Source organism: Trichomycterus rosablanca, chromosome 1 (assembly GCF_030014385.1).
Source record: "Trichomycterus rosablanca isolate fTriRos1 chromosome 1, fTriRos1.hap1, whole genome shotgun sequence".
Taxonomy (NCBI): Eukaryota; Metazoa; Chordata; class Actinopteri; order Siluriformes; family Trichomycteridae; genus Trichomycterus; species Trichomycterus rosablanca.
Window position 1 is genome coordinate 57,215,682 of NC_085988.1, and position 144,179 is coordinate 57,359,860.

Consider the following 144,179-nt stretch of genomic DNA (forward strand, 5'->3'; position numbering starts at 1 on the left):
GATTGTTTGCCACTTGTTGTCCCCTTTTTATTAAATACTACAGTATAACTGTCTGTTATACGAACGACAGCCCTTTCAAGGATCCTGCTTAAAATCCTGTCCAGTATTTCATACAAAATGATTTTGGATTTTAACGTATGTAAAAAAAAACACACACACACACACACACACAAAACTAAAGCACAAATGTGATGATTTTCTTACCTTTATGGAAGCAGTTTATTGTTTGCAAAAACTACACTGCATAAGCACATTCCCAGCTCAATAAATACTATAATTTGACCAATAATGCCTAATTCTTATGCCATTGTAAATTAGAAGTTTACTATAAATTGGATAAGTTGGCAATAATTGTAAAAAAAAAGATGTGAACACAATCATTCAATTAAATAATTTGGTCTATCTTTTCTTCAGTTAATATTACATGTCTTTTACTAGGTAGATATTACATTTGTATTATGATAAATTAACACTAATTGTTAGTTATAATAAAAACATACTATATATGTTCCACAAATATGTGTACTTTTTTTTTTTTTACCATGAATTAAAATTCCAGAACATGTAATTTGGAAACACTCTGTGTACTCTTTCTATTTCAGCAGCTAGCTAGCACTAATAAACTGTGGTAGTTTGCATTTGTAACAGTACACATGAGTTGAAAAATGGTAGATAGTATAATTGTAGTATCTGAGTCTTGATTTGTATTGTAATATTCTCTGCATTTGGTTTAAAATATGTCAAACCTGTCAAATTTACTTTTACACTGTTTAATAGACACTCTAATTCAAAGCAACAGCATTGATGAGATATATACCATCCAGTTTGCATGGCATTATAAGTACACAGGTATAATACAAAAACAACAGATATTTATATATATATATATATATATATATATATATATATATATATATATATATATATATATATATATATATATATATATATATATATATATACATCTGTGGACATATATACATGTCCATTTTATCAGCTTCACTTACCATATAGTAGCACTTTGTAGTTCTACAATTACTGACTGTTGTCCATCTGTTTCTCTACATACTTTTTAGCCGGTATCACCATGTTCTTCAATGGTCAGGACCCCCACAGGATCACTACAGAGCAGGTATTATTTGGGTGGTGGATCATTCTCAGCACTGCAGTGACACTGACATGGTGGTGGTGTGTTAGTGTGTGTTGTGCTGGTATTAGTGAATAAGACACAGCAATGCTGATGGAGTTTTTAAACACCTCACTGTCACTGCTGGGCTGAGAATAGTCCACCAACCAAAAATATCCAGATATATTATACAATTAATCATAACTTGAAAACATGCTAGTTGTGTATATATACACAGTATATATAGCATGTTTTCAAGTTATGATTAATTGTATAATGTATAATATAAAAGATAGAAATATGGTTCTGTTTCGCCCAGAGAAAATTATTTATTTTGCCACAGAAATTGACTGGAGACACTATACCATGCTTTAGGTGCCCAGGTGGCACAGCGGGATATTCCGCTAGCACACCAGCGCCGAAATTCTTAACTCCTGGGTTCGAAACTTGGTGTTGCCACTGGTCGGCTGGGCGCCATCTAGCAGGCATAATTGGCAGTGCCTGCAGCAGACACGGTTCTGCCAGGGCGGGATGACCGGACTGTGTGGACGGGGTCTTCAAACGCTGTGTAAGGACCCTGATTGGCAGATAGAGAGGCGCCTGTGCAGAATGCATGGGTGAAAAAGCATTCTGCTAAGGGAGGAGGAGGCATGAGCAGCAATATACCCTCCTCAATCAGGGATCCCCCAGCAGCGGAAGACAAAATGACTACACTAAATTGGGAGAAAATGCATAAATAAACTAGAAAAAAAAAATCACTGTGCTTTACCAGACTTAATTAGTATGTTTTCATTTTTCCAAAAATAAAGTAATAAATGGGGCAATATTCTATAAGAATTCATTTGTTTATGAAAGCCCTCATCTATAGAGAATTCCTATTTTGCAGATATATTAAAATGTTGAGTGCAAAAGTAAGTTACAATGTTTTTTCTTAATCTTCTGTTATGTTTAATATCCAGTGTGGGATTTTAGTAAAATCACCAGATTATAAATAACTACAACCCTAAATCAGAAAAAGTTGCAAATAAAATAAAAATGCAGTGTTCCTCACATTTACTTTGACTTTTATTTGATTGCAGGCAGTTTGATCCCAAGATATTTCATGTTTTATCTGCTCAACTTGATTTCATTTGATAATAAACATCCATTCCTGCATTTCAGGCCTGCAACACATTCCAAAAAAAATGAGATGGAGGCAATTTAGGGCTAGTAATGCAATATGTAATACAATACAGAGTTACATGCACAAATGCCACTTAAAACTTTACTGTGCAAAAAGAAGCCTAATGTCAACCATGTCCAGAAGCAGCGTCGACTTCTCTGGGTTCTGAGGCATCTAGGATGGACCATTACACAGTGGAAATTTTTTGGAATGTGTTGCAGGCCTGAAATGCAGGAATGGATGTTTATTAATAAATGAAATGAAGTTGACCAGACAAAACATGAAATATCTCAGGTTCATCCTGTTTGTAATCAAATAAAAGTCAAAGTAAATGTAAGAAACTTTTTTCATTATTTGCATTTCCATGCTGTCCCAACTTTTTCTGATTTGGGGTTGTAGTATTACCTACCGTTAACATATAGGGATGGTGTAAACCTATTTAGTAAAAATTCTTATTTTCATGATTTTTCTCGGGTTTGTGCTGAAATATCTTCAAACACTATAATAAGTGTCCTAATTATAGTAATTATATAAAAACAAAAGGGAAGTTGTGAAATTGGTGCATATGACTGTAGTAAATAAACAGATGGAGGACATTCTGTATCACTAAATCAAAATCTGCTGAATGGGTATACCAGAAGATCTGCTGTACATGGGTGACTGAAAGGCTGACAATGAAAGAATTAAGGGATGAGTAATTGAATCAGATGGGTATTAGAGAATAACAGGAAGAGGGATGGCACATGCGTTTCTGTTTTGGATTTTACGACAATGAATTTTCTAGAATGCTGACATGTGCTATAGCTATACACAAGTGGACAAAGGTTTGTTGATACATAGTGAATTGCTCTGTATGTATGTGAAAGTGGAATATGTAACTAGTCATACAGAAAAGTAAATTAGGAAAAGTGTTCCTTAATATCTAATATAACCATTTAGTCCTATTTAATGTGTCTATATCAAATTAGTCACAAAAAAAAACTCATTATGGCACTCAGGTTGTGCAGTGGTAAAACACACTAGCACACCAGAGCTGAGATCTTAAACTTAGTTCAAATCTTAGCCTTGCTACCAGCATGCTGGGCGCCTGTCTGGACAATGATTGGATCTTCAGTTGGGTAGAAATTGCCGGAAGGGATTCCTCATAACTACTGCAGTTATGACCTCTGCTGGTTGCTCAAAGACGGGGGATAATGGAGATCAGTGTGTGAAGGGCCAGTGATAGCTCAGTGGTTAAGGTACTGGACTAGTAAGCAGAAGGTTGCCGGTTCAAGCCCCGCCACCACCACAAGTTGCCACTGTTGGGTCCCTGAGCAAGGCCCTTAACCCTCAATTGCTCATCGTGTTCCGCTCATTGTGTAAGTCGCTTTGGATAAAAGCGTCTGCTAAATGCTGAAAATGAAAATGAAAATGAAAATGAAGAAGCATGTAATGTACACATGTCGGAGGAAGTGTGTGTTAGTTAGGCTCTAGTGGAGGACTGCAGCAGAGAAGGTTCCTTTACTAACCTCCTGTACTGTTCTCTTTTCTGAGAACTTGGTATGTCACAGACGGCTAGGATAGAGCCTGTCATATCGCAAAGCAACATCCAGTTCTCATTTTTGCACTATTACTTTACTATCCACTATCTCTGTAGCGGATTGCTGATATTGTATATTGGAATCCTTTATTAATTAGCTGCTTTATTATTTGTAATTATGTCTATTTAGTTCAGGGCTTTTTAATTGCTCTTTTGCTCTGTTCCTTAAATTGAGAATCTACACCTTGGATTGAAAATCTGAACAGGGTTCTGTTTCCTTCTCTTCAGGTGTGTGGCACCTCTTGTGACCTCTTGAGAAGAAAATAGAACCCCTGGACTGAAGCTCACCCCTAATCCAGTTGTTTTCCAACCATCACTTTATAAAAAAAATAAAATAAGAAAATGAAGGCAAACCTGTATGACAAAAATTAAAGGAAGGTAAGACCATCTGTGGACAGGCACAACTTTAGTCTTTTAGGATCAAGTTTGAGTAGCTTTTTACTGTAGAGAGCCAGTTTACCTAATTATATATTGTGGGGTATTTTATATACCTATGACAGTGGTTCTCAGGATAAAGGCTCTAACCTGCTTCCTACTGGCATAATACAGAGATATTATGTGTTTATTCATCAACACCCGATCTAGACCAGCCAACAGTGAATTGTGCAACGCAACTGAAGGAATAGCACATTATGGTAGTTTGCATACAAACCCCATTTCCAGAAAAGTTGGGACGATTTGTAAAATGCAATATAAAAAAAAGAATCTGTGATTTGTTAATTCTCTTGAATCTTTATTTTTATTTATTTATTTTTTTCCCAATCTAGTCGTATCCAATTACCTGGTTTTGATTTGATTTTATTGAACCATTTCATATTTTATAAATAGATACAATACCTCCTATAAAAAACTGAAACAGTCAGGGATAACACAAAAAGTCCATAGACTTATTTCCATTGTGGTTGCATTACACTTCCTCTCTACTGATGTTGACCTCCACTCTGACTAACACACGCCTCCTCCGACACGTGTGCAGTACCTGACTGCATCTTTTTACCTGCACAAGGCAAATTCATATGTGGTTCAGCTTTGTGTACGGAGAGACACACCCTGATCTCCATTATCCCCTGTCTCATTGTACAGGTGCCATCAATCAGCCAGCAGAGGTCATCAGCATATATTATATACATTTATTGTTATTTTCATTTCATAGGTGGGGGCAGAGCTCTTGTGTGGTCTAGTGGTGGTTTGCGTAGTGTATTATTTGGGAGATGGGCTGATGGTTGTCCTTAAGCTCTGATGTCTACTGTGAAATGAAAAGACTTGTCTGGTGAAGAGGTATTATAAAGCTGAGTCTAAAGAGTTGATGGATTTCTGATTATATGTAGATTTCTGTTCATGGATATGTATTTTAAACTTTTGGCAAAAACAGCTACTCCTTTCTCTGTCAGGTACATCTGATTATAGAGATGGTTAAGGGTGAATGTCTGGCTGATATACCAAGTGCACATTAGGTAGACTGCTACAACGTTGATACAACTCTGAGTTAATGTTATTAATGTTTTGTTGGGTTTTGTTCTGAGCAGTAGCGTGGACAGTGTAACTCTAGCTGCTGGCAGCTCATTGAAAGCTCTTAAAGCAATAAGGTGTAGGCCTCTGTCAATATCTGTCCTTTCTGTGTAAATTAGAATGTGTGGTGTGTTGTTAAGCCTCTTATCATTCAGCTTTCTCTCGTTCTCTGTTTATCTGATTAGATTTAATCAGTAATTCATGAATATAAATTTGAAATTTAACATGATGCCAAATTTGATAAATGTGTGCAGTTTAAATGCGTGTAAAGAGAATTATTACATTTATCTCTTTTATACAAGTCAAAAGTAAATTGTAATATATTTATTTTGACTAATGTATTAATTAGATTAACATACATCATTCACAAAAATATTAGAAATTGTAATATTGTAATAAATATTACATTACATACTTTACATACAGTGTTGTGGTCTAAATTAAAAAAATATATATATATTTTTTAAAGCTATATATATATATATATATATATATATATATATATATATATATACAGTATATATATACAGTATATATATATATATATATATAAATATATATATAAAAAGTTAGGACACACCATGAGAACCTTTGTCTTTTTGAACAAAATTAAACATATGAACATTTGAGCTTCATTTGAACAGTACTGAGAGATGGAGCTTATATAACTAAACAAATAAATGTTAAAAATTACTTTTAAACACAAGTTGTAAAATGTAATGAACAAAAATGGAAATTTATTGTGAGGAAAAAGTTAGGACACCCCCACATTTATTACTACTTAAAATGTCTTAAATTAGAATCCGGTGCACCACATCAGCTGCAATGATTAGACCATCGTTAGAGGACATTTGAGTTTTATTTAAACCTCAGACATTAGTTTGGTTTGCTCTTGATTGTTAAAGTGAGTGGTATCACCATCTAAAGAGCTCTCTGAGGCCTTCAGAAAGAAGGTTGTAGATGCATATGAGTCTGGGAAGGGATTTAAAAAGATCTCAAAACAATTAGAAATCAGCCATTCCACTGTCCGAAAAATCATTTACAAGTGGAGAACATTTAAAACAACTCCCAACCTGGCCAGGTCAGGCCGTCCTAGCAAGTTCAGCCCAAGAGCAGACTGCAAGATGCGTAAAGAATCCTCCAATAATCCTATAATGTCATCACGGGACCTACAGGTAGATGGACAATGCAGCATGACAACAACCCTAAACATTCCAGTAAACTCACCAAGGAATGGCTCAAAAGAAAGAAATGGAGACTTCTGGAATGGCCAAGTCAAAGCCTGGATCTTAATCCTATTGAGATGCTGTGGGGTGAATTGAAACGGGCTGTGCATGCAAGAAACCCCTCAAACCTCACACAGCTGAAGAAATTCTGCGTGGAGGAGTGGGAAAAACTGTCAGAGAATTTATAATGGGTGTCTAATTGATAATTAATCTCAAATGTCCATATGTTTAAATATGTTCAAAAAGACAAGGGTATATATATATATATATATATATATTACCTGGTTTTCATTCTCAGACACCCGAAGGGGCGGAACAGTGGCTAAACAGGTTTTTCTTATAACTGCTGCAGTTATGGCCTCTGCTGGCTGATTGATGACACTTGCACAGTAAGACAGGGGATAATGGCATCATGCAGGTGAAAAAATTTTGTCAGTACTGCACACGTGTCAGAGGGGGCATGTCAAGTTTGCGACCCTTCATGGTCAGAGCTGGAGGTCTGCAGTAGAGGTGAGTTATGATCAGGTAATTGGATCCAAATAGATTGCGAGAAAATTTGTGAAAAATGGCATGAACAGAAAAAAAAAGCTATAGTTATTTATATGATTTAAAATATTTCCCTAACGTGTTATGCACATAGCACAGTGATATATAAACCAATTAAATATTAATGAAAGACTTTAACTACATTTTATAAATACCCTTTTTCTTTTAGACTCTTGCACGCACTAACACATGCATTCATACAGGCACACATACACCCACACTGTTCACACTTCCACACAAGGATTCAGTTGATTCTAGAGGGGGAAGGCAAATCTAAATCAAAGCCACCTTTCATCTTCTCTTCCTATTCACAGTGTATCACTACCAGTGTGAGTCATTTACACTTGAAGCAGGCTGGACAATTTTATGGAGTGCATTGGAGCCCTATACTCTGTAGTTTGGAAGACTACTGTGACAATGTAATAGCTGAAAAAAGGTTCTGCATATCAAAATGTTTCAGCACTGTTTACATCCATTAGACACTTGAAGATTTCTAAATCGACTTAAATACTGTTTGAGGTTTCAGATACTAGGAGGGCGGCACGGTGGCTAAGTGGGTAGCACTGTCGCCTCACAGCGAGGAGGTCCTGGGTTCAATCCCTGGGTGGGGCGGTCTGGGTCCTTCTTTTTTCCCCCAATTTTTATCCCCGAGTCTAGTCGTGCCCAATTACCCTGAATGCGTCCTCTATACTGATTCGACCCTTCACCGCTGACTGAGGACGCCTCTCAACTGACATGCGCCCCCTCCGGTACGCACAGTCAGTACAGATAGTGCATTTTTCACCTGCACGAGTCGAGTTCATACACTTGACGAGCACTGTGTACGGAGGGCCACACCCCCATCAGCATTATTCCTCAGCCCTGTGCAGGCATCAGTCAGCCAGCAGGGGCCGCAGTCGCACCAGTTATGAGGACCTATGATCCGACTTTCTTACCCTCTAACCCTGAACAACAGCCAGTCGTTGTTCATGCTGCCGCCCAGCCCAGTCGGAAAGGCAGAGCTGAGATTCGATACGATGTATTCAAAACCCCAACTCTGGTGAGCTAGCGTACTTTACCGCTGCGCCACCTGAGTGGCTGTCCGGGTCCTTTCTGTGCGGAGTTTGCATGTTCTCCTCGTGTCTGCGTGGGTTTCCTCCGGGTGCTCCGGTTTCCTCCCACAGTCCAAAGACATACCGATAGGCTAATTGGAGACACTGAATTGTCCCATAGTTACCTAGCCGCTGGGATGCACAGACCAGTGCATTGTAGTGCCGGTCCCAAGCCCAGATAAATAGGGAGGGTTTTGTCAGGAAGGGCATCCGGTATAAAAACTGTGCCAAATCCCGCCGGCGACCCCTAACAGGACAAAGGCTGAGGAACAAGAAGAAGTTTCAGATACTAGGAGATGATAATCTTTGATTGCCCACAATTCCACATAAATAAATTAAATACCTAATAGCCCTTTTCTGGTTTAAATGATTAGAACATCATGTAGTTACTACTGTGATAGTCAATATTGTAGGCATTAATCTGACGTTTAGTCTGAAACATGATAAGATGTTTACAAAATTTTAACTTAATTCTTTATGTTCATAATAAGTATGAAAAACATGAGCATTAGGCTTTTGTAATCTGTAAAAAGAAGGCATGGTTATCAGTCTGTGTATTGCAGCTCAAATGCAATAAGGTTATGCAGTAAAAGAATGATCAGAAGCATAAGAGCATGTCAATCTATAAACGGCTTAAATTAAACACAATTATGGTTTTGTTAGAGTCTTAACTTGCATTTGTAGATACAGCAACAAAACGTCTTTACTGACAAGGGCTTTCTAAAGCATTTCCAAACACAGTATTCCAGTAGGTCAGGATGTTGAATTGTAATGCAGTGCTGTCTGAAGGATTAAAGGTCACAGGCATTCAGTATTGATTTTTGCTCTTGCTCTTCACACAGAGATTTATCTGGATTTTGAAAATATTTTTTTTACATTTTCCTCATCCAATTTCCTGTTGCAATTCCTTCGTTGCTGGCACCATCCCATGATAGGGAGAATCATGCTATGCCCAACATAAATTGTCCAGTACTCATGCTGGTGCCTTGACAAGACAGCAAAAGTCAAATTTTTGCAGCAGCAGCAATGAGGAAAAAAAAAACCTTGAGCAATGTTGTTCTCAAACTACAACCCCTATTTCCAGATATGTTGTGACATTTTGTAAAATGCAACAAAAACAATATAGCCTGCCTCAGGCAGGCCAGTCAAGCACAATCACTCTATGACAATAAAGCCATGCTGTTGTAATGTGCGCAAAATGACCTGCATTGTCTTGCTGAAATAACCATTATTTTTCTGGGAAAACACACTGCCTAGAAAAACAAACATGCAGTGCCCCAGAAAATTCATGGCGCAGTCTGAATGAATGTATGAATGTGCCTGCATGGACTGTCCGGGGTGTTTGCTGCCTTTCGCACAATGAAACAGACCCAATTTGACCCTGATCAGGATAAAGCAGTGGGAAAACAGACAATAAATGAATCAGTGATTCAGGTTTAAATCAAAACGTGTCAAATGTGCTTTATTTAACAAAATGGACTTAGATATGGGTGGGATTAAGCCGGTAGGGTCTCGCTCTCATAACTAATGCAATTACGACCTCTGCTGGCTGATTGATGGCGCCTACACAGAGATGAGAAAAGAGTGCTCTCAGGGTGTGTCTCTCCGTACACAGTGATCAGGATAAAGCAGTGATCCCTGATCAGGATAAAACAGACAATAAATGAATCAGTGATTCAGGTTTAAATCAAAACGTGTCAAATGTGCTTTATTTAACAAAATGGAATATTAATTTTACAGTTGTTTGATAAGAGTAAAAAATAACAGTTTATAACAAAAGTTGCAACTATGCGACCTAATGGGAAAAAAAAAAATGCTATGCTAATACATACCTTAAATTCATTTTACAAAAGTGTCAGTTCACACACCTAACTAAATTACGTCTGTTTCAATTACAATTGTATTTGATTTAAATGTGTGGCTTGATAGTGCGCTGTGGGGTTCTATAATGACCCATAAATCTTGTTTAAATGTAAAATCAGCTTGTTTATTCTCCAGTAGTTAAAAATAACCAACATGCTGTGAAGACCATAACCCAAAAAGACCATATCCAATCCTGATGGTTTAGAAAAACAAATATATTTACGGCCAAGCTTTGTCACTGGGCACTAAATAAATGGGACAATTCATAATAATCAATTTAAAACCAATTCATTTCACACACATGCGCGCAAACACCCGCAAAAACCGAGGCTCGACGTCACCGTTTGTGCGGCAGTGCAGTATAACGGGGCGCGTGGGCAATGACGCGTCAAACACACACATACACACACACACACACACACACACGCACACATTTGTATTCTCTCTGCTCCTTGGGCCTCCGAATCTAATCCTGATTTTTCTGTGTAACAAATGCATCTATGCGACGTGCGTCCCCGGCTCTAACACAGTAAGCGCAGGTTAAAGCGGAGTGGGTGCGAGGCCGGTCATGCTGTGACGAGCTTTTCTGTTATTTGGAGATACGACTGGACGCGTGTGGATATCTTAGCTGGTTTCCACCTGTAGGATGAAAGAGAAGGAGCCGTAACAAGATGGGGAGAAGCCGTGCGCTTTATAGCTATTGGATTTGCGGCGATGCGCCGAGAACAGTGCTGCTGCTGGTGCTGATGCTGATGCTGAGCGGGCTATTTATCAGCTGCTCCTGCGCGATGCCGCATGTCCTCAGATTCGGTGAGACAAGTCCTACTGGTTTATGACCTGTGCTTAATTAAATAAGATCCCCAGTAAGGTGACCATGTGTACATAGATTTATGATTAATTGCTTATTATTAAGGCAAGTGCACCATCTGATTTGGGCACAGATGCAGTATATGGCAGCATCATTGGAAAACGTATTGTTTGCACAGTATTAGGTAGAAGCATTCCCTTTCAGATTGTTACTGATTTCGCAGACGTTAGTGAGTGTAGCAGTCGGAATACCATTTCTACACTTAGTAATGCCTAATGGTTTAGTTTGACCAGTAGAATACTAATAAAAAGCACAAGCCAGTATTCATTGACTGACTATCTGTATGGATCATATAATGTTAACATAAATACATACAGCATTGATAATCATTGCAATGCCCTACTGCTGTTTTGTACTTGTTATAGACTCTCCCTTTGAATGGAATCACATTTAACAAGTATAATGTTCTAAATTTAAATTTAAGTGGTAAACCTTAAAAATGTTTACACTCTGCAGTCGTATTTATGTTTTACTGACCCTCATGAAGATCAAATGTATAGAACAGTGATGTGCTTGGGGTACTGATGCACTGTACTAAGTACGAATCCTTCTGTTCTGTTTTTTTCTTTTTTGGAATGATGTGTGTGTGTGTGTGTGTGTGTGTGTGTACCTGTGTGTACCTCAAGCCTTTACCCACAGACGTGTCATATCTGATAAGTTTGTTATCAACCTTGTTCGTACAGTCATATTGTCTTCAAATAAGTAACATGCAAATTATGATGGAACTTGTACAGATCTAACGTGCACAGCCATTCTCTCTCTCTCTCTCGCTCTCTCTCTCTCTCTCTCTCTCTCTCTCTCTATTGCATCTCTCTTTCGCAAGCGTTCCTCACTGGTACAGATGTTCCAGCTCGTTTGCATTGTTGACATTTGATACAGAATACTTTCTTATTTTAATATGCATTAGAAATTCCAATCATTAAGATGTATACCGTAAGTGAAGAACGGTAGCGTTCATGTGCATAAATGACACGTACTATACCCCTGCCATCAGCGCTCACTGACAATGTCACTCAAGCGCTCGCAGGAATATCCATTTTGCGCATGCGCGTTGCATCCATGGTAACCAAACGATGCCTTGGTCACTGTTGTGTTTTGGTTTGTGTAAAATCAATGAACTAAAGCAATCTTCAGATTAATACACAAACAATTGAACTAAACAGTAAAAAAAAATGAACAGCCCAATGGGTAAATGTATGGGTATGTCAAAAGTTTATGGTGTGTCCTCCTGGTAAGTAAGTTATTATATACACTGACGTGATTAGTTTAATCAGTACTGAGTCAATATGTAACAAAACACTTTTTTTTTTTTTACTTAACATCATTTATTACTATATTGTTTATATGGTTAGCAGCTGGCACGTGCACAGACATTTTTGGGGGCAGGTGCTCAAGCCAAAAAAAAGGGCACCCATCGCCAAAATTATTAATAAAAAAAAAAATAAAAAATAAAAAACACAGTAGGATATTTAACTTATATATTTATTTTTGTTAACACAATCAATACACATCTAATCAAATAACTCGAATGATCAAATTGCATAAATAAATGAAAAACAGGCAAAACAAGGCCATTTTGTGCACGCTTTTTAATAACCAAACAATATATTAATTAATAATTGTAAATGAGATAAATCAATGTTGTGCATAATAATCAAGAGTGACTTACTGAATCTCCATTAAGGGGAGAACACAGTATACATCATTTTACTCTTTTCTGGCAGAGTTGAAGCATTACACTAATAATATACCATTACTAGTATTAATTTACCTCACCAGACTGCTCAACTTAAAACCTACCTTTGATTTCAAATCAGAAACCCACTTTGGGTAGTTAATGTTAACAATGGGCCTATTATTATGCCAATAAAATCAAATAGACAGCTAAGTAACATTTTCCTATTTATTCATCATTTTTGTATGCTGTTCTATATCATAGAGCATTATATTTAGCCATCTACATATATTAGTTTGTAATGTTAATTACCTAGCAAAATTATTCCTCATTTGTAAACCTCATTTTAAATATTGATGAATGTAGGAAAAAATTGTGCTCCAGCAAAAAAGGGCACTTTTCTCATCCAGGGCAAAAGGGCAGGTGCTTGAGCACCACTAGGGGTCTATCTGTGCACGTGCCTGGTTGGCAGCATTACTGATCAATGATAACATACGAAGGATCTTCAAAAAGTTTCAGCACTTTTATACTTGGGTTGGAAACGGTGAGGGCGGGAGGGAGGAGTAGTAATTGGTCGTTTCTGAGAGACACAGATGTTCACAAGTCACAAAATACGAGTCTGAGTCGAGTCACGAGTCTTTAGGCTAGAGTCCGAGTCAAGTCACGAGTCTTTAGGCTAGAGTCCGAGTCAAATCACGAGTAAATATAATATACACAAAACATATATTGGAAATGTAGCGTAGAAATAAACAAATAATATGTAAGTTCAGATAAAAACAACAACAGATTAGCGACTGTATTTTGCCGTTTTACTTCGTGCCTTTACTTTCTTAGGTACCAGTTAAGAGCTTAAACTGACGTTTTGTTTTCATTGCACAACAAAAGCGTGATAAATCAGGCACAGCGGCCAAAATCCCAAACAATCCATAATACTGCTTACCTTATGTTGTTCCAGATTATATTAAATTTATAAGCGTGTGTTGTCCCATTAGGAATATAATCCGTTATTTTGTAAATGTGCTTATAATTAAAAACCTCCAAACTTTTCCCGGTTGTGAAGTGAAACACGAACTCGTTAGAAAGCCAATCAAGCATTTCATTGACAATCATTTGTGTGACGCTACAAACTAAATACATGCAAATAACAGCATTTCTTACTTAAAATTACAATCAGAAGGTCTGATTGGTTTAGAAAGCGGTTCTTACAATTATTAGTGCCAATTCTGTAGCAGCATCCCATTCACATTGTCTGTTACTGTGAAGTGCACTACGTATGGTATTCCACCATTTTAAGTAGGGAGCCGGAAGCTGGCTGGAACACTTACCCATTGTGTGCGTTGCGGGTTAAAACGGCCAGAGCGTTATTAGAGAGCAGAAAATGACACGATTAAAATGATGTTGGATCATGGCGACTCGAGTCCCCATCTCTGCTGAGAGAGAGCATATAGTCCGGATTTAGCGCTGATTTCCACCTTTTTGGCCCACTAAAAGAAGCATTAAGGAGAAGAAGATTTTTTTATGTGATGATGATGTGGAAGCAGCGATGCATCAGTGGTTACGTGCTCAACCAAAAAGATTTTTGCTGATGGCATTAAAATGTTATGACGCTGGGATAAATGCATTGCAAAGGAAGGTGACTGTAGAAAAGTGATGTAATTTGTATTTGAAATACTTAATAAATAAAGTTAAATAAGTGCAGAACATTTTTTGAAGAACCCTTACACACTTTATTCATCTGTAATAAAAAATGTGTAATTTAATTAAGGGTGCCACACTTGTGCAGCTGGCAGTGTGAATATCAAACAGCAACATGAGTTTTTAGGACATTGTTCCAGTATCTGAATGGAATGAGTTTTACATGTTTTTTTTTACGACTTTATGGGATTTTTTTGCCTTCTTCCACTTTCCCCAAAACACATGTTTGACTACTCTATATAATCCTTAGACATAAGTGAATATAAGTAACTACTGTAATTCAGTTAGTGTGAGTACCAAACCACAACATTGGAGTTTCATGTTTTGTTTTTTCCTTTGTCTGTGCGTTTGACAGACTTTTAATAGCCTGGTTGGTTGTGGGGAGGCAGCACCATGCTTATTATGCATTTGCCAGGGTGGTAGGTCTGTGGTAGATAACGCCGTTGATTTCCTTACTGCAAAGAGACACAGGACTGCTTATGGGCATTTACCAGCAAGGGCTGTATATATACAATTAGGACAAATTTGCCACCTGTGATCCCCCTTTGTGCTTAAAGTGTTTTTATTATCATCCACTTTGACAACCACCTCTGTGAGGAGTGGTGGGATCATAAGGCTGACCCAACTGTCTCTTCTAGAGCTTGGTCCAACCTCTAACTGCCCAACATAACCACCTACCTCATACATCATAACCCTCCAGACTCCCTTAAAAAGTCCATGCCAACGTCTCAGAAAAAGGAAAATATCTTTCACTGCATCAGGATCATTTTTGATGGCAATGATTTGACTATCATAAGTAAGTGCTAAGTGTCTTCAAAGAATCTGGGGCCACTAGGAATTTTAATGACACATCCATGTCCAAGGTCCTAGGGTTACCCTTGGTGTCTCTCAAAAACCAGGGTGGCAGTGAACTTAGCAGTCTTGTCCTGTCACTTTGTGCATTGGCCAGCACACTGAACAGACCTCATCTGACACATACGTATATCCTTTGCTTCAGTGCAACAATCCCCAAATCAGCTTGCTAACTTATTGTGTCAGTGTGGAGGACTTATTTTAGGGGCCTTTACCGGTGCTCGTGACTATTGCCTCAGGATCACCTGATGCTCCACACCTCTTTTGGGTCTGAATGACCCAAATTATTATGATTATTATGACCTGAATGAGGTCTTTAACAAATACAAGGCCCAAGTTTCTGCAGGCTTGATGACTGCACAATCAGTCACAAACCACTTTATCCTGGCAGACTGTTTTCTTTTAAACCCTGAACACACTGCCATGGAGGAATACATTCCAGAGACTTGGGCCTTGAGGCAGGATTTGGCCTTCTGCCCTGCATAGACTACCGGAGCCCTAACAACATCACTACCAAGGACCAGTATCCCCACCCTCAAATGAATGCAGCATTTGAGTCACTGCTACAGGCATCTGTATTTTCAAAACATGACCTACACAATACCTACAATCTCGTTCAGGTCATGAATAGCTAAATTAAATATGAGCTGCATGTTTCAAATGCAGTAAGAGACAGTCAAAAATCACTTGATAAATAACTCTATAATTGAATAACTTTATAAGTTGTAAAAAGTTATGATAAGGATACAAAAAGATTTCAGTGGCTTTAACTATCCTTTTCAGTTTCATTTAGAGCATTATCAAGAAGTGTAAAGTATATGGCATTAACAACACCTTGCCATCAAGAGATCGTCCATCTCTTCAAACCGAGCCAGGAGGACATTGAACAGGGAAGAGGCCAATGGCAACTCTGAAGAACTTACAAGTCTGTATGGTTAAGATTGGTCTGTCTGTACAGGTGATAACAATCTCACAAGCTTCACGCAAAGCTGGTCTGTATGGCAAGGTGGCAAGAAAGAAGCCTCCCCTGTAATTAACCAGCCCCTTACAAATGTGCATTGTGAATACTATCTTGCTAAGGTATTGCTTGGTGGTTTTGCTATGCAGTTGCCAAGGTGTACTAAGGTTTCTAAGCTGGTGACAAGTGGTTGCTAAGTTGTTGCTAGTCAATTACCTTGGCTTGATGGATGGTCGCTTAGCTGTTATTAGGAGGTTGCTAAGGTGTTGCTAGGCAGTTGCCAAGCTATATCATGTAGTTGCTCAGGTGTTGTTAGGTGGTTCATAAGGTGTTAGGTTGTAGTAGGTAGTAGGACATAAGGGGCGATTACTAAAGATTACAACATCTGACAATTACAACAACCCTGTATTGTTGCACACCATAAGACATAAATCACTTACTTTTCCTTACTATCCCAACACACTTACTTTTATATAAACATTTATTTTTCCATACTGTCCCAACTTTTTCTGATTAGGGGTTATATAAACACCACACAGAGATGTATTCAAGGTGTTGTGCAACTGTAGTAAAAACTAAGGAGCTGTCCCAAAAGCTGAGAGAGGAGTTAGTTTTATTGCACCAAAGGGCAATGGGAATAAGAAGATTTCCAAGACCTTGAACATTCCTAGAGACACCACTGAGAGTATTGTCTGATGTTTCAAATTTCTGCCACCGCAGCAAGCCTGTCTAGCTGTGGCAGAAAGCCCAGAATTTCCTTTAAAGGCTTTAGCAATCTCATCAGTACAACAGAAAAAGTACCAAGTGTTACTGCGAAAGACTTATATGAGCTTATGAAGGCTGGGACAAATGTGTCAGGGTCAACCATAAGAATATCACTTCACAACCATGACCAGACTCCATAAAGCACACCTCTCTTGACTAAAAAGCATTAGAAGAAATTTAGATAGGCCTGCAGAGTTCTGGGACAGAGTGCTATAGAGTGACAAATCAAAACGGGAACTGTTTATCAATATGAATCAGAGAGATACTATCACCTCGGTCAAGCATGAAGGCAATAATGTGGGGATATGTTTCTGCTCAGAAACTGGCAATCTTGACCGTGTGACTGGCATCATAAATTCACATTAGTTTCTTTAGCATTTTGAGGACGATTGTTATGCCATCTGTGGTGATTTTGAACCTTGGTGGTATTTGGACTTTCCAGCAAGACAGTGATCCCAAGCACACTTTCAAATGAACCAAAGCTTGGTTAAAGAGGTTAAGGAACCAGCCCAGGGTTATTGTGGAGTGGACTTCTCAGTTTCCAGATTTAAATCCCCTAGAAAGCCTTTGGTCGGATTTAAAGAAAGTAGTTGCCACACAAGAGCCATCAAACTATGCCATTAAACACTAGTGAGCTAAAAGCTTTTACATGAAAAAAGAAAATTCCACAAATGAGGTAGCAGAAGCTTGTTATCACCTCTCATAATTGCATATTAGAGGTTATGGCGGCAAATGGACATTTTACTGTCCGTTTAGTACTGCATACAGGAGCATTTATGACATCCCATTCTAATGCCATTGGCATTAATATGTAGTTGGTTCCCCTTTTGCAGCTATAACAGCTTTCATTGGGAAGTCAAATTACAATCAAAAACATTTTCTATTTTAGTTTTGTTGTAGTAGCAACCTCTTGCCTTGATTACAGGTTTGCAATGTTATTTTAAAACAGTCTGAAAAGTGCTCACATTTGCTGAGACTTTCTCTGGGAAGTTTTGCTCCTTCATCTAGAACAGTGGTTCTCAAACTTTTTAGACCAAGTACCACCCATTATCAAACCAAAAGTTCCAAGTACCACCTATGTTTCTCATCACAGAACCACATATGGCACACATTAATTAGGTGTGTGTGTGTGTGTGTGTATATACAGTATATTAGTAATGGGAATTATGGCTTCTTGAAGGGAGTCGGATCTTTTCGGCTCGGTTCCTTTTAAAGAGCCGTTAAAAAAATGGCTCTTCGTTCTTCGGGAGGCGCTACTGGGGGTAAACTATAAGACACCCCCGATATTAATATAAAATGTTGCTACCTTGCCTTAAATGTATTCCTAATTCAAACAACACTTAAATGAGAAAAAAAGATTTATTTCAAAAGGAAAAAAAACCACAGGGAAGAGGCAGACTGTGGTTGCATTTCATTAAGTTTCAGAAAAATCCTCTTTTGTACAGAGATGCGACTGTTTGTTTCTGCTTTAAAACATAAGCACAATGAAATAACCAGATTTAACACAATTAAACAAGTTTATAGTTTATTTCTCAATTATTTGTCATTATACTACTAGCTCTAGCTTTCTGCGTGTGTGTGTGTGTGAGTATGCATGCGTGCGAGTGTGTGTTTATGTGTGTGGTGTTAGTGTATGTGAATGTAAGTGTGTGTGTGTGTGTGTGTGTCTCGCTCGCTTTCCGTGATACTGAAAGTGCAGCTCTTATTACCAGTTATAATTAATTCCCTCAACTGATGCGAAGCTGAATGGGTGGATTACAGTCGATAAGAACCGGAATCGGACCGTTCACAAACGACTCATCACTAGTATATCTGCAGTTACCACTGACCATTTCAGTGAGTGCGCCTGTTTAGCGGAGCAGCCTGGTGATGTCAGGAACGAGATCAGTGAGATTCAAACGCAGATCTGCTCTGACAAAAGCGTTTCGGAAATTTCGAGATGGAAACCGCGAACTTGAAGTATAGACGTAATGAAGTACGGTGGCTGCTGCGTAGCCCCGAATATTTAAAAAAACACATTCGTTTTAATTAAACTGATTTTATTAAAACAGAATTATAAGAACTTTGAAACAGATTTTATTAGTAATTTACACATTTTGTTTCATATTTTTTTATTTATAATTATTAAATTATTTATTTTTTCGGTGCATGTAATTACTTTTCCGAGATTATCTGGCGTACCACCTCGTGCTGCTTCACGTACCACCAGTGGTACGCGTACCACAGTTTGAGAACCACTGATCTAGAAGATCATCTGTGAAGTCAGACACTGATGTCAACCAAGAGCGAAAAGAAATTCCTTCAGGATCCTTGAATCATACACCGATCAGCCATAACATTAAAACCACCTCCTTGTTTCTACACTCACTGTCCATTTTATCAGCTCCACTTACCATATAGAAGCACTTTGTAGTTCTACTATTACTGACTGTAGTCCATCTGTTTTTCTGCATGCTTTGTAAGCACCCTTTCATGCTGCTCTTCAATGGTCAGGACCCCCACAGGACCACCACAGAGTAGGTATTATTTGGGTGTTGGATCATTATCAGCACTGCAGTGACAATGACATGGTGGTGGTGTGTTAGTGTGTGTATTAAACATTCCTACCTAGTTGGTCCACCTTGTAGATGTAAAGTCAGAGGCAATCGCTCATCTATTGCTGCTGTTTGAGTTGGTCATCTTCTAGACCTTCATCAGTGGTCACAGGACGCTGCCCACTGGGCGCTGTTGGCTGGATATATTTGGTTGGTGGACTATTCTCAGTCCAGCAGTGACAGTGAGGTGATTAAAAACTCCATCAGTGCTGCTGTGTCTGATCCACTCATACCAGCACAACACACACTAACACACCACCACCATGTCAGTGTCACTGCAGTGCTGAGAATGATCCACCACCCAAATAATACCTGCTCTGTAGTGGTCCTGGGAGAATCCTGACCATTGAAGAACAGGGTGAAAGCAGTATATAGTGCTTCTATATGGTAAGTGGAGCTGATAAAATGAACAGTGAGTGTAGAAACAATGAGGCGGTTTTAATGTTATGGTTGATCAGTGTATAATGATATTATTCACTGTAATATTATTATGTGTAATATCACCCATTTCTGGGTAAGCATGTGGAGTGTAATATTCCCTTTTCCACTAATGTGATTGTTAACCTGTTCGTTTACCTCTCTTCTTAGGGCTGTGGATTTAGTTTGGTTTCATTTGTTTCTTTGGTTTCTTTAGTTTCTTTAATTAACTGACAAGGTAATTTCTGCCAACACACGTTACCTGTGCAGGCTCCCCCTGACCCATCACTTTTTTGCATTATGCTTCTGCCATGTGACTAACTACATTGACTTGTTGTCCACTTAGCAGCTGAACTGTTTGTAGAGTGTATAAATGTGTTACCTGTCTCCATTCTTTCAGTAAAAGTTCGAAATGAGTGTTTAAACAGAAAAACCTTTTTGCTTTTTTACTTCTGTGCTCCTATGCGCCACACCCCTCTCTCTGAGAGCTCCCAGTCTCCAGCCAACGCCCCTTTTTTGATTGGTCCCTTCTGCTAATTAGCATCCATCTGCTCATCATCTGAGAGTATTTATAAGGGGAACTGGGGAACAGTCTTGAAAGACTTTTGTAGTGACTCTGTTCTGACAGATTGGTTCTTGTATTTACTTAGATTTAATCCTGTCTGGTTAGTTCTTGTTCCAGTCTTGTTAACCTTTTTAGCCTGTTTAGTTTTGTTTAGCTCTGTTTAGTCTTTGTCTATTAGCCTTAGCCCTGTTTGTCCTGTCTAGTTCTTGTTTAGCTTAGCTTAGGGTCTAGGTTCATGTTTCATGTTTAGCATTTAGCTTTAGCTTAGTTCATGTATGTTTAGGTTAGCATTAGCTTAGCATAGGTTACATGTGTTTGTATCTGTCTTGTCTTGTATATTCCCCTGTCTTGTCTCTTATTATTAAATCTTTGTTTAAAACATCTCTGCGTGTGTGTGTGCCCCCTTGTCTGTCATAGCCCAATTAGCGTTAAAAAAGAGAGAAATGTTTGCTTTTTTAATTCTTTTTTTATACTTTATCCTGGTCAGGGTTGCAGCAGGTCTATTTACACTGGGAAACACTGGGCACAAGGCAGAAATAACCTGGGCAGGGTGACGGTCAATCAGAAGACTTCGAACAGACCTGGCCAATCATGTCTGTGTAGAAGGTCGGCCATAGCTGAGTTACACCCGAGTGCCTTTATTAACAGTTAAATCAATATGATATTAGATGAAGATGAAATAAAGTGGGGAAAACATTGAAACTGGAAATTGACGTCAGAAATTTTCTAATGTCCCTAAATGACCTTGTTTCTTAATCACAAATTTCATGGATTTTTAAACAAAAGTGCCACATTTCACAGCAGTCAATAAATAACTAATTGCTAAACACAAACCTTAAATTTTGAATTCCACAGCAAATTGCATATTATACGAAAAACGACTCATTTCACAGTCTGATTTTCACCGCCGTGAATTAGGTAGGGCCTTACTCATAGTGCATGCATGAGAGAAAGAGAGAGAGAGAAAGATGTGCTGATCATGGGTGTTTCTAGATTAACAATGCATTCACTCAATAATTTAGACACGCACTGTTGGAGGTGCCCATACTCAACAGCAAAGAAATGCACACAGTAAGCACACATACATTCACAGACACTGTGCACACAAACACACCTGCCCACATACACACATCAACTCTACTAGCTGAAGCAGCCAATAGAAAACCTTAGACTTTGCCAAACAGTTTTTTTTTTACTGACTTGTGGTGTATTACAATAGAAAGTAAATCAAAGCATACAACCCCCTTCAATATCCACATATGCTTAATATACCAATTTATTAATTATAAATGAACATTTTCCTAGCATTTTCCTAGCTTTACATATTATAAGATCTGTCAGTGTTCCCATTGGTTGATTATATGGCAAGAATGTTTAGCTACGGTCTTTGATTAACAAAACATTAACATAACATTTCTTTCACAGGAGGGATTTTTGAGTCTGTTGAGAGTGGGCCTTCTGGAGCTGAAGAATTGGCCTTTAAATTTGCACTGAACACGATCAACAGGAACAGAACACTGCTGCCCAACACAACGCTCACTTATGACATCCAGAGAATCAATGTATTTGACAGCTTTGAGGCTTCTAGAAAAGGTGAGTACAAATAAAGTGTTACAACAAATCTATATTTCTCATATAACCATAAAACTATTTTGTTTCTGCACTACAATGAAATCTACTACTTTGTTACTTTGTTCATCTACTATTGGGCCTGAGGTTGTAAGAGTTGGTTGTTTTGAGATCGTTTGTAACTAGTTCTTTAAAAGTCCTTTCTTTGTTCGTCTGAGTCACCTTACCTTTCTTCTGGTAATTATAGACATGACATAACGAAGGAATATTAAAGCATAACTGGTGGAACCCAAAGTCCCCTTTGTCATTCACAGAACATCAGGCATGAATAACAATTCAAAGAATATCTTGCAGTCATTGCTTCCAAATTCTCACATTGACTGCTTTTTTTTAGTATATGTGTATAATATAATTGTGTACTTTTTATGCCATAAACTTTCTCAACATATATAAATATTGTATGAATAAATGTTTATTTCTTTACAGTTTTATAAGAAATATACACTGACCATAACATTAAAACCACCTCCTTGTTTCTACACTCACTGTCCATTTTATTAGCTCCACTTACCATATAGAAGCACTTTGTAGTTCTACAATTACTGACTGTAGTCCATCTGTTTCATTGCATGCTTTGTTAGCCCTTTCATGCTGTTCTTCAATGGGCAGGACCCCCACAGGACCCCCAAAGAGCAGGTATTATTTAGGTGGTGCATCATTCTCAGCACTGCAGTGACACTGACATGGTGGTGGTGTGTTAGTGTGTGTTGTGCTGGTATGAGTGGATCAGACACAGCAGCGCTGCTGGAGTTTTTAAACACCTCACTGTCACTGCTGGACTGAGAATAGTCCACCAACCAAAAATAACCAGCCAACAATGCCCTATGGGCAGCGTCCTGTGACCACTGATGAAGGTCTAGAACATGACCAACTCAAACAGCAGCAATAGATGAGCAATCGTCTCTGACTTTACATCTACAAGGTGGACCAACTAGGTGGAAGTGTCTAATAGAGTGGACAGTGAGTGAACACGGTATTTAAAAACTCCAGCAGCGCTGCTGTGTCTGATCCACTCATACCAGCACAACACACACTAACACACCACCACCATGTCATTGTCAAAAATGGACAGTGAGTGTAGAAACAAGGAGGTGGTTTTAATGTTATGGCTGATCGGTGTATATCTATAAATCTTATGTAATAACTAACAACTTTTTTGTTTTTACAATTAGCAGCTTGCGAGCAGCTCTCATTAGGTGTTGCAGCTATATTCGGCCCATCGCACAGCGCCTCAGCCAATGCGGTGCAGTCCATCTCCAATGCTCTGGGGGTGCCACATATCCAGACCAGATGGAAGCACCAGATCTCAGATAACCGTGACTCTTACTATGTCAGTCTCTACCCTGACTTCTCCTCCCTCAGTCGAGCTATCCTGGATCTTGTTCACTCCTTCAGGTGGGAGACAGTGACTGTGGTGTATGATGACAGTACAGGTGAGTAGCAGGCTTAGATGAACATAATTGTGAGGTGCTACATGTATATTAAGTGGGACAGAAAGATAGAAAGTGGGAGGAGTGACAAATTCAGACAACATTTAGAATGCATTTTGAAAGTACAGCATACATTTATTTCTGATTATTATTGGTAGGGCCAGTTCTGCAACTGGTGACATGATAGGTGTGTGGTTGTATTTTACTAGAGTGCAATCACATTTTCTTAACAAATGAAGCAGATCAGCTCATTTTATTTTATTAACTTGACCTTTAAACATAGGCACGGTGGTACCTTGTAACTCAACGCCCCCTAAACTTGAAATCTTTAAAACTCAACGCCCTTTTTGGAGAAATTTGTACCCTTAAACTCAGTGTGTATTTGTGTGAAATAACTGTCAAATTCACTTTGAAAGTGTCCACATGTATCTGTGTTTAGCTGGACTTTTCTTCTGTTTCACTTTTAAACTTGTGTTATAGCTCGGGGTGCTGAGAAATTGTAAGAATCAGCTTTTTTAAAATGAGTCTAATGACAGAGAAACACTAAACCTTAATTAATACTGCTCACAAGTTCTCTCCACTAATGAAATTTCTTGCTTGTTTTAGTACAATAAGTCACGTTAAGCTTTGTGCACCAGTTATTGATTTTTAACTGTTTTCAATTGTATTTCAATGTTTTTATATTATATTTGTGTTATTTTCAGTGTATACATGTCAAAAACAACCCCATTATTTTACATAAGCCTAAACTATATGCAGTTCCACGGGACCATGGAACGCATTAACAGGTTTCCCATTGATCCTTATTGGAAATAATATCTCGAAACTCCTGAACTATGGTGCCGAACACTTGTGATTATTAAGTGCATTGATCAGTATGCAGCCCTTCTATAATATGCTTAGAAACTAGCCTAAATACACAAGTTAAATAAACAAACTATATTTATTTAATTAGTTATGATCTTTTGTCATGTTTGTAAACTGGTCTTATACACTCACAGATACAAATTACAAATGACAGAATTGTAATGTTAAAAGTAGAAAGACAAAAAAAACCTACAACAAGCAGCAATTCATCCAATTAAAAAAATCAGTAGAATTCCTGAAAGCTAAAAATGGGCAGTAAGCATGATCAAATAATAAAGCTTTAACTTGAGATATAAAAATATTTAAAATTAAGATTGTTGGCTCCACCCAAGTTCTGCAAAAAATGTTGCTTCTTTATCTAGAGAGTTTAGTCTTGTGTGGCCAGCAATCATTTTCTTAATATAATTTGTATCTGAGGAATGTGAATGAATAATGTGGGTTTGAACAGTGTTGAAATAAATCAAAGCCATGCCTACAGTTTTTTTTTAATCTTGTCTAAACATTATAATTATTATTAAGTGCTGTGCAGTTGATACTAATGCATGATGTCTGAAGTACAGAGGTGCTACTGACCTGGCTGGGATAAAAGCTGCCTGTGTCGGAGAGGGCGTGTGGTAGTCTGTGGCTCTTCTCGGCCAGTACAAGGGTGGCACATGTAGCAAAAGAAATTTCAATAGGGAATTGGAAACAACAAGATTGGAAGAAAAAGGGAAAAATAGCATGCAAAAATAAAAGTTTCAGTAATAGATGTAACATTTTATTTAGTTCTCTGGGTGTGTCATTGAACTGGTGTACTTTTTGTAATCCATTTTTTGTAACAAGACACTCTTTAGCTCCAATGCACCTTTATTTTTTATACTTTTGCCTCATGTACTGAGATTTCGTCCGCATTGTTCTCTTCACTCCTGACTTTTCTATAGTTTATTACTTATGTTATTGGTTTTTGTTTATTTTTTACAAGCGATTTCAACACTGCATCCCAAACTAAATATGTTCTTTTTGGCGTGAATCAAACCCACTGATGGTGTAATAATTAGACATACTATTGTGTGCAATAATGTGCAATGTGGGACACAACTGTTTAATTTTATGTGGTTGAACTTTGAGCTTTATGTTTAGGGGGAATAAATTGACTTTAAAAATCTAACTTGGTTTGTTCCTCTTTAAATAAGTCTTTGTACTTATCTACCTTAAAAGTATATTATATAACAAACTGCATTTTTCATATTTATTACATTCATTCTGTTTTCGCATTTCCCGTGTATTGAGTACAGAGAGTCACTAAAATCCACGATGTAGCTTTCTTTTATGCAGGTGCTGTAACCAGCCAGCAGAGGCTGCAATTGCAGCAGCAGAGAGTAATCCAGTCTATCGTCTCTAAGAAACAGTTAGTTCTGTCAGTGTGGGCAACTGGCTGGTTGATAGCACTGCTGAGATTTAAACCTAAAAGCACTAAACCACTGAATCACCCTAGCACTGTTTATCTATAAACAAAATTTAATATTAGAGAACATAAGTACAGCACTGATCAATTTAAATATCAAATATCTGACATGACTGGCAGAAAGTTAATACTGTAGATGTAGATGGATCTTTAAATATAATGATCTCAAACTTGTTTCAATGCCAACACAGGACTGGTTGGTGGACCATAAAATCCATTAAGTTTTAATATACAATTAATTAAGATCATGTGGTTTAAATTTAATAATGCTGTCTGTAAAAGGGTGGGTGTTAATGGGGTGTTAGTAAAAACGATTTTGATTGGCTGTAACAATAATTTACATGGTAAATGAAGACACATTCATGAACATCCATGCATTCATTTATTTTAATGTTTTATCATTGCTTTTTCCTCTTCAGGGTCATGATAGGTCTGGTTTTCCTGGATGCAATGCAGTAACACACCCTGGACAGGACATCAATCTATCACAAAAGACCTAAAGACTTTTTTTAAAAACGTTGTACAGTGATTTATATTTGCATAGATGTGAAATATGTACAATGGCCTACACTCAATAAGAAATTGTCTAAAGAAATAAAATACCTTGACTCTCTCTATTTCTCTCTCTCTCTCTCTCTGTAGGTTTGATTCGTCTTCAAGAGCTGATCAAAGCTCCCTCTAGATACAACATTCGTCTGAAAATCCGCCAGCTGCCTTCTGAGACCAAGGATTCAAAGCCACTCCTTAAAGACATGAAGAAAGCAAAAGAGTTCCATGTTATCTTTGATTGTAGCCATGAGATGGCTGCGTGGATACTTAAGCAGGTTCTTCTTGTTTTATTTACACTCTTGCTCTTCTTCCCTCTTTTTTTTTTTTACTGATTTTACTATTTAATTAGCATTTAATTAAAGATATGTTTATAATTTTATCAACAGCTTTAATATGGTTAGGGTCACGGTGGGTCTGTTTTTACTGGAAAACACTAAGTGCAGGAATACCCTGGAGAGGGTACAAATAAATCACAGGGCTTTGGTCAAAGAACCATTAATGTCTGTGTAGATGCCTGACCGGCCAATAGCACAGCTAAGGTTCTGCTTAATTCTGAAGCTGATTGCATATCACTTACTAAAATGCAAAAACACTAATGGATATTTGACCGTGCAACATAATAATTTCACAGACATCCAGCAGTTATTGAGCAACAGTTTGATCTAAGACATGCATTAATGTTGAAAATCTGTCAGAATTAAGTGCTGTAATACAGTACCTATTGATCAGTGGGGAACTGTCAGGGCCCTAAAGTCACTGAGGGCCTAAGCTATTCTAAAAATTATAATATAATAAAAAAATGTATACAACCCCAAATAAAAAAACAAAAATTGGGACAGTATGGAAAATGCAAATAAAATTAAACACTTTGACTTTAATTTAACTGAAGACCGTGTGAACCCAAGTTATTTCATGTTTTGTCTGGTCAACTTTATTTAATTTCTAGATTTACATCCATTCCTGTGTTTCAGGCCTGAAACACCTTCCAAAAATAGATGGGACAGGGGCAATTTACAGCTAAGACCGAGATAAAAAAAAAAAAGAAAATTATAATGATGTGATTTCAAACAGGTGATGGTAATCATAATTGATGGTAAATCATATATATATATATATATATATATATATATATATATATATATATATATATACATATATATATATATATACAGTGTATCACAAAAGTGAGTACACCCCTCACATTTCTGCAGATATTTAAGTATATCTTTTCATGGGACAACACTGACAAAATGACACTTTGACACAATGAAAAGTAGTCTGTGTGCAGCTTATATAACAGTGTCAATTTATTCTTCCCTCAAAATAACTCAATATACAGCCATTAATGACTAAACCACCGGCAACAAAAGTGAGTACACCCCTTAGTGAAAGTTCCTGAAGTGTCAATATTTTGTGTGGCCACCATTATTTCCCAGAACTGCCTTAACTCTCCTGGGCATGGAGTTTACCAGAGCTTCACAGGTTGCCACTGGAATGCTTTTCCACTCCTCCATGACGACATCACGGAGCTGGCGGATATTTGAGACTTTGCACTCCTCCACCTTCCGCTTGAGGATGCCCCAAAGATGTTCTATTGGGTTTAGGTCTGGAGACATGCTTGGCCAGTCCATCACCTTTACCCTCAGCCTCTTCAATAAAGCAGTGGTCGTCTTAGAGGTGTGTTTGGGGTCATTATCATGCTGGAACACTGCCCTGCGACCCAGTTTCCGGAGAGAGGGGATCATGCTCTGCTTCAGTATTTCACAGTACATATTGGAGTTCATGTGTCCCTCAATGAAATGTAACTCCCCAACACCTGCTGCACCCATGCAGCCCCAGACCATGGCATTCCCACCACCATGCTTGACTGTAGGCATGACACACTTATCTTTGTACTCCTCACCTGATTGCCGCCACACATGCTTGAGACCATCTGAACCAAACAAATTAATCTTGGTCTCATCAGACCATAGGACATGGTTCCAGTAATCCATGTCCTTTGTTGACATGTCTTCAGCAAACTGTTTGTGGGCTTTCTTGTGTAGAGACTTCAGAAGAGGCTTCCTTCTGGGGTGACAGCCATGCAGACCAATTTGATGTAGTGTGCGGCGTATGGTCTGAGCACTGACAGGCTGACCCCCAACCTTTTCAATCTCTGCAGCAATGCTGACAGCACTCCTGCGCCTATCTTTCAAAGACAGCAGTTGGATGTGACGCTGAGCACGTGCACTCAGCTTCTTTGGACGACCAACGCGAGGTCTGTTCTGAGTGGACCCTGCTCTTTTAAAACGCTGGATGATCTTGGCCACTGTGCTGCAGCTCAGTTTCAGGGTGTTGGCAATCTTCTTGTAGCCTTGGCCATCTTCATGTAGCGCAACAATTCGTCTTTTAAGATCCTCAGAGAGTTCTTTGCCATGAGGTGCCAAGTTGGAACTTTCAGTGACCAGTATGAGAGAGTGTGAGAGCTGTACTACTAAATTGAACACACCTGCTCCCTATGCACACCTGAGACCTAGTAACACTAACAAATCACATGACATTTTGGAGGGAAAATGACAAGCAGTGCTCAATTTGGACATTTAGGGGTGTAGTCTCTTAGGGGTGTACTCACTTTTGTTGCCGGTGGTTTAGACATTAATGGCTGTATATTGAGTTATTTTGAGGGAAGAATAAATTTACACTGTTATATAAGCTGCACACAGACTACTTTTCATTGTGTCAAAGTGTCATTTTGTCAGTGTTGTCCCATGAAAAGATATACTTAAATATCTGCAGAAATGTGAGGGGTGTACTCACTTTTGTGATACACTGTATATATATATATATATATATATATACAGTGTATCACAAAAGTGAGTACACCCCTCACATTTCTGCAAATATTTCATTATATCTTTTCATGGGACAACACTATAGACATGAAACTTGGATATAACTTAGAGTAGTCAGTGTACAGCTTGTATAGCAGTGTAGATTTACTGTCTTCTGAAAATAACTCAACACACAGCCATTAATGTCTAAATAGCTGGCAACATAAGTGAGTACACCCCACAGTGAACATGTCCAAATTGTGCCCAAATGTGTCGTTGTCCCTCCCTGGTGTCATGTGTCAAGGTCCCAGGTGTAAATGGGGAGCAGGGCTGTTAAATTTGGTGTTTTGGGTACAATTCTCTCATACTGGCCACTGGATATTCAACATGGCACCTCATGGCAAAGAACTCTCTGAGGATGTGAGAAATAGAATTGTTGCTCTCCACAAAGATGGCCTGGGCTATAAGAAGATTGCTAACACCCTGAAACTGAGCTACAGCATGGTGGCCAAGGTCATACAGCGGTTTTCCAGGACAGGTTACACTCGGAACAGGCTTCGCCAGGGTCGACCAAAGAAGTTGAGTCCACGTGTTCGGCGTCATATCCAGAGGTTGGCTTTAAAAAATAGACACATGAGTGCTGCCAGCATTGCTGCAGAGGTTGAAGACGTGGGAGATCAGCCTGTCAGTGCTCAGACCATACGCCGCACACTGCATCAACTCGGTCTGCATGGTCGTCATCCCAGAAGGAAGCTGACGCACAAGAAAGCCCGCAAACAGTTTGCTGAAGACAAGCAGTCCAAGAACATGGATTACTGGAATGCCCTGTGGTCTGACGAGACCAAGATAAACTTGTTTGGCTCAGATGGTGTCCAGCATGTGTGGCGGCGCCCTGGTGAGAAGTACCAAGACAACTGTATCTTGCCTACAGTCAAGCATGGTGGTGGTAGCATCATGGTCTTGGGCTGCATGAGTGTTGCTGGCACTGGGGAGCTGCAGTTCATTGAGGGAAACATGAATTCCAACATGTACTGTGACATTCTGAAACAGAGCATGATCCCCTCCCTTCGAAAACTGGGCCTCATGGCAGTTTTCCAACAGGATAACGACCCCAAACACAACCTCCAAGATGACAACTGCCTTGCTGAGGAAGCTGAAGGTAAAGGTGATGGACTAAACCCAATTGAGCACCTGTGGCGCATCCTCAAGTGGAAGGTGGAGGAGTTCAAGGTGTCTAACATCCACCAGCTCCGTGATGTCATCATGGAGGAGTGGAAGAGGATTCCAGTAGCAACCTGTGCAGCTCTGGTGAATTCCATGCCCAGGAGGGTTAAGGCAGTGCTGGATAATAATGGTGGTCACACAAAATATTGACACTTTGGGCACAATTTGGACATGTTCACTGTGGGGTGTACTCACTTATGTTGCCAGCCATTTAGACATTAATGGCTGTGTGTTGAGTTATTTTCAGAAGACAGTAAATCTACACTGCTATACAAGCTGTACACTGACTACTCTAAGTTATATCCAAGTTTCATGTCTATAGTGTTGTCCCATGAAAAGATATAATGAAATATTTGCAGAAATGTGAGGGGTGTACTCACTTTTGTGATACACTGTATATATATATATATATACAGGGGTTGGACAAAATAACTGAAACACCTGGTTTTAGACCACAATAATTTATTAGTATGGTGTAGGGCCTCCTTTTGCGGCCAATACAGCGTCAATTCGTCTTGGAAATGACATATACAAGTCCTGCACAGTGGTCAGAGGGATTTTAGGCCATTCTTCTTGCAGGATAGTGGCCAGGTCACTACGTGATGCTGGTGGAGGAAAACGTTTCCTGACTCGCTTCTCCAAAACACCCCAAAGTGGCTCAATAATATTTACATCTGGTGACTGTGCAGGCCATGGGAGATGTTCAACTTCACTTTCATGTTCATCAAACCAATCTTTCACCAGTCTTGCTGTGTGTATTGGTGCATTGTCATCCTGATACACGGCACCGCCATTGGATGCACATGGTCCTCCAGAATGGTTCGGTAGTCCTTGGCAGTGACGCGCCCATCTAGCACAAGTATTGGGCCAAGGGAATGCCATGATATGGCAGCCCAAACCATCACTGATCCACCCCCATGCTTCACTCTGGGCATGCAACAGTCTGGGTGGTACGCTTCTTTGGGGCTTCTCCACACCGTAACTCTCCCGGATGTGGGGAAAACAGTAAAGGTGGACTCATCAGAGAACAATACATGTTTCACATTGTCCACAGCCCAAGATTTGCGCTCCTTGCACCATTGAAACCGACGTTTGGCATTGGCACGAGTGACCAAAGGTTTGGCTATAGCAGCCCGGCCGTGTATATTGACCCTGTGGAGCTCCCGACGGACAGTTCTGGTGGAAACAGGAGAGTTGAGGTGCACATTTAATTCTGCCGTGATTTGGGCAGCCGTGGTTTTATGTTTTTTTGGATACAATCCGGGTTAGCACCCGAACATCCCTTTCAGACAGCTTCCTCTTGCGTCCACAGTTAATCCTGTTGGATGTGGTTTGTCCTTCTTGGTGGTATGCTGACATTACCCTGGATACCGTGGCTCTTGATACATCACAAAGACTTGCTGTCTTGGTCACAGATGCGCCAGCAAGACGTGCACCAACAATTTGTCCTCTTTTGAACTCTGGTATGTCACCCATAATGTTGTGTGCATTGCAATATTTTGAGCAAAACTGTGCTCTTACCCTGCTAATTGAACCTTCACACTCTGCTCTTACTGGTGCAATGTGCAATTAATGAAGATTGGCCACCAGACTGGTCCAATTTAGCCATGAAACCTCCCACACTAAAATGACAGGTGTTTCAGTTATTTTGTCCAACCCCTGTATATATATATATATATATATATATATATATATATATATATATATATATATATATATACTGTATATATACTGTATATATATACAGGGGTTGGACAAAATAACTGAAACACCTGTCATTTTAGTGTGGGAGGTTTCATGGCTAAATTGGACCAGTCTGGTGGCCAATCTTCATTAATTGCACATTGCACCAGTAAGAGCAGAGTGTGAAGGTTCAATTAGCAGGGTAAGAGCAAGTCTTTGTGATGTATCAAGAGCCACGGTATCCAGGGTAATGTCAGCATACCACCAAGAAGGACAAACCACATCCAACAGGATTAACTGTGGACGCAAGAGGAAGCTGTCTGAAAGGGATGTTCGGGTGCTAACCCGGATTGTATCCAAAAAACATAAAACCACGGCTGCCCAAATCACGGCAGAATTAAATGTGCACCTCAACTCTCCTGTTTCCACCAGAACTGTCCGTCGGGAGCTCCACAGGGTCAATATACACGGCCGGGCTGCTATAGCCAAACCTTTGGTCACTCGTGCCAAACGTCGGTTTCAATGGTGCAAGGAGCGCAAATCTTGGGCTGTGGACAATGTGAAACATGTATTGTTCTCTGATGAGTCCACCTTTACTGTTTTCCCCACATCCGGGAGAGTTACGGTGTGGAGAAGCCCCAAAGAAGCGTACCACCCAGACTGTTGCATGCCCAGAGTGAAGCATGGGGGTGGATCAGTGATGGTTTGGGCTGCCATATCATGGCATTCCCTTGGCCCAATACTTGTGCTAGATGGGCGCGTCACTGCCAAGGACTACCGAACCATTCTGGAGGACCATGTGCATCCAATGGCGGTGCCGTGTATCAGGATGACAATGCACCAATACACACAGCAAGACTGGTGAAAGATTGGTTTGATGAACATGAAAGTGAAGTTGAACATCTCCCATGGCCTGCACAGTCACCAGATCTAAATATTATTGAGCCACTTTGCGGTGTTTTGGAGAAGCGAGTCAGGAAACGTTTTCCTCCACCAGCATCACGTAGTGACCTGGCCACTATCCTGCAAGAAGAATGGCTTAAAATCCCTCTGACCACTGTGCAGGACTTGTATATGTCATTTCCAAGACGCATTGACGCTGTATTGGCCGCAAAAGGAGGCCCTACACCATACTAATAAATTATTGTGGTCTAAAACCAGGTGTTTCAGTTATTTTGTCCAACCCCTGTATATATATATATATATACAGTATATATATATATATATATATATATATATATATATATATATATATATATATATATATATATACAGTATATATATATATATACAGTGTATCACAAAAGTGAGTACACCCCTCACATTTCTGCAGATATTTAAGTATATCTTTTCATGGGACAACACTGACAAAATGACACTTTGACACAATGAAAAGTAGTCTGTGTGCAGCTTATATAACAGTGTAAATTTATTCTTCCCTTAAAATAACTCAATATACAGCCATTAATGACTAAACCACCGGCAACAAAAGTGAGTACACCCCTTAGTGAAAGTTCCTGAAGTGTCAATATTTTGTGTGGCCACCATTATTTCCCAGAACTGCCTTAACTCTCCTGGGCATGGAGTTTACCAGAGCTTCACAGGTTGCCACTGGAATGCTTTTCCACTCCTCCATGACGACATCACGGAGCTGGCGGATATTCGAGACTTTGCACTCCTCCACCTTCCGCTTGAGGATGCCCCAAAGATGTTCTATTGGGTTTAGGTCTGGAGACATGCTTGGCCAGTCCATCACCTTTACCCTCAGCCTCTTCAATAAAACAGTGGTCGTCTTAGAGGTGTGTTTGGGGTCATTATCATGCTGGAACACTGCCCTGCGACCCAGTTTCCGGAGGGAGGGGATCATGCTCTGCTTCAGTATTTCACAGTACATATTGGAGTTCATGTGTCCCTCAATGAAATGTAACTCCCCAACACCTGGTGCACTCATGCAGCCCCAGACCATGGCATTCCCACCACCATGCTTGACTGTAGGCATGACACACTTATCTTTGTACTCCTCACCTGATTGCCGCCACACATGCTTGAGACCATCTGAACCAAACAAATTAATCTTGGTCTCATCAGACCATAGGACATGGTTCCAGTAATCCATGTCCTTTGTTGACATGTCTTCAGCAAACTGTTTGCGGGCTTTCTTGTGTAGAGACTTCAGAAGAGGCTTCCTTCTGGGGTGACAGCCATGCAGACCAATTTGATGTAGTGTGCGGCGTATGGTCTGAGCACTGACAGGCTGACCCCCCACCTTTTCAATCTCTGCAGCAATGCTGACAGCACTCCTGCGCCTATCTTTCAAAGACAGCAGTTGGATGTGACACTGAGCACGTGCACTCAGCTTCTTTGGACGACCAACGCGAGGTCTGTTCTGAGTGGACCCTGCTCTTTTAAAACGCTGGATGATCTTGGCCACTGTGCTGCAGCTCAGTTTCAGGGTGTTGGCAATCTTCTTGTAGCCTTGGCCATCTTCATGTAGCGCAACAATTCGTCTTTTAATATCCTCAGAGAGTTCTTTGCCATGAGGTGCCATGTTGGAACTTTCAGTGACCAGTATGAGAGAGTGTGAGAGCTGTACTACTAAATTGAACACACCTGCTCCCTATGCACACCTGAGACCTAGTAACACTAACAAATCACATTACATTTTGGAGGGAAAATGACAAGCAGTGCTCAATTTGGACATTTAGGGGTGTAGTCTCTTAGGGGTGTACTCACTTTTGTTGCCGGTGGTTTAGACATTAATGGCTGTATATTGAGTTATTTTGAGGGAAGAATAAATTTACACTGTTATATAAGCTGCACACAGACTACTTTTCATTGTGTCAAAGTGTCATTTTGTCAGTGTTGTCCCATGAAAAGATATACTTAAATATCTGCAGAAATGTGAGGGGTGTACTCACTTTTGTGATACACTGTATATATATATATATATATGTATATCTATATATATATATATATATATATATATATATATATATATATATATATACAGGGGTTGGACAAAATAACTGAAACACCTGGTTTTAGACCACAATAATTTATTAGTATGGTGTAGGGCCTCCTTTTGCGGCCAATACAGCGTCAATTCGTCTTGGAAATGACATATACAAGTCCTGCACAGTGGTCAGAGGGATTTTAAGCCATTCTTCTTGCAGGATAGTGGCCAGGTCACTACGTGATGCTGGTGGAGGAAAACGTTTCCTGACTCGCTTCTCCAAAACACCGCAAAGTGGCTCAATAATATTTAGATCTGGTGACTGTGCAGGCCATGGGAGATGTTCAACTTCACTTTCATGTTCATCAAACCAATCTTTCACCAGTCTTGCTGTGTGTATTGGTGCATTGTCATCCTGATACACGGCACCGCCATTGGATGCACATGGTCCTCCAGAATGGTTCGGTAGTCCTTGGCAGTGACGCGCCCATCTAGCACAAGTATTGGGCCAAGGGAATGCCATGATATGGCAGCCCAAACCATCACTGATCCACCCCCATGCTTCACTCTGCGCATGCAACAGTCTGGGTGGTACGCTTCTTTGGGGCTTCTCCACACCGTAACTCTCCCGGATGTGGGGAAAACAGTAAAGGTGGACTCATCAGAGAACAATACATGTTTCACATTGTCCACAGCCCAAGATTTGCGCTCCTTGCACCATTGAAACCGACGTTTGGCATTGGCACGAGTGACCAAAGGTTTGGCTATAGCAGCCCGGCCGTGTATATTGACCCTGTGGAGCTCCCGACGGACAGTTCTGGTGGAAACAGGAGAGTTGAGGTGCACATTTAATTCTGCCGTGATTTGGGCAGCCGTGGTTTTATGTTTTTTGGATACGATCCGGGTTAGCACCCGAACATCCCTTTCAGACAGCTTCCTCTTGCGTCCACAGTTAATCCTGTTGGATGTGGTTTGTCCTTCTTGGTGGTATGCTGACATTACCCTGGATACCGTGGCTCTTGATACATCACAAAGACTTGCTGTCTTGGTCACAGATGCGCCAGCAAGACATGCACCAACAATTTGTCCTCTTTTGAACTCTGGTATGTCACCCATAATGTTGTGTGCATTGCAATATTTTGAGCAAAACTGTGCTCTTACCCTGTTAATTGAACCTTCACACTCTGCTCTTACTGGTGCAATGTGCAATTAATGAAGATTAGCCACCAGACTGGTCCAATTTAGCCATGAAACCTCCCACACTAAAATGACAGGTGTTTCAGTTATTTTGTCCAACCCCTGTATATATACAGTGTATCACAAAAGTGAGTACACCCCTCACATTTCTGCAAATATTTTATTATATCTTTTCATGGGACAACACTATAGAAATAAAACTTGGATATAACTTAGAGTAGTCAGTGTACAACTTGTATAGCAGTGTAGATTTACTGTCTTCTGAAAATAACTCAACACACAGCCATTAATGTCTAAATGGCTGGCAACATAAGTGAGTACACCCCACAGTGAACATGTCCAAATTGTGCCCAAAGTGTCAATATTTTGTGTGACCACCATTATTATCCAGCACTGCCTTAACCCTCCTGGGCATGGAATTCACCAGAGCTGCACAGGTTGCTACTGGAATCCTCTTCCACTCCTCCATGATGACATCACAGAGCTGGTGGATGTTAGACACCTTGAACTCCTCCACCTTCCACTTGAGGATGCGCCACAGGTGCTCAATTGGGTTTAGTCCATCACCTTTACCTTCAGCTTCCTCAGCAAGGCCTTCAGCTTCCTCAGTTTTCGAAGGGAGGGGATCATGCTCTGTTTCAGAATGTCACAGTACATGTTGGAATTCATGTTTCCCTCAATGAACTGCAGCTCCCCAGTGCCAGCAACACTCATGCAGCCCAAGACCATGATGCTACCACCACCATGCTTGACTGTAGGCAAGATACAGTTGTCTTGGTACTTCTCACCAGGGCGCCGCCACACATGCTGGACACCATCTGAGCCAAACAAGTTTATCTTGGTCTCGTCAGAGCACAGGGCATTCCAGTAATCCATGTTCTTGGACTGCTTGTCTTCAGCAAACTGTTTGCTGGCTTTCTTGTGCGTCAGCTTCCTTCTGGGATGACGACCATGCAGACCGAGTTGATGCAGTGTGCGGCGTATGGTCTGAGCACTGACAGGCTGACCTCCCACGTCTTCAACCTCTGCAGCAATGCTGGCAGCACTCATGTGTCTATTTTTTAAAGCCAACCTCTGGATATGACGCCGAACACGTGGACTCAACTTCTTTGGTCGACCCTGGCGAAGCCTGTTCCGAGTGGAACCTGTCCTGGAAAACCGCTGTATGACCTTGGCCACCATGCTGTAGCTCAGTTTCAGGTTGTTAGCAATCTTCTTATAGCCCAGGCCATCTTTGTGGAGAGCAACAATTCTATTTCTCACATCCTCAGAGAGTTCTTTGCCATGAGGTGCCATGTTGAATATCCAGTGGCCACTATGAGAGAATTGTACCCAAAACACCAAATTTAACAGCCCTGCTCCCCATTTACACCTGGGACCTTGACACATGACACCAGGGAGGGACAACGACACATTTGGGCACAATTTGGACATGTTCACTGTGGGGTGTACTCACTTATGTTGCCAGCTATTTAGACATTAATGGCTGTGTGTTGAGTTATTTTCAGAAGACAGTAAATCTACACTGCTATACAAGCTGTACACTGACTACTCTAAGTTATATCCAAGTTTCATGTCTATAGTGTTGTCCCATGAAAAGATATAATGAAATATTTGCAGAAATGTGAGGGTTGTACTCACTTTTGTGATACACTGTACATATACAGCTACAGCATGGTGGCCAAGGTCATACAGCGGTTTTCCAGGACAGGTTCCACTCGGAACAGGCTTCGTCAGGGTTGACCAAAGAAGTTGAGTCCACGTGTTCGGCGTCATATCCAGAGGTTGGCTTTAAAAAATAGACACATGAGTGCTGCCAGCATTGCTGCAGAGGTTGAAGACGTGGGAGGTCAGCCTGTCAGTGCTCAGACCATATGCCGCACACTGCATCAACTCGGTCTGCATGGTCGTCATCCCAGAAGGAAGCTGACGCACAAGAAAGCCCGCAAACAGTTTGCTGAAGACAAGCAGTCCAAGAACATGGATTACTGGAATGCCCTGTGGTCTGACGAGACCAAGATAAACTTGTTTGGCTCAGATGGTGTCCAGCATGTGTGGCGGCGCCCTGGTGAGAAGTACCAAGACAACTGTATCTTGCCTACAGTCAAGCATGGTGGTGGTAGCATCATGGTCTTGGGCTGCATGAGTGTTGCTGGCACTGGGGAGCTGCAGTTCATTGAGGGAAACATGAATTCCAACATGTACTGTGACATTCTGAAACAGAGCATGATCCCCTCCCTTCGAAAACTGGGCCTCATGGCAGTTTTCCAACAGGATAACGACCCCAAACAGAACCTCCAAGATGACAACTGCCTTTCTGAGGAAGCTGAAGGTAAAGGTGATGGACTAAACCCAATTGAGCACCTGTGGCGCATCCTCAAGTGGAAGGTGGAGGAGTTCAAGGTGTCTAACATCCACCAGCTCCGTGATGTCATCATGGAGGAGTGGAAGAGGATTCCAGTAGCAACCTGTGCAGCTCTGGTGAATTCCATGCCCAGGAGGGTTAAGGCAGTGCTGGATAATAATGGTGGTCACACAAAATATTGACACTTTGGACACAATTTGGACATGTTCACTGTGGGGTGTACTCACTTATGTTGCCAGCCATTTAGACATAAATGGCTGTGTGTTGAGTTATTTTCAGAAGACAGTAAATCTACACTGCTATACAAGTTGTACACTGACTACTCTAAGTTATATCCAAGTTTTATTTCTATAGTGTTGTCCCATGAAAAGATATAATAAAATATTTGCAGAAATGTGAGGGGTGTACTCACTTTTGTGATACACTGTATATATATACAGTGGGGCCAAAAAGTATTTAGTCAGCCACTGATTGTGCAAGTTCTCCTACTTAGAAAAATGAGAGAGGTCTGTAATTTTCATCATAGATACACTTGAACTATGAGAGACAAAATGAGAAAAAAAAATCCATCCAGGAAATCACATTGTAGAATTTTTAAAGAATTTATTTGTAAATTATGGTGGAAAATAAGTATTTGGTCAATAACAAACAAGCAAGATTTCTGGCTCTCACAGACCTGTAACTTCTTCTTTAAGAAGCTCTTCTGTCCTCCACTCATTACCTGTATTAATGGCACCAGTTTGACATCGTTATCTGTATAAAAGACACCTGTCCACAGCCTCAGTCAGTCAACCATGGCCAAGACCACAGAGCTGTGGAAGGACACCAAAAAGAAAATTGTAGACCTGCACCAGGCTGGGAAGAGTGAATCTACAATAGGCAAGCAGGTTGGTGTGAATAAATCAACTGTGGGAGCAATTGTAAGAAAATGGAAGACATACATGACCATTGATAATCTCCCTCGATCCTGTGGGGTCAAAATGATCATGAGAACGGTGAGCAAAATATCCCAGAACTACACGGAGGGATCTGATGAATGACCTGCAGAGAGCTGGGGCCAAAGTAACAAGGCTACCATCAGTAACACACTACGCCGAGAGGGACTCAAATCCTGCAGTGCCAGGCGTGTCCCCCTGCTTAAGCCAGTACATGTCCAGGCCCGTCTGAAGTTTGCCAGAGAGCATATGGATGATCCAGAAGAGGATTGGGAGAATATCATGTGGTCAGATGAAACCAAAATGGAACTTTTTGGTAAAAACTCAACTCGTCGTGTTTGGAGGAAGAAGAATGCTGAGTAAACACCATACCTACTGTGAAGCGTGGGGGTGGAAACATCATGCTTTGGGGCTGTTTTTCTGCAAAGAGGACAGGACGACTGATCCGTGTTAAGGGAAGAATGAATGGGGCCATGTATCATGAGATTTTAAGCCAAAACCTCCTTCCATCAGTGAGAGCATTGAAGATGGAACGTGGCTGGGTCTTCCAGCATGACAATGATCCCAAACACACCGCTCGGGCAACGAAGGAGTGGCTCCGTAAAAAGCATTTCAAGGTCCTGGAGAAAAAGGTCTCCAGACCTCAACCCCAGAGAAAATTTGTGAAGTCCGTGTTGCCCAGCGACAGCCCCAAAACATCACTGCTCTAGAGGAGATCTGCATGGAGGAATGGGCCAAAATACCAGCTACAGTGTGTGCAAACCTGGTGAAGACTTACAGGAAACGTTTGACCTCTGTCATTGCCAACAAAGGTTATGTTACAAAGTATTGAGTTGAACTTTTGTTATTGACCAAATACTTATTTTCCACCATAATTTACAAATAAATTCTTTAAAAATCCTACAATGTGATTTCCTGGATTTTTTTTTCTCATTTTGTCTCTCATAGTTGAAGTGTACCTATGATGAAAATACATCAGACCTCTCTCATCTTTCTAAGTAGGAGAACTTGCACAATCAGTGGCTGACTAAATACTTTTTGGCCCCACTGTATATATTCACAGAGGGATTAAATAATGAAAAACAGAACAGCGTCACAGTATCACAGTAGAAAAAATAGTTGCACTAATTGTAGCAATTTTATTTACAGGTTGTAAAGTAATTAGTGCGTTAGCAACATCTTAGGGAATAAGACAGGTGTGTGGGCGGGTGTGAGTGTGTCTATGCAGGGGGAGATGTAATGGAGGCTACAGCTCTGGGGAAGAAAGACTGAAAGGGATTTACATATTTCTCTCACTGCAGTGTATAATATAATTAAATGAATCAAGAAATCTGGAGAAATTTCAGTGTGTAAAAGGCAAAGACACGAACACCTGTGATCTCTGATCCCTCAGACAGCACTGCATCAAGAACATCAATAGAGCATCAATAGCTGAAATGACCACATTGGCAAGGAATTACTTTGTCACACTATACTCCGGTAGTTATGGCTGTTTAACTGGAATATAGTTAAGAAGAACAGTTATGACTGTTCGTATATTCAGTAAAAAAAAATATATAAGGTAGACAAACCTATTGCTTTAACTGTCCGTTCTGTTTATTTAAGGGTATAAGAGTATAAGACCAACATGAAATAACAGGAACAGTGCACTATGCACAGAGCTGTTAATTTTTTATGTTTGACTTCAACAATAAAAACATCATTTATGGCCAAAAAGTGTACAGGAAGATAGCAATTACCTACCTTGTGTTAAAATGAGGGACATTGAGAATAAAGTTATACTTTCATATCGGTTTCACAAGTCAAGAAACACTCAATTTCCTCCTGTCACATTAGCATCAGTTTGTTAGTATAAGAATGCTGAAATAGCTTTGCAAGAATGTGTTTCTCGTAATATCTTCTTGAAATATCAAACTTAATTCTTGAAATCTAAATACAGTATATTGATTTTATTTTTTTTCGTATATATTACGACTTCGAGTCAAATATTGGTTTTTCAACACTGGTCCTAAATGAATTTTAGTGGTTTGAATTTTAGCGGTGCAACTGGCAGTATTCTTGAAATAGTGGAATATGACTACTGAATCTACATGCTCTAAGCAGTAATTGATTATGTATGAATACTTCTACTGTAAATGAAAATTTTTCTCTCACAAAAGAAACAAAAAAAAAAATAGCCATAATGTTTTTTTTTTTTTGTGGTTAGGTAGCATTTAGACTAAGTGTAAGTAAAGTGCTATTGTTGTGTTTTGTTTATAGGCTCTTTCTATGGGGATGATGACAGAGTATTATCACTACATCTTCACAACGCTGGTAGGACATATACACAAACTATCTAACTAATAACTTAACTGTTAGTTAAAAGAAAGTACACCCTTCTTCAATTTCATGTTCTATTGATGTATTTATTGGGGCCTGAAAAACAATTGCAATCTAACATCCCGAAACCAGACAAGAAAAATAAGTACACTTTATATTTCATTTTCATTATATTTAATTTATTGATGTATGAGCAAACTTTTTATGCGCATCTGTATTAAGATCCTGCAGCAGCGTCTCAAAGGGGTTGAAGTCTGGATTTGGCTATTCCAACATCTTGATTTTTTGTTCATTAGTCATTCAGATGTTGATTACTTGGGATCATGGTCCTTTTGCAAGACCCATTTTGGCCCAGCTTAAGCTGCTGGACAGGAATTTTATTCACTTTACATTCTAGTTTATCAGTTTTATGGCCCCTTTTCCACTGGACCGTACCCTATCATATGGTGGTATTTAAATCTGGGATTGGTCATTGTGAACCTCACTACAGACCTTGCCATAAGAATGGATTGCCCCAGAGGCAGCATGACATCCCTTATGCAGAGTGGACCTTTGCTGTAAATCCATGTTATGTTTACTGACACCAGTTAGTGTGGTTTCTCAAAGATTGCCTGTGCTGACTGGTTCTGAGGGTTCTATACACTTTCTTTGTTGTCAGCTGCAGATGTTTTTGTGTCTCATTTGTTTCTATGTTTCAGTTAATTTGGTCACCTTAGATTTTTGTGATTACCCCCTTTTTATTATAGGCTTTTAGCCACAGTTCAGGGTTTCACCTTGTGCTTTAGTAGCAAGGCAGGACCTGCTTAGTTACACCTTTTATTTTTCTGTCTATAGAGCTTGCAGGACTTAAAAGACATCAGTTATTCAGTCAGCTATGCTAGGCTGCCAGACTGTATACTTACAATTTGTACCCCAGTATGGAAACGTACACAGCTGTTTTATAATATCTCAATAGAATTTATGTCTGTTACATTGTAATTAGTATGAATAGTGTGTTTATAGTGAATGTACTGTTAATATTGGCAGAAAAAAATTATTTTCCAACAATCTCTATTTATTTTAGGACTTGTTTGCATTAGATATGGAGCCATATCGATACAGTGGTGTGAACATGACTGGCTTTCGGATTCTGAACACAGAGAGTGCACAGGTGTCTTCAATCATAGAGAAGTGGTCCATGGAGAGATTACAAGCTCCTCCTAAGCCAGACTCAGGCCTGCTGGATGGATTCATGACGGTAAGGGACAAAACAACATGAAGATCATACAGCAATCAAAGATATACAAACTATTAATTAATGTACAAATACAGTTAGGGCTTTCAAAAAGTATTTGTCCATTTTTTTGTATTTTTGCTAATTTGTCAGATTTAAATGTTCCAGATGTCACTCCATTGTTTATTTTAAGCAATTCACAGGTGGACTTGCTTGTGTGCTGCAGATCATTGTCCTGTTGCATAACTCAACTGCTCTTGAGCTTTAGGTCACAAGCTGATGGGTGAACTTTCGCTGGAATTCGTTGTTCCATCATTGACGAGTTCAGGTCCTGCAAAAGCTAAGACCACCAACATTCTTGACTGTTGCTATTATGTTCTTCTGGTGGAGTTAGCATTACATCAGATGTAACTGGACCCATGTCTTCCAAAAAGTTCCACCTTTGGCTCATCAGTCCACAGAATAGTATCCCAAACGTTTTGTGATGACTTTTGGCAAATGCCAAATGAGCCTTTGTGTTCTTTTTGGTCAGCAGTGGTTTGCACCTTGCAAATTTTCCATGGATACCAGGTTTTGCCTGGTGTGCGTCTTATTGTGAAATTGTGTACATTGACCTGAACTGAGGCAAGTGAAAGCTGCAGTAGATGTTTGTATGAGTTCTTTTGTGATCTCTCTGACAGATTGTTGATGCATTCTTAGTGAAATTTTGGAAGGTTGGCAATTGTTTGATTACTGCCAAGGGGAAACACAACAAGTTATTAGGTTTAAGGGTGCAATTCCTATTCACAAGGTAATACTGATGTTGAATAAATCTTCAATAAATGGAATGATTCTAAAGATCTAAAACATTTAAATCTGACAAATTAGCAAAAATAGAAGAAATTTGGAAAAAGGGCAATACTTTATACAGCACTGTTTTTGTATATTTTTACATCTTAATTAATATTACATGTATGTATCTTGTATCTTGTATGTGCATTTTCTGTTAATTTATAATACAAAAGCAAGACTAAAAAGGTTCAGACAATACAGATACTAGTTCTTACAGTAACAGAGATGACACAGATAAGATATACAAAAAACTTGGTGTTTTAAGATGGTTTATGTCTTTATTAAAGATGATCAGTGTCATATTTTCAAAATTACATATAATTAAAAAATAAATATGTGGCTGTCTGTCTGGCAACCTGCCTTTTTTGTGAAACCATGACTCTGGCCTATACATTTTTCATTTAATTTTCATTAATCGCTTTTTCCTGGTTAGTGGAGGGATTGGTTCAACCTGGAAGCACTGGGCGCAAGACAGAAATACCCTGGACAGGGCGTCAAGCCATTGCAAGGCTTTGGCCATTCGCCCTAGACATTGCCACTTATGTCTGTGTAGATGTTTGGCTGACTAATAACACTGCTGAGATTCGAACTTCAGTATCTCAGTGGTGGTGGATTAGTGTAAGAGACTGCTGTGGCACCTGAGCACCTATTTGTTTAAATGTAACTGAAAAATGATTTGTGAGAGAGTGTTTGTCTGAAAATGTTACTGCACTTGAGTACGTTTGGTAAATAAACAGCATACTTTATTATCTAAATCTGATTGAGGCCAAATACAGATTTTGGATAAATGAAAAGCCTAGATTTCAGCTCAGTAATTGGGCTATTCAGAATACAGATTTTTTAATTACTATTAGTGAGACTCCCACTGGACCAAATCATGCTGTTCCACTATTGTCATTAATACAGTTTAACAAAATATGACAGGACGTGATATATCATCTTATTATTAAAATGAAATTAATGAACAGCGACCAGCTACTAAACGATGTCTGCCAAAAATAAAAGCACGCTGGGATGGTGCACATCTGGCGCTGGCTGCATACAGTGCGTGGGAATCTTACAACGTGCAGCTTTAGCTAGTGGCACGGCACTGCGGCCAGATGGCTGAGGCAATGGTAGTGCAGCTCGGCCTGGCACTGGAGAATGAAGCACTTTGCGCGCTGCTGGATGTGTCAGCGGTACAACATGATGATCTTGGAGCCCTGAAAATGGAAAATAGCCACTAGTGGTGATACAGCAGCGGCTCCTGCAAGAGCAGCACAGTGAGAATTGCAAGTGGCTGGTACAAGGCAATTAATTTCCGACGAGACTGTCCCCATGTTTGGGAGGTGGCCTAAAGTGCAGACAGGAGGAAGCTCCAGGTGAGTGTATTCTGGGACTTGACTTTTTAACAGCCACGCATGCCGCCATGGACCTTGTTCGCAACATCATCAGCCTCGAGGTTGAGGTGCTCCTGGTGGTGATGGCAGAGCACAGCAGCAGCTTGATGGCACCAAACTGGTCGGCTGGGAGGAACTAAACGTGCAGCGCCAGGCTCGGGTGGGGGAACCTCCACAGATTGGTCAACACTGCGGCTTTTACTTGGTAATACCCTATTTGCTGGAGGAGCTAAACCTATAGCACCAGTGGGTATTTTGGGAAAATGGCATTTACCATCAGGGAGGGACTGTGGAAGTTTATGGTTATGCCATTCGGACTCTGCAACACCCCTGCCAGTTACCCAGTTAACAGAGCAAGTACTTGTGGGGTCCCTCAAAGCTATTGCATTGTGTACCTAGATAACTTGTTGGTGCACACACCTGTTTTTAATGAAACCCTGTAAACATTACAGCAAGCATTTGCTGCATTTTGCTCAGCACACCTCAAATTGCACCCTGAAAAGTGCAAGTTGTTGCACCATGAGATTTCATTCACAAGGACACATTGTGAGTGGAGGAGTAGCCACTCTTCCAGCAAAGGTGGACATCATGCAGCACTGGCCCATGCCGACTGCAGAGCTCACAGTGAAGGGCATATCCTTTGAGTTAATGCACAGCACTTGTCACTGTGCCCATACTGGCTCTTTTGCAGTGCAATGAACATTTTGTCATAGATACTATTGCCAGCAACCAGGGCATCAGCGCTGTACTATCAGGGCAGTTGTAGCCTAGTGGTTAAGGTATTGGACTAGTAATCCAAGCCCCACCACTGCCAGGTTGCTGCTGTTGGGCCCTTGAGCAAGGTCCTTAACCCTCAATTACTCAGACTGTATACTGTCACAGTAATGTAATATAAGGTGAGGTGTCGAGAAGGGTTGTTTCAGCTGAGGGCCGCTTTATAACCCACAAGGGGCTCAATCCCCAACTTCAAAACACTTTGTAACGCCCCTGCTAAGTGTTAGCACAGCTCTCGTAGGTAGTATACTGTGTCCAGGTGCGGCATAGAATAGAAGTTGTACAATGTATCCATCTTGTGCCACACCGACGCAAACTAAAGAAGACTGGTAACCATAACTCTGACTCCTGAGTCATGAGAGCAGTCGGCTGACCCTGGCAAATGTTTGCCTCAACATCTTTGTGACTATAAAATTGGCAATGAGTGATTCTTATTGTTATGGAGTGGGCCATCAGGACGATTGGCCCCTAGAGGGGGGGTTGTGTGGTAAGGGACTAGCTGGCTGAGCTAACAAGAGTAGTTGCAGAGTACAAAAAGTCGTAATAGTAGAAAGACTACTAACAGTAGAAAGAGTAATAACAGTAGAAATAAAAACATCTTATCCTGAGTTATCACATTACTGTCTTTAGATTGATTTCCCTAAATTGATTTCCCTAAATCAGATAACTAAAATGCATGTTTACCCAGTAATTGGATTATTGTAACACACTAAATATCTCAAACAAATACAGTATCTCTAGAGGCTATATGCTGCTGAACTATTTCTAGGTTCAATACTGGACACCATTTTTCAAGATTCAAGATTCAAGATTCAAGATTTACTTTATTGTCATTTTACTGTACACCGAAGTGTACAGAAAAAACGAGATTACGTGCATTGGTTCACGTTAAAAACACCACAGGTTTAAAAAATAAGAAATATATATAGAATAGTAATAGAATAGTAAAGTTAAATAATACTACTAATAATAATACTGACATTACGAAAATTGCACATTGTAGTTAAAGTATTGCACATGCAGAAAAATTCACAGTGGTTATACATAATGATAATTATTGCACATTTTGTTATTGCACATTTTGTTACTGCTTGTTAAGATTTAAGGATATTGCACATGTTATACCCATGGATGAAAATATTTATCAGATTTGGGTTAATTTGTTCTGTTCAGAAGTCTGATGGCAGTTGGGTAGAAACTTCTTCTGAACCGGTCCGTGTTGCAGCGTAGACTACTGTACCTTTTACCCGAGGGCAGAAGGGTGAACAGTCTGTGACAGGGGTGAGTGGAGTCACTAATGATGCTCCTGGCTTTTGACAAGAGGTGCTTTTGAGCCAGATCCTCAATAGGTGGAAGTCTGACCCCTATGGTCTTTTCTGCTGTCCTAACCACTCTCCTGAGGGCCTTTTTTTCTGAGATGTTACAACTCTCATACCAGAGAGAGATGCTGCTGGTTAAAACACTCTCTATTGTGCCTCTGTAGAAAGTGGTGAGGATGGGTGGACTGAGATGGGCCCTCCTCAATCGGCGTAAGAAATGCAATCGCTGGTGAGCCTTTTTGACCAGAGAGGAGGTGTGCAAGGACCAGGTCAGGTTGTCCGTAACGTGAACCCCTAAGAACTTCGTGTTCTGGACAATTTCAACCGGCGTGCCATTGATGTAGGTCGGGGTGTGAATGGGCTGTTTTTTCCTGAAGTCAATCACCATCTCTTTGGTTTTATCAACATTCAGGACCAGGTTGTTATTGCTGCACCATTCCACAAAGAGTCTCACCTCCTTTCTGTATGCAGTCTCGTTGTTGTCCAGAATGAGTCCCACAACTGTTGTGTCATCTGCATACTTTATTATGTGATTTGTGTTGGACTTAGCACAACAGTCATGGGTCATCAGAGTAAACAGTAGAGGGCTCAGCACACATCCTTGTGGAGATCCTGTAGACAGTGAGACCGTGGTTGATGTGTTGTTGCCTACATGCACAAACTGATGTCTGTCTGTGAGAAAATCCAGAATCCAATTGCACAGTGTGGTGTTTAGTCCCAGTGTGACCAGTTTGCTGGACAGATGCTGGGGGATTATTGTGTTAAAAGCCGAACTGAAGTCGACAAACAGCATCCGTACATGTGAGTTCCTTTTCTCCAGGTGCTCCAGGCTTAGATGAAGAGCAGTTGAAATTGCGTCATCAGTAGACCGGCAAGGGCGGTAGGCAAACTGAAAAGGATCAAGTGATGGAGGTAGGACAGATGTTATATGGTTCTTGACTAGTCTTTCAAAACACTTCATTATTATGGGGGTGAGTGCTACTGGTCGAAAGTCATTTAGACTAGTTACTGTGGATTTTTTTGGAACTGGGATAATAGCTGAGGTTTTGAAACATGATGGAACAACAGCTTGACTCAGGGAGATGTTAAATATGTCTGTTAGGACAAGAGTCAGTTGATCCGCACATCTCTTGAGCATACCACCCTTCTTGAGAGACCATGCCCTTCTGTGCACTCATTTATCTACCTCGGTAAATATATATGAACAATTTTTAACTCCACATGCCACTTTTTCACTATTGCACTTTATAATATTTTTCTTCTGTTGTATATTCATATACCTTTAATTTTAAATCCATGCTGCTATTTCTTTTATATATATATATATATATATATATATACAGTGTATCACAAAAGTGAGTACACCCCTCACATTTCTGCAGATATTTAAGTATATCTTTTCATGGGACAACACTGACAAAATGACACTTTGACACAATGAAAAGTAGTCTGTGTGCAGCTTATATAACAGTGTAAATTTATTCTTCCCTCAAAATAACTCAATATACAGCCATTAATGTCTAAACCACCGGCAACAAAAGTGAGTACACCCCTTAGTGAAAGTTCCTGAAGTGTCAATATTTTGTGTGGCCACCATTATTTCCCAGAACTGCCTTAACTCTCCTGGGCATGGAGTTTACCAGAGCTTCACAGGTTGCCACTGGAATGCTTTTCCACTCCTCCATGACGACATCACGGAGCTGGCGGATATTCGAGACTTTGCGCTCCTCCACCTTCCGCTTGAGGATGCCCCAAAGATGTTCTATTGGGTTTAGGTCTGGAGACATGCTTGGCCAGTCCATCACCTTTACCCTCAGCCTCTTCAATAAAGCAGTGGTCGTCTTAGAGGTGTGTTTGGGGTCATTATCATGCTGGAACACTGCCCTGCGACCCAGTTTCCGGAGGGAGGGGATCATGCTCTGCTTCAGTATTTCACAGTACATATTGGAGTTCATGTGTCCCTCAATGAAATGTAACTCCCCAACACCTGCTGCACTCATGCAGCCCCAGACCATGGCATTCCCACCACCATGCTTGACTGTAGGCATGACACACTTATCTTTGTACTCCTCACCTGATTGCCGCCACACATGCTCGAGACCATCTGAACCAAACAAATTAATCTTGGTCTCATCAGACCATAGGACATGGTTCCAGTAATCCATGTCCTTTGTTGACATGTCTTCAGCAAACTGTTTGCAGGCTTTCTTGTGTAGAGACTTCAGAAGAGGCTTCCTTCTGGGGTGACAGCCATGCAGACCAATTTGATGTAGTGTGCGGCGTATGGTCTGAGCACTGACAGGCTGACCCCCCACCTTTTCAATCTCTGCAGCAATGCTGACAGCACTCCTGCGCCTATCTTTCAAAGACAGCAGTTGGATGTGACGCTGAGCACGGGCACTCAGCTTCTTTGGACGACCGACGCGAGGTCTGTTCTGAGTGGACCCTGCTCTTTTAAAACGCTGGATGATCTTGGCCACTGTGCTGCAGCTCAGTTTCAGGGTGTTGGCATCTTCTTGTAGCCTTGGCCATCTTCATGTAGCGCAACAATTCGTCTTTTAAGATCCTCAGAGAGTTCTTTGCCATGAGGTGCCATGTTGGAACTTTCAGTGACCAGTATGAGAGAGTGTGAGAGCTGTACTACTAAATTGAACACACCTGCTCCCTATGCACACCTGAGACCTAGTAACACTAACAAATCACATGACATTTTGGAGGGAAAATGACAAGCAGTGCTCAATTTGGACATTTAGGGGTGTAGTCTCTTAGGGGTGTACTCACTTTTGTTGCCGGTGGTTTAGACATTAATGGCTGTATATTGAGTTATTTTGAGGGAAGAATAAATTTACACTGTTATATAAGCTGCACACAGACTACTTTTCATTGTGTCAAAGTGTCATTTTGTCAGTGTTGTCCCATGAAAAGATATACTTAAATATCTGCAGAAATGTGAGGGGTGTACTCACTTTTGTGATACACTGTATATACACATCACATACCTTTATATTTAAAATTTGTTTAATGCTAAGAGGAATTAAGGAAGCAGCTGTGGGTCATTCATTGGAGACTATTTTGGTTCCTAGCTCATGTTATTTTGGTTTGGTATGCTCTTTATTATTTATGTCTAGTTTATGCTCTTGTCTTGTTCATGCTCTTGTTAGTTCATGCTTTTGTTAGTTATCTCATGCTCTTGTTTGTTAATGCTCAGAAGTCAAGTGAAGTGTTTTAGTGTTGTTCATGTTTCGTGTTAGCTTAGCTTAGGGTCCAGGATAGTTTAGTCAGGTTTCTTGTGTTTAGATTAGCATTAGCTTAGCAATTAGCATTAGCATTTAGATTAGCAATTAGCTTAGGTCATGTGTTAGTGTGTCTTGTCTTGTGTACCCTTGTCTTGTCTTTAGTTATTAATAAATGTTTTGTTAAAAATCTCTGCATGTGTGTCTGCCCCCTATTGTCACGCCCAATCGCTACAATTGCCCTTTAATGGAACTAATAGCCCAGACAATCATAAAGAGCCCTATACCATTAACCCTTACCCAAAAATGTACAGCTTGTATAAAAAATAGGTAATGTGGAAGGCATTCCACTGCTCCAGTTCATGTATGATTTTACACTATTGCAGTTAATTTTAAAATGGTGCATGGAAATTGTATGATTGTGTGCAATTGCTTTGCCTTGAAATTAATAAATGTGGTTTTAAACCTTGTATTAACTGTTGCAAACCAGAAGAGATCATTTTTACTAAATAAATAAAAGCAGCAACTAAGTGTTTTAAGCTTCATTCAAATTTTACACTATAATGAATAGTGCAAATATTTTTGACTATGCGTAGTAGTACTGTTGTCATACTGTACTGTATCATAATGTAATAATTAATTTTCTTTGACTCTTCTATGTATTAAAAAGCAGACCTTTACCATGACTACTCATCTTGGATGGTTACAGTTAAGCTTATTTTCTCTTGTCATGTCTCAGTCCTGTACAATCATATCTACAGTGATTGCTACCAGAGATGAAAGGTTGCTGTGGAAACCAGAGCTGGTGCATTGACCTAGTGAAGCTCTGTTACTGCAAGTTTTAACCTATCCATCAGTGTCCAGTGATTGAACTGTCTCTGTAATGTCTATCATGTGCAGCATGTAAGAAGAGGAAAAAACATTTGACAACAGAGAGAGACGTACAGAGAGCAGCAACAAAAAGAAAAGATAGTCCTGCCGAACAGAGGCACAAACAGACCTTAGTCCTCTGTTTGTGGACATTAATTGAAATAATTAAGCTCCTACCACCATTGACCAACTGAACAGCACTGCTTAAATCTTTTGATGATGTATTTAACGTAACAAGTCTACCTCTAGCTGTGAAGATCGGCAGCATAGCTTGGTTGCAGAATCATGTCCTTCTGCCTTTCACATTTGTTTGTGTTTTTCAAGCCACAGTCTTGTGGTTAAGCATCTTGCAGGTTTGGGGCTACACTTGGCACTTCAGTGACAAGATGCGATCTGCCCATTACAATTTCATATACAGGGATTATAAAAAGTCTACACACCCCTGTTAAAATGCCAAGTTTTTGTGATATACAGTGTATCACAAAAGTGAGTACACCCCTCACATTTCTGCAAATATTTAATTATATCTTTTCATGGGACAACACTATAGACATGAAACTTGGATATAACTTAGAGTAGTCAGTGTACAGCTTGTATAGCAGTGTAGATTTACTGTCTTCTGAAAATAACTCAACACACAGCCATTAATTAATGTCTAAATAGCTGGCAACATAAGTGAGTACACCCCACAGTGAACATGTCCAAATTGTGCCCAAATGTGTCGTTGTCCCTCCCAAGGTCATACAGCGGTTTTCCAGGACAGGTTCCACTCGGAACAGGCTTCGCCAGGGTCGACCAAAGAAGTTGAGTCCACGTGTTCGGCGTCATATCCAGAGGTTGGCTTTAAAAAATAGACACATGAGTGCTGCCAGCATTGCTGCAGAGGTTGAAGATGTGGGAGGTCAGCCTGTCAGTGCTCAGACCATACGCCGCACACTGCATCAACTCGGTCTGCATGGTCGTCATCCCAGAAGGAAGCTGACGCACAAGAAAGCCCGCAAACAGTTTGCTGAAAACAAGCAGTCCAAGAACATGGATTACTGGAATGCCCTGTGGTCTGACGAGACCAAGATAAACTTGTTTGGCTCAGATGGTGTCCAGCATGTGTGGCGGCGCCCTGGTGAGAAGTACCAAGACAACTGTATCTTGCCTACAGTCAAGCATGGTGGTGGTAGCATCATGGTCTTAAGCTGCATGAGTGTTGCCGGCACTGGGGAGCTGCAGTTCATTGAGGGAAACATGAATTCCAACATGTACTGTGACATTCTGAAACAGAGCATGATCCCCTCCCTTCGAAAACTGGGCCTCATGGCAGTTTTCCAACAGGATAACGACCCCAAACACAACCTCCAAGATGACAACTGCCTTGCTGAGGAAGCTGAAGGTAAAGGTGATGGACTAAACCCAATTGAGCACCTGTGGCGCATCCTCAAGTGGAAGGTGGAGGAGTTCAAGGAGTCTAACATCCACCAGCTCCGTGATTTCATCATGGAGGAGTGGAAGAGGATTCCAGTAGCAACCTGTGCAGCTCTGGTGAATTCCATGCCCAGGAGGGTTAAGGCAGTGCTGGATAATAATGGTGGTCACACAAAATATTGACACTTTGGGCACAATTTGGACATGTTCACTGTGGGGTGTACTCACTTATGTTGCCAGCTATTTAGACATAAATGGCTGTGTGTTGAGTTATTTTCAGAAGACAGTTAATCTACACTGCTATACAAGCTGTACACTGACTACTCTAAGTTATATCCAAGTTTTATTTCTATAGTGTTGTCCCATGAAAAGATATAATAAAATATTTGCAGAAATGTGAGGGGTGTACTCACTTTTGTGATACACTGTATATAAAAAATGAAACCTAGATAAATACTTTCAAATGTATTTCCACCTTTAGTGTGACCTACAATCTGTGCAATTTAATTGAAAAACAAACTGCAGAGCAGACAGGTTCCAGTTGTCAGTGCAAACAGAAAGTGTGCAATTTAATTGCTTTTACGAGTTTAATCTCACATCCGCATGGAAACTTAATGTTGGTGAATTTATTGCGTACTATTTATAATTTTTAATGTTTTGGTTGTTTACCTTATAAACTTGTGTTAGCTAGTGGCAGCTAATCTTCACTAGCTTACCCTGTAACTATAATTTACATGTCTTTTCACATACTTAAAAAATGTGCATTTCACATTTAATAAACCTTCATTGGTAAGAAAACATCTGGTTGCTTGCCCAGTCAATAAAGTGTTTTAGATGTTATTTTGTCCCTTTCCTTAAACACCTCTTGAGGTGTGCAACAGTGTTGAAAAATGCAGTTGAATTGTTCTTTGATGGCATATGAATATTTTGTGTTAAAATTGGTTATAACACTAAAGTTTCTTTTTTATTAAAAACAGAGTTACAGTTGTAGGGGTTTGGCATGAGGGTCATTGCTGGGCGAAGATTGTAACGAAATGAAAATATATGATTGAAAAAAATAGTTCTGACTGGGGTGGTGCCTGTCAGGATAAAGTTAGCCTAAAGCTCCCTCACTTTGTCCTTGTTCTGTAAAAAACACTTAAGCTACTATGTGTGTGTGTGTGTGTGTGTGTATGTGTGTACAGACAGATGCAGCGCTGATGTATGATGCTGTGCACGTTGTAGCAGTAGCCGTGCAGCAAGCCCAGCAAATCACTGTCAGCTCTCTACAGTGCAACCGACACAAACCCTGGCGCCTCGGAGGAAGGTTTATAAGTGTCATTAAAGAGGTATGCAGGCAGACAGACAGATACACACACACAATTTTTTTTCTCAAATGTTTTATTTCTCATTCTGTGATACTGATGCGTTAACCCATTGCCATTCATATATCCAATATATTTTTCGGGACTAAGCTCTTCAAAAAAAAGTAAGGTAATGCAACACTGGCTGTCTATCTTACCAGCTGGCTTGAGTGCCAAACAAAGACTCAGCTAGGGCACATTAGCACTAATGAGTGGTGTATCCCATAAGATGTGTAGTCCATTTGGTACTACAATGGGTTGTTCAGTGAGTTGAAGGAGATTGAGTTGTTACAGTGGCACCCCTCTAGGATCGGCTTCTGATGTTGTGATCTTGCCCTGCTAGTCAACTAGATATTAGATTGTACCTATTCATGGCACATTGAGTGAGCCAGAAACCAGTCAAGGTGCTAGAGGTTTGAACACAGAGAGGGTTAAAGAGGCTACAAAGTACTGCCTTGAGGCTCACTACATAAACAGAGGCTTAATCCACATAGACTGGGGGAGTTGCACTTTGTAGGTGACCTTTTTGATTAAACTTAATAAGGATCTCAAAAGGTCCCATATTTGGAAACCAAGTTTATTAGACTCCAATAAAATAGGAATGTCTTTGGATAATCAGACTAGTGGCCCTGGACTAAAAGAGGGTCACTGGTGCTTTTTCCAGTTTTCGGTGGCAGTTGTAGTAATTGCTAAAAGCCTTTCACCAAGGCGCTTCAGATGCTTAGAATCCTGAATGTATGCGAAGTTCTTGTGGTCAGCCCAGACAAGAAATTGATGCTTGGCTCTCCCTTACCAGTGCCTGTGTGTCTCAAGAGCAAGCTTTAATGCAAACAATTCCTTGTTCTTGATATCATTATTGTTTTTGGATGGTGTTAGGTGGCAAGAAAAATATGAGCAGAGGGGTTGTATGTTATCAGCAGGGCTTTTGGCCATATTGCCTAAATGGTGTATAAACCAACTGAAGAGATTAGTGAAGCATAGGCATTAGAAATGATGGGGCCGAGGTGGGATGAGTTCACTTAGTAATGACTTTGATATAAGCTGGTGTGAAATTAATAATGAAATAATAAATGTGGCTCGTAATTTGTTGATTAATGTACACAAGAATGATGTCTCAACATGGTGTTTTTTAAAGGCTTCGTGGGATGGTCTGACAGGGCGAGTTCTCTTCAACAAAACAAATGGCTTGAGAACGGAATTTGATCTTGATGTAGTCAGTCTTAGGGAGGATGGACTGGAAAAGGTTTGTAAATGTTTTACATTTTATGTGATCTGATATTTTATATCATGTCTATATGTTAACTGAATTCACTTATTATACTTTATTTTTTATTTTATTATTTTTTACCTATAGATTGGCACATGGGAACCCGTGAATGGTCTAAACATTACAGAGAATCACAAGACTAAAGTGACCAATGTTACAAACTCCTTATCCAACAAGTCACTAAGAGTTGCCACTATTCTGGTAAAACACACACACACACACACACACACACACACACACACACACACACCAAATAAAATGTCAATACTGATGGAACTATGTTTAGTATTGTTTCTACTAAAATAATGTAAATATATCTAAAGTAAAAAGTCACACTAGTAAAAACATTGTGATAAAGAGGAAGTTAGGGACTAAAAAACATCCTCTGTAAACACATTTCTTTTAATAGCCATACCCACAAAAGCTTTTTACTGCTCATAAATGCAAACCCTAATGCTAGATGTATATGTAAATGTATTTTTACAATAAAGAAATAGTAATAATGTATATGTATGTATACTATACAGATGTTATCATCAGAACGTATATGTTCAGTTTGAACAGTATGAACAGTTACAATATGAACAGTTTCATAGTAATACAAATAAAATTAGTGTTAGGTGCGGCACCGTGGATCAGTGGGTAGCACTGTTGCCTCACAGCAAGAAGGTCCTGGGTTCAATCCCAGGTGGGGGTGGTCCGGGTCCTTTCTGTGTGGAGTTTGCATGTTCTCCCTTTGTCTGCGTGGGTTTTCTTTGGGAGCTTCGGTTTCCTCCCACAGTCCAAAGACATGCCAGTGAGGAATTGTTTGACACTAAACTTGTGAACTGATAAACCTTGTTTAACCAGTATCTACATGTCCTGTCATGAATGTAACCAAAGTGTGTAAAACATGACATTAAAATCCTAATAAATAAGCATGGTTAGAAATGAAATAGTAAATAAGTAAAATAAACTACAGGCATTTACAATCAATGGCCCGGAGAGTCATGGATCCTGAGGACCTGTGATCAATCCATGTTTCCAGGCACAGACTGTAAGAAGTTTCACATCCTCTCTTTTGCTTTATTCCTCACAAAAAGTAGCACAAAGAAAACATATTTAACCCTTTGATGCACAAGCTAAGCAAACCCCTTCTAATGCACAACATGGGTCAAAAATGACCCATATTCATCCATTCAAGAATATTTTCATATGCACATTTGTCAGTTATTCATGTATTTGCTGTCTTAGCTAATAAAAGCTATCTATACTAGAATATGTAAACAGCTAGCAAGCAAATAGTATTGGACATATTCAAGATTCAAGAGCCTAATCTTTGGTTGTCTTTCAAAAGATCAGTAAATATGTTTTTGACTACAAACACTTACAAATGTCAGTAGTTTCTGTTAAATTCCATAGTAAGTACATAAGGGTCATTTTTGACCCATGTTGTGCATTAGAAGGGTAGTGATACAAAAATGATTTTTATTAAAAAAGCAAAAAATATAAAACTGAAATAAGGATTTGTGATAATCAAAAACAAGTTAATTGAAAAATTCATGGAAGCTTGAATGACGAAATTAATTTATTGCAAAGATATAGAAAATAAAAACTCAGTTGGGTCACTTGACCCAGGTTGTGCATCAAAGGGTTAATGTTTTACCTTTTGTAAATATGCACTGATTCCTAATTTGATTCATGCGACACATTCCAAAAATGTTGGGACAAAAACAAATTACAATTATGAAAACTTACATTTTTAAAAACCCTTCCAATTAATAATACTGTTTAATTATTAAGTATTAAAGAAAGCATTGGTACAAGGCTCACCTGTTTAGGTTTAACAGTAACAGTCTGTGTTAGAGAATAGACCAACAGATTAAGAATGTTTTTCTATAAACAATTGCAAGCATTTTAGGTATTTCTCCATCTACAGTTCATATTTGATTAAAAGATTAGAAGAATCTGGAGAAATATCTGTGCATAAAGGGCTGAGAAACCAATATTAAATGCCTGTGACCTTTGATCTCTCTGACAGCACTTCAAGTTAAAGATGCAACAGCATCTAGAGAAAACACATCACAGTGTAGACACACCCACACACTTACATGTCCTATTCAATCTCCAGATGTTTCCTCATACTCCATAGAATTACAGGGTGGTGATAATTTTGAAATTTTTGTTCCCATCAGGATTTCTTTTCTTTTTTTGTATATGTGCAGGAAGAACCCTACATCATGTTCAAGAAGTCAGATAAACCTCTCGGTGGCAATGACCGCTTTGAGGGCTACTGTGTGGATTTGTTGCGTGAGCTTGCAGCTATTCTCGGCTTTCGTTACGAAATTCATTTGGTGGAGGATGAAAAGTATGGGGCACTAGAAGAGAGCACGGGCCAGTGGAATGGCATAGTCCGAGAACTCATAGACCATGTAAGTCTTTGTCCGGAGGTTACAAATGTACATTACTGACCAATATTACTTCAAAGTTGTGGCATTTTAGTGCATTTAGTACATTCTCGTCATAAAATGTGGCATGTAGATTAATGGAAGACATGGCTGCATTTCTAAATAAAGTTTAGAACAGCATTATCCACTTTATTTTTTGATCCGTATCTGGTGGAAAAAGCTACTATAAAAAAATATACTGGGTACTTCATGGCACACTATGCAAACAAGATTAAGACATGTTTTTGTAATTTATACCAGTTACACATTAAATAAATGTGAATGGCATACTGAATGCACAGATACTTTATATGGTTAAATGAATGTAGACGCCCTAACATTACATTTTGTGTGCTTCATTAGGGCATTAATATAGAGTTGGTGCGACTTTTGCTGGCATAAAAGCTTCCACTTGTTTGGGAAGACTTTCCAGAAAACATGATTTCAGGAATCGCTTCCAGTAAACCACTTGGTCAAAGAATTGACAGTGGGAGATTCAACCTATTCTGTGTAGTTTACTCTAGCAAATTACAAATACAGTGGTAACTCAACATCTCCTAAACTTAAAATCTTTGAAACTTGATGCCCTTCGTCGAGAAATTTGTACCCTTAAACTCAACGTTTTCTTTAAACTTGACATGCGTGCGAGAACTTGTTTGACTCACATAGAGGTGAGCAATATAAACAAAGTGAGAAGTGTTTTGAGCTTTGAGCACTGGGATAAGCACAAAAATCACAAGCTTAATGCGGCGAAAGTGTGCGCTGAGCGCCACACTCCATATAAAAACAAACAACAAAAGCAGTTTTGCTGCTTCCCATGTGAATGCGTCCTTAATGAACTCACTAAGAAATACGGTATTGAAAGATCTCTACGATTAAGAAGCATAAGGAAACAATAAAGAAGTAAAGGTACAGTGCAGGTATTATTGTAGTTTTTATTGGTTTTAACTGTTTTTCAATTGTATTTCAGTGTTTTTTTTATATTATAATATAAAATACTAAATTTATGGGAAAAAATACCTTGAAACTTAATGTTCCAGAACCAACAGACGTTGAGTTTTAAGGTACCACTGTACTTTTCAGTTGTGACCGTAACCCCATGTGGTGGCCAATTCATTTGTGAATCCTCATGCCACTTGAACCACTCTTTCACAGTCTGTGTCTGATGAATTTTGGCATTGTTGTTCTGGAATCTGCCACTGCCATCCATTTATGGTTTGACATCATTCAGTATATTCAGCTAGTCAGCTGACTTTTATTGAAATTTTACTGACATTGTATTGCCAACAAGTTTTGTTGAGCCTAGACCTGACTGATTGAAGCAACCCCTGGTCAACATCACTGCTTCTACAGTGGGCACTATGCATAATAAGTAAATTGCTTTATGCACTTCTCTTCTTACCCTGAAGTGACACTTTGGAGTATGGTACATCTTACCACCTGACCTTTTCCATTGCTCCAGAGACCAATCTTTACACTCCCAAGCAAATTAAATCCTTTTTTATTATCTTCACTAAAAGTGGTTTTCCTTCACGCACACACCTGTTTAGTCTTAATCCCTTGAGTTCCTCTTGAATTGTGAATGTGGAAATGCTCTTTGCTATTAAACACAGCTGTGAGTTCTGCTGTAGATTATTTTTTTCCAGTTCAGCTTCACTAAGTGTTAAATGATCTCTGATCATGGTTGTTCAAGATTACGTCTGCAAAGTTAACAATTTACCACCTTCAGGTTTTCATAATATTCTGGTAGTTCTTAACCCAAGTAATTTCAGCATCTACGTTTTTGTAGCATAGATTCTACAAGGTGTTGGAAACATTCCTTTAAGGTTTTGGTATATGTTGGAAAGATTGAATCATGCAATTGCTGCATATTAAGTGGTGAATACCTATCATCACAGATCATTAAAAATAAATTATTAATATATTTTCTAAAGAATAAAGATGTTTTACTTAGTGCTTTTCTCTCTTTGTTGCTGTTTTTTTACAGAAAGCAGACCTGGCAGTGGCACCTTTAGCCATAACATATGTGAGGGAGAAGGTCATCGATTTCTCAAAGCCCTTTATGACTCTCGGCATCAGCATCCTTTACCGCAAGCCCAATGGCACCAATCCTGGTGTCTTTTCTTTTCTCAATCCCCTCTCCCCTGATATCTGGATGTATATTCTGCTGGCTTACTTGGGTGTCAGTTGTGTGCTGTTTGTCATAGCCAGGTAACATATAGAGTTTGATGTAGAAGAATACTTTGTAATGTAAAATTCATGTATAGCTTTCTACAACCAAAAATACCAGTTATTACACAAGTAAATGCTAATTAATAAAAAGATGGTTGGTAATACAGAAAATGTACAAACACATGAAAAAATAGGTTAAACTTGATATGAACATGGTAGAACTTTTTCTGAGAGTTATTATGTTTAGATAAAAAGATATGGCTGGTGACTATGTGCTTGCTTGTTGGAGGGGGCATGTGATCAGATAGTGGTGGGGAAGTACTAGTGCCACGATTCCAGTGGGAGAGAATTGGAGAGGAAAAATGAATTTATATTTTTAATTTTTTAATTATTTAAAATTTATTGAATTGTTACTTTTTAATTAATATTAGTACCAATGTTTCATTAAATTAGTATTACTAAGTGTCGATTTATTAATTTCACATTAAATATATATTTGTAAATTAAATTCCAAGTGATTTGGCGCCCAGGTGGTACAGTGGGATATTCTGCTAGCACACCAGCGCCAAGATTCTGAACTCCTCGGTTTGCCACCGGTCGGCTGGGCACCATCTAGCAGGCATAATTGCCAGTGCCAGCAACAGACATGGTTCTGCTGGGGCGGGATGACCGGACTATATGGGTGGGGTCTTCAAACGCTGTGTTCCTTATATATATATCTGATTGGCAGATAGAGAGGCGCCTGTGCAGAGTGCATAGGTGAAAAAGGGTTCCACTAAGGACTGCGTGTGGGTCAGATGCAATGCAATAGGAAAAGGACATTTTTTAACATTGTTGGACTTAACAGTACAAAATGACAAAATATTTTATAATTGTATAATTACAATTACAGTTATAAAATTTCATATAATTATGATTACAGTAATAAAATTTCATATAATTACAATTACAGTTATACAATTTCATATGATTACAAATATAGTATTATATATACAACAATGTTTCTAAAATCAGACTTATTAAAATATTAAGAATGAGAAAATGCGTTTATTAACTGCAGAACTTATGGGTGGTGTTTTAATGGTACCCAAAAGTAATGTGGTTAAAGTTGTGTGACTTTTAGTGTTACTGGCTTTATGATATTTAAATTGTCACAACTGTCACCTAAGTTGGTTCAGAATATGCAAAGAACCTAAATTGAGATTTTTAAGGTTTGATGGGTAAGTGATTTCTACTTTTGGAATAAAACTCTCAAATACCATAAAATAAAAATACCATATAGAAAAAAGTTGGCAAACACCAAAAATCACTGGAGCTCTTTAAGATGCACATGCAGATTTATGTACGGTGGAAAGTACACACAAACAGGCAATAATCAAAAACACTGTGGCATTCAAAACATGTAAACTGCTTAGTACAGGCTCAGATGATGCACTGATACTTCACACTGTTCTGCAAAATAGAAAAAAGTTTAATTAGGGAAAACAAAAGGATCAGAAACTCCAAACAGATGCATATACTCAACTATGATAAAACATGAATAGGAAAAGCAATGCTAAAACTCTAGGGACTGAGAACAGGTGAGAAGTGTACTTCATTGAGACCGGTGTAATGCACTAACACTAAACAGTTGAATTATATTAAATATATTATATGAATTAAATTATATTAGAAAACTGACTGTTTTTCTGAAATAAATACATATTTTATTATATTTCACTCACCCACTGTTTTATGAAAAGCTTTAAATATGCAAAATTTAGATTCTGACTTTTGTTTTCAGGCTTTACCTCATTTATACTGTTCATTCAAAAATATATTCACAAAATTCCAAAAAAATTTAAATTGCATTATAATCAATTATCAATTGTATTGAAATAATAATAATATAGTGCATTATAATCAATTTTATGAGATTTTTAAATAGGGTCAGCTGTGTAAATTATAAATATAAATACAGTACATTTGCAACATATTTGTTAAGCTCCATAAATGTTTTACTGTTAACTGAAAAAAGCATTTTTATTGGCCTTGTAACACATAAGGATTCCCTGTATGAGCAGTGGCGGGCACTAACGCCTCACAGCAAGAAGGTCATGGGTTTGATCCCCAGGCGGGGCGGTCCGGGTCCTTTCTGTGAGGAGTTTGCATGTTCTCCCCGTGTCTGCGTGGAGCTCCACTTCCCTCCCACAGTCCAAAAACATGCAGTCAGGTTAATTGGAGACACTGAATTGCCCTGTAGGTGAATGGGTGTGCGTATGTGTGTCTGCCCTGCGATGGACTGGCGCCCCGTCCAGGGTGTTACTGTGTGCCTTGCGTTTAAGAAAATGAGTGAGTGAGTGAGAGTAAGTGTATGAGCAGCGGTTCCTACCCAATTCTGCACAGTTTGGAACCCTCATGTCAAGAACATGAGCTAAGAGTTAACTTGACTGTGTTATGGGGTAAGTTTGGGGTGTAAATACAAATGCTTCCAGGGTTCTACAGGACTAGGACTGAGAACCAATAAATTACAAGAGCATGTTTTATTTAAAGTTGTGTGTTCAACTCAAATGTACAGTGTACACTTTTATGTACAGTACATTATATTTATATTATCTGTCTAATCTTTTTCTATCTCTTCTTCCCTGTATCAGGTTCAGCCCATATGAGTGGTATAACCCCCACCCCTGTAACCCTGAGTCTGACATGGTGGAGAATAACTTTACACTGCTAAATAGTTTCTGGTTCGGAGTTGGGGCTCTCATGCAACAAGGTAGACGTTTCAGCCGGTCTGTGCTGCTTTTCTTGCTTGCCTTAGCCCATTGGGCATCTCTGGGGTCCCCTCTGTTTTTATGCAAAGGACTCTTTCTGGGTGTTAAAATAATATAAGGCTTAGTATTTCTTTAGGAATAGAGAAATAAAATTAATGGTACAATTAATGATATACAACATGTCAACAATATGCATGTTTCAGTCTTAAGACTAGACTTTTGTTTTATCTCTGCAGTACTATTACTCTGCACTTAGTGTTTTCCATGTTTTAACATTTTACAGATAGATAAGTCACTCACTCACTTTCTTAACAGGGTGCCAGTCCATCGCAGGGCAGACACACACACACACACACACACACACACACCCACACACACCCACACCCACACCCACACACCCACCCACACCCACCCACACACCCATTCACCTATATGGCAGTTCAGTGTCTCCAGTTAACCTGACTGCATGTCTTTGGACTTTGGGAGAAACCGGAGCTCCCGGAGGAAACCCACGCATACACGGGGAGAACATGCAAACTCTGCACAGAAAGGACCCGGACCACCCCGCCTGAGGTGACAGTGCCCATAGATAAGTCAGTTATTGTTAAAAGATGAAATATATTTTATTCTTTATTCTTTTTTGTAGTCTTTATTAGGTCAACAACAACAACAACAATAATAATAAAATTAATAATAATACCAGTTTTCAAAAACTAGCAGTACTAGACTAGGTATCTGGTACCAGAAGATTACCAGCATATTTACCTTTAACACCTCCTTTTTTTGCTCCAGTTCCATTCTGAAGTCTGTATGCCCATTGCAGTCACTCATGTATTTTTGCCTGCCTATATCTGATGCATTCTAATGCATCAGCCCAACAGTTAACATATTACTGAAATGCATAACTGTTACATAGTAGGCATTACTATGTGTGTTTTCAATTTTTGGCTCATCAGTGTATCTTTCTATTGTATATTTGCTAGTTTTGGCTAGATGTTTTACACTTATTTTACTCTTTTTCAATACGGTTTTCTTGCCAATGCAAGTGGGATTAATAAAGGAGCAATAGTCTTTAGATATGTTATGGTTTATGGGCATTAAGAAACTATTAAACTCTGTACCCTGCAGTAAGTAAACAATACAGAATGAGTCCCTTGCAGTTGTGGTTGCCCCAAAGAGGTCAGTGGGAGGCGGTGACGAGGTTTGACGTTACCTTGGGTACATGAAAGTAATTCCCAATCAGGTGGTTTTGGGTGAGAGAAAAAATGTTCTATTCTATGTAACTTCTATTTCATTATGACTCCTACTCTGTCATATTCTGTCTTGTTCTGTTTTGTTTTACTTTTTTAATGAATGTAACCACATGGAGTCTGAAGAACTTTAACCAACCAAATAATTTAACCAAAGTTCATGCTATATCTAGACGTTCAAGAAAATGTTTGAAAACAAGCATGTTTAGCACTGTCTAAACCTGCAGGCAGGCCAGTCAAGCACATTCATTCTGTGTCTATAAAGCCATACTGTTGTAGCATATACAGAATGAGGCCTGGCATTGTCATGTTGAAATAACCACTGACTTCCCGGAAAAAAGACAGCACCTTGATAGCAGCATGCTTATCTAAAATTAATATATACACCTTTGCATCAATGGTACCTTTACACATATGAAAGTCAACCATGCTTCCAAAACTGATGCACCCTCATACCATGACAGTTGTTGGCTTTTGCAGCTTTCTCTGATAACAGTCTGGATGGTCCTTTTCTTCATGTTTCCACTTGTTTTCACAGTCTTTCAGTCCATCTAAGATGAACCTGGCCTGGAGAACTCGAGGGTGTTTCTGCATAAAATTGATGTTTGGCTTTCTATTTGTTTAATATAGGGTGTGTTCGAAAACCCAGGGAGCTGCCTTGCTGTCTTACTGCCTACATAGGCAGCTGCCTAAGTAGAGAGGATTCTAATAAGTCAATGACTTACAGTGTATCACAAAAGTGAGTACACCCCTCACATTTCTGCAAATATTTCATTATATCTTTTCATGGGACAACACTATAGACATGAAACTTGGATATAATTTAGAGTAGTCAGTGTACAGCTTGTATAGCAGTGTAGATTTACTGTCTTCTGAAAATAACTCAACACGCAGCCATTAATGTCTAAATAGCTGGCAACATAAGTGAGTACACCCCACAGTGAACATGTCCAAATTGTGCCCAAATGTGTCGTTGTCCCTCCCTGGTGTCATGTGTCAAGGTCCCAGGTGTAAATGGGGAGCAGGGCTGTTAAATTTGGTGTTTTGGGTACAATTCTCTCATACTGGCCACTGGATATTCAACATGGCACCTCATGGCAAAGAACTCTCCACAAAGATGGCCTGGGCTATAAGAAGATTGCTAACACCCTGAAACTGAGCTACAGCATGGTGGCCAAGGTCATATAGCGGTTTTCCAGGACAGGTTCCACTCGGAACAGGCTTCGCCAGGGTCGACCAAAGAAGTTGAGTCCACGTGTTCGGCGTCATATCCAGAGGTTGGCTTTAAAAAATAGACACATGAGTGCTGCCAGCATTGCTGCAGAGGTTGAAGACGTGGGAGGTCAGCCTGTCAGTGCTCAGACCATACACCGCACTCTGCATCAACTCGGTCTGCATGGTCGTCATCCCAGAAGGAAGCTGACGCACAAGAAAGCCCGCAAACAGTTTGCTGAAGACAAGCAGTCCAAGAACATAGATTACTGGAATACCCTGTGGTCTGACGAGACCAAGATAAACTTGTTTGGCTCAGATGGTGTCCAGCATGTGTGGCGGCGCCCTGGTGAGAAGTACCAAGACAACTGTATCTTGCCTACAGTCAAGCATGGTGGTGGTAGCATCATGGTCTTGGGCTGCATGAGTGTTGCTGGCACTGGGGAGCTGCAGTTCATTGAGGGAAACATGTATTCCAACATGTACTGTGACATTCTGAAACAGAGCATGATCCCCTCCCTTCGAAAACTGGGCCTCATGGCAGTTTTCCAACAGGATAACGACCCCAAACACAACCTTCAAGATGACAACTGCCTTGCTAAGGAAGCTGAAGGTAAAGGTGATGGACTAAACCCAATTGAGCACCTGTGGCGCATCCTCAAGTGGAAGGTGGAGGAGTTCAAGGTGTCTAACATCCACCAGCTCCGTGATGTCATCATGGAGGAGTGGAAGAGGATTCCAGTAGCAACCTGTGCAGCTCTGGTGAATTCCATGCCCAGGAGGGTTAAGGCAGTGCTGGATGATAATGGTGGTCACACAAAATATTGACACTTTGGGCACAATTTGGACATGTTCACTGTGGGGTGTACTCACTTATGTTGCCAGTCATTTAGACATTAATGGCTGTGTGTTGAGTTATTTTCAGAAGACAGTAAATCTACACTGCTATACAAGTTGTACACTGACTACTCTAAGTTATATCCAAGTTTTATTTCTATAGTGTTGTCCCATGAAAAGATATAATAAAATATTTGCAGAAATGTGAGGGGTGTACTCACTTTTGTGATACACTGTATAAGTCAGGTTATTCGAACGCACTACTTAGACGGCGATTCCATCGGGTTTTGCATTTAGCATTTAGCATCTTGCCATTCAAACCAATGGGATGGGGTGGCACAGCGCGCTAGCATGTCAACTCCCTTTGTGTACCGAAAATGTACATTCGCTGACAAGCCCGAACTTGCAAATAAAAACACTTGTGCAAGTTTATACAAGTTAAGAATCAATAATAATTTATTTACGTTTGAATGTAACTTCATTCGTTTCTCCGCCCCGTCAGCCATGTTTTTTATTTTTCTGTGAGAGAAGAGCTGCCGCACTGAATGCTGGGATTGCCTTGATCACTAAGGACGCTTCCGATGCTCACTTGTTCTTGAGTCAAAATAACATTGAAATTTTAAGATGCCTAACTAGACAGCTTATTAAGGCATCTAGGATTTCGAACAGCCTCATTCTCGGGAGTGTGCGTAGGATGACGTAAAATGCTGTCTATGTAGGGAGCTCCCTAGCTTTTCGAACACACCCACAGTTTCAAGCAGCATTTTCTGATGCAGTGGTTGACTGCTGTAAGTGACAAGAGTTTTCTTAAGTACTCCCAAGCCTATGTGGCTATATTTATTACAGTAGCATGATGGTTTCTTACACATTGTCATCTTGAAGGTCATGCACATTCAGTAGTGGTTTCTGTTCCCGTCCCCTGTTCCTTCTGTTTTCATAATATTAAGATTTTGACTTAAATTATTTGCAATCTTGCACTGAGAAATGTTCTTTTTGAACTGATTGACAATCCTCTCTTTAAGCTTGAAACACAGTGGTGAGCCACGACTTATCATTGCTAGTAGAGACTGAGCCTTTGCTGGATCCTCATTCTACAGTATAATCCATCATGATTCCTTCACCTGCTACCAAATTCACCTGCTGTTTGTGGAATGTTTTAAAACACTGAACCTTCAATATTCTATCAACTTGTCACACTTATTTTACCCTGTCCCAACTTTTTTGGAGTTTTGGAGTTGCAAGCATCAAATTCTAAATGTGTTTATATTTACAAACTACTGTACAGTGTCCACTAAAAGTCCCAACTTTTCTGGAAATGGGGTATGTTCTGTTTGGGGAAAGGGACCTCCCCAATTGTTACTAGAGCTAAATTGTCATGCTATGTGAGTGTGTTAGTGCCCAAGGCATAGTAGCAAATCTATAAATGCACCAATAATGCTGAGGTCCAGTTATACATTTATACATTTTCAAACGAAATATGCTGCCATCAAGTCTTCTTCAGGGACTAGACTGCCCTGTCTTTTGTCCAGACCAGCCTCATATTGAAAACGTGTTGCATTATGAAGTGCAATTATGAACCACAGAGACCCTGGTCTGTTAAGCAGCTTGTACCAAGTGTTGTACCAAGCAGGAATGGAAAAAAGTCACTTTTACAACAACAACAATTGGTTTCCACAGTTTCCAAACAGTTACCGAACATTGAGGGAAAGGTTGCAGAACACAGTGGTAAAGTTGTTCTTGTACCAAATTTTTAAACCATAAATTTGTTAAGTTAAAAAATTAAGTATTTTGTCTCTGTATTGTTTTAATTCAAATACAGGTTAAAAAGAATTAGGCTGCGTCCGAAATTGCATACTTTCATACTGAACAGTACACAAAAGCAGTATGTGAGAGCGGTTAGTATGTCCAAATACGTATTATTTAGTTAACAGTGCGTGGAAAGTACCCGGATGACCCACTGCATGAGCATCCATTTTTGAGAATGCAAACACAGCACACTTGTGGTTCGATAATCTATCCCATAATTCAACTGGAGCTGCAAAGGCATTTGTAGCGAAGAAGAAAGATGGCGGAAAGCGGAGTAAGACAAACAACTTAAGTACAACCCTGAATAACGTTATGAGTTATATTGAAATTGTTATAACTGTGGCGATATGACGTTGTGCATCATATGATGTTGGCAGTGGCGGCTCCTGCCAAATCTCTCAGGGGGGGCAATTGTTGCAATGATGGCCAAGGTGACCCGTTCAATGGGTAAATTAAAGCTTAAATAATTAACATCTTAAGTCATCTGTCAGTTTGCCCTCACAAATAACTTTGAACATGGAGAGAGACCAGCTTTACCATTGATCATAAAATGAAGTAAAGCCTTCACACTAACAATTTAATTCAGTCTTCATCAGATAGCATTTATTTTAGGTGCAGCAGATCCAGAATAAAGATTGGCATCGGGGCTGATGTGCAATGGATAAAGAAGTACAATTAAACAATTGGGGAGATACAATAGGTGCAATCACAATTCACAATTGAAAAATGACATTACTTGTAATTTACTTGTAACTTATATGATTTCCCCCCTTTGTAGATACATGCTTGATGTTTAAATTTGGTCTGGGTGGCCCTAATTCTTTAGTTGCTAATTTATCCTGATTACTACGACTGAATGGCATTTCCCTTTATGACACAATGGAGTTGCTCCGAACTGAGGTAATGGTAGTCATGTTGACGAGATCGCTAGCTGCTCCAATTATCGCTACACCAGGTTACGTGTGACGCAAGCACGTAAGTGCTAGCCCTCCCGGAACCCATACAGATTGTATTGCAGTGCCTACAGTTCGAAGAAAAAGAAACCTTAATATGAGAGTCTATGAGAGCAATCCGGGCGATTTTCAATCAGACTGAAATCGCCCAAAAAGGGCGGTACTGTACAGAACTCGATGCTGATTGGACTATGACAAGACAGACTGTCCAGAACAGTCACAGCTAGTTTAACACTGGTTGAATGTGATAAAAAAATTTCTTCCCTTTCGCCCTTTGGTGGTGCGTCGCCCGATCGCCCTAAGGAACGAGCCGCCCATGGATGTTGGTAAGATGGTGGATGTAGTATGTTTGAGGTTGCGTGCATACTACACACTTGCGTACTAAAATAGCTTACTGCTTTACCGGCCGAGCAGTGCGTACTGCCTTCAATCTAGTACATACTGTTTAAGTATGCGATTTCGGACGCAGCCTTAGTCTCAACCTTCTTGGGAATCGGTAGAATCGGCAATCAGAAAGGCACTAAATATGTATGTACTTTAGTACACTAAATGGGCTTTTCCTTTCAACTATTTTTACTTTATTCCCTTTTATCTTGTCAATCTGCTGCTCTTATTTTCTCTCCTATTCACTATACTGTTCTCTACAGGATCTGAGCTGATGCCCAAAGCTCTGTCCACCAGGATAGTTGGAGGAATCTGGTGGTTTTTTACCCTGATTATCATATCCTCATACACAGCAAACCTGGCTGCATTTCTCACTGTGGAGAGGATGGAGTCTCCCATAGACTCAGCTGATGATTTGGCCAAGCAGACCAAAATCCCTTATGGGGTGGTCGAAGATGGATCAACTATGACATTTTTTAAGGTGCTACAGTTAGAATCAGGGTCCAATCATTTTGTTTTAATTTTTACATTTGATCAGAAATTGAATGTCGCTTGGTCTGTTTATAGTAATTGACAACAGATTAAAAATATTCTTTCTTAATCACAATGATAGTTTTGCATGCAAGTAGAATGGCTAAAACATGAAATGTTTATAATTAAACTTATGCTAATAGAACTTTTAATGAGTAAACAACAAATGTTTTTCCCTACATGTACTGGTCTCTGTAGAAGACCAAGATTTCCACTTATGATAAGATGTGGGAGTTCATGAACAGCAGAAGGCAGTCTGTGATGGTAAAGAGTGTGGAGGAGGGCATCCAGCGAGTACTTACTTCAGACTACGCTTTCCTTATGGAGTCCACCACCATCGAGTTTGTGACGCAGCGCAACTGCAACCTTACGCAGATTGGAGGCCTGATCGACTCCAAGGCATATGGAGTGGGAACCCCAATGGGTAAATAATTTTCTCATGGCTTAAAGTAACAATACACAACTACAAAATTAACTAAATATTAATTTTATTTTTATTGATTTGACTACTGATTTCCTTTATATGCTTTTGTGCTTGTGATAACTTATTAATAATAAAATATTAAAATAGGTCATTTGAGTTAACAAAAACATGTGTGTTAAACTTAGCAATGATTTTAATTTATTTTGATTGTGGTACTCACCCAACAAAAATCATGAAACATAATGTAAGGGTTGGCTCTGGGGGCTAGACAGACTCCGGCCACTAGGGGTCAACTGTGAGCCGGTAATCAGGCCTAAAGCACAACACCTGTGCACTGGTCTATAAAAAGGGGAGAGAAGCAGTCAAAACTTGCTGGGTCTTTGGCTGCGTCCGGAATCGCATACTTTCATACTCAATAGTACGCGAAATGAGTACGCGAGAGCGGTTAGTATGTCCGAATACATAGTATACACAAAGAGGTACGCGAGAAGTACCCGAGAAGGACCTACTTATTGGGCAGCCATGTTTGAGTATGCAAGCGATGCAAGCGATGCACACTTGCGGTCCGTTAATGTATCCCATAATGCAACTGGAGCTGCGTAGGCGTTCGAAGCGTAATAAGAAACAAGAAAGATAGCGGTCCTCTGTTTACAAGTGTAAGTAAGATAAATAAAATAAAACATTTTAAAGACGAATTAATAACAAAAACACGATAAATATCCAAAAGTTTGGCGAGTGGGGTTTGTAATGAGTCTGTAACCATGGTGATATTACGTCATCACGTCCCACGTCATCACTTGACGTTGGAAAGATGGCGGATGTAGTGCGTAGCAGTGTTGTGTGCATACTGCATACTTCTGTACTGGAAGTATGTACTTTTTTACCGGCAGAGTAGTGCATACTTCCTCCAATCTAGTACGTACTCTCTAAGTATGCGATTCCAGACGCAGCTTGCGTCTCGTGTTGAGCAAACGCACACAGCCGGTATTCTGGGTAGAGGGCTGAGTGCTTTCACTCTCACCCTCACCCTCACCCTCATTTCTCTCTTGTCTCGAGTTCCTCTCTCTTGCAAAAAAAGAGAAAAGATAAAAGAATAGTTTCTTAATTGTTTCAGTTTATTTATGGTAATTCTGCTCTTCTGTTGGGAAAGCCTTTTGTTATATTTTCCCCTTTTCCTCGGGAATCTTGAGGTGGCCAGTGTTTCCCCTGGCAGTCCTTTGTTCTCGGTTTTTCCCGCTCAAACATTTCCCCCAAAACGGGTGTTTTTTGTATTTTCCTTTTGTAACTCTTGGAGCCCATTGGGTTTTAACCCACCTGAGTTAATACACTTTCTATAGAGCCTGATTAGCTGAGTGCTCTGATAGTAAAACAGCGACCTGGGTTTGAGTTCCACTCAGTGTGTCTTTTATTTTTGAGTTTAATTATCTGTTCCACGATCAGAGTACTAAGCATTTGGGTCTGATACTAGTCTGGTAGCTCACCCAGTTAAGACACCAGTGTGGTATGCAGGGGTTCAGTGTTCAAATCCCCCCACTGGGTGAGCACCATTACACATAATCCCCTAGATCTATCCCTAAAGGCATATTAAAAAGAACCTTACTGGATATATGCATCACCATTGTTATATCCTATGGAAAAATATAGGCATTTGAGCAAGTATGTGCTTGCTCGGCCGGGAAGTGAGGAAACAGAAACATCTGGAAATGTTTTTTTTTTTTAATAATGGCCCTTCTTTATTCATTACATATACCAAAAAGAAAAGAACACCCTGGAGGCTTTAAGGATTAGTAAGATCACAAGTAATGTTTAGGCCCGTACCTGTATTTTTTGTTTTGTATTCTTGCCATTTTAAAAACAAAGTGCATATATTAATCCCCTTTTATACACACTTTTCAAAGCTGGCTTGCTTAACTTTACAAACATGGCGTTCCCATCTTATTGCATTAGTGTGCAAGTGCAAAATGACCATGCTATAAATGTTAAGCTTACATGATTATATTGAATATGGGGATGTGTTGTTTGTTGTATGTATACAGTCAGTAAGTCAAGGTTTATGTCTTACTAAGGTCTAAGGTCATGCTTAGACATGCATAAGGTCTTACTAAGGTCATGCTAAGGTACTAAGCAGAGCAGGGTCTGTCATAAGTCTGAAAAGTATTACAGTTTAATGCTTGTTCTATTACATACTTTTTTATTGATAATAACAAGTAAAGTAGCAATACACAATTAGGGTATTTTCCTTTATAAGCTAAAAAGAATGCTGTAATCATGTACATGTACAATGTAATCATGCACTGTTGTTTATCAGTGGAAAGGAAATGTCATAAGACTTTCATTTTATACTATTTTGGTTGTTTAACTACTATTTTTACCTGCACGATTTTGATCATCCTCTTTTTATTTGTATTTCTAGTTATATACTAACCACACATGGTTTGTATGCAAGGATTTTCCTCCAGGTACTCCAGGTTTTTGGTGCCCTGTAATGAACTTGTGCCCTGTGGAAATTGACCGTTCGCAGGACCACAGTGGCTTTAATAATTGTAAAAGGGATAATGAGGATCAGATCAACACAAAGCTGATCCACATATGAGCTCGGCTTGTGCAGGTGAAAAGATGCAGTTGGCTACTGCACACTTGTCGGAGGGGGTGTGTGTTTAGTCACGGCTCTCCTCAGTCAGAGTGGGGGTCAACATCAGTAGAGAGGTAGCATAATGCAATCGGCTAATTGGATACGACTAGATAGCGAGGAAAATTGGGGGGGAAATGCAAAAAAGTAAAATTAATACATAAAAAATTATTTTAAAATTAACAGGTAGGCAGGTGAAGTAGAGAACACCACACTTATAAGCAAGAAGCAAAAGCAAGACCACATAGAAAAGTAGGAAAAAAAAACAGAAGTTTAAGAACAGTTACCACTAATGCCAGCTATTCGATCCACCAGCAAGTAGCAACTTATGATCCTGAAAATGAATAAAGGCAGGTAACTCGACATAAAGGGAAAAGGTGTCTGCCACTCCAACACCTGATGTTATCTGCATCCGAAATGAACCTTGTGTGACAGCCAGCTGCTTGTGGTGGCCAACTTCAAAAGAAAAATAACCACTGGCTGATTTCCCAAAAATCAAAAGAATACCAGCATAAAAGACAAGCCTATCATCTCAGCCTCGTGAACAATGCAGCAAGTGAGGCCGACATCAACAGAGGTTGATAGAAGTCTTCCCTGTCTGCAGCAAGTTAATGCTTAATGAGGCGCAGAGACTGCAGATTAAAGGATCTGGCACTACCTATGTCTAGCTACATATGCCTCCATGTTCTCTGCTGGCTCATATGGCATTGCAGGTGGGCATGATAGTATAGTCTGCGCCCTGTGCAGGTCTGTGCCAGTATTTGGTCAAGCAAGGCCTTGCTTGGGAAGATAAGAAAGAACCCCCAAGAAAAAAGACTTCCAAAAGACCTGTAGGATAGACAGTTCTGCTGAACTCCATAAATCAGGCGTTTATATAAAGTATCGAGACACAAGATGTGTATATGATTTTGTCATTCATTTTTCCCTTCACAGGCTCTCCATATCGAGACAAGATTACTATAGCAATCCTGCAGTTACAGGAAGAAGGAAAGCTACACATGATGAAAGAGAAATGGTGGAGAGGAAATGGATGTCCAGAGGAAGAGAGCAAGGAAGCAAGTGCACTTGGTGTGCAAAACATTGGGGGCATTTTCATTGTGCTGGCTGCAGGCCTGGTACTCTCTGTTTTTGTGGCTGTAGGAGAAGTGCTGTACAAGTCTAAACAGAATGCACATATAGAGAAGGTAAGATCATTTACTTAAATATTAATAAATGTTAATATCCAAGACTGATTCATGTAGATTGATGCCTGGCACTCATTACCCAACTTGTGACTTTACTATGAACCAGAACTGATTTATTTTAGACCTTACACTTTGTTTATACACTGTTGAGTAACATTATTATGATCACCAGCTAATATCCAGAGTAATCGCCGTGTGCAGCACAGACAGCAGCTAGACGGGCTGGGAGTGACTCAGTAAGGTCCTGGTAGGTTGTCACAGGTATCTGGAGCCATGCTGACTGCAGTGCATCCCACAGCTGCTGGAGAGTGTGTGGTGAAGGTTTCATAGAGTGAACACGATAATTGAGGTGGTGCCACAGATGCTCAATGGGATCAAGTCTGGGGAAAAGGGGGGCCAGGGTAGTACTTGGAAGTCTTGGTCATGCTCTTCCAACCAATGTCGGACATTTCTAGCCATGTGACATATCACATTGCCTTGCAGGAAAGTCCCATGTGCCCCAGGGAAGACAATCAGCATGTATGAGTGTACATGATCTGCAAGACTGAATTCATAGCCAAATTGGTTGAGAGTGCCTTCCACATGGATGCATGGGCCCAGAGAACGCCACAAAAATATTCCCCAGACCATAACGCTGCCACCACCAGCTTGTGTTCTTCCAGCAATGGTTGTTGGGTGTTTGTTCTCTGATGTTTCTCGCCTGACATGCTGTTGTTGAAACAGACAACGTGACTCAACGGAGAAGGCAACCCTTTGCCAATCATCAAAGGTCCAATTCCAATGCTGTCATGAAAACCAAAGCCTTTTCATGAAGCCTTTTCTGTCAATGCAGCTTTGTTAGCAGAGGTGCTGCTTTGGAGCCCCATACACAGTAGGGTTTGCTGAACTGTTGTTTTAGACACACATCTGGTAGCCCCCTGGTTCATTTTGGTGGTGAGCTGCTCCACTGTAGTGTGTTGTTTCGTGCTCAAGCACCTTCATAGCTGACGTTTACCTCTACTATCAATGGCACATGGCGCTCCGCAGTTTTCACGTCGCTTATTCACAATGGTGCCATTTGTCCACTCACAATACACTTTCACCACAGCAGTACACGAACAGTTCACAAACTGCGCAGTTTTAGAAATACTGCCACCCGTGGCCCGAAAGCCAAACATTATCCTTTTTGCAACTCTGATAAATCACCATTTTTACCCATGATAGGATGAGGGATATGTGTGCAGACATATCAGAGATGTTCACAAGTCACAAAATATGAGTCCGAGGCAAGTCACGAGTCTTTAGGTTAGAATCCAAGTCAAGTCACAAGTCTTTAGGCTAGAGTCCAAGTTAAGTCACAAATCTTTAGACTAGAGTCCAAGTCAATTTACGAGTCAATATAATATACACAAAACATATATTGGAAATGTAGAGAAGAAATAAACAAATAATATGTAAGTTCAAATAAAAAACAACAACAGATTAGCGACTGTATTTTGCCGATTTACTTAGTGCCTTTACTTTCCGAGTCATTGTGCAAATGAATGGAAATTCCATAACAAGAAGGTACCAGTTAAAAGCTTAAACTGATACGTTTTGTTTTCATTGCAAAACAAAAGCACGGCCAAAATCCAAAACACAGCAAAAAGATCATAACCACTGCTTACCTTAGCTTATGTTCTTCCAGATGCTATTAAATTTATAACTGTGTGTTGTACCATTAGGAATATAATCTGTTATTTTGTAAATGTGCTTATAGTTAAAAACCTTCAAACTTTTCCCGGTTTGGAAGTAAAACACGAACTTGTTAGAAAGCCAATTAAGTGTTTCATTGACACATAATCTGTGTGACGCAAACTGAATAAATGCAAATAACAGCATTACTTACTAAAAATTTAAATCAGAAGGTCTGTTTGGTTCAGAAAGTGGTCTTTCAACCATTAGTGCCAATTCTGTAGGAGCATTACATTCACCCCAGTTGTTCCTGTGAAGTGCACTACGTAGGGTATTCCACCATCCAAAGGTAATGAAAGTGTTCAAATGAAGTGAACTTTAAACTGTGTAGGGAGTAGACACGTAACTAATGTTAACACATGCTGACGCTAGCAACTCCTGTTGTTTACGAGTAATTTTTTTGCGAGTCATGAGTCGAGTCCGAGTCATTTGAAATGAGTTCGAGTCGAGTCTGAAGTCGGTGTGTGTGTGACTTACCTGCGACTCGGACTCGAGTTCCCATCTCTACCTTATATACCCATCAAGCCAGCTCATGCAGGGTTGAATGGCACAAACTTTTACAGATGAGCTATGGCTATAACTGAGGTCAAAGTAATGCAACTCAGACCCACTGGGAATCCATAGAAATTTGAAATTGTACTTTGCTGCAAAACGTTTTCTTAACAAATTAAAAACCCATGAATAGGCTTGGTAAATTTTTTTATACCTTTGCAGCAAGAAAGTATCTACATTTATTCTTCCTCTTTAACTCTGTCTAACCCACTTTTTTCTCTATCTCTAGCGGTCATTCTGTAGCGCTATGGTGGATGAGCTAACCATATCTCTAAAGTGTCAACAGCGGCTCAAACAAAAACCTCAACCTCCTGCCATTGTGAAAACAGAGGAGATGATAAACATGCACACCTTTAACGACAGGAGACTGCCTGGAAAAGAGACCATGGCCTAAGGGTCAGCTATTACTTCCCTGCCTCTCTCCCTTTCATGGGGACAAAGTAGGGACAAATAGAGACCTGACAGAAACTAATCCCACAATGCCTTTGGGTCCACTTGGACTTCTTCAGCTTTTGTCCCCAGGGATGTTTCCTGTGGAAATCCAGATACCTGGGTATAACAGATCAGCATACCTTTACAAAACTGCATAGCGATTGTGTTGGTTTAAACCAGGGTTGTCAAACATATGGATTATGGGCCAGAACTGGTCTGCAATGACACGAGTTCTGTAACAGAATTTGACAAGCAGCAAAGAACTAATAAGTAGTATCAGATATTGTAAGAAAGCTAAATGAATGACAATTACTTTAGGAAGGTATTTTATCTGCTTCATGTACACAGCAGGTGGCTGGTACACAAGAACGATATGTTTTACAACACATTTACATTGACGACATTTAGCAGTTGCTTTTATCCACAGTGACTTACAGTATACAGTCCAAGCAATTGAGGGTTAAGAGCCTTGCTCAAGGGCTCAACAGTGGCAACCTGGCAGTTGTGGGGTTTGAACCAGCAATCTTCTGCTTACTAGTCCAGTACCTTAACCTATGGGCTACAACTGCCCACTTTTAGACCACACTTTTAGTTAAAAAAGAGATGGAAAAAATGAAAACAAGGTTACCACCAAACTTGCTACTTGGTCCACTGGCATGTGATGACACGTTTTCAAAAAAAGCACAAAGAGAGAGAAACTCAGCAAAAGTCGGGGATGATAAACCTTATACTGTGATGGGCGAGAGGCACTGCAGTACCGACTGAGTTTCTCAGAAAAAAATCAAAGAATGCCAGCATATAATCCAGAGAAAACAAAAGTGTTGGCCTTGCAGAACATGCATGTGCCAGGAAGCACAAACACCATACAACAAAGTCAAATCTGATATTTAAATGGCTCTCACCCAGCTGCAGTAAATGAACATTAATGAGGCTTAAAGACCACCTGATTAACAGAAACTCTGGTGTCAATTATTCGTGGCTGCGTCCAAAATCACATACTTCCATACTGAACAGTATGCGAAAGCAGTACGCGAGAGTGGGTAGTGTGTCCTAATACGTATTATTCATTAAACTGTACGCGAAAAGTACCCGGATAACCTACTGCATAGGCAGCCGTTTTTGAGGAATGCAAACACAGCACACTATGGTCCGATACTCTATCCCATAATTCAACTGGAGCTGCAAAGGCGTTCTAATCAGAAGAAGAAAGCTGACAGAAAGCAGAGTCAGAGTACGACAAAAATTAAAAATGTTATAATTAAGTACAACCCTGAATAACGTTATGAGTAGCTTTGTGAAGGACGACAGAATTCATTTTGTCTGATGTGACGTCATGCATCACATGACGTTGGTAAGATGACGGACGAAGGACGTCTGAGGTTGCGTGCATACTGCACACTTGCGTACTGAAAGAGCGTACTGCTTTACCGGCTGAGCAGTGCATACTGCCTCGAATCTAGTACATACTATTAAAGTATGTGATTTCGGACTCCATACTCTGTGCTGGCCATAATGGCAGGTGGGCATAATTCTGTAACCCCCACCCCCTGCCGATCTCTATGGCAACTGGGCCCTTTACAGTTACTATGAGTAAATAATTGATAATGATGGCAGGGCTGAATGGTCAAATGTTAAAAGCAAATGTATTAGTATGAAGTTATATTAACGGTGTCAAATTATTCAGTGAGACAGGTGTGTTGTTTTGCTAGTATTTTATGCCTTGGTCCACGGCAAATGTTGTCTGTCAAGAGAAAGGATTTTGACACCCCTGGTTTAAACGTTTCAGCATCTTTAGCTATGTTTGCTGTTTTTTTTTCCAATTGTAGGATTATATAAATGAATATATGAATTTTTTTACCATATACCCTTAGCAAGCATTTTATTCAGTCCACCTTTCTGGTTTGTACATTCATTGATTATTTTATATGTTACACCAACCATACAGATAAACTTTGTGGATATACATGTACTAAATAAAGCATGTCAGTTGTTGTACCCCACTTATCAAAGGTGTACCCATCTTACCTCCAACTGACCAGAAGATGACTGGGTGATGGACCAACATCAGCCCTGTATAGACACTAACATGCTAATGGTAATGTTGTTGGTTTAAATACTGTTTAAACGCATTGGTCTCTTTATTGGGAACACATGCACTCACTGTAGGTGTACAGTCATGTGTGTTAATCTTGCTCTAGTCTTTTATCAGTGGACACTTTTTGATCAAATATTTAAATATTAAAGCATTCCATTAACACTTTTGCACCTACTGCACTTACACCATTACAATAAACACTACCATCTCATTACCATGGTAATGTCACTGCAGTGCTAAGTGGGTCAATGGGCGTCCCTTTCAATTTACAGGGGAAAAGATGGGCTGCAGTCAGTAATTATTTACCCACAAAGGTAATCTGTAAGGTTGTTCACTCACTTACTTTCTTAACCGCTTATCCAATTATGGTGTGGGGGGGGTGTCGTTAGTGCTGGAGCCTATCCCAGCTTTTCAATGGGCGCAAGGCACACAGTAACACCCTGGACGGGGCGCCAGTCCATCGCAGGGTAGAAACAAACACACACACACACATATTCACCTATCAGGCAATTCAGTGTCTCCAATTAACCTGACTGCATGTTTTTGGACTGTGGGAGGAAACCGGACACCTGGAGGAAACCCACGCAGACACGAGGAGAACATGCAAACTCCACACAGAAAGGACCCGGACCGCCCCACTTGGGGATTGAACCCAGGCCCTTCTTGCTGTGAGGCGACAGTACAACCCACCGAATCACTGTGTCGCCCTGTATGGTAGTTGTTGCAAATAAAATAATCAGTGAATGTATATACCAGATAGGTGTACCTAATAAAGTGCTTGGTATATGTGAGTATGTGTTGCAGCAAATCTGTAATGTTTAGCTTGAAGAAGAGCCTCACAGGACGCAGAACTGTGCAATGTCTTTATTATTTTTATGGTTTGTCTTTGTTTTAAATGTTAAAAATGATTGTGTGAGGTATACTAGATTGTTCAGTTAGTTTAGCATTAACTCCTGGTTAGATTTAAGTTCAAAAGAACATGATAAATGGTCTAAAGAGATTTAGTTTAGGGTTGTTTTTGAATTCCTTTCTAGATCTTGGTAAGCAAGCAAACATAATAGCAAATAGGCACCTCTGAATTGAAAGACACTTATTTTTATTGGACTCAAACGATTAACACAGTAGCTATTGTATGTTAAGTTAACTAAACTGAAAACTGGAACAACTTAAATACATGTTTTTTACTGATGTAAAATCATATAACACATACCCACTGTTGAGCTGTAAAATCATACATGGAGCCCTTACATTTATACCTTTACACAACATGGTGTTAACCATTTAGTCATCACACATTCTAATTTTCAAGTGTAATTTTAAAGTCGCAAATGTTTTCAAGGCCAAAAGTATGTAATTGAAGATGTTACATTACAATGCCAAATTAAAAAAATGGGACAATATGGAAAATGTAAGAGTTTCTTACATTTACTTTTATTTGATTGCAGACAGTTTGATCCCAAGATATTTCATGTTTTGTTTGGTCAACTTTTTCTTTGTTAATATACCAACATTCCTGCATTCCAAGCATGTAACACATTCCAAAAAAGTTGGGACAAGGCAATTTAGGGCTAGTAATGAGGTTATAAATAACTACATAGCTATGTGATTGAAACAGGTGATGTCAACAGGTAATTGTAATCATGTTTTGGCACAAAAGCAGCATCCACAAAAGAGTCTTTCTCAACTAAAAAATAATAATAACGCATAAGATAAAATGATTTAAATGTTTAAAAATAATGTCCCGGCATATTTCTCCCTTCACAGTGCATAATATCACTAAATGATTCAAGGAATCTTAGTGTGTAAAAAGTGTGTAAAAAGAAACAGGTCCAAGTCTATGCTGAACACACATAATCTCAGATTCTTTAGACGGCACTGCATCAAGAACTGTCACTCATCGATAGCTGACACAACCACATAAGCAAGGGATTACTTTAGCAAACTGTTGTCAAGCACTAAAATAAGTAGTTACATTCACAAATAACAATTAAAACTTTACTGTGCAAAAAAGAAGTCTTATGTTAACCATGTCCAGAAATGGCTTCCAGTTCTCTGGGCTCGGAGGCATCTAGGATGGACCATCACACAGTGGAAATGTGCATTGTGCTTTTTTTTTTTTTTTTTTTTTGGAAGAAATAGATGCTGATGCCGACCAAAGATGAAAATAACCATCCAGACTGTTATCAGCAACAAGTCCAAAGGCCAGGGTCTGTCATGGTATGGGGTCGTGTCAGTGCTCTTGGCAAAGATAATTTACACTTCTGTAATGGCAGCATTAATGCAGAAAAGTACATTGAGATCTTAGAGCAACACATGCTGCCTTCAAGATGTCATCTTTTCCAGGGACGTCCATGCATTTTTCAACAAGACAATGCAAAACCACATGCTGCACACATTACAAAGGCATGGCTGTGGAAGAAGAGGGTACAGGTACTGGACTGGCCTACCTGCAGTCCTGTGTGACAACAAAAATGTTACAACAATCCTGTACTGTTGCATACCCTAAGACGTGTTTGCAGGAAGAATAACACAAATAAAACCTAAAACACTTCATAGCTTGGTATCTTCTGTGCGAAAACATCTTTTATGTGTTGTGAAAAGGAATGGTAACATTACAGACTGGTAACTATTTTTGGAATGTGTTCATTTTGGGTTAAAACTGTCGGCAATGAAATAAAAGTCAAAGTAAATGTCATAAACACTGCAGGTTTTGTTTCTTTTAATTTTTATTTTTATACTACTACAACTTTTTTATTTGGGTTGTAGTTCATCCTATTGTTGTAATACACACAAGTGTACAGTACAACAATGCTTTTTTGTGTCTAGCAACTTAAAGGAAGGTAGAGGGTCTGTAATTAAAAGGGTGAAAAGTAAAAAAAAAAACCCTGGAATGTCAGTCAAGGTCTTAAATTAAAATGTATGTGCCAAATCATGATATAGCTGAACTGTAAACCAGGTGAACCTGTTAACCTTTACCGTTTTTCATTAGTTTGTTTTACATTGTGTTGCAATTTGCCTTAATGTGAGAATGTTTTAAAAACATTACAAATAGCACAAAGGTTTTTTACCTCCTTACTTGTTTTCATTGCAGCTACAGCAACATTTATATCATGTTAATTGGTTACACGTATGCTTATTTTCAATGTAGTTTAAAATAATATTCATAGCCATTCTGTTTGCTGTTTTACACAAATAAGCATGCATTATAACAGTCAAAACAGAAGTTGCTGGCTTTTTTGCATTAATTCCAGTTAAAGATTAGACATAATCAGGTATATATATTTTAATATGTTTGTATTTTTGCATCTACATTTAACTAAACATATAATTTAAAGGTTATGTTAAAACTGTTTGTGAGTACATATTTTAGGGTAATGAAACTGAATGTAAACTGCTAAGTTTAAAAGAATACACACTTCATGTGTTGTACTGCTATAATCTTTTATTCTCCCTTACTAATTTACTTTGCCAGATGGCAAATAACTGTTACATTTTCAATTCAATCTTTTAAATAAATTTAGTTAAAAAAGTGCAATCCCTATTTGCAGTAAAGTTGGGGCATTTTGTAAAATGCAACAATAACTACAAGAATCAGTGATTTATTTATTCTCTGTAACCTGTATTCAGCTGACAAAAGTACAAAGAAATTGCTTTTATTGTTTTGGCTTACCAACTTGATTATAGAAGAATGCCTTTATTTGTCATATATACAAATACAGATGTACAGTACAACGGAATTCGTTCTTTGCATATCCCAGCTTGTTTTGGAAGTTGGGGTCAGAGCGCAGGGTCAGCCATTGTACGGTGCCCCTTGAGCAGAGAGGGTTAAGGGCCTTGCTCAAGGGCCCAACAGTGGCTGCATGGCAGAGCTGGTATTCGAACTCTCAACCTTTCAGTTGATAGCCAAAAGCTTTACCCACTAGGCTTCCACTGACCTATTTTGTATCTCGTATAAAACATTAACTTCATTCCTGCAATACACCTTTTTGCAATTCCTGCAATAAAAAATTGGGACAGGCAAAATACAGCATTAAATGTGTATAGAATATTTAGATATAATGCTTTGAAACATTTACACAATAAGCAGGAGAACTGGTAACAGGTGAGGGTATCGTCATAAAGACAAGAGAACTGTCAGGCAGTTTAAAAGGAAAAATTCTCAAACAAGATTACAAATAATTTCATTTACTGACCGTCTATGTAGAGCAAAGGCCAATTGAGCTTTCAGATGACACAGAATGTGAAATCATCATTCTACTGAGATAAATACAATCACATGAGAAGATACCACTGAAGAGGATGAATTTATTGAGATTTTAGAGAGACATATTGGGGGTGTTCGAAAACCTAGTGAGCTCTCTACATAGACAGCATTTTACGTTATCCTATGCGTGCTCCCGATAAGAAATCCTAGATGCCTTAAAATGCCCCTAGTAAGGTACCTTAAATTTGAGTGGTATTTTGAGTGAATAATGAGGGAGCATCCAATGCTTGCTTAGCGATGAAGGCAATCCCAGCATTTAGTGTGGCACAACTTTTCTCACAAAAAAAAACAAATGTGGCGGACGATGCGAAGCAATAAACGGGGTTATTTTCAAATGTAAATAAATTATTATTGATTTAATTTGTATAAACGTGTACAAGTGTCATTTATATGCAAGTTCGGGCTTGTCAGTGACAATTTAACCGTTTTCTGTACACAAGAGATTTTAGTTGACTAGTTAGTTTAGTTGAGATAGTTAGTTTAATCCCATTTGTTTGAATGGCATGATGCAAACTGTGTTAGCTTAGTAAGCGAAAACTGATGTAATCGCTGTCTAAGTAGTGCGTTCAAATAACCTGACTTATAAGTCGATGACTTATTAGATTCCTCTCTACTTAGATAGCTGCCTATGTAGACAGTAAGAGAGCAAGGTAGCTCACTAGGTTTTTGAACACACCCAATATTTCATTATGACAACAGGAAGTCTATGGTTATTTCATAAAGAAGATTCTGCACGCTCAACAACAGTTTAAACAAAGAGTGTGTGTGCTTGACAGGCTTGTCTGCAGTCTATTTCTGTCTACTGTTAAAATAATATGGTGCATCATACAAAAGAGAATTATAAAACACCAACCATAGACTGCTGAGGTCTTGTATTAAGCAAGAAGAGGATACCATTTTATTTGTAGCACTGCAATAGTATCATCAGTATATATTATCCAAAATTACTAAAAAGTGTAATAAATAGTAAAGGTGATGTAACAGTCATAAACATGCCTGTGTCCCAACTGTTCATGATGTATCAGAGAAACACTGGAAATCTTTTCTTTGTACTTTTGTCAGTTGAAGATAAGTTTAGGAGAATTAACAAACCACATATTATTTTTATTGCATTTGTCCCAACTTTTCTGGATATGGGGTTTGTAGTTTTTAATTTCTGTTGTTGTTTTTATAGTTTTTATTCATTTGTGAGGTTTAGCATACATGTTATAAATGCCTATATCAAACCAAAGTTCACTGTAATCACTAGTTTCCAGTTTGTGTTTGGAAAGGTTAGCAGGTGATATTTTTATAATTTAAGTTGTATTCACAAAATGCTTTCCTACAAAGTATAGCATTTTTGTACCTAAAGAATTTTGTAGTAATTTCTATTGGTGCATATAAAAGAAATGTAGCCTACTGTATGTGTGTAATCTTACGTATAAGATGCACATTCATTTTCAAGCCTTAGAATGATGAACATCTAAGCCTGTGATTTAAATCATTAATGATTGAATCTGTGTTTCTCACTTTATATTCATCATTTGTGTTACTTTCCCAGTATATTTTGTTAAATAAGTGGGTTAAAATCATCTGCTTGTGTGATATGCCAATTTGGATATAAACAAAATCTATCAGTGGCTAGTGGCTGGGAAACAAAGTAATCTTGTAATAAAAATGTACTTATATTTGGCATTCTTTTCATTCATGTGTTGCCTTTTTTGTGTATGTGTGGCTCAAGCCTCTTTATTAAAGCATTTTTCTGTCACAAATGAACAGAAGCTTAAACTTATTTTGTAAGCTAAAATTAGCAAACACAGATGCTATCTGAGGGCGGTATAATAGCACAGCTGGTAGAGTTGGGTAAGCACCTGGGTATTTACTGCTACACTATATTGCCAAAAGTATTTACTTGTCTGCCTTCACACACATATTAACTTGAGTGACATCCCATTCTTCTTCCATAGGGTTTAATATGCTGTCGGCCCACCCTTTGCAGCTATAACAGCTTCAACTCTTCTGGGAAGGCTTTCCACAAGGTTTAGGAGTGTGTTTATGGGAATTTTTGACCATTCTTCCAGAAGCGCATTTGTAAGGTCAGACACTGATGTTGGACGAGACGGCCTGGCTCGCAGTCTCCACTCTAATTCATCCCAAAAGTGTTCTATCGGGTTGAGGTCAGGACTCTGCCACAGTCAAGTTCTGCCACACCAAACTCGAGCGACTCGTCCATGTCTTTATGGACCTTGCTTTGTGCACTGTTGTGCAGTCATGTTGGAACAGGAAGGGGCCATCCCCAAACTGTTCTCACAAAGTTGGGAGCATAAAATTGTCCAAAATCTCTTGGTATGCTGAAGCATTAAGAGTTCCTTTCACTGGAACTAAGAGGCCGAGCCCAACTCCTGAAAAACAACCCCACACCAAACCACCCCCCTCCACCAAACTTTACACTTGCAGTCAGACAAGTACCGTTCTCCTGGCAACCACCAAACCCAGACTCATCCATCGGCTTGCCAGGCAGAGAAGCGTGATTCGTCACTCCAGAGAACACGTCTCCACTGCTCTAGAGTCCAGTGGCGGCGTCCTTTACACCACTGCATCCGACGCTTTGCATTGTGCTTGGTGATGTAGGGCTTGGAAGCAGCTGCTCGGCCATGGAAACCCATTCCATGAAGCTCTCTACGCACTGTTCTTGAGCTAATCTGAAGGCCACATGAAGTTTGGAGGTCTGCAGAAAGTTGGCGACCTCTGCGCAGTGCACACTATGTGCTTCAGCATCCACTGACCCTGCTCTGTTACGTGGACTACCACTTTGTGGCTGAGTTGCTGTCATTCCCAATCACTTCCACTTTGTTATAATACTACTGACAGTAGACTGTGGAATATTTAGTAGCGAGGAAATTTCACGACTGGACTTGTTGCACAGGTGGCATCATATCACAGCACCACGCTGGTATTTACTGAGTGCCTGAGAGCCACCCATTCTTTCACTAATGTTTGTAGAAGCAGTCTGCATGCCTAGGTGCTTGGTTTTATACACCTGTGGCCATAGAAGTGATTGGAACACCTGAGTTTAATGATTTGGATGGGTGAGTGAATACTTTTGGCAATATAGTGTATTTGTCTGTAAGGAGTTCTTTATGTGTTCTCTGGTTGCTTTACATTATCTCTTAAACATACGTAAGGTGGACTGATGGCTCTTAATTGCTTTTAAGTGCAAGTGAGTAGGTGAGTATGTTATATTATTACTTAGCTAAACTAAGAGTTTACATTGTGTATTTGGATAGGCTGTCTTTACTGTTGGTCTGAACATTATCATTAAGGTCAATCCATGTAATGTCAAATTAATTACATATAAATTTGATATAAAAGTCTACGACATAAAAAGGTAACCTTCTTTCACTGCTTCATGGTCCAGTTCTGATGCTCATGTGTCCATAACAGGTACTTTTGGTCAAGTACAGGGGTCAGCAGCATTAACTCTTTTAGCAATTTGTGCTACAGTAGCTCTTCTGTGGAATCAGACCAGACAGGCTAGTCTGTGGACCCTGTCACCAGTTCACCTGTTGTCCTACCTTGGACCACTTTTGGTACTTACCACTGTATAATGGGAACACCTCACAAAACCTGCTATTTTGGAGATGCTCTGACATAGTTGTCTAGTTTGGCAGTTTATAGTGTACACTGACAGTACACCCCCAGCATCAATGACGGTCATTACTGATGTCTTAAAGCAAACAATTTTTAGTAGATGTGAACCTCTGTTTATGTGTCCATAATTCAAAAACACACTGAGCAAGAATGGCATTCATTAAAGGACACCATTAAGGAAGCTGCTGCTGTCCATAACCCTGTTGGTGGTTCACCAGTTGTTCCTTTGACCACTTTTTGTAGATACTAACCACTGCATACTGGGACCACCCCACAAGACCTGCTTGTCAAAGTCAAATCCTCATGCTCAAATCCTTACCCTTGCCCATTTTCCCAGTATTTACATACATCAACTTTGAGAACTGACTAATCACTTTCTGACTAACATATACCACCAGTTGACAAGTGATCTTACTTAAAGAAATCTAGGAAACCGGTTGCCTTGAAAAAGTTAGTAAATATAACTCGTTTTTATTGTGTCTACTACTAAAGTTTACTTGAAGCATAATCTTATTTACTCAATTTGATTTAAATTTAGTTGTTCCTACTTATAAATTTAAATGTCATTTCTAAGTATTGGCAACTTATATAGCCCAGGTTGGTAAGCACATCAGAGAATGATGTCATCAGTATTTTTATAATAATAAATCACATTTATAAAGCTTTTCAACAACCCAAAGACGCTTACAGAGTACAATTAATAATACAGAAAACAAATAAACAACAAACAAACAGGGAAGACAATGATACAAAAGTCACAATGACAACATATAAAAGGGGTGCGCTGCAACAGGTTAAGATGGAAGAAGACTATGCAAGAAGCAGAAGAGGTGGGTTTTAAGATTGAATTTAAATGAGGACAGTGAGTTTGAATGCTGGATATGCAAAGGAAGAGAGTTCCAGAGGCATGGAGCAAGTCTGGAAAATGCTCGATCACCAAAGTTATGGAGGTTAGAGGAGGGAATGGTAAGCAGACCAGCTGTGGAAGAATGGAGAGCGCACACTGGCTTGTAGACATGGATAAGGTCAGAGAGATAGGACGGAGCAAGATTATTGAGAGCTTTGTATGTGAGGAGAAGGATCTTAAACTGAATACGATATTTCATGGGAAGCCAGTGGAGGTTCTGGAGAACAGGTGTAATGTGGTGATGTGACCGAGTGTAAGTAAGTAAGTATAATCTAAACGACTAGAAATGAAAGCATGGATTAGTGCTTCAGCAGCAGACTGGGAAAGACATGGGCGGATTTTAGCTATATTGCATAAGTGAAAGAAAGAGGTTTTAACAAGGGAGCTGACATGAGATTCAAGTTTGAGTGAAGAATCAAGGAGGACACCCACATTTTGGACCACAGAGGAAGGAGACAGAACAACATCGTCAATTAAGGGGGCCAGCTTTATTAAGAGCAGTTTTTGTATCAATGAGAATGAGTTCAGTCTTGTCACTGTTTAACCCTTTCATGCATGATGTCCACTACAGTGGACATAGAGTAAAACGTAATTGTAAACCATATGATTTGCAATATTCACTCCAAACCTGCAAAGGGGGGGTCTCCAAGCAGTTATTGTACTGCTCAATAATCAGTGTCTTTATTCATACTTTGTTACCCTGAAATAGCACACCATAAATCCAAAATGACATACGGTAGTGGACATGGCCTTGTGACCTCTGGGATATCTGTTAAATCATTTTATTCTACAAGAAACTTACAGGAATAAAACATATTTTCTGATTAACTATGTTGTAGGAAATGTATTAATTAAAGTTTAATCAAAATGGGTTTAGCACTTTTTTTTATATGAGTGAAGATCTTACTGTCCACTGTAGTGGACATCATGTATCAAGAGTTATGTTTTGTATATGAAGCCCCAATGTGTCAGTTTTGTAAAACAGTAACAGGTATTCCAAAAAAGTGTTTTTTTGATAACTTCTTCTGCACCATCCCCCTTCTTGAAAAACTAAAAAGCCAAGGAATCGAGGCAACAGGAACCTGCCGATTCAATCGACTCATGGAAGCTCAAGCCAAGCTTCAAGATCAACAATCCCTAACTAAGGAAGGGAGAGGTGCCTCCTCTGTGGTGACAAGTGATGAGAATATTACTGTGACCCGATGGCTGGATCAGAAAATTATCCATGTAGCATCAACATGTGCTGGCAAGAATTCACAGGATATTGCCAAAAGGTGGAGCAAGAAGGAGAAGAAAGTCATCCAGATTTTGAGGCCACAAGCCATCAAGCTCTACAACACCAGCATGGGGGGTGTAGATCTTTTGGATCAGTGTGTTGCTGCATATTCACATCTACGTAAAAACAAGAGATGGTACTTGTGCACTTTTTTCCACTTTTTGGATGTTACCTGTGTTAATGCATGGATGCTGTACTGCAAGAAGCTTGGGAAAACCAATGACCTTCTTGAACTCAAAGCATCAATCGCTACAGCACTGGTAAATGTGGGTTCTCTCAAACGCTCCAGAGGAAGGCCTCAGCACATCCAGTCCGAAAAAGAGTGGCTATTAGCATACCACAGGAAGTCCGCTACAGCCATGGAAATCATTGTCCAAAGTTAACAGATGTAAGGAATGCAAACCGTTGTCGAGACAACATTTGCCAGAAAAAAAACAAAGTATGTTTGCCTAGCCTGTAAAGTGGCATTGTTCCCCAGGGTGTTTTGAGCATTTCCACACTTGGTGAAAAAAAAAGCAACAATTTCAAACCAATGTGTTAATTTTTGGAATGAAATGAAATTTTTAAAATGTCAGTGAAATTGTAATAAAAAGCATTCATCAATTTTTAAAAGTTGTGATCTCATTTTAAGCTACTCATACTCCTAGATCATGAATTCATTTATTGTGATCTTAAATAAATGTTAAGAAAGCTTTTGTTCAAAGGTAAATTAAAAAAGAATATTGTTTCTAAGTATCTGTTCTATGCTCAAACTTGTTTTTGAATTAATGGTTGTCAAATTATAATTGAATGGTGAAATTAATTACAAATGTTTTATAATGAATGCCAACTATTTGATCAATTATACATGAATTTTCCTTGTCTGAGGTGTGTAAAAGAAAAACCACATGTACTGTTGATGCGCATTTTAAACCATTATTGCATGGTGTCCACTACAGTAGACACTTACTGTATGTATCTTTGTGAAAATATCAGATATTGAAAAAAAAACAATTGAAAATATTTTAAGTCTTGTTTGGGGATAACAAAAACCTGTAAAAAAAATTCTACCTCAGTTACTTAATAAATCATGCATGAAAGGGTTAACATTAGGGAGTTGCATTGCATCCAGTTCTTAATTTCTAGGAGGCATAATTCCAGCATACCAAGTGAGGAGTTACAAGGGGAGTCTGACCAAAGATAAATCTGCGTATCATCTGCATAGCAATGAAAGTCAAGATTAAAACGTCAAATAATCTTGCCTAATGGGAGAATCTAAATAAGGAATAATATAAGTCCAAGGACTGAACCTTGTGGGACCCCTTGAGTGACAGATGAGGTGAATAAACTGTTGCCAACAAATTGCTGGCGATAGGTTAGGTAGGAGGTGAGCCAGTCAAGAGCAGAGCCACCAATGCCCAGCTCACTCAGCCTAGTCAGGAGGATGGAATGGTTCACTGTATCGAATGCAGCACTTAAGTGTAGTAAAACAAGAATGCTAATAGCACCGTCATCAGCAGACACAAGCAGGTCATTAACCACCTTAACCAGGGCTGTTTCAGTGCTCTGACCGAAAACCAGACTGGAAGGGATCGAGTAGGTTATTACATTCTAGAAACGCTTCAAGTTGGATTGCAACAACGCGCTCCAGGACTTTTGAAAAAAAAAAGATTTGAAACTGGACAGAAGTTATTCAAGTTAGATTGATCAAGATTAGGTTTTTTAAGAACTGGAGTAACTGCAGCTATCTTGTACAGAGAGGGATTGTGGCCAGAGGACAATGACTGGTTAATGATGGAAGCGAGATGGGGAACCAAAGCAGACATACAGGCTTTAACAAAATACTATTAGCCTAACTAAGGAGTTTGTGGAAACACAAAATTTCACAAATAAAACATTTACATTTAAGACAATCAGAATAATACTTTACTAAAGAATGGCTCAAATGTTTAATTATGTTTAATGCATTTAATCAAGTTTAAAGATTCCAGAAAGTGCTTTGAAATAACACTGATGACTTATCCTGAAATTCAGACGATAATCAGAGGGCATATCTTTAAAAGTGATTTTTGTCTTGTTCATTAAAACATATGAGGGATATTCAAAAAGTTTCCACACTTTTATATTTTGGTTGGATATATATGTTTTATAAGAGAAGTAGTAACTGGTCGCGTTTGACAGAGAGCATATAGTCTGGATTTAGTGCCATCTGATTTCCACCTTTTTATATATTCAAATATTTTTATTGTCATTTTAACTGTTTACACCAAACAGCACACCCCCCCCCCCATCAACATACATACATACATACATACATAGAATCAATTCCAAACACAAAAGAAAGGAGAGGAAAAAAAAAATCACAGAGATTGACAGTTGTATTCCACAGTGATTAGTTCTAGTTACCATTGCCTCCGGCCAGAAACTCCAAGTTAAAGTAGTCCAGAAATGGCTGCCATACTCTATAAAACCTTTGGGTAGATCCCCTAATCGAGTATTTTAGCTTCTCAAGCTTTAAGTGGGCCATTACCTCCATCACCCACTGTCTGTGTGTAGGAGGAGCAGCCGATTTCCAGTGTAATAAAACAAGACGCCTTGCCAGAAGGGACATAAGGCCATGGCCTCTGACTGGGCAGCTGACACCACCACCTCTCCAGGGACCACACCCAAAATTAGCTATTTCAGGGCCAGGGCTAATCTCTATGTTGTAAGTATGGGAAAAAGTCTCAAACATAGAGGCCCAGAATTGTACTAGCCGTGGACATGACCAGAACATGTGATAAAGGGTGGCCGGGCTCCGATGACATCGAGAACAAGCAGGGTCAACACCTGGATAGATCTTGGCCAATCTACTCTTAGACATATTGAGCCTATGCAGCACTTTAAACTGGAGCAGACCATGTCTGACACTGATGGAGGTCGAATGTATTTTTTTAATTGCCTATAACCAGAAATCCTCAGATATGTCATAACCCAAGTCCTCCCTCCAGGCTGCTGTAATGTGATCAAGTGATGGGAATGCAAACTTCTGAATATCATAATATAGTCTACTCATTATTCCCCTTTGAGCTGGATCTAAATCCAACCATTCATCTATCCAGCTACTTGGTGGGGATAATGGAAAAGAAGGGCTTCTTGACAAAGGCCCGTACCTGTAAGTACCTGAAAAAATGATAACTCCCTCACTAGTTGTTCAAAAGCCATAAACACCCCATCCCTATACAAATCCTTCACCCATCCTAGACTGCTCCCCAGCCACACCCGGAATGCTGTATCCATGAGTGAAGGAGAAAAAAGTGCATTTGCAACAATTGGACTATGAAGCAAAGTCTGTCTGAGCTTAAAATGGGTCCTAAACTGAGACCAGATTCTAAGTGAGTTACTCACTATGGGGTTATTTGTATACCGTTTTTTACTAAGTGGTAAAGGCGCACATACCAAAGAAGTCAGAGACACAGGATGTGCAGAATGCCGTTCCATCTCTGTCCACGCCAATCAACCCTCCTCCCCAGACATAGAGACCCAGTATATTAATTTATGAATATTCGCTGCCCAGTAATATTGTAGAAAATTAGGAAGTGCCAAACCTCCATTTTCTTTCTGTCTTTCTAAATACGCCTTTCTTATCAGTGGAACAGTCTTATTCCAAATAAAGGTTGATATGGACTTATCTTATTCCTTAAAAAAAGACTTTGGGATGAAGGTCGGCACTGTTTGAAATAGAAACATAAACCTAGGCGCAATTATCATCTTGACTGAGTTAATCCTGCCCGCTAACAAAATGGGAAGTGATGTCCAGCAGATGAGGTCTTGTTTAGCCCTCTCCAGGGCTGAATTAAAATTACATTTAAACAGGTCATTGAATTTACAGGTTACTGATACTCCAAGGTATGTAAAAGTGTCAAGAACTTTCCTCAATGGATATGACTCGTATGACATTTCTCGGGCTTGGTCATTGATAGGGAAGAGCAGGCTCTTAGTGAGGTTGATCTTGTACCTGAGACATTGCCAAAGTTAGAAATGATTTCTAGTGCTCTGGGAATAGATGTGCTAGGGTTAGACAGATACAGCAAGAGATCATCTGCATACAGAGACATTTTGTGGGTTTGACCACCCCTAACAATTCCTGTGATGTCCCCAGTCTCCCTTAGAGCAACTGCTAGTGGTTCAATGGCAAGATTGAATAGAAGAGGTCTTAATGGACAGCCTTGTGAGGCTTGGGGTGCTGCGTATAGAACTCTTATCCATGCACAAAAGTTGGGACCAAAACCAGACCTCTCCAATGTTGCAAAAAGGTAATTATACTCAATTCGATCGAATGCTTTGTGTGCATCCAAAGAGAGCAGGACCTCAGCTGAAGGTAAAACTTCAGGGGAATAAAGAACATTAAACAGTCGGCACAGATTACTAAAAAGCTGCCGCCCTGTAATAAAGCCAGTCTGGTCTGGATGGATCACTGTATGCATGACAGACAAGACCTTAGTAAAAATCTTGTAGTCACAGCAGAGTAGGCTCACTGGTCAACATGACTCACATTTCAGTGGGTCTTTTCCTTTTTTCAGAAGGACTGAAATCATGGCCTGTGTCATTGTGTGTGTGTGTGTGTGTGGGGATGGGGGGATCAACCTCTGCTCCGAAAACATGTCCTTTAGAAGAGGGGTTAGTTTATCTGCAAATTTTTTAAAAAACTCAATAGGGAAGCCATCTAGCCCTGGGGCTTTTCCACTCTTCTTTTTTTTAATTGCCTGCTCAATTTCCACTGTTGAGATACTACTTTCCAGATCAGTCTTGTCTTGTAAACCTATAGTTGGCAACATAAAATCGTCAAGGAATTGGGCTATTTGGGTGGGCTCACTCTTTGCAGTAGTATAGAGGTCTTTATAAAATTTCCTAAACTGATTGTTGATGCTTTTTTGATCCGTAATTATTCTGCATGGGGTGTCAATCTCTGCTATAAAGCCAGCCTCTTCAGACTGTCTTAGCTGATGACATAGCAATTTACTGGCTCGTTCCCCATGCTCATAAAATTCTTGCCGAGATTTAAGATGGAGTTTTTTAGCTTCCCCTGTCGAAAGTATGTCAAATTCGGTCAGCAAGGCTGTTCTCTCTTTGTATAGATCATCTGAGGGAGCAATAGAATGTCTGTGATCAATATCCTTAATTAACGCACTGAGTTCATTAAGGCGTGCCAACCTTCTTTTGTTCTTACTGGCATTATAGGACATTATCTGTCCCCGCAAATATGCTTTCATTGTCTCCCAGAGATTACCATAGCTTGTGTCTGAAGACTGATTCATTTCTAGGAAGAAGTAAATTTGAGTGGATAAAAAGCTAACAAAATCCTCGCTAGACAAAAGACTTGGATTCAATCGGCAGGTACGTTGAGGAGGTGTATTGTCGGGTAAACTAAATGCCACTGTCAATGGGCTATGATCAGAGATCACAATGCCCTCATATTCACTTGCCCTCAACAGGGGGAGAAATTTTTTATCTATTAGGAAGTAGTCTATCCTACAGTATGACTGATGTGCCACAGAACAGAAGGAATACTGTCTAGACCAGGGGTCACCAACCTTTTCCAGACCGAGAGCTACTTCAAGGCTACTGAATAATACGAAGGGCTACTTGGTGATACAAACTTCCTGAATAAGTTAAAGTTGCACGGCTCACCTTTAATGATATTATTATTATTATCAATATTCATATATATGAAGAGACTGTCTGATCATATGTTAATGTTAATGATTCCTCAGAAAAATTATTAACAACGATTTACCATGGTAGGAAACATATATTTCAACATGTAACATTATTTATCTCTATTAATCTAAATCGGTTTCAGAATTTGAAAGTCAGAACTATCACATGTTTAATATTTTTGTAAATATCTTTCTTGACAGTTTTGTATGAATGAGCACATTTGTAGCATTTTGATCAAAACCCACCATGTTTTTTTTTTTTTTTTTTTTTTTTTTTTTTTTTTTTTTACAAATGATCATCACACTTATTTTGGATTTACTGATCTTTAATATATTTTAATATAAATTAAATAAAAAATAATAAAAAAAAAACTAGGTTTGTAGGAGGTAAGGGACATTAATTTTGTACATACAAATAGTTTGACAATAATTAATGAAATTATACAAGATTTTAATAGATTTATTCATTTGCACAATAAAATCATTAGAAATAAATATAAAAATTAATTTAAAAACAAGGTTTAGAGTAGGTGAGAAACATTGTATATAAAAATGCTAAAAAAATTTATATCTAAATCTTTAAAGATGTATTCATCTCCATTATAATTTTTTGACATTTTTTTTCATATTTATTGAAACTTTAAAATGAATGGAAAATAAATACAAACGTTATTTAAAAAAAAAATGGTTTGTAGTATTTAATGTGTTTGTATAAAAATAGTTTAACATTAATCCTTCAAATCATTACAAGACTAATGGATTTATTTCTCTGTAATAAGTGCAGAGTAAATGTTTCCTATGTTTTTCTGTTAGTTTGATAACAGGCCCTATCGCGTTAGCTGAAAAGGGAGCTTGATCAGCGGTTTCCTTTTAACCGTTCTTTAAGTAAATATGTCATCTTAAAATGACCATAAAATAGTTTTTGTAGTATGTTGCCTACTTAAATCTGGGTAAGAATTCGTAAAATAAGTAGGTGTTAGGTGTTTTTTTTCAACCATTTATATAGATCGGAATGGCGAATGTATGGAGCTCAAACGCTGCCATAAGTATTTGAATCTGAATTTTATACATTTGAAATATTTCAATCTGAATTTTATACATTTGAAATATTTCAATCTGAATTTTATAAATTTGAAATATTTAATGGCGTAATTTATAAATTTGAATTTTAATAATGCTTTTTTTGTGATTTGAACTTGTGAGGTGGTGAAATTTGCTGTTGAAAAATTTTCATTTCAAAATTACAACTTGCAATTTTCAGATTTTAAAAATTCAGATTCACAGATTCAAATCTCAGAAATACGAATTCAAGTTTGAGGTGAAACATCCGGGTTTCCCAGGAAAAGTAAACTTTCCAGAGCGATCGAACGCAGCATTTAACCAATCACAGCGCTGCCTCACCTGCGTTCATGTCTGTGGAGGAGAAATGAATCCCAATGAGGTAAGTGCATCCAAAGTGTCAACCTCAACTGACCAGATGAGTCGAACCAGGTGTGTTAGGTAAATGAGGTAAAGACTGAACTCTGAAGTGCTATACGGCACACCAGGAAAGAAGTTTCACAACATTTCTGAACTCCCCGTTTTAATATGTGCAAGCAACGGAATATCCATGCCTTCCTAAACTCAGACCAGCTCATGCCAAGCAAAACTCTTAGCTAACCACTACCAACAAGCTAGCTAACGCTAACTAACCTTACCCCGCGCGTTATCACGCCACCAGCGTTACATAACGCAAAATATAAAACTTGCCGTAAAGCACGTTGAGTATTTACCAGAACTATAAATAATTAGCTGACTGTGTGGATCTGAAGAACTTTGGATGCACTTTCCTCATTGGGATTAATTTCTCCTCCACAGACATGAACGCAGGTGAGGCAGCGCTGTGATTGGTTAAATGCTGCGTTCGAATCGCTCTGGAAAGTTTACTTTTCCTGGGAAATCCGGATGTTTCACCTCAAGCTTGAATTCGTATCTCTGAGATTTGAATCTGAGAGATCTGAATTTTTTTTATCTGAATTTTTAAAATCTGAAAATTGCAAGTTGTAATTTTGAAATGAACATTTTTCAACAGCAAATTTCACCACCTCACAAGTTCAAATCACAAAAAAGCATTGTTAAAATTTAAATTTATAAATTACGCCATTAAATATTTCAAATTTATAAAATTCAGATTGAAATATTTCAAATTTATAAAATTCAGATTGAAATATTTCAAATTTATAAAATTCAGATTGAAATATTTCAAATGTATAAAATTCAGATTCAGATACTTATGGCAGCGTTTGAGCTCCATACGAATGTCAAATGAATGTTAAATATTAAACTAACTTTACCGCAGTCAAATACTGTCCTGTTTGTACCTATCACTACCTTTGCAACATTTTAGAACAAATCATGTTTATTATCAGTTATGTACGATGTACAGGGAGGTTTTAGTGACACGTACTGAAGCGTCTCTCCACGCTCCTCTCAACCATTGTGAAAATATTACGTTTTCTTTCGATTTTCTCGTGTGTTTTTTCATTATTATTTTTCGGGGTAAAACTCGTAGCTGCGCATGCGTAGCTCGCTCGTCTCAGCGTTATGCGCGCGATATAAAACTCCGCACCCAGACCAGATCAGAGCTCATATAAACATCTAACACTTTTGTTTTTAAAATGTTATATTCACTATTGTCATTTTCAAATCTACATCAATGCAAGTGTCATTGATTCAAAAAGAGCAGCAACAGAAATATTTTTAAGACGGTCACTAGTGCTATTTTAGAACATGCCCTGCGGACGACTTACGTGGTCCCTGCGGGCAACCAGGTGCCCCCGGGCACCGTGTTGGTGACCCCTGCTTTAGAATATGATCAAAAAGAAGATTGATGGTCTTCAGCCATCAAACAATGCCAAACTGCTTGTATTATTGCAACAGGAGTAGCATAAAGTCACCCAAAAGTAATACAAAACACTGAAAGATATGATTAAAAACTGGGGTTATTCCACTAAGTCTTTCTATGTTTAATCATTAATGTTGTCTTTTTAAAAATAGAAATGTAAGTAGCTTATAGAATAATAGTTGAATAACTGAATAGCTTCATCCTGGTCTGGGTTGCGGCAAGTACAGGTTAATTGGGAAAATATGAAACAGGGCGTGTCCATCACAGGGCTTCGCCAAAATGAGCCTAGAAGTCTGAACGGGATGGGAACAGCTCTGAAGACCCACCCACAACAGCAGGTCTCTGGCTGGAGGACAGCACATATGTATACGTATATGTAATTTACTGGCACTATTAGAAAGAAGATGCCGATAGGCCTATTTATCATTCGCTTCGTATAAATCAAAGCAAGACGGTGAGTCTTGTTTTTTCATGTTTTGTCTGCTCAACTTCATTTCATTTGTTATTATACCTCAATTCCTGCATTTCAGGCCTGCAACACATTCCAAAAAAGTTGGGAAGGGGGCAATTTAGGGCTAGTAATGAGGTATATATGAGTATATATATATATATATATATATATATATATATATATATATGTATATATATATATATATACAGGGGTTGGACAATGAAACTGAAACACCTGTCATTTTAGTGTGGGAGGTTTCATGGCTAAATTGGACCAGTCTGGTGGCCAATCTTCATTAATTGCACATTGCACCAGTAAGAGCAGAGTGTGAAGGTTCAATTAGCAGGGTAAGAGCACAGTTTTGCTTAAAATATTGCAATGCACACAACATTATGGGTGACATACCAGAGTTCAAAAGAGGACAAATTGTTGGTGCACGTCTTGCTGGCGCATCTGTGACCAAGACAGCAAGTCTTTGTGATGTATCAAGAGCCACGGTATCCAGGGTAATGTCAGCATACCACCAAGAAGGACAAACCACATCCAACAGGATTAACTGTGGACGCAAGAGGAAGCTGTCTGAAAGGGATGTTCGGGTGCTAACCCGGATCGTATCCAAAAAACATAAAACCACGGCTGCCCAAATCACGGCAGAATTAAATGTGCACCTCAACTCTCCTGTTTCCACCAGAACTGTCCGTCGGGAGCTCCACAGGGTCAATATACACGGCCGGGCTGCTATAGCCAAACCTTTGGTCACTCGTGCCAATGCCAAACGTCGGTTTCAATGGTGCAAGGAGCGCAAATCTTGGGCTGTGGACAATGTGAAACATGTATTGTTCTCTGATGAGTCCACCTTTACTGTTTTCCCCACATCCGGGAGAGTTACGGTGTGGAGAAGCCCCAAAGAAGCGTACCACCCAGACTGTTGCATGCCCAGAGTGAAGCATGGGGGTGGATCAGTGATGGTTTGGGCTGCCATATCATGGCATTCCCTTGGCCCAATACTTGTGCTAGATGGGCGCGTCACTGCCAAGGACTACCGAACCATTCTGGAGGACCATGTGCATCCAATGGTTCAAACATTGTATCCTGAAGGCGGTGCCGTGTATCAGGATGACAATGCACCAATACACACAGCAAGACTGGTGAAAGATTGGTTTGATGAACATGAAAGTGAAGTTGAACATCTCCCATGGCCTGCACAGTCACCAGATCTAAATATTATTGAGCCACTTTGGGGTGTTTTGGAGAAGCGAGTCAGGAAACATTTTCCTCCACCAGCATCACGTAGTGACCTGGCCACTATCCTGCAAGAAGAATGGCTTAAAATCCCTCTGACCACTGTGCAGGACTGGTATATGCCATTTCCAAGACAAATTGACGCTGTATTGGCCGCAAAAGGAGGCCCTACACCATACTAATAAATTATTGTGGTCTAAAACCAGGTGTTTCAGTTTCATTGTCCAACCCCTATATAAAAAACTCAAAATTTTTAAAAACTTGTTAGTCAGTATATTAGGTGTTTAAACTGTACAACAAGGACACTTGTGTGATAAGATAACTAGTTAAAAAACTCCATTATTAATATAAACCCTTGGCCACGTGGTTAAACATTTTACATTTTCCACATTTAGCAGACGCCTTTATCCAAAGCGACTTACATTACAGTTACAATTGAGCAACTGAGGGTTAAGAGCCTTGCTCAAGGGCCCAACAGCAGCAACCTGGCAGAGGTGGGGCTTGAACCAGCGACCTTCTGATTACTAGTCCAGTACCCTAACCACAAGGCTACGACTTGCCCCTGTGAGTTTGAGTGTTTGTACATGACTGTGATCATTTACAGTGTACAGGTTTTAACAGATGTATTAACAGTGGAGACTGCTCAGTGCAGCAGCTACCTTACGGAACATTGTGATGTCACAGTAAGGCCACATCCATCAGAACTCTATAGACCGTTTCAATGAGGGTAAACAATAACAACGCTACTGCGCATGTCTGTTCCTTTCGCCTTTCCGGTAGCGCCATTTTTAAACATCCATTCATCTCTCAACATGACGAGCTCGTACTTTGCGAGTCTCCCGAACGCGGAACAAACGCGCTATTAGCAGAAATGAATGATAGATCATCAAGTATCTTTACCAGCCCCTTTTGAGGAGAATTTAAGAAGTCAGTGTTTTTCCTCTGACCTTAAACCTTTGCCTGAGGTAACATACCCAGCCGTGTGTCACTACCCTGTTGAAACGGAGTGTGTTTACACCAGTGAGGCAGTGAAAGCATACCGCAGTTTGAACGCATACAATTAATTATTAAAATAATTATTGAGTCATCTCCCCTTTTGTGTCTGTTGAGCTAAGAGCCATTATAATATGATAAAAATATGACAAACCACAGTGAATTACTTCTCATCTGAATTAGAACATATTAGCTAATGCTAAAACTATTTTTATAGCCTAACTGGAAATACATGAAATATTTTACAGTAAGCACAACGTATTCATAAATAGTTTATTTACTTTTTGTATTACAAAAGTAGAACCATGTTTCTTTACATGTCATTTAATAATGAAGCTAAGCTAATTAAGCTGTTAATATAATTCCATATAGTGACATTTCCCCAAAATATAGTACTATAAAGTTATGGCTTTTACATCGTATTATAAGGGGAATGTAAACTTTTTAAGGCTTATGTTAGGTTTATGTTTATTCTGTTCTATTAATACAAATATTAAGCGCCTGCGTATTTTAATACACGTAAGCTAAACGTCAAGGACAAGACACCATGAGAACAGCGTTTAACTGAGTACATTTGTTCACAATATTTATTATGAAATAATATACAGTATATTATATTTATTATAAGAGTTGATGGTGGGTATCCAGCCGGCTCTATTTATAGCAGCAATCCAAGCGTTTCACTGTGCGTTCTTTTGGAAATCTGTTCACCTTTATTTCTGAAAGCAAGTTTGTACCCGGCCTGAGGGAACATCCGCCAACCGAACAACACGGTCCTAACTTTAATTTAGACATACTGTCAATAAATCAGACCTGAACTAGCGCAAAAGAATTGAAGCAGTTGTGGTCAATCGCTATTGTTCTGAGCGCTGTTTACCACCAAGCGGAAGCATCTTAGGAACATCTACGTCACTTCCTGGACTCATGAATATTCATTTGAAACGGTCTATATAAGCAGCACATACACTGTCAGTTATCATTTCATCTTTGACCAGTGATCGAACAACACTGTGCTTTTGTGCTAAAGAAATATTAATTGTGATAAGGTTTAAACATGTGGAGGTATAACGATAATTTGCGAACACACCTAGATGAGCGGTTTGTCATGGAACGGATCTGGCTCGAGGAACGTCTAGACCTTAACCAGACCAACATGAGCCGCAAGCTTAGCCAGAAAATGGCTCTTATGAAAGCTGAGTGGAGAAGAGAGGAAAGGATAAGAAGAGAGCAAGAGGAAAAGACAAGGCCTGATGGCAATGTGGATGGTAAGTCACTTCTGGCAAGTTCAATATTAGTGGACAATGAGGTGTCGAAGGCTACGAGGTGGCTTTTTTATCTGTAGCTATGATTGACTATTTCATATACTAAATAGAGGGTTTTATTCCAAAAGGCATTTAGAGCAACACCATAACTGATATACACAACAATAAAACACAACAACAGTCAAGTTAGCATGAGTATAAAGAACAGTTAAGGATAATAAACAATCTGTTTTTTTAAAATATAATTCTGGTCAGGTACACAGTGTATGGGGCACCAACAAAGACCAGGTGCAAAGCAAAAACACAATTTGGAAAAGTTAGCAATTCTTGGCAGGGTGATACACATTCAGCAATTCACTCACTCACTCAGGGACAATTTAAAACAGCCACACGACCATCTGCAAGTTCAAGAGGAACGTGCAAACCCCTTTTTTTCAATATTTCTGGATCTGACATGTGCTATAGGTTTATTCAGACTGTAATATGTTGTAATCCTACATTACAGATCTGAAGGACATCCTTGAGAAAGTAAAGCAGATGGAGGAGACGATGGTGAAAAAGGAGGAAACATTGGATCAGAAGTTGCTGGAAGTCAGTGAGACTCTAAAGCAACAGAAAGAAGGGTACAATCTCCTACAGGAGGAATTCAAAAAGATTAAGATTGAAAGAGAGGAAATGTCAGCAAGAAAGTTGGAGATTGATAGAGAGAATGAGAGTCTGAGAGAGCAACAGGAGAAATTGGTGGCTGAGGAAAAAAATCAACTCATGAAAGTCATGCAACAAAAAGAAGAACTTGTCCATCAGTGGGAGAAGTTTGCTTTGGAGAGACAGAAACTTGGAGATAAAATGTGAAAGAGAACAGAAACGGAAGGAGATGGAAATTAGGATTATGGAAGCTGTAAAGAATGAAGGGCTAGCAAAGCAGCGAGCAAAAGCTCTAGAAATAGAAAAGAACATGGAGATTGAGCGTATGAAAATTGAGATGGAAAAAGAGGCCATCAAGAAAGAAAAAGAGACAGAGAAGACGTTGCAAGCTCTAAGACAGACTCTGGCCAAACTGGAAATGAAAGAGCAGAAGAAGAAAATCACAAGAGAGGAGAAAGAGATAAAGAGAGAGATGGAGGAGGAATGGAGGACTGTTGAGGGGGAAAAAAAGATAATCGGAGAGGAGTGGAATGCCATTGAAAATGAGAAAAAAAAGCTTATAAAGCAACAGAAAGCTGTTGAGAAAAAGACAGAAAGATCCAAGAAGGACATTGCATGTCAAGACAATGAGAAAAGACCAAAGAAAATGCCAAAAGAGAATTCAGCTGAAGAAAAAACAAAGCTGGAAAAACGCATGGGTAAAGATGACCAAATGACATCGCAGGCATTAATGGAAACCGAGATGGCATTTGAAAATAAATGGTCGGAGAAAAAAGAGAATGAGGTTGCAGAATGGCAGGCTGCAGAAAAGAAAATGACAAAGGATCAAAAAAGAGCAGAGGTGGGCACTGCCCCTGCACTGATGGAGTCGGAAAGCAAAAAGATGGAGAAAAGCATGGCAGAAAAGAAAAAGAAAAAAAGAGAGAAGAAGCTTGTTAGAGAAAGACTTGATACAAAAATTGAGATGGACAGTGAAAAGGACCTGTTTAAAACTAAAAGAGACAGCTTCTCTCCTGACTTGCAATTCTCTCAAGCCTCCTCCCACTCCTCTCCCGACGTCTGCAAAGACTGAACAAGGACCAGCATTTTGCATCCGGAACAAAGCTGATACAGATCAGCTCATATTTAACTTTGGGAAAAACAACCTGAAACAAGCCGACATCAAACCCAAAGAAACAAAAGTTGTAGCCCAAAATGTTCTCGTCACACCAAAAAGAACAAAAGAGGTAGATCCTCGAGAGGAGTTTGACAGAGAGCTTGATGCTCTACTGGACTCTGAAATGGAGAAGGATGGTGAGAAGAACCTGTTTAAAACCAAAAAAGAGACAGCTCCTTTCCCGACATGCAAACCTGATGGTGAGAAGGACTTGTTTAAAACCGAAAAAGAGACAGTTCCTCTCCTGACTTGCAGTCCTCTCCCAGCATGCACAAAGACTGAACAAAGATCAGGACGTCGCATCCAGAAAAAAGCTGATACAGATCAGCTCATATTTAACTTTGGGAAAAACAACCTGAAACAAGCCGACATCAAACCCAAAGAAACAAAGGTTGTAGCCCAAAATGTTTTCGTCACACCAAAAAGAACAAAAGAGGTAGATCCTCGAGAGGAGTTTGACAGAGAGCTTGATGCTTTACTGGACTCTGAAACTAAGAAAGATGGTGAAAAGGACCTGTTTAAAACCAAAAAAGAGACAGCTCCTCTCCCGACATGCGCAAAGACTGAAGGACCAGCATTTTGCATCCGGAACAAAGCTGATACAGATCAGTTCATATTTAACTTTGGGAAAAACAACCTGAAACAAGCCGACATCAAACCCAAAGAAACAAAGGTTGTAGCCCAAAATGTTCTCGTCACACCAAAAAGAACAAAAGAGGTAGATCCTCGAGAGGAGTTTGACAGAGAGCTTGATGCTCTACTGGACTCTGAAATGGAGAAGGATGGTGAGAAGAACCTGTTTAAAACCAAAAAAGAGACAGCTCCTTTCCCGACATGCAAACCTGATGGTGAGAAGGACTTGTTTAAAACCGAAAAAGAGACAGCTCCTCTCCCGACATGCAAACCTGATGGTGAGAAGGACCTGTTTAAAACCGAAAAAGAGACAGCTCCTCTCCCGACATGCAAACCTGATGGTGAGAAGGACCTGTTTAAAACCGAAAAAGAGACAGCTCCTCTCCCGACATGCAAACCTGATGGTGAGAAGGACCTGTTTAAAACCAAAAAAGAGACAGTTCCTCTCCCGACATGCGCAAAGACTGAACAAGGACCAGCGCTTTGCATCCAGAAAAAAGCTGATACAGATCAGCACAGATTTAACTTTGGGAAAAACAAACTGAAACAAGCTGACATCAAACCCAAAGAAGCAAAGGTTGTAGCCCAAAATGTTCTCATCAAATCAAAAAGAACAAAAGAGGTAGATCCTCGAGAGGAGTTTGACAGAGAACTTGATGCTCTACTGGACTCCCTTTGACCTCAAAGCTCTGTGCACTGGTGGGCTAGCATTTCTGACTGATGTGCCAACCAAAGACCTTCAAAGTGAAGAAATTATACTCTGTCAACCCTCCACCCTATTCCCGAATGAACCTTAAATTTTTCCAGACCAGTTGCAGACCCCTTTTAATCTAACACTTCTTTTGCTGATTTCATTGTACCAATATATTATTCAATAAAATATAAAAGAAATGACTATTGATTTATGACTGTTTATTGTGATTATTACTGAGAGTACGAAATGGTAGAAAAATGCAGTATTTAGAGCAGAGGTCACCAACCTTTTCCAGACCGAGAGCTACTTCAAGGCTACTGAATAATACGAAGGGCTACTTGGTGATACAAACTTCCTGAATAACATAAAGTTGCACGGCTCACCTTTAATTATATTATTATTATCAATATTCATATTTATGAAGAGACTGTCTGATCATATTTTAATGTTAATGATTCCTCAGAAAAATTATTACCATGGTAGGAAACAAATATTTCAACATGTAACATTATTTATCTCTATTAATCTAAATCGGTTTCAGAATTTGAAAGTCAGAGCTATCACATTTTTAATATTTTTGTAAATATCTTTCTTGACAGTTTTGTATGAATGAGCACATTTGTAGCATTTTGATCAAAATCAAATCACGTTTTTTTTTTTTTTTTTGATCACACTTATTTTGGATTTACTGATCTTTATTATATTTTAATATAAATTAAATATGAAAAAAAAAAATTTTTAAAACAAGGTTTGTAGGAGGTAAGGGACATTAATTCCGTATATAAAAATAGTTTGACATTAATTAATGAAATTATACAAGATTTTAATAGATTTATTTATTTGCACAATAAAATTATTAGAAAATAAATATAAAAATTAATTTAAAAACAAGGTTTGTAGTAGGTGAGAAACATTGATTGACTATATAAAAATGCCAAAAAAATTTATATCTAAATCTTTATAGATGTATTCATCTCCATTATACATTTTTGAAATTTTTTTTCATACTTTGAAAACTTATTGAAACTTTAAAATTAATGGAAAATAAATACAAACGTCATTTAAAAAAACAAAACATGGTTTGTAGTATTTAATGTGTTTGTCTAAAAATTGTTTGACATTAATCCTTCAAATCATTACAAGACTAATGGATTTATTTCTCTGTAATAAGTGCAGAGTAAATGTTTCCTATGTTTTTCTGTTAGTTTGATGACAGGCCCTATCGCGTTAGCTGAAGTGGGAGCTTGATCAGCGGTTTCCTTTTAACCGTTCTTTAAATAAATACGTCATTTTAAAATTACCATAAAATAGTTTTTGTAGTATGTTGCCTACTTAAATCTGTGTAAGAATTTGTAAAATAAGTAGGTGTTAGGTGTTTTTTTTCAACCATTTATATAGATCGGAATGGCGAATGTCAAATGAATGTTGAATATTAAACTAACTTTACCGCATTCAAATACTGCCCTGTTTGTACCTATCACTACCTTTGCAACATTTTACAACAAATCATGTTTATTATCAGTTATGTACGATGTACAGGGAGGTTTTAGTGACACGTACTGAAGCGTCTCTCCACGATCCTCTCAATCATTGTGAAAATATTACGTTTTCTTTCGATTTTCTTTTCTTATTTTTTATCATTATTATTTTTCGGGGTAAAACGCGTAGCTGCGCATGCGTAGCTCGCTTGTCTCAGCGTTATGCGCACGATATAAAACTCCACACCCAGACCAGATCAGAGCTCATATAAACATCTAACACTTTTGTTTTTAAAATGTTATACTCACTATTGTCATTTTCAAATCTACATCAATGCAAGTGTCAGAAAAAGAGCAGCAACACAAATATTTTTTTTAAGACGGTCACTAGTGCTATTTTAGAACATGCCCTGCGGGCACCGTGTTGGTGACCCCTGGTCTAGACCTTGGATTTCTATATCTCCATGCATCGACAGCCCTGTAAGCCTGAAAAAAGGTGTCAATAGTTTCCGCTGATTTACTTAGCCTTCCCAATGCGGCCCCCGAGCGGTCCAGAACGGGGTCCAAAACGCAATTAAAGTCTCCTCCAATAATCAGTTGGTGGCTGTTCTGGAAGTCTGGAAGCCTGGAAAAAAATTGCAAAAAAAATTTGCATTATCCCAGTTGGGTGCGTACACGCATGCGAGTACCACTGGTGTATTAAACAAAAGTCTTTGTACAAGTATAAAACGGCCATCTCTGTCTGAAATTACTTTTGACTGCACAAATTGCACCCCTCTGTGAATTAAAATGGCTGTTCCTCGACATTTAGCATTAAGTATAGAATGAAAAATCTGAGAGAAATTTCCCCTGTTTAGTCGAATGTGGTCCTTATTGAGCAAGTGTGTTTCAGTTAAAAATGCTATGTCTGTTTGTAATTTTTATAAATGTACACCTTATTACGTTTTACTGGGTGATTAAGCCCTTTAATGTTCCAATTAGTGAATTTAGTAATTGCCTGGCCCGACCTACTACTATTATGCACCGCCATTAATTTGTATTATTAGCAAAACAATGGCATTCCGGCTAGAGACAGCATAGTAATGAACAATTCCAAGAAGTAACAATTCTCTGTAATAATGTAAAATTAAAAACCATAACAGAAAACATAAAACTGACAAGAAACCAAACAATACAACCAAAAACTTCCCTTTCACAACAACCCATTGTTGCTCTCTCCTCAAATGAGAGGCCTCGTAAACCCTCCACTGCATCCTATTGCTTAACAAAACTACGCTTACCTTGTGAGACTGAGCCCCACTGGAACTATATTAAATAACAAAACAAAATGTTGCTGCTAAACATGACCGAAATCAAACAGATCACACTCATCAAACCTCACATCCTACTCTTCCCATCCTCTTTTAAACGGTCATCTCGCCAGGGATATCCTAAACTATATCGTTATATAACATGGCTCATAAACAGAAAACTTAAATATGTTTACCTCTTTTCTTGGAGGCGAGAAAATTAAAACAGTATGCTTAAGCTTACATTAAACTATTGAAAGTAAGTTACAGCGGCCGTATCCCAAATACCACTTGTCCACCCTACCAAGTGCAGAACCTTGCCGAAAAAGCGTCCGTGATTGACACCAAGCATGTTACGCTTAGCCTTTCAGTTTATTCATAATAATGTCCTTAGCCCGCTTGGGATCTTTAAAGCGTGAACACTCGCCATTCGGCGTTGTTATCCTCAGCTCCGCTGGGTACCACAAGCCATAGCGAATTCCCTCACAAGCCATTAACAGGCCACGCACTTCATTGAATTCAGCTCTCCGTTTAGAAACAGCTTGTGTATAATCCGGCTGGATGCGAATTTTATCACCGTCCCTTGTAGTCAACTGTTTCATTTGTCCGGCTTTTCTCAAAATCGCCTCTTTCTCCTGAAAATAGTGGCACCTGATAACAAAGGCTCTCGGCGGGTCATCCTCACCCGGTCTCTCACGCAGCTTGCAATGAGCCCGGTCGAGTGGGGGAAGCTTGTCGAGGCCAAGTGTTTCCTTCAAGCACTGAGAGACAAAGTCCGTCGGGCATTTTCCATTTTCTCGCCTCTCCTTTATCCCGATAACACGTAGGTTACACCAGCGTGACCGTGCCTCCAAATCCTTGTTTCGTGCCTTTAAAGTGTCCAGTTCTTTTTGCACAGTTGCCATGTCTCGTTCCAACGCAGTAATCTGATCGGAAAACTCGCCGGCTGTGGACTCGAAGTCCACCACCCGTTTTTCCAGAGCCTCGTTTTTAGCATTTGCGTTATCATTAGCAAGTTTGATTTCTGCTCTAAGTTGGTCAACTTGATTCGGAATCTCAGTCGACTGTGCCTCCGCTTTAGCGAGTATCTCAGCCCTCAGTTCTGCAATCGCTTGGAGAATAGCATCTTTCTCCGGTCTCCGGTCCAATGCAGCACTGCTGTCGGAGTTAGCTTTAGTGCGTGTATCAGGCATTGCTCAAGAGATTTTCAGTATTTCAACACACAAACGAAAATTCTATGTCTAATACTCAGATTTAACTTATCTGATACGTTTTCGGAAAGTTCCAATATTAAACAGCCGCTTTATATACGTATATAAAAAGTTCCAGTGAGGAGCTCAACTAAAACACGTCTTCACATGGCGCCGCTCCATTCGCCCCCCCTGATTGCCCCCTTTTTGAACCGCTCAAAGAAGCTTTAAGGGGAAAAACATTCATGTGGTGATGATGTGAAAGCAGCAGTGCATCAGTGGCTACACACTCAACCAAAAACATTTTTTGCTGATGGCATTAAAAAGTAGGTACAACGCTGGGAAAAATGCATCAGAAGGTGACTATGTAGAAAAGTGATGTCATTTGTTTTTGAAATTCTTAATATACAGTGGGGGAAATAAGTATTTGATCCCCTGCTGATTTTGTAACTTTACCCCCTTACAAAGACTTGAACAGTCTATAATTTTTATGGAAGGTTTATTTTAACAGAGAGAGACAGAATATCAACAAAAAATCCAGAAAAAAAACATTAAATAAAAGTTATAAATTAATTTGTATTTAATTAAGGGAAATAAGTATTTGATCCCCTACCAACCAGCAAGAATTCTGACCCCCACAGACCGGTTATGTGCCCATGAGGCACACAAATTAGTCCTGTCCCTGTATAAAAGACTCCTGTCACAGAATCAGTTTCTTCCGTTCAAATCTCTCGACCACCATGGGCAAGACCAAAGAGCTATCAAAGGACGTCAGGGACAAGATTGTAGACCTGCACAAGGCTGGAATGGGCTACAAGACCATCAGCAAGACGCTTGGTGAGAAAGAGACCACTGTTGGTGCGATCATTCGAAAATGGAAGAAATACAAGATCACAGTCAATCACCCTCACTCTGGAGCTCCATGCAAGATCTCACCTGGTGGGGTAAGAATGATTCTGAGAAAGGTGAGGTCAGTCCAGAATTACACGGGAGGAGCTTGTCAATGATCTCAAGGGAGCTGGGAGCAGAGAAATGCTGGATATGACCCCAAGAACACCATCCCCACCGGGCATTTCTTTGCCTCCAAACACGGCGAGTGGAGTTGATGCCAAAGAGCTTAATTTTGGTCTCATCTGACCATATCACATTCTCCCAAGCTTTCTCTGAATCATTCAGGTGTTCATTGGCAAACTTCAGACGGGCCTGTACATGAGCCTTCTTGAGCAAAGGGACTTTGCGGGCACTGCAGGATCTCAATCCATTACAGCGAAGTGTGTTAATAATGGTTTTCTTGGTGACTGTGCTCCCAGCTCCCATGAGATCATTCATGACAATGTTACCTTCCAGTATGATACCAGTGCTGGAAGGCTCAAGGTACAGTGCATTTGGACCTGGTTGCTGGCTGCCTTCAGGTATAACAGTTAATATTCCAACAAGAATCTATGTGAAACATTTCAGTAACTATATCATACTCTGACTAGAGAAACAATAACTACACAAACTAACTACACTAACAACATTATTAAATAAACACATTAAATTACCACTACAAGTTAATAAACATGAGCAAGGATAACAAATTTGGGACTAGTCACCAAATGATCATCTTCTCTAGAGGCATCAATACTATAAAGATAGAAACATAAAAATGCAAAATATTACAATATATTAGCATAATAAAAGTCTTACTTAGTTTGATATAGTACACTGTAGTACTACAGGTGCAACTGGAAGTCTTATTACCATGTTTTTCCTCTTCACTTGAATTCAAACATAAATGCAGCACAGGATGGATGGTAAAGTTGTCTTCTTTTCTGGGATTCTGTACCATTATATCGCCCCTATATTCAACAACAAAATCGCCTTTGCAAATCGAACCCTTTGAAAATTTACCACATTCTGTAAAAGACAACAAACATTTTCAACAAAACATAAGTCATCCATTCTACTATTATCAAATGTCTCTATAATTTTCTTCCCCTCTCTTACTCTCTTTTCCTCTTACTCAACCCATACCCCCCCAATCCTTGAATGTGTGCCAAGATGAGAGCTGCCCTTAACTGTTTAAAAGCCTCCTCTCACTCTGCTGTCCAAACAATGTCCACTTATTTCTTTGTGAGCTGATGCAGCGGCAAAGAAATGTCAACAAAACCTTTCACAAAGCTCTGCAGCTGTTCCAAATTGCATGACACGTCCACTTTTCCAGGATCAGTAGACACCCCTATTTCGCTCAAGAAATGCCCCAAAATGGTACCTGACATTGCATTAAGTTATACTTCCGTGGGTGCAGCTTCAGACAAGTAAAACGGATTGCACAGAAAACTTTCCCCAATGTAGTCAAAATTTCATCGAAACTAGATCCATGTACCAGCAGATCGTCGAGATATACCACACATTAAGTCAGCAAGCAGCCCAACAGTACTTGCTCCATGAGCCCCTCAAATGTAGCAGACGTGATACAAAGTCCAAACGCCATCAAGGCCTTTGCCGATCGTAGACACCGTTTTCTCTTTGTCCCATGAGGCCAATGGCACCTGCCAGTATCCGCTGCGCAAGTAAAATGAACTACACTAGCTATACTCCGCCACCCAGTCCTGCGCATCAACGATGCAAGGCAGCGGGTATGAATCCATTTTTTGTTAATGCATTTTAAAGCTGATAATCCACACACATTCTCCACTCACTGTTTTTTTTTTTTTTTACTAACACAACAGGTGTGGCCTGCAGACTGCTAGATGGCTCGATGATTACAGCCGCAGCCATTTCTCGGATCCAGTCCCTCGCTATTTGACGCTTCACCAACGACGAGCGGTGTGGCTGTTGACAAATTGGTGCCGGCCCACGTCGATGTCGTGCTGCACTAACTCAGTTCTCGTGCAATCTGATTCGCTCGCAGTGAACACATAGGTCCAGTAAACTCCAGTTTCTCCGATTGGTGAAGTGCTAGGCCCTTGCTGCTCCATTGTCATAACCCCTGGACAACATCCTCTTTGTTGTGCTGCGCTGTGTTGTTGTGTAGCTGGGGTGCCACATCTGTCTGCTAGGCCAGGGGCGCGAGGATGGCCTCCACTCGCTCCGCCTCTGCGGAGTATCACAGGAGCAGCCAGCCGGACATGGCGCTGTAGAGCTTCAGGACTGACTGCTTTCACAAACACTTCAAGTGCCAGGTCTTGTTGCATGTCAATGGCAAAGCATGGGTAAGCTTGTCAGACTAATGTGAGCACATTCACTGCGAAAACCCCCAGCCGCCCATTATATGTCGACGCTGCTCATACAGCGCCCGCTGTTGGACCTCAGCCGTTGAAATGCTACCAAACCGCCAATGTAAAGCCACTGTCAGGATGCCGAGACCGTCATGCTCCGTCACCCCAGGAGCACCTGCCGAGCTTCGCCTGCAACACCAGTCCCAGCTGTACCGCTGTTGCTTTATTTGCAGTTGGTCTTGTGCGAGTTGCCATAAAATAGAGACCAGATCTGATATACAGCAGATCCCTCCAACTATACTGAACAAGTGAACAGAACAGACAGGTTACCAAATGCAACACACTTAACCAAAATGGTTTTTTAATGATTATAAAATTAATTAATTATATATAAATTAATATTATATATTACTGTCTTGAATTAAATTGTATTAATAATGTGTAGCAATGTGACTAATACTAGCTAGTTGAAAAAAAATTAAAATTTGAGGTCTATGCAAACTTAATAAAGCTAATTAACATAATTTGAGGGTTGAACATGTGTTATACTAGTTCAAGCCCCACATCAGCCAGCTTGCCACTGTTGGGCCCTTGAGCAAAGCCCTTAACCCTCAATTGCTTGTGATGTATACTGTCTCAACTGTAAGTCGCTTTGGATAAAGGCGTCTGCTAAATGCTAAAAATGTAAATGTAGTTTAGCATACAAATGTGCTTACCTTGTGTTTCACTTTTGATCCTCTGCACAAGCTTTTAGTTCCTTAGCTGTTTTTTTTCCTTCTTCCTAGTCCACTGTGTGGATTTCTACCTTTAACACCTAAAATGTCTAAAATCCTTCTTAATAGGGACCAGAAAGTGAGTGGTTCCAAACCTTAATTGGAATAAGTGTGTGAGTGCAATACCAACCATAAACTATAAGGGGGCACAACTGAGCACCACCAAACACTAACACACTCCTGGAATAACATGTTATGTGCCAATGATATGTGCCTTTAGAATGCCTCCTGTATTCATTTAAAAAGGGTTTCCCTTTTGGGGACCAGACTTTTGGCACCGCACATACCAAAAGTCACTCGAACCAAATGTTTAATGTTTTAACATCTAGCACTGTACAAACCAAGTGCTAACAAACAAATGGTGTTTCAGTGCTAACAACCCAGCATTTTCAGTATGTTATTTAGCTCCATTTTTAAATTTTCACTCCATTATTTATTCATTGTTCAACCAGTGATCTGTTGATTTATCCTACCCATCGAGCTGTCCTACCGACCATGCGCATGTTTGTTTCAACGAGTTAAAAAGCAATAATTTAATGCTACCTTCGCTTAATTTCTTTCTGCTAGCGGTTAGTATTCTATGGTTTTAATTTTAATTCCTTAAAAGTATAAAGTTTAAAGACATCTAATACCGTTATTATGTGAGTTAATGTTATTCTGTTTCATAATGAGCAAAGGTGCTCCAATAAGCTAAAATTGATTGAATAATGTTGCTTAACCTTAACTTTTAAACGTTTAATTTAACCATGTTTATACCTACATATAGTGGTTGCTTTTTGGGTGCACCTTTTATACAGCTAGGGAAGTCAAACATTTACGACAACATAAAAGGTAAATACTTTGCAAACAAGATCATGGTGTGATACACTGATCAGCCATAACATTAAAACCACCTCCTTGTTTCTACACTCACTGTCCATTTTATCAGCTTCACTTACCATATAGAAGAACTTTGTAGCTCTACAATTACTGACTGTAGTTCAAATGTTCCTCTACATACTTTGTTAGCCCCTGTTCATGCTGTTCTTCAATGGTCAGGACTCCCACAGGACCACCACAGAGCAGGTATTATTTAGGTGGTGGATCATTCTTAGCACTGCAGTGACACTAACATGGTGGTGGTGTGTTAGTGTGTGTTGTGCTGGTATGAGTGGATAAGACACAGCAGCGCTGATGGAGTTTTTAAATACCTCACTGTTACTGCTGGACTGAGAATAGTCCACCAACCAAAAATATCCAGCCAACAGCGCCCCGTGGGAAGATTCCTGTGACCACTGATGAAAGTCTAGAAGATGACCAACTCAAACAGCAGCAATAGATAAGCGATCGTCTCTGACTTTACATCTACAAGGTGGACCAACTAGGTAGGAGTGTCCTGTGGGGGTCCTGACCATTGAGGAACAGGGTGAAAGCAGGCAAAAAAAGCATTTAGAGAAATTCTGTAGATGGACTACAGTCAGTAATTGTAGAACTACAAAGTGCTTCTATATGGTAAGTGGAGCTGATAAAATTGACAGTGAGTATAGAAACAAGAAGGTGGTTTTAATGTTATGGCTGATCAGTGTATATGTACATTTAGCTGACCTAGCAGCTTAATAGGTACATTCTAGGTTGTGGCTACTGAGTGAATGTGTTAAGCATTTACAATGATATCTTAAACCTAGTTATTTGTATATGTAAAACTATTCTTGTTTGTTGCTCTGTATAAAAATGACCCTCATCAGTTCTGTTCTATGTATTTGTGTCTTATTGTTTATCTACAATTTTGTCACTGTGGGATCATATTTAACCAGGTATGATAAATCACACATGCAAAATCTTAGAAGATATTCCTCCACATTTCACTTAAAGGGTTAGCATTTTATTAACCACAAACAGTTTTTGTATACTGGTGTCACGAATCAAGCTTCTTTGTGCTCCTGGAGCAATGTTCATGTGCCACACCCCTCTCTCCAGGAGCACAAGTTAGAGGAGTGTTTGTTTTCACTGCCAAGTCAACTCCCCCTTATCATGATTGGTCCACTGCCAATTATCCACAGCTGCACCTTGTTTTAGGGATAATGCTCAGAGGATTTAAGAAAGCAGCTGTGGATCAGTCATTGGGGGCTATTTTGACATTGCCATGCTTTTGGATAGCTCTTTGGTTTTCTCACTCGTGTAGATTTGGTTTTCATGCTCATGTTGGTTTGTGATGGTCTTGTTTATGTTCTTGCTCATGCTTAAGTCTTATTTAGTGTTTTAGTCTTGTTCATGTCTTGTGGTAGTTTAGTTCGTGTTAAACATTAGCATAGGTTTAATGTTTCATGTGTTTAGCAATTAGCATTAGCATTTAGCGTAGCAGTTAGTTTAGATTAATGGTAATTTTTAGATTAGCATTTAGCATAGGTCGTGTGTTTGTATCTGGTCTTGTGTACCCTTGTCTTGTGTCTTTGTTATCAAACGTTTTTGTTAAACATCTTTCTGTGTGTGTCCGACCCCTCTTGTCAAGTCTAGCCCATTGTTACAACTAGCTAATACAAAAGATGTTCTGTTAATACAAATCTGGAATTCAAATTCTTGCATTGTGAATGTAGATAAAGAACTGTTTCATGGAAACAGAAGGGTTTTGAAAACCAAAGAGAAGGCCAAAGTTCTTTTTCAGTTTCACCCCTTTCCAATTGGTTGGTACACTAGCATTTAAAAAAAAAACACGGACTGCAATGTGTTCCAGATTTTACTGGCCTTAAATGTCAGTTGACATTGACAACTGGGTATGTGCTTTTGGTGGTTGCTTGACCTTTTCTGTACTGCACAAGCCATATTAATATTAACACTTTATATTCTGGTAGGTCTTGGAGTGTGACAGTTGTCAGAAAATTGGGAAACCACTGACTGCTTTCCAGACATTACAGTGCATTAAGATAAATGTGCTGAAGCACACACACACACACACATCAATTAAATTTGTCCATTAAAATTTCCCTTTTTTAAGGTTTCTGATGTCTGGGAGCTCATTGAGATAGACCTAACAGGACCATTTGCACAAACCTCTGATGGCTTCCAGTATATTCTAACCACTACAGGTTACTTTCTAAGTGGGTTGAGGCCTTTCCTTTACGAAGCAAATCTGCAGCTGAGGTTGCAAGACATCTCTGTTCAATTATATACAGACATGGATGTCCTAAACACATCCTCTCGGATCGAGGGAGAGAATTTGTCAATGAAGTGCATTTCAAACATATTTTATGTTTGCAGCGCCATACATACGTTACCAGTTTCTTTAATGTTAAATTTTACTAGTTGTTGATCAGGGCTTTCACTGACTTAGAATAACTTTATAGAGTCTTCTTGTAACTGGGGCATTCATTTATGCTTGTTTCTGTTGCAAATCCTATTTAGGCTGCTCCAGTTAGTGGCCACCACAGATCATCATCCAAATCTGCATGTTAGATTTGGCACAGGTTCTGCATTAAAGCTGTGCTTTGGTCCAACACTTAATGCATGCACTCACTCACCTGCTCACTCACACTTGGTCACTTAGGAAAGACCAGTTGTCCTAATGCATGTCTTGCATGTACCCAGAGAAAACCCACACAGATATAAGAAGAACATGCACTCCAAACACACAGTCTGTAACAGGGACTAACCACTTGAATTAACTTTAAATGTTGCAATTCATTATTATTAGTAAATGTGTGTTTGCTTATGTATTTGACTATGAATTTGTGTTATTAAAGCTCAACCAAAGGCTTTGTGAGATGCTGTGCATTGAACGGAGTGTGACCACAGCATATCCTCCCCAAACAAACAGCCTGGATGAAAAGACAAATGACAACATAAAGCGGTAAATTTAATTATTCATTAGTAACCAGGGTTATTAGGTGATTAGCAAATGTTGTTACTAAGTGTGTGTGTGTGTGTGCGCCTCTTAGAACCTCTAAGAAACTGGTAAATGACCAGCAGAATGACTGGGATGTACAGGGGTGGGACAAAATAACTGAAACACCTGGTTTTAGACCACAATAATTTATTAGTATGGTGTAGGGCCTCCTTTTGCGGCCAATACAGCGTCAATTCGTCTTGGAAATTACATATACAAGTCCTGCACAGTGGTCAGAGGGATTTTAAGCCATTCTTCTTGCAGGATAGTGGCCAGGTCACTACGTGATGCTGGTGGAGGAAAACGTTTCCTGACTCGCTTCTCCAAAACACCCCAAAGTGGCTCAATAATATTTAGATCTGGTGACTGTGCAGGCCATGGGAGATGTTCAACTTCACTTTCATGTTCATCAAACCAATCTTTCACCAGTCTTGCTGTGTGTATTGGTGCATTGTCATCCTGATACACGGCACCGCCATTGGATGCACATGGTCCTCCAGAATGGTTCGGTAGTCCTTGGCAGTGACGCGCCCATCTAGCACAAGTATTGGGCCAAGGGAATGCCATGATATGGCAGCCCAAACCATCACTGATCCACCCCCATGCTTCACCCTGGGCATGCAACAGTCTGGGTGGTACGCTTCTTTGGGGCTTCTCCACACCGTAACTCTCCCGGATGTGGGGAAAACAGTAAAGGTGGACTCATCAGAGAACAATACATGTTTCACATTGTCCACAGCCCAAGATTTGCGCTCCTTGCACCATTGAAACCGACGTTTGGCATTGGCACGAGTGACCAAAGGTTTGGCTATAGCAGCCCGGCCGTGTATATCGACCCTGTGGAGCTCCCGACGGACAGTTCTGGTGGAAACAGGAGAGTCGAGGTGCACATTTAATTCTGCCGTGATTTGGGCAACCGTGGTTTTATGTTTTTTGGATACAATCCGGGTTAGCACCCGAACATCCCTTTCAGACAGCTTCCTCTTGCGTCCACAGTTAATCCTTTTGGATGTGGTTTGTCCTTCTTGGTGGTATGCTGACATTACCCTGGATACCGTGGCTCTTGATACATCACAAAGACTTGCTGTCTTGGTCACAGATGCGCCAGCAAGACGTGCACCAACAATTTGTCCTCTTTTGAACTCTGGTATGTCACCCATAATGTTGTGTGCATTGCAATATTTTGAGCAAAACTGTGCTCTTACCCTGCTAATTGAACCTTCACACTCTGCTCTTACTGGTGCAATGTGCAATTAATGAAGATTGGCCACCAGACTGGTCCAATTTAGCCATGAAACCTCCCACACTAAAATGACAGGTGTTTCAGTTATTTTGTCCAACCCCTGTATATCTGGATGCCACTTTGTTCTCATTAAGATGAATGGTCCATAAAACCACTGAACACCCACCATTCCTGCTAATGGAATGGAAGAGAGGCAGAGTTTATCAGAGGTTCCTGTGGAAGCACCGGTGAGTAAAATTTTGTAGTAAATGTTAGTTTCAAATTAATCAAAATTATTATTGCATGTAAGCTTAATCTGAAATATTAGTGCATGGGAGATGTTGCCTGGATACAGTTTAGCTTTTGAGTCTAATGGTATTGCATTTATGTTGTATTACTCTGTTCCTGCAGGCCTTCTAATTATGTAGTTTTTTATGTATACACTTGGGTAAAATAGCACATCTAAAGCATACGTTTTTACGTGTTATATTTTGCTTTGCCAAAGTTAATATATAATTCTGTAATGATTAGGATGTTTGGAATCTTTTGTAATGTAATGAATAATGATTGAAACCTTTTACAATTCTTTTTCTATCCGTCAATGCACATATGTAATATTTTTTTGCTTACATTACATTTAAGTATCATTTTTAGTGCATTACCTTGTAATTAATGTGCCATTTAATATTAGCTGTTTTTCTGTAGCTTTCCACTATCATTCTCCCCCAGGAGTCTACTTACAGTGAATATGTAGATGCCAGAAAAAGACAACTGAAGAAAATATTAAGGACTCTCAGGAGAAAGAGAAAGAGACATATGCAAAAAAAGTAGAAAAAAAGTATCAAAACATAAGTGTTGTGATAAAGTCCTGCTCTTGAATATGAGGAAGCATGGAAGGAAAGGAGGATGAATTAAACCCGACTTTGGACCATACACCATTCAAACAGTCTGTGGCAAACTTGTTACTTTTCAGAACCAATAAGGCACTACTTAAAAAACAAAATAATGTATAATACTGGCCACATCAAACCATACAAAAGAAGCTCATTGCAGAATTCAGCTGCCACTATCTGTCTACAGCTACCACCATGCAGGTGTCTCCAGCTGCCACCAATTTTTGCTATTGAAAGGTATTAAGCAGTTCTCAGTATGTTGTGAGATAAAGGCATCTTCTTAAATATATTCTCAAGTGATATTAAGACATTTTTGTGGAATTCTAATACTTTTTCTTTTCTGTACTTCCATTTCAGTACTGGGGCTCTGGGCTTTAAAGGACTGTGGCCAAGTAGAAGCAGTTGTTGGACCTTATAAGCTGTACGACACCTCTTTCAGGCCCTGCAGGGGACTAAGTGGTTGGCAGATGAGAAGAGAAAGATCATTGTTTAGTACATTGTTTATTAAATTGTTTATTATTTTTTATACAGGTTATCGATGCATATCTACACCATCTGATACAAGAACATCAGATAATTTTGTACACTTATTAACTTGTGTGTTTATTTTTGACAGAAGCCTGTATATCAGTTAAGTGCAGTTGCGGCTTCATCTTAGTATTAGTAAGGTAGCTATTTCTGTTCCATAGGTGTTAGTAAGTACTTTTAAAACCGTCATTAATATGCTTTTTAACATTTCAAACAGATGAAATTTTCAGCAGAGAATGTTTGGTTGTGTCCTGTAAACACTGGATTCTTTCTGTGAGGATTCTAAACTATTTAGGATATTGCTAACTTATGTTCTATTGTATTTGGAAACCATACATACATTATAAGTCAGCTTATAAGGAACACAAAATCATTATTGAAACTGTAACGAATTGAAATTGCCTGCTCACTGCTTACATATCGCAGTTAAATACAGTAACAGTGCACTTTACATATTAAATATGTTTAACATGTCCAATGCACATGCATACTCAACAAAAACTACATTTATGGCTAGTATGAAGTTAGTAAATACGTAGATTAAAAACCACTTTATTTATAGTAAATGCAGAGGATTACTGCATAATTTGCTCCATGTTGCAACACAGTGCTGACAGGAGCATGACTAAAATGGTAAATAATTAGAGCAGCCACTATTTAATCTTTAGGTTATTGTGAACATTATTTACTGATTTGTACAGCATTGTTTCATATTACTGATTTAGAACCTGCTTTTTTAGGTGCAGTGTGACCTCAGCAGTAGATGGGCACTATTTGAATGTGCAGAAAGTAACGTTTCCGAACCTAAATATGTAAAAAATTTAGACACCCATCTTGCTGAGACTTACAATCAGTTGTTGTTAATAATGAATCAGTTAAAAATTAAACACATTTGAGATACATGTTTGAGATACCACTAGTTATAATAAGATACAAATCTATTGAGATGTGCTACCAATAGTTTATAATAAAATACACATGTATGGAGATGTGCTATCACTAGTTTTAATAAAATACACATCTATAGAAATGTGCTACCACTAGTTATAATAATATGTAAATCTATAAAGATGTGCTACCACTAGATATAATAACATAGACTATCTGCTGTTAGCTAGAACCTGAAAACCTTTTTGTTTTTTGCCTAATTTTACTTCCAGGAGAAGGTATTAGAGATTTGCCGATCGGGGTTTTTGGCACCGATTCCGATCTGCGATCTCCTTTCAGGGACATCGGCCGATAGCCGATTGCGATCGGGGGGAGGGGGGGTTGGGGGGGTTTAGCAGTAAATAAAATAAATAAACTTAAAAAGAGCCTCACAGTGAAGATAAACCGGAGCAGTGTGTGTTTGTGTGTGTGTGTGTGCCCTTAGAACAGGGGTGGGCAATTAAATTTTCGAAGGGGCCACATAAGCAACTGGGACTGTTGTGGAGGGCCGGACCAATAAGGTGAACTTAATTCTGCTCAATATTAATTTTATCTCTTTATTTACATTTTCAGCATTTAGCAGACGCCTTGATCCAAAGTGACTTACAATAAAGTTACAGTATACAGTCTGAGCAATTGAGGGTTAAGGGCCAGCAGCAACCTGGCGGTGGTGGGGCTTGAACCAGAGACCTTCTGGTTACTAGTCCAGTACCTTAAGCACTAGGCTACAACTGCCCACTATTTATTAAAAGCAGTAAATTGTGCAGTTCTAATAAGTTGTTAATGTTTAGATGACAATTAGAAGTAGGCAGAGTAAAACATCAACATTATTTTACTATTTAAACAAACAAATGCAAAAAAAAAACCCAAAAAAACAAATGTGAACAAAATGTGCAGGTTTTTAAACTTTACACTATTTTGTTTTGAGTCTAATTACCTCATTTATTTTTCAGTCTTTTGTTATTGTTGGATATTCTTATTAAAATCACAAAGCTGGTCCTGACTGCTTCAGTTCTGGATGTGTTAAACTTTATAAAAAGTCCTTGTTGCTTTTGCAGTTTAGTTAGTGAAGCTTCAGGTGTGACGCTCCGCATCGTTCATGTTCTGTTTAGTACCATAACAGCGATTTAAACCCTAAATTGTGATCGTTAAACAGCTTTACACCTGACTTCAGTAAATAAATACTTCAGAAGTTCACGTCTTGTTAAAAACTCCACCGTCAGTCACACTCAGTTGTGTTCGCATTACGGTGAAGCTGATACACTCTCACACACGTAAAACCAAACGGATATTTAAAGACACAGCGCTCCCGTCAAAATCAATCCTGTTATATTGCATGTTTGATGTACATTTATTTACGTCAAATTTTTGATTGCCACGAACCTCATGCGGGCCGGTTGGGGATGTCTCGCGGGCCGGATGTGGCCCGCGGGCCGTACAATGCCCAGGTCTGCCTTAGAAGATACGCTTTGTTCACAGTATCGCTATAAGTGATTCATTGATTCATGAGTCGATTCATTTTTCGCCAAGCGTAAGTTTCTCTTCTCAGTTATCTCTCCGTGTTTACTGTTATTAATTAAATGTCGTGGTTTTAAATAAACACCAGCTACTACAGAACATTCTGTGTGACTCTCTTACATTAAAAAGCTTAATTAAAAAGCTTAATTAAACTGCTATTACCACAGATCTGTAACCGACTCAGACTCGTTCCGTCTAAGGAGCTAAAAGTTCAGCAGATGATCCTGAACTAACGAATTTGGTAATGAATAAACTTTTGCCTCTGATTGGCTCTGTAACGTTTTCTGTTCTCATCTACATCACAAGTAAGAACCGCTTACGATTTACCAAAGTGAACCAGGAGTTTATATAACGTGCTGATAGAATCGACTCAGATGTGACCGGGTTGAATTATCTTTTTAAAGTAAATATTACAATCAGCAAAATTACATCGTATGTATGATGCACAACGTTAATCATGTTATTTTAGGTCATGAAGAGCTTTCACTGTGGTTTCTGTACGATTGTTGATGAATGGTGATGTGATGGTTGGCGTCTGGATCAATCCACTGAGCTGTTAAGCTTAACGTGATCTTTTATATATCACACGATCGGATCGGCTACTTTTAGGAGATATCGGCCGATCGCCGATAGCATATTTTGATTAAAAATCGGCCGATACCGATTCATAGCCGATCGATCGTCCCATCCCTAGAAGGTATTTTAGTGAGTAACCTCAAGTTTACAGAAGAACATGTAGGGTTTGTGCAAAAATACACTATATTGCCAAATGTATTCGCTCACCCATCCAAATCATTGAATTCAGGTGTTTCAATCACTTCCATGGCCACAGGTGTATAAAACCAAGCACCTAGGCATGCAGACTGCTTCTACAAACATTAGTGAAAGAATGGGTCGCTCTCAGGAGCTCAGTGAATTCCAGTGTGGTACCGTGATAGGATGCCACCTGTGCAACAAGTCTAGTCATGAAATTTCCTCGCTACTAAATATTCCACAGTCAACTGTCAGTGGTATTATAACAAAGTGGAAGCGATTAAAAATGACAGCAACTCAGCCATGAAGTGGTAGACCATGTAAAATGACAGTGCGGGGTCAGCAGATGCTGAAGCACATAGTGTGCAGAGGTCGCCAACTTTCCGCAGAGTCAGTCGCTACAGACCTCCAAACTTCATGTAACCTTCAGATTAGCTCAAGAACAGTGCGTAGAGAGCTTCATGGAATGGGTTTCCATGGCCGAGCAGCTGCATCCAAGCCCTACATCACCAAGCACAATGCAAAGTGTTGGATGCAGTGGTGTAAAGCACGCAGCCACTGGACTCTAGAGCAGTGGAGACGTGTTCTCTGGAGTGACGAATCACGCTTCTCCATCTGGCAATCTGATGGACGAGTCTGGGTTTGGTGGTTGCCAGGAGAACGGTACTTGTCTGACTGCATTGTGCAAGTGTAAAGTTTGGTGGAGGGGGGATTATGGTGTGGGGATGTTTTTCAGGAGTTGGGCTCGGCCCCTTAGTTCCAGTGAAAGGAACTCTTAATGCTTCAGCATACCAAGAGATTTTGGACAATTTCATGCTCCCAACTTTGTGGGAACAGTTTGGGGATGGCCCCTTCCTGTTCCAACATGACTGCACACCAGTGCACAAAGCAAGTCCATAAAGACATGGATGAGCGAGTTTGGTGTGGAAGAACTTGACAGCCTGACCTCAACCCGATAGAAAACCTTTGGGATGAATTAGAGCGTTCTCGTCCAACGTCAGTGTCTGACCTCACAAATGCGCTTCTGGAAGAATGGTCAAAAATTCCCATGAACACACTCCTAAACCTTGTGGAAAGCCTTCCCAGAAGACCCTATGGATTAAGAATGGGATGTCACTCAAGTTCATATGCGTGTGAAGGCAGACGAGCAAATATTTTTGGCAATTTAGTGTATTTTGTAATGTTATAGCAACTATTAAATCAGTATCTTACATTTTCCCGTTTCAGAGTTTTAGAAACAATAAATATACATACATATTTAATAACAGATCTATCAAGATTTGCTACCTATAGTTTATAATAAAATACACATCTATCGAGATGTGCTACCACTAGTTATAAAAAAAGATACTATTAAAATGTCCTACCTATAGTCTATAAGAAAATACGGATCTATCGAGATGTGCTAATTATAGTTTATAAAAAGATACACATTTCAATAAAGTAGGACAAATCGATTGATAAGATCTATAGATTTGCAATACGCAAGAATCTTGATAAGGTAGGACAAATCGACAGAACACCAGATACTTTAGAACAGGTGGCACCTCAATTAGGCACAATGCAAAGCAACAAATGAAGGCTTTACATAAAAAAATAGTATTTTTTTGCAATTGGGTACATGAGTGTTTGTCCTCATTTGTAAAGAAGCCCCCATATTACTAGTGAATACTTGTCCCGAAGAATATGTTGCACACACAATATGTGCCCCATAGCTAAAGCGACATTTTATTCCCTACTTATTCGCAGCTTCTTATTTAGCGGCTGAAGTTGGTTCCTTATTCATAAAGGGAGCGTTCGCCATGGATATTTGCTGCACACTTTATATTTTACCGACATAAATCAACTAAATGAAGACGTGAACATAATTTTTTTGGCTGATTCTCATCGTGATATTGTCAATGTAAAAATGTGATTCAAATATAATTAAAATATTTACTTTGTAAAATATTTTTTCAATTCATTCTTTCAGGCTGCATTTCCACTGTAAGGAAAACCTATTTTTATTCAGAAGCATACTGGTGGCATAATTCATGTCGGGCCAGACAAATAACAAATCCATTATATAGAACTGGTCCCTCTTTGTAAGAAACAGTTGATTTTAGCCTGGCCCAAGTTCATTCTATACCTAAAATCTAACTGCCAACATGGCACACTCAGCAATGGTGCACATGAAAATTGATTCAAAGGGGCAATTTCAGAAGCATACTGGTGGCATAATTCAAGTCGGGCCAGATAAATAACAAATCCATTATATAGAACTGGTCCCTCTCTGTAAGAATCAAAAAGTTGATTTTAGCCTGGCCCAGGATCATTTTCTAACTAAAATCGAACTGGCAACATGGCACACTCAGCAATGGTGCACATGTAAATTTATTCAAAGAGAAAACAAATTAGACAACCAAGTTAACCAAAAAGAAGAATTCTCTCCCTGTAAGCAATTTTTAAATTTTATTACTTGAGAGAACATGGCAATCATATTAAGAAGTTGCAATCTTCTGTGAAAAGATTTAGATTCATGCACCCAGGTCAACATGGAACATGAAAAATCATGTAAGACTAATTTATTTTATAATATATCTAATATTTTTTAAAGACTTAGCAGGTATTACTATAGATAATTTGGTTAGCACTGATCTTATGTAGTTGTTTTTTTAAATTTTGTTAACTTGATTATTTTGTATAAATAAAGCAATGTGTAAGCTTCATTCCTTTTCATTGAAAGAGTAATGTGTAGACTGTTCTATGTTTATAAAGATGCACATTTTGTTGCATACTGTATTTGATAAATAATGTTCCATTTTATACTATCTTGGCTAGTCATATTCTCTTGAATATTGCTCTCTCAACTTAGGAAGTGAACTTGAGTGAAGAGTAAAGATGGTTAGATGTTTCTTGGATGGTGAAACTTTCATGCAACTACTTGCATGTAGCATAATTTCTGTGCAACTTGACATTGCGCTTTACAGTCTTAAATTTAAATTTAATTTAAGGTACGTTTCAAGCAACCAGAATTACTGGAAAGTTGAACTGTGTAAAGCCTGCTTTAGAAGAAATAATGGTAGTCATTTGCTAGTTCTATTGTTGTATAGGGGAAGAAAACGATCAAAAAGAATAGCCATAACTACCAGACAATTTCCCAGTGCTAGGTAAGAACATGTTGAGGTACAGCGGTCTGTCTAAAACAAGATGATTAAAGAGGATACATAAACAATGTATTAAATATTTCACATTTGTTGGCCGCTCAGGTGGCGCAGCGGTAAAAAGAAACGCGCTGCAACCAGGGCTGGATTCTGAGAACGTGGTATCGAATCCAGCCTTGCTTTACCGGTTCGAAGCTGAGTGGCTATATGAGCAACGATTGGCCGGTTGCTTATATGGGGGGTGGGACAAAGAACCGGATGTGGGTCTCTCTCTGTCAGAATGCGATTGCGTTCTCTGCCGGCTGATTGGAGGCGCTTACACAGAGATGGGAGAGGGTGCCCTTAGGGTGTGTCTCTCCGCATGCAACGCTAGGTGGCGCCAAACTCGTCAATGTGTGGGTGGCAAAGATGCATCTGGCTGCTGCTCGTGTTTCGGAGGGGATACGGGTTAGCTTCAATCACCTCCGTCAGGGCAGGGTTCGGCATAGACAGAGAGGAAGCACGATGCTAATTGAACAATTGGATGTGCTAAAAGGGGAGAAAAAGGGGTAAAAAATACATTTCACATTTGTTTCAACCTACAAAGAGAATTAAAAAAAATATCCCTCTGCACAAGATATCTGATTTGGAGGTATGAAATTAGTTGTCCTTCCTGAGAGAAGAGGGCTAGATCTGGCCAGATGCTGAAATAGGCTTTGAAAATACCAATGGAAATTGAGTTTGAGGAATACATTTTTGATGAATGGAATCACAAATGGCAGGTCAGTGTAAAACAAGATTTTTGTACAGGGAAAAATGATCGTGATGGACTTGTTTGTCTGTCTATGCATGAATAATGCCTTCAGTATAGCTTTTAAACGTCTTTAAAATACAATCTTAAATTGCACTAGATGTAGCATGTTGCCAGTTAATTTGAATAAATGTTCATGTGCACCATTGCTGAGTGTGCCATGTTGGCAGTTAGATTTTAGGTATAGAATGAACTTTGGCCAGTCTAAAATCAACTTTATAAAACGGATAGTTCCGGTCCTAAAATCTGATTGGCTGAGCCGCGTTCGAAGCCGTTGTAAAATCCCCGATAAACGCACACCTAGGACCACCTCACATCATTCCATATTAATACGCCACTGAATAGAAAAAGTTAATGTTATTTTCGCCCTCATGTTGCCTAGCAACACTGTTAATCGAACTATTTTGCGTCGCGGAAGAATGCTTTATTGTAAGTTTATACACAATAAATACATTTATGAATTAAACATTGTTGTATTTATTATATTTTATGTTGACCGCCGTTTTATAAAAGCAATAAGCCACTCGAGACCGTGCATTACTGTTATGATTTTAGCACGGGGAAAGAAGTTTTAGGCACTCCGCTTCGCGTCGTGCCAAAAACGTCATCCCCGTGCTAAAATCACAGTAATGCACGGCCTCTCGTGGCTTATTGCTTTATTTTCTTACAGAGAGAGACCAGTTCTATATAATGGATTTGTTATTTGTCTGGCCCGACATGAATTATGCCACCAGTATGCTTCTGAATAAAAATAGGTTTTCCTTACAGTGGAAATGCAGCCTGAAAGAATGAATTGAAAAAATATTTTACAAAGTAAATATTTTAATTATATTTGAATCACATTTTTACATTGACAATATCACGATGAGAATCAGCCAAAAAAATTATGTTCACGTCTTCATTTAGTTGATTTATGTCGGTAAAATATAAAGTGTGCAGCAAATATCCATGGCGAACGCTCCCTTTATGAATAAGGAACCAACTTCAGCCGCTAAATAAGAAGCTGCGAATAAGTAACCAAACGAATCGGAAGCCGCGAATAAGTAACTAACTTCAGCCTCGTAGTTGTTAATGTATGTGTTACTGAAAATATTAAAATAAACTCCCTCACAGTTTTGCTTGCTGCGTCCTTACTCCTTAAACTCTCTTGCACGCTTTAAAACAGGCGCCACATTATTTCAAACACACACGTTTACAAGTGCACACTTATTTGTTCTTAGTGCTTACTTTCTCACTTGTATCTGATTGAGACGCAGCCCGCATTATGGTGGTGAGATCAGCTGACTGAAAGCACATGACATACGGAAGCTGTTCACATGACTGTACACCCATAGCTGCAGTTTTAATACAGTAACTGCACAATCGCTGTCATTACTAACATGGTGTTATTACTAACGAAGACTATCTGCTGTTAACTGTTAGCTAGAACCTGACATTTATTACTTATTTATTTTTATTAATTTTACTTCCAAGAGAAGGTATTTCCGGGATTTCCCGTCTGATTCGGTGAGTAACCATACGTTCACAACAGAAAACATGTATGGTTTCTGCAAAAATATATTATAACGTTATAGTTAATTAATAAAGACACAAAATAACATGACATAAATACTGATCTTTCTTTATTGTACATTGTTTTTGTAAAAGCAATGAGGACATACTGAGTCATACCATGTAACTATTTAAGATAGATCCTAGAAGAATATACACAGATCAGCCATAACATTATGACCACCTCCTTGTTTCTACACTCACTGTCCATTTTATCAGCTCCACTTACCATATAGAAGCACTTTGTAGTTCTTCAATTACTGACTGTTGTCCATCTGTTTCTCTGCATGCTTTTTAAACCTGTTTTTACCCTGTTCTTTAACGGACAGGACCCCCACAGGGCCACCACAGAGCAGGTATTACTTGGGTGGTGGATCATTCTCAGCACTGCAGTGACAATGACATGGTGGTGGTGTGTTAGTGTGTGTTGTGCTGGTATGAGTGGATCAGACACAGCGCTGCTGCTGGAGTTTTTTAAAATATTGTGTCCACTCTATTAGACTCTATTAGTTGGTCCACCTTGTAGATGTAAAGGCAGAGACGATCGCTCATCTATTGCTGCTGTTTGAGTTGGTCATCTTCTAGACCTTCATCAGTGGTCACAGGAGGCTGCCCACAGGGCACTGTTGGCTGGATATATTTTTGGTTGGTTGGTTCTCAGTCCAGCAGTGACAGTGAGGTGCTTAAAAACTCCAGCAGCGCTGCTGTGTCTGATCCACACATACCAGCACAACACACACTAACACACCACCACCATGTCATTGTCACTGCAGTGCTGAGAATGACCCACCAACTAAATAATACCTGCTCTGTGGGGTCCTGACCATTGAAGAACAGAGTGAAATCAGGCTAAAACAGTATGCAGAAAAACAGATAGACTACAGTCAGTAATTGTAGAACTACAAAGTGCTTTTATATGGTAAGTGAAGCTGATAAAATGGACAGTGAGTATAGCAACAAGGAGGTGGTTTTAATGTTATGGCTGATCAGTGTGTGTGTGTGTGTATACTATATATATATATATACAGTGTATCACAAATGTGAGTACACCCCTCACATTTCTGCAGATATTTAAGTATATCTTTTCATGGGACAACACTGACAAAATGACACTTTGACACAATGAAAAGTAGTCTGTGTGCAGCTTATATAGGAGTGTAAATTTATTCTTCCCTCAAAATAACTCAATATACAGCCATTAATGTCTAAACCACCGGCAACAAAAGTGAGTACACCCCTTAGTGAAAGTTCCTGAAGTGTCAATATTTTGTGTGGCCACCATTATTTCCCAGAACTGCCTTAACTCTCCTGGGCATGGAGTTTACCAGAGCTTCACAGGTTGCCACTGGAATGCTTTTCCACTCCTCCATGACGACATCACGGAGCTGGCGGATATTCGAGACTTTGCGCTCCTCCACCTTCCGCTTGAGGATGCCCCAAAGATGTTCTATTGGGTTTAGGTCTGGAGACATGCTTGGCCAGTCCATCACCTTTACCCTCAGCCTCTTCAATAAAGCAGTGGTCGTCTTAGAGGTGTGTTTGGGGTCATTATCATGCTGGAACACTGCCCTGCGACCCAGTTTCCGGAGGGAGGGGATCATGCTCTGCTTTAGTATTTCACAGTACATATTGGAGTTCATGTGTCCCTCAATGAAATGTAACTCCCCAACACCTGCTGCACTCATGCAGCCCCAGACCATGGCATTCCCACCACCATGCTTGACTGTAGGCATGACACACTTATCTTTGTACTCCTCACCTGATTGCCACCACACATGCTTGAGACCATCTGAACCAAATAAATTAATCTTGGTCTCATCAGACCATAGGACATGGTTCCAGTAATCCATGTCCTTTGTTGACATGTCTTCAGCAAACTGTTTGCAGGCTTTCTTGTGTAGAGACTTCAGAAGAGGCTTCCTTCTGGGGTGACAGCCATGCAGACCAATTTAATGTAGTGTGCGGCGTATGGTCTGAGCACTGACAGGCTGACCCCCCACCCTTTCAATCTCTGCAGCAATGCTGACAGCACTCCTGCGCCTATCTTTCAAAGACAGCAGTTGGATGTGACGCTGAGCACGTGCACTCAGCTTCTTTGGACGACCAACGCGAGGTCTGTTCTGAGTGGACCCTGCTCTTTTAAAACGCTGGATGATCTTGACCACTGTGCTGCAGCTCAGTTTCAGGGTGTTGGCAATCTTCTTGTAGCCTTGGCCATCTTCATGTAGCGCAACAATTCGTCTTTTAAGATCCTCAGAGAGTTCTTTGCCATGAGGTGCCATGTTGGAACTTTCAGTGACCAGTATGAGAGAGTGTGAGAGCTGTACTACTAAATTGAACACACCTGCTCCCTATGCACACCTGAGACCTAGTAACACTAACAAATCACATGACATTTTGGAGGGAAAATGACAAGCAGTGCTCAATTTGGACATTTAGGGGTGTAGTCTCTTAGGGGTGTACTCACTTTTGTTGCCGGTGGTTTAGACATTAATGGCTGTATATTGAGTTATTTTGAGGGAAGAATAAATTTACACTGTTATATAAGCTGCACACAGACTACTTTTCATTGTGTCAAAGTGTCATTTTGTCAGTGTTGTCCCATGAAAAGATATACTTAAATATCTGCAGAAATGTGAGGGGTGTACTCACTTTTGTGATACACTGTATATATATATATATATATATATATATATATATATATATATATATATATATATATATATATATATATATATATACACACACACACACATATATATATATGGAACTTTAGAGATGCTCACCATACAGTTCAGGATGATCTGCCATCAAGAATGCGATTCAGGTTTGAGTATTTGTTACCAAACTCTATTAACATGTTTTCACTAAATAGATCCTAAAATCCTGCCAGTTATATTTATTATATAAATTATAAATCAAATACTTTAAATATGAAAATGAATTGCACAAACAGTTGGCCTGAATGATAATAATTAATAATCTATTTTTGGTTTGCATGGTTGCATAAGTGCCAAACACAGTCAAACTATTTTTCTTTGTATTTTATTATTCATTGTTGCTACTTTTGTGAACTATGTTTTTCTCAGCTGTAAAAATGTATTGTCACTTACTGGATCATTCATGTAGGCAACAAAGTAAACTTTTAAAAAAATGGCTTGCTTGACGAGGCCCTGCCCTGTCTCAAGTCCAAATATTTATTTATGTTTAGTAAGAGATCTTTGCACATCTGAGCTGTCAGGTGAGCAGTCATAAGATAACAACATGCTATTCAGCTTTCTTTTTCAGTCAGGATTGTCTGATAATATAGGTTTTAAGGCACCTTGTAGAATAACATGGTAATAAAGCGAAAGCTGACTGTCTTGTTTAGCAGTTTTGTGTGTTGGCAGAAGAAGCTGTTATTCTGCCACTTGCTGTAGAAGGTCACATGAGCAGTCTCATATTATGTTTTATTTAGGCTTATTAAGCTTAAAACTATGTATCTTGACCTTGCATGATGCTGCTGTAAAAAAAAAAAAAAGAAAAAGAAAAAAGATTTCCTCTATATTTGCATAGATCCTAATGAAAAATGTAAAATAGAATCCAGAGAAAATGTAAATGATATTTATTGGAGGAAAAATATAAACCCTATTGGGACATTTTTAACAAAGCACTAAAAAACGACATTTTTAACAATGTAATAAAAAACACAATCTATAATTTGTTGATTTTCCTGTGCCTTAATTTACCTAGCAAATGAACAAAGAAAAGATTTCCAATTTTTTTTTTCTTTTTTTACTGCGCACTTTAATTGTATTTTGTGAATGTAAACAAATCTAGAACTGTATGCCCTTACCACGCTCAAAAAAGTTGGGACAGAGGCATTGCCACAGTGTCACATTTCCTATTAATTGCACCTTTTCACCATTTGCCAGGAACAGTTTGTTTTAATATATTATACATTTTACATTGTACACATCTTGGGACTGGACATGTTTAACACTGGACATGTTTAATCTCATAGTTTTTGTTTATTAACATTCCCTGACATTTCTGGCCTTATTATGCCCTTTTCCCATATCTGGATTTCAAATGAGGTATTAGAACGTGTTTACAAGTTTATAAAGTGAAACAATTGTCATGTTTTTGTGCCATTTTAATGAATATCTGTGAAAGACAGTTTACTCATTACTGTTTTTTTTAATAACCACCATGTCAGCTTGGAGAAAGGAGAAAATGTATTGGTCACAATATACATACAGGATGTCTAGTATTTAGTTATACAGTCATTTGAAAATAAAATTAATTGATTCCAATTCTTACTGAGGATGATGTAGGACACCCTATGCCTTGTAATCCCCCATTGACTGAAATAGCCTTAATTAGACATTTCCTATAACCGTAGGCAACTTGGCAAACTTTATTCACATAACAGGATCAGTCAGATTGGTTTAGTTTCTGACACTGACATTTTTTTCTTCATGCCACATATTTTCTACATCATTAGGCTAGTAGAGAAGGTCATGTAAAAAATGTATTTAATTTTACATTTTTAAATGTATCTGATATTTACTGATTTCTTCTAGACATGCTGCAAGTTTTGGTTGGTTTGTGGCTAGTATTCTTTACAGCCACCCAGGCTCTGGACAATGGGCTCATGAGGACTCCACCCATGGGCTGGCTGGCCTGGGAACGCTTTCGCTGTGATATTGACTGTGAAGATGATCCCCAGAACTGCATCAGGTAAGTACAGCTGTAGTATCCCTTTTTTCCCTAATTCAGACATTACTAATTCATATCTGCTTCGAGCAGATCAGTACACTTGTAAAAGGACAAATAGCTAACACCCTTGTCCACACACAACTTCCAGGTCCCTGGGATTGGCTTACCCATTATTACCCCCACTAGGCATGTTAAGCTTGTCAGTGACCTTACTGCAATCACAAATTTTCATTTGCAAATTAGGTTTATTAGCAAAATTTACTACATTTCAGCTGTTTGCAATAAACAATAAAAAAAAAAACAATTTATATAACACCAAGTGGTTTCTCAAAATTCTACACAAAATGGCACTTTTAATGACTACTGCAGTCTCAGAACGATTCAACCCCATCTTATGACAAGTGTAGTACTTTAGTACTTAGTTGAGCCCCCTTTTGATGTTACAACCTGCTGCAAATGTGATGCATAGCTGGACACCTGCTTTTGCCAGCGTTCCTGAAGAATCTTAACCCATTCCTAATGGGCATAGGATAACACTTTGCTGCAACTGCTTCTTCAAATCCCACAAAAGATGTTCTGTTGGGTTCAAGTCAGGCGACTGTGACGACCACTACAGAATCTCTAGAAATTAAGGATGCCTTGTGAAATCAAGCCTTGGTGGATTTTGAGGTTTGCATTTGGACTGTCAAAAATCACAGTCAACAAACCCTTAGCTAGTACAGGTATTTGATGTGTTTTATCTAAAGCACACCAGATGCAACTAATGAGGTTCTTTATTAGTTGCATCAGGTGTGCTTGAGACAACAGCTTATTTGCAAATATGTGCGCCTATGAGGGATTCCTTTCAGGGGGGTTGAACAATTCTGAGACCTTTCTTTAAAACTCCTTAAAATTTTATTAATTATTTAATATACTATATTTTAGCCAAATATTAAACATGTTTACATTTATAATGCTGGAATTTAAACTGTATTATGCTAGTCATAAATGATTAAGTGACTAACTGTCTTTCTGGCTCAGTGAAGTGCTCTTCAGGGATATGGCAGACCGTCTGGCTGAAGATGGCTGGAGGGAGCTTGGATATGTCTACATAAACATTGATGACTGCTGGGCTTCCAAGGAGAGAGATGAACAGGGCCGATTGCAGCCTGATCCAAAGAGGCAATGTAGCACATAAGTACACAATGGAAAAAAATCAATACTAAATACAACATTAACATCAAAGTTTTTATTTCACCAATTACAGTGTTCTTTGGCCAAGTTGTGTTATGCAGTGTATTAACTGGATATTTGCACAAATCCACAATAGACTGGTTAACTTCATTTTATGTTATGTTATGTTCAGGCCTGCAACACATTAAAATAAGTTACGACAGGGACATTTTAGGGCTAGTAATGAGGTAAAAACACGAAATAATGATGTAAATTTAAACAGGTAATGTCAACAGGTGAATGTAATCATGATTTGGAACAGTATCCTCGAAAGCCTTTTAGGTGCAAAGATGGGCAGTGGATCTTCAGTTTGTCAACAAATGCATTAGAAAATAATTTAAACTGTTAAAAAAGATTATTCCTCAAAAAAGACTGAAAGGAATTTGCATTATTTCTCCCTCTACAGTGCATAATGTCATTAAATGATCAAGGAATCTGTAGGAATTTCAGTGTGTAAAGGGCAAGGGTGCAAGCCTAAGCTGAACACTCGTGATCTCTGATCCCTCAGACAGCACAGCATCAAGAATCGTCATTCATCAATAGCTGATATAACCACATGGGCAAGGGATTACTTTGGAAAACTTTGTCAAGCACTACAATATGGAGTTACATTCACAAATGCCACTTAAAACTTTACTGTGCAAAAAAGAAGCGTTATGTTAACCATGTCCAGAAACGGCATCGACTTCTCTGGGCTCGGAGGCATCTAGGATGGACCAACACACAGTGGAAACGTGTATTGTGGTCAGATGACTATCCAGACTGTTATCAGCAACAAGTCCAAAAGCCAGGCTCTGTCATGGTATGGGGTCGTGTCATTGTCCTTGGCAAAGATCTCTGAACAGGCTCTTCTTACAACAATAGACTTGTCCAAATTATGTACAAGTAATGCAATAATAATACTAAGTAAGTAATAAGTAATAAATAAGTAATAATTAAAAAAACAAACATCAAACATCCTGATATTGCTTTGAGTGTTCTAAAAGTTAGGTTGTTCTCCTAATTTGAAATTGTAACCTGCAACATGCAATTTACCACATTTAGTTTGAAGAACTGTCTACTAGCTCTTTAACTCTAGTAATCTTTGCTTGTGCTTTTATAACTTATTTACATTATTTGGTATTATCATTCTCTCACAAATATCTACTATAAGTTTTGTTGCTAAATTGTGTGTGACCGGCACCTACAGGTTCCCTGGTGGCATCTCAAAACTGGCACGCTACGTTCATGACCGTGGGCTAAAGCTGGGCATCTATGGTGATCTGGGCACTTACACATGTGGAGGGTACCCTGGAACAACACTTGATAAGATTGAGATAGATGCACAGACTTTTGCTGAGTGGGAAGTTGACATGCTCAAACTGGACGGCTGCTACTCCAATGCGTCTGAGCAAGAGCAGGGTAAAAGACTGTTCATAACATTTAAAAAAAGGAATGATATTAGTTAGGGTACGGGGGTACACTATGTCAAAACATTCATTTTCTTGAAACATCATTGTAAGTAGGGCTGGGTGGTATGATCAAAAATTTGTATCACGGTATTTTTTAAGATTCTTATGGTTTCACGGTATATCACAGTATTTTTTTTGTATGACTGTGACTTTTTATATGTCTGTGGCTTATTCTACTGTCATAAGTACATAGAAAATTAAACATTTTACCATGTATAGAATGAAGGTTTTGAGTACTATAAGGTTTGCTTGGCCCCACAAAATGACACAATATATGATGAACTCAGTATGCGTAAAACAGTTGCGATAAATACTTTTTATTTAATATTTAAGTATTGTACAATTACCCTTAGCTCTCCCTTTAACGAATAAAAAAACATTTGCAAACTCCACTGTACAACTTGACCACAGGTGTGTAGTAGAAAAGTGGATGCCTTGAAATATCTCTGCTTCCAGTTTGCTTTTAACTCTAGTTTAGCAACTGGCCTGAAGTATTTTCGCCCAGTTCAGCTGTGTTCAATTCCATGAATCTTATTTAAATACTTCTGCTTGTCTGTCTCGTTGCGAAGTATTGCTGACTGTGTTTGCATGGATAACGAGTGGTTCTTATTTCTGAATCTAGCTGTTATCATGTATGACCCTTGTTGTCTTCCGTTTACTGTTTTTGCCTGTGCCTTTTGGTTTTCTCTGTCTGTCTGTTTATCCTCTGGTTTTGGCCTAATATTGTACACTGATTTTAGATTGCCCTTTTGATATTAAACTTTCCTTGATTATATATTCCGTGAGCGTCTGGTCAGTTTCTGCCTTGTGACATGTTGGTATTTTAATTAAAATATAAGGTTTGTAAACTTGTACAGTGGCGATTGTCACATTTCTAACATCGTGTGAAAACATTAATTTAAATTAACCAAATTGATCGTGAAAATCACCCAGCAAATACTGTACGTACAGTATATAGTCTTTTAGTCTGTTCTTAACTGCTGACATGCCTTATTTCTCTGGCAGGTTCTTCCCGTGCATATCTGGTCTCCCCCTCTTCATCTTCCATCTGTTTTTTGTTTATTTTTTTACCATTTCGAGGAAGCCTCTCTTTCATGCTAACGCTGCCTGGCTAACTCATGAGATGTATCTAATCTGCACGGCGCTCCATAGCGCTTTTAGCGGCGAACAATATTATATAATTTGCTGCCTACTGAAGCTAACAGCTGTTGTATTAACTGTGCTATGGTATGGTATCCATACGATATGAGAAATCAAAGACGGTATACCGAATGTACCGTCATACCAAATGTACCGTCATACCGCCCAGCACTCACTCGGGTTTTAATCTTATTGTCTTATGTGACACATCTTATTGTAAAAGGTTGTAAAGTTTAGACAAAATTGTTTAAATTAATTTAATATATTCTGTTTTATGTCTGTCAAGGTCAACATTGCAATTATCAGTTCTAATTATAATTCAGTATCTCTGTGTGTATTTTTTAACCCACTTTAGAATTGGTTAGCAGGTCTTTGGAGAATAGATAAAACAGTCAGCTTGGCTTGTGGAATCTTATATCTCAGTTTTGTGCATGCATGCTTGTGCATGTTGCATTTAAAAGTTTCAAGTATCTAACAGCATCCCATGGTAGAGTAATAAGAAGTCTGCACACATCCATATGTGCCTTACTATAATAAATTATTTAATAATATTATCTATTTTTATATTTTTTTCTTTTAGGTTACCCACTCATGTCAAAGGCCTTAAATGCTACCGGACGGCCGATTGGTTATTCATGCAGCTGGCCTGCCTATCAGGGTGGGCTTCCTCCTAAAGTAAGTCAAATGCTGCTTCAATTATATTGGCTTGGTTCAGGAAAACTGAAAGCACTTCGGTGGCAGAGCAGTCCAATATACTACACCACAGTTTTGTCACCACAGAGACATAAGTTTGGTGCTGCCAGCCTGGTGTCGAGCACTCAACAGGCATAATTTAATATGGCTAAGGAAGAAAACATGGCTAGAGAATCATCTCCTTGCTGTTGCAACAATGATGCCAAGAGAATAGCTTATTACTAATGTACATGTAAGGGCTTTATCAAAATCTGCCACTAGATGGTCTAAAAATTGGCTGCAGTTTCACGTTTTGGAGTAGGCATGTATTAGCCTGCGGGCCTCTTTAGCCAGACAGCGTGTCACGCATGCAGCATAAGGATATTGGGTAGAAATTGGGATTATGCAAAAGGTGAAATAATTTCTTTTTCATTGTAATGTTTAAAGTAATCAAATTTATTCCTCTTTTCTAGGTAAACTACACCTTGCTTGGTGAGATCTGTAACTTGTGGCGTAATTATGATGATATCGAAGACTCATGGGCCAGTGTCCTGGGCATTGTGGACTGGTTTACTAAAAATCAAGACATCTTACAGCCTGCTGCTGGACCAGGACGTTGGAATGACCCTGATATGGTGAGAAGACATATTTAATGTTTTATCCTTTTGTAAATATATGCTAATTTCTAGGAACCCGTATTTCCAGAAAAGTGGGACATTTTGTACAGTGCAATAAAAAAAAATCCTTCTTGAACCTTTATTTAACTGACAGAAGTACACTTTTTTTTCTCTTTTTCTTTAGTTTTTTTCCCCCAATTTTTTCATCTCAATCCCAGCTCTGGTGCGCTAGTGTATTTTACCACTGCACCACCTGAGCGGCTCCATTTTAGACAGTGGTAGCTCAAAGTGTTTATTACTGGATTTGTAATCGGATCATAATTGGTTTAAGCCACATCACTGCCAGGTTGCCATTAATGGACATTCCACAAAGTTGAATCAGTTCATCTGGACACAAAGACTGAAGAAGTCACTTGGATGAGTGACGAAACATATCTCCACACCAATTATTGAGCATGCATCAAGAGACATTGATGGACATGCTCAAGGGCCCAACAGTGTAAGGGTGGGTTTATAAAATCAATTTTTCAATCCAAATAGATCTTTATTTGAATTATCCGATATCGATTCATATAAACGTGAGATCGATCTTTAAAATTAGCCCCTTTTCACGGTGTACACGGAAATCTGTTACCCCTTTAATCTCGCGTGACCAGCCACTGTTTTTTCGTGAGATCTGACCTGCACATCAGTTCAGCATGGCTGAAGCTCAAGTAAAGGTGCCCCAGAACCTGAAGGCAGACGTCTGGTTACATTTTGGATTCAAAAACCATGAGGGTAGGGAAGAGCTGGACAAAAGTAAAGCCGTGTGTAAGCTGTGCAACATGGAGGTGAAATATTGTGGGAATACCACAAATCTGAGAAACCATTTAACGAGACACCACCCTGATATTCGAAAAACAACCTCCAATAGAGAAAGCATTTGCGATGAAAGTTCTCCCCGTGCCAAAAAAATTACGGAGGCTCTGGTAACTTTTATATGTAAGGATATACGTCCATACAGCATTGTTGAAAACGATGGCTTTCGAAGCTTCATTAATACTCTGGAACCACGTTATGTTTTACCCACACGCAAACATTTGAGTGAAGTGGCCATTCCAAACCTGTCCGCAGATGTGAAACACTGCGTCGCAACGTCACTTAAGTCGACAGAGAGGGTTTACATTACATGTACACTGTTGTAGCTTGTCGGACATGTAAAATAATATAAAAAATTAATGTTACTGTTTTCTGTTTTGGATTAATAATTTATGTAAAAATTTATGTAATAATGAGTGTTCTTTGTACAATTATCACATTTGTTCTCTGAACATCTTTACACATTTAAACAAAACCTGTTAATGTAACTCAAATATGCCTAAATGTGTTGAATCGAAATCGAAATCGAATTGAATCGGAAATTGAATCGAATCAGGACGTTGTGAATTGGAATCGAATTGATCCAGGAAATTAGTGGTGATACCCAGCCCTACAACAGTGGCAACCTGGCAGTAGTGGGGCGTGTGACCTTTTGATTATTAATCCAATACCTTAACTACTAGGCTACAACTGCCCTATTAACATCCAGAAATGCTGTAGACTTACATGGACACATTTATCTAAAACAGACAATCACAAAGTGGCAAGCATGTCCCTGTCTTAACTTTTTAAAACAAAGAACAGTAATTTAATAAAATTGAAACAAGTGAAAAGGATTTGCAAATTAAAAAGGATTTGCTGTCTGGTTTTGTTAACATATTTCCTACTGTATCAACATTTTTTAAACTGAGCTTGTAATAACAGTAAAAGATAATTATATGCTTTTTAGTAGCAGAATTTGAAACCATGTATTATTGTGTTAGTCTAATGTTTTTATTATGGTTAACCTTAAGTTTTTGTGTTCATTATTGTGTTTGGTATGCAGCTTAAATATGCACTGGCTTGCCATGATTAATATGATTTAAAGAAAAATCTCATCCAGTGCATCGTGCTAAAAATCAGAAGCTGTAAATTACTTATATCGTCCTTTTGACAAATATAATGACAAAAAGGTTACTTTTAATTTAAGGTTGTCTTTAATATGTTTAAACTAAGACATGTTAATTCCTTTGTCAGTATTGTTCTCTGTAGCCATTATGTGTTTTTTTATACAGCAAACAGCAATTTCAATATTAATATTTGTAACTTTAATATCATTTTCTCAGCTGGTCATTGGAAATTTTGGACTCAGCATGGATCAGTCACGTTCTCAGATGGCATTGTGGGCAATAATGGCTGCTCCACTTTTCATGTCCAATGACCTGAGGACCCTAAACAGCGGGGCACGTGCCATACTTCAGAACAAAGCCGCTATCAGCATCAATCAGGACGTTTTGGGAATCCAAGGCCGGCGGTTGCTCAAGGTACATGCTTTGAAAAAGAACGCAAGTTAAGAAAGATCCTAGTGTCTGGTAACAAGTTCTTTCATACACACTTTATCTTTTTTAGGAAAGCAATGGTATAGAGGTGTTTTGGCGTCCTCTGTCCAATAAAGCCAGTGCTTTGGTCTTCTTCAGTAGAAGGACTGATATGCCATACCGCTATCAGACATCTCTGCAAGCTCTCAACTATACAGCAGGCACCTACAAGGTCAGTCCCAGGTGTGGGTGGGGAGTGTGTGTCTATGTGCGGGATGGTTTTGATGTGTGTATTTGTGATTTGATGTGATAGTTCACAAATAGGGGCAGCACCGTGGCTCCATAGGTAGCACTGTCGCCTGACAGCAAGAAGGTCCTGGGTTCGATCCCCAGGTGGGGTGGTCGGGGTCCTTTCTGTGTGGAGTTTGCATGTTCTCCCGTGTCTGTGTGGGTTTCCTCCCACAGTCCAAAGACAAGCAAGTGAGGTGAATTGGAGATAAAAAGTTGTCCATGACTGTGTCTGATATAGAACTTGTGAACTGATGAATCTTGTGTAATGAGTACTATTTCTGTCATGAGTGTAACCAAAGTGTGTAAAACTTGATGTTTGATCCTAATAAATAAATAAAATGAAAAAATTTATGAAATGGTTCACAATATTTTTCCACATTCAAACTTTAGGCTGTATAAGGGCTGGTGTGTGGATATAAACCATGAAACAAAATGAATGAACTCTGAATTAAGTAGTTGACTTAACAGCTTAAAACCTAGCTGGCAGAGCACATTTTAAATGTCGTATTTGTAGCAACTCATAATGTAATAACTGAACATAATGTAATAACACACATGTAATAAAAGCTTATATTGGGGGCGGCACGGTGGCTAAGTGGGTAGCACTATCGCCTCACAGCAAGAAGGTACTGGGTTCGAGCCCCAGGTGGGGCGGTCCGGGTCCTTTCTGTGTGGAGGACCTCCCACAGTCCAAAGACATGCAAGTGAGGAGTGTTGGAGATACAAAAGTGTCCAGGACTGTGTTTGATATAAACTTGTGAACTGATGAATCTTGTGTAATGAGTAACTACCGTTCCTGTCATGAATGTAACCAAAGTGTGTAAAACATGACGTTAAAATCCTAATAAACAAACAAACAAAAAGCTTATAATGTAATAAATTGCTGATAATGTAATAAAATCTTCATTCAATATTGTAAAAAGATTTTTGCACATAATGTAGTAAGCTATTGCATTATGTGCTGCTTATTACATTATAAATTGAGTTACAATAAAATTAAAAATAATGTAATAACTTCACCTTATAATAAAACACTAAACTAACCATTAAAAGTCAATATAAATGAGGTATATTTAGTGGTGTATTGTTTTAACCTTTTGTAAACTAATGACAAGCTTAGATAAATTATTTCATTAACATTATGAAACTGTGTAGATTTATTTTATTTATTTATTAGGATTTTAACATCATGTTTTACACACTTTAGTTACATTCATGACAGAAACTGTAGTTACTCGTTACACAAGATTTATCAGTTCACAAGTTTAAGGTCAAACACAGTCATGGACAATTTTGTATCTCCAATTCACCTCACTTGCATGTCTTTGGGCTGTGGGAGGAAACCCACACAGACACGGGGAGAACATGTTAACTCCACACAGAAAGGACCAAGACAGCCCCATTTGGGGATCAAACCCAAGACCCTCTTTCAGAACATTCCAGACATTTCACCATATTTCTCTACCTGTAGTCACAGGTTTAAATTAATGTAAAATAGTATCTTAGCCACAGTTGAGTCAATGAACTCAGAACTAAATGCATGTCAATTTTCAAATTTTTGGTAGATCCCTGATTTCAACAAAATCTTCTGGAGTAGTTCATCAAGTAACAACATTTCTAATTCACTCAATGAATAGGCATTATAAATATTAATAAATAAAACTTAAATAATAAAGAAAATGAACTGAATGGTTATTTTCTCCAGATACACAATAGAATACATAAACTGCCACAGAAAAACTGTCAAAGTCGTGTTAGTGTGGACTGGATTACACATTATCTGATTTATTAAGAAAAACAGATAATGTATGTTTTTAAATAATGCACTAAATCAAACCTCTCTCTCTTACTCTTTTTCTCCCTCTCCCTCTTTCAGGTATATGATGTATTCATGGAAAAGCCCATGCCTATGCTGAAGGACAGCACACCGTTTGTTGTCTCCATCAACCCCTCAGGTGTGGTCATGTGGTATGTTGCTCCATCAGCTGAATGGAAAAATGAGGCAATGTCCAGTCACTTCAATGAGAAACTGAAGAGCCCTAAATTTCTTTAATGTGATGACTGTACTGCCTTTTAAAGCATTTTAATAACTGTACTATCCATTAGCAAGCTTGGCTAAAAAACAATGAAAATTTGAATGTAATGTAATGCCCTATGTTTAAACCATATGAAGGTTGTTCTGATCTTGAGCCATAAAAACACAACACTTTTTAAAACTTTTTGGCAAATCTTGGCAGTTCTATGGTAACACAAGAACTGTTTCGTACAATCGGTGTGGGCAGGGATGTGGATGAAGAAATTAACACAGACTTTAATCATGTTTTTTTTTTTTCATAGAGATTTTAATGGTCATATTATTAAACAACTGTAGGTTGTATTTGATTGATTTTAGTTAAAAAAAATAAAGGACTGGAAACTGGCAAAAACTGTTAATGTGTGAATGGTGCAGCTGTTATTGCCATATACTTCATGTTTAGGGACACTAGGACCTTAGTTTGCAGTTAACACTTCTAAAGGGAACATTTACATGGACTTCTAGTGTGATTGAAATTTTAAATACTGTTTTATAACATTTAAAGCTGTTCATATGATGCATTAAATCATTTTTATTATCTGTCCTGTCAACAAACCTTATCACTCGTGCCAATGTGTTCAGAAAATTATTTTACATTTTGATTAAAAATCAAATCTTTACATCCTTTAGTGCTTTTGATTATTTAACCAAAGTAGTTTGTGTTGCTTTTCTCAGTCCTGGGTTCGATCCCCAGGTGGGGCGGTCCGGGTCCTTTCTGTGCGGAGTTTGCATGTTCTCCCTGTGTCCGCGTGGGTTTCCTCCGGGTGCTCCGGTTTCCTCCCACAGTCCAAAAACATGCCACCAGGCTAATTGGAAACACTGAATTGTCCTATAGATACCTAGCTGCTGGGATGCACAGACCAGTGCATTGTAGTGCCGGTCCCAAGCCCGGATGAATAAGAAGCGTTGTGTCAGGAAGGGCATCCGGCGTAAAAACTGTGCCAAATCCCGCCGGCTACCCCTAACGGGAAGAAGCCGGAAATTCCGACCCGTAATCGAAAAACGGGACAAAGGCTGAGGAACAAGAAGAAGAAGTTTGTGTTGCTTTTCTCTAACATTTTTCAACCAATATACCCTACTGTTTCAGAATGTGTGAATGTCTACATTAGGCTTATGCAAGCAATCCCAAAATGTTCTGATTTTTTATCTGCATGATCATGTTGTGTTATTGCACTTTTTTCGCAATGGTTTACATTGAAATTTATCACTAACAAGTAGAGCTGGGCGGTATGACGGTACATTCTGTATACCGTCTTTGATTCCTCGTACGGTATGGATTTTTCATATACCGCCATACTGTAGCATAGTTAATACAACAGCTGTAAGCTTCAATAGGCAGCAAGTTATATAATTCTGTTTGCTGCTAAAAGTGCTATGGAGTGCTGTTAACCAGGTAGTGTTAGCATATTAGCATAACGGTGTAAACAGATGAGAGAGGTTTTCTCGATATGGTGAAAAAAATAAACAAAAACAGCAAAGAAATGAGCTGTGTCTGCAGTTTAGAAGTCTTTTTTAGTTTCGACAGATTAAAACACTATATACTGGACGGTTTGTTGGGGAGCAGTTGTTGCAAAAAAGCAAACGATTAAGCTACGTTACTACAGGGGCGAAAATACTTCAGTTTAATTGCTATACCAACAACACTGATATATAAAGTTGTCCACTTTTCTACAACAGACCTGTGATCAAGTTGTACAATCAGTGGAGTCATACCTCAGTATAACAGTATAACTGTGCATTTCATCAAGGGTGACTGGGAGACTGCAAACATCGTTTTATATGTTAAATGGAGAGCTAACAGTAATTGTATAATACTTAAATATTATAATAATAATAACATTGTATATATTGCACCTGTTTCACATGTACTGATTTAATCATATACTGTGTCATTTTGTGGGGCCAAGCAAAGCTTATAGTACT

The 144,179-nt window shown here is 39.2% G+C and overlaps 2 protein-coding genes across 2 annotated transcripts; both read left to right on the forward strand.

Moving 5' to 3' along the window:
- Positions 1-10,632: 10,632 nt before the first annotated feature.
- Positions 10,633-77,076, forward strand: LOC134313330 (glutamate receptor ionotropic, kainate 2-like). The gene is made up of 16 exons (XM_062994671.1): positions 10,633-10,912; positions 21,917-22,084; positions 23,296-23,553; positions 26,504-26,685; positions 41,837-41,890; positions 42,960-43,133; positions 54,116-54,259; positions 55,410-55,517; positions 55,629-55,742; positions 57,746-57,952; positions 59,955-60,178; positions 62,773-62,891; positions 69,595-69,812; positions 70,061-70,286; positions 73,849-74,099; positions 76,594-77,076. The coding sequence occupies exons 1-16, from the start codon at positions 10,774-10,776 to the stop codon at positions 76,756-76,758; spliced, it is 2,751 nt and encodes a 916-aa protein (XP_062850741.1). The 5' UTR covers positions 10,633-10,773; the 3' UTR covers positions 76,759-77,076.
- Positions 77,077-127,551: 50,475 nt separating this feature from the next.
- Positions 127,552-142,608, forward strand: naga (N-acetylgalactosaminidase, alpha). The gene is made up of 9 exons (XM_062994672.1): positions 127,552-127,678; positions 132,289-132,445; positions 133,445-133,585; positions 134,826-135,037; positions 136,808-136,902; positions 137,373-137,534; positions 139,700-139,897; positions 139,983-140,123; positions 142,059-142,608. The coding sequence occupies exons 2-9, from the start codon at positions 132,291-132,293 to the stop codon at positions 142,233-142,235; spliced, it is 1,281 nt and encodes a 426-aa protein (XP_062850742.1). The 5' UTR covers positions 127,552-127,678; positions 132,289-132,290; the 3' UTR covers positions 142,236-142,608.
- Positions 142,609-144,179: the final 1,571 nt, after the last annotated feature.

Excerpts from the sequence above, each read along its gene's own strand:
- LOC134313330 (XM_062994671.1), top strand. The coding sequence starts at position 10,774 with ATGGGGAGAAGCCGTGCGCTTTATAGCTATTGGATTTGCGGCGATGCG. Across the intron at positions 54,260-55,409 it reads TTATAAGTGTCATTAAAGAG|GCTTCGTGGGATGGTCTGAC; the intron begins GTATGCAGGCAG and ends TGTTTTTTAAAG. Across the intron at positions 60,179-62,772 it reads GTGCTGTTTGTCATAGCCAG|GTTCAGCCCATATGAGTGGT; the intron begins GTAACATATAGA and ends TCCCTGTATCAG.
- naga (XM_062994672.1), top strand. The coding sequence starts at position 132,291 with ATGCTGCAAGTTTTGGTTGGTTTGTGGCTAGTATTCTTTACAGCCACC. Across the intron at positions 133,586-134,825 it reads TTGCAGCCTGATCCAAAGAG|GTTCCCTGGTGGCATCTCAA; the intron begins GCAATGTAGCAC and ends CGGCACCTACAG. Across the intron at positions 137,535-139,699 it reads GTTGGAATGACCCTGATATG|CTGGTCATTGGAAATTTTGG; the intron begins GTGAGAAGACAT and ends TCATTTTCTCAG.